General features: G+C 35.5%; 4 protein-coding genes and 8 non-coding genes across 18 annotated transcripts; all 12 read left to right on the top strand.

Annotated features, from left to right (window-relative positions):
• The first annotated feature begins 34149 nt into the window (after positions 1 to 34149).
• LOC116173159 (discoidin domain-containing receptor 2-like) lies at positions 34150 to 42652 on the top strand. The gene is made up of 4 exons (XM_031490462.1): positions 34150 to 34287; positions 40611 to 40703; positions 40754 to 40859; positions 40910 to 42652. Exons 2-4 carry the CDS (start codon positions 40622 to 40624, stop codon positions 42381 to 42383), a joined length of 1662 nt encoding a protein of 553 aa, XP_031346322.1. The 5' UTR covers positions 34150 to 34287; positions 40611 to 40621; the 3' UTR covers positions 42384 to 42652.
• A 12036-nt stretch (positions 42653 to 54688) lies between these two features.
• On the top strand, positions 54689 to 54760 carry Trnae-uuc. The gene has a single exon. It is a non-coding gene; the product is annotated as a tRNA-Glu (tRNA).
• A 145-nt stretch (positions 54761 to 54905) lies between these two features.
• Positions 54906 to 54977, top strand: Trnae-cuc. Its single transcript has one exon. It is a non-coding gene; the product is annotated as a tRNA-Glu (tRNA).
• Positions 54978 to 55624: 647 nt separating this feature from the next.
• Trnae-uuc lies at positions 55625 to 55696 on the top strand. The gene has a single exon. It is a non-coding gene; the product is annotated as a tRNA-Glu (tRNA).
• Positions 55697 to 55975: 279 nt separating this feature from the next.
• Trnae-cuc lies at positions 55976 to 56047 on the top strand. The gene has a single exon. It is a non-coding gene; the product is annotated as a tRNA-Glu (tRNA).
• An 880-nt stretch (positions 56048 to 56927) lies between these two features.
• On the top strand, positions 56928 to 56999 carry Trnae-uuc. Its single transcript has one exon. It is a non-coding gene; the product is annotated as a tRNA-Glu (tRNA).
• A 5408-nt stretch (positions 57000 to 62407) lies between these two features.
• Positions 62408 to 62479, top strand: Trnae-uuc. Its single transcript has one exon. It is a non-coding gene; the product is annotated as a tRNA-Glu (tRNA).
• A 910-nt stretch (positions 62480 to 63389) lies between these two features.
• Trnae-cuc lies at positions 63390 to 63461 on the top strand. Its single transcript has one exon. It is a non-coding gene; the product is annotated as a tRNA-Glu (tRNA).
• Positions 63462 to 63959: 498 nt separating this feature from the next.
• Positions 63960 to 64031, top strand: Trnae-uuc. Its single transcript has one exon. It is a non-coding gene; the product is annotated as a tRNA-Glu (tRNA).
• An 11130-nt stretch (positions 64032 to 75161) lies between these two features.
• Positions 75162 to 77126, top strand: LOC116173160 (facilitated trehalose transporter Tret1-like). 2 transcript variants are annotated; one of them, XM_031490463.1, is made up of 8 exons: positions 75162 to 75232; positions 75282 to 75432; positions 75476 to 75661; positions 75707 to 75805; positions 75849 to 76051; positions 76098 to 76301; positions 76353 to 76539; positions 76585 to 77126. In XM_031490463.1, exons 1-8 carry the CDS (start codon positions 75209 to 75211, stop codon positions 76992 to 76994), a joined length of 1464 nt encoding a protein of 487 aa, XP_031346323.1. In that variant the 5' UTR covers positions 75162 to 75208; the 3' UTR covers positions 76995 to 77126. The 2 variants fall into 2 exon arrangements, with proteins under 2 accessions (XP_031346323.1, XP_031346324.1); XM_031490464.1 differs by lacking the exon at positions 75162 to 75232 and having other exon boundaries at positions 75353 to 75427.
• A 2-nt stretch (positions 77127 to 77128) lies between these two features.
• On the top strand, positions 77129 to 79711 carry LOC116173161 (facilitated trehalose transporter Tret1-like). 2 transcript variants are annotated; one of them, XM_031490467.1, is made up of 11 exons: positions 77129 to 77245; positions 77309 to 77410; positions 77474 to 77772; positions 77894 to 77933; positions 77980 to 78130; positions 78174 to 78359; positions 78407 to 78505; positions 78553 to 78755; positions 78803 to 79006; positions 79058 to 79244; positions 79291 to 79711. In XM_031490467.1, exons 4-11 carry the CDS (start codon positions 77910 to 77912, stop codon positions 79698 to 79700), a joined length of 1464 nt encoding a protein of 487 aa, XP_031346327.1. In that variant the 5' UTR covers positions 77129 to 77245; positions 77309 to 77410; positions 77474 to 77772; positions 77894 to 77909; the 3' UTR covers positions 79701 to 79711. The 2 variants fall into 2 exon arrangements, with proteins under 2 accessions (XP_031346327.1, XP_031346326.1); XM_031490466.1 differs by having other exon boundaries at positions 77474 to 77933.
• A 9042-nt stretch (positions 79712 to 88753) lies between these two features.
• Positions 88754 to 143874, top strand: LOC116173157 (discoidin domain-containing receptor 2-like). Of its 5 annotated transcripts, none has more exons than XM_031490460.1 (15): positions 88754 to 88919; positions 109678 to 109969; positions 118820 to 118925; positions 119248 to 119479; positions 126351 to 126498; positions 126914 to 127093; positions 127230 to 127369; positions 132339 to 132546; positions 132827 to 133143; positions 136451 to 136547; positions 136595 to 137276; positions 137330 to 137422; positions 142728 to 142869; positions 142919 to 143068; positions 143123 to 143874. In XM_031490460.1, exons 2-15 carry the CDS (start codon positions 109867 to 109869, stop codon positions 143273 to 143275), a joined length of 2751 nt encoding a protein of 916 aa, XP_031346320.1. In that variant the 5' UTR covers positions 88754 to 88919; positions 109678 to 109866; the 3' UTR covers positions 143276 to 143874. The 5 variants fall into 5 exon arrangements, with proteins under 5 accessions (XP_031346320.1, XP_031346319.1, XP_031346318.1 ...); XM_031490459.1 differs by having other exon boundaries at positions 132824 to 133143; XM_031490458.1 differs by having other exon boundaries at positions 132794 to 133143.
• Positions 143875 to 144179: the final 305 nt, after the last annotated feature.

The following is a 144179-nucleotide window of genomic DNA, read 5'->3' as shown; positions in this document are numbered from 1 at the left end:
CCAATCAAATTTCACTTTATATTCAATTAATTAGCGATCCGGCTGTTAACCATTTACAAAAATGGCTCATTATTAATGCATAACATGATCGGTAAAATACTATTAATTTAGGGGAATACTTTAAAAACCATGTCATTTTACTTGGTAATATTTTTTTCGTCGGCATTTAAAAATTAATTATCATATTTTAAAGAGCGTGTTCGAGAAAGAAAACCGGCAGGGTAGATCGATGGTTAAACCAACTTTGTATATGCTAATTTATGTCGGCCTCACAGACATGGAAATGACCAGGCGTGGTATTGAAAAATATGGCTTTGTTCCGTTATTGACTAATTTGAAACATCTAAGACAATATAACTTTTATTATAACAACTGCTAGAATTTACCGTCACTTTTGATAATAATATACTACCTGGTGCAGCCCAAACTTTTCTGATTTACATATTTAAAAGAAAGCCGGATGAAACTGGAAACCTGCACGGTTAGACAACTCGTTATAAAGTCAAGGAAGGGATTACGCCGGTTCTGAGGGTAATGCATCGTCTTCATTTGCGATTCAAACTAATAAAAAATTGAGTTATGACATGTTGCTGTTCGTAGACGAACGGAATTTGTTTTACCCTCGAAATTAATTATCCTTAGCATCCCCGAAAATATTAAATTTCGTTGCCTGATCTTGAAATATAGTTTCATTATAAAGTTTTTCACACAACACGTTTGTAAGGGTAAAGATGAATATTAGTCATGCCTAAGAGAATTTTACACCTCCCGTAGTGTTTCTCTGTGAATTCCTGCTGAGTGCGGACAGGATCTACGAACCAAGCTTGGCCTGCTTTACACACCCCAGGGTCTACCGACCCTTCCACGCTCTACCACTCTACGGTTGAGGGTGTTAAATTACACTTCTGTCAGCCTATTCTCCCATAAACTACACACATAAATTAATAATTAAGAACAACCTCATTTCTAGCGCAAAGAAGATAAATTAAAAAAAGAAACAATTTACAACTGCTAATCACTACCAGAAATTAATCGAAACGGCCCACGCTGCCAGTAGAAAATCGATCGAGTCCTTTCTTTCGCCCCATATATTACGAGCTCATTTTACAAAAAGCGATCGTTTAAAACTAATACAGTTCAAGACGATAAGATCGTCGTAATATTAACTGCGTAATTAATTTGAAAAATGTTAAATAGTCGAAAAGAGGACCGACCCGACTACACCTCTTTGAATCATTCCAAATAACCCACGCTATATAATTTAAACTTTTAATTAAAATTTTTTTCCGTACGCGACGGTCATGGGAAAATATGCAGGTGAGGAAAGTTACCTTCTAAACCGCATATGGGCAAACTAATCATCAAATTCAAATGAGTGATAGATATGTGCAAAAATTAATTATAGAAATAACCTTTTAGTGTTATGCAGATGATCCCATTAATTTTTTCCGTGGTGACATTTGAAAGTGATTGGTTTCTTTACGGTTGTTAGTGGAAAACCAATTATGTTGAATATTGTGTATGGTAATTTAAGTAATTAATACTTCATGGGAATTGGGGATTAGCTCTTCTTGGGCGAATAGCTAGTTGCTTATTCGCGAATAAGCAACTAGCGCATGATGCAACTAAAAAACCTTTTGCAGTAACGAGCCTAGATTGATTGATCTTTTTTTCTTTCTTAACTGGAGAAAAAACCTTTTTTGTGACACTCCATATATATCAAAATTAGGCTAAAATATTTTGAAAATTCAAAAATGTTGAAGCTGATGTGTCACCTCACTGGTGCCACAACAGTTTCGTACGATTTTATCTATTGGTTTTGCTTTTACTTGGTTTTGAAGTTAGCAAATAAGGTTTGATTGCTGACAAGCTCATTTCTATCGGAGCAATTGCAAAAAGGGATCTCGATGCACAAGTACAACAACAGAGGGTGAAAGCGGACGCGGAAGTGGTAGTAATAAAGACCTAACTAAGGAAGTGCGTACTAAAATATGTGTGGGAGAAGAAACTTACAAGAATCTAATGAGTCTATTCGAAGAAACGAAGAAGAATAATTGAAAGCACTCGGAGCAACGAAAAAAATGAAAGATCTCCAACAATCCGCAGCAAATGATCAATCAGGAGAATTTGGACGAAATGGAACAATATGAAGAGTTATAAGAATTTAAACAAATCAGAAGAAGAGCAATATAATGAATCGTATGTGCCTAAAGAGGCTCAAAAATTAAAAGAAGCCCGATGGATCAGAATTATCTGAAGAATTAACAAAATTTAAAATTAAAATTAAACTGAAAGGTCCGAAAAATCTTATTACATATGAAGAATTTTATGAATCCCAAATCCCGAAGAAGTGGAGTGATTTCTCACTTCCTGGACAACAGGGCGCCCCGAACCTGTATACCCTCCTAGATGCCGTCGGGACTTGGTACAGGGTTGTCGTCTTATCTCGGGAGTCCCTCCATCGTCATCACCATCAGTGCAAACAGGCTATACCACGGGAAGGAATGAGGTTGACATTGACGTTAGCCTGACAAGGGGAGCTTTTATAGAATCGTTTTAGGTTTGACCAATGACCATTTCTGTGATGCGTTTTCCAAATTGTGCCTAACCGAGATAACTAACAAGACCTCATTAGGCTTCGATAAGAATGTGTTAGAATAATAAGTAGATACTCATTTTATGATTTGAGTGCGTAGGTGAAGCACTGGTTTGTATTCAATTAATTTTGCAATTATTACAAATGAGTTATGCAGGTTACAATTTATCCATTTACAAAAATGCACCAAGCATTTTGAAGAATGGGTCCTTGATAATTTAGCAAAAAAACAAGCTATTACGAAAAGGGTTTTGAACTCTATAACTGGAAAGAGAGCAAAGTGACTTGTAGGCGAGAGAAACTATATAACATAAATCAAGAAATGGAGACATAAATCAAAAGTAACAATGGTAACAGATTATTGTCGTTGCATATTGTACTTTTAGCACATAATAATTCTTATTGTTTATGACACCATTAAAACCACGCAGTTTTTGAGATTAAGTTCTCGCCGTCCAAAAACTTTTCCAGCGAAACCCTTGTCGAAATAATTATTATCTAAGTTGATGGAAGTCATACAATCGACGGAATGCTACTGATTTAATTACCAAAGGTTACCATGAAATTATGGGAAACTAGGAGTAACGTACATCGCTCTTATCTAGAACCGTAATTTATTCAATCTGATAGTTAATTAAGGAGGAAGATTACAAATTCATTATCTTGATAGACTTAAATAAAATTATACACAAACATGCCGATACACATCTAAACTGTTATTTGGAGAGGTAAATGGGATGCTCTGATGTATATTTAACATTTAAAAATAGCACGAAGGCCTTCTACCAGCTACCATCATTATAATAAACTGATGGTCTTCTCATGCTTATTTGTCGAGGAAAGTTACAAATTAGGTCGAGCATAGTTTTAATTGTAAGTGGAAATTCTGTTTCTCAAATCCATTAGGGTTATTGCACGCCGACATTTTTACAAGGGAAGTGCAGCTCTCAGTTATGTATGTGAATTTATATGTCCTTTAATTTAGTGCATAAAAGGAATTGAGATAAAATGGCCATTCAGATGTCTATTGAGAAACGGCCGTCTCGCTAATTCCGCTTATAAGGGAATGTATTTTCCTTCACAATAACTTTGAAGTAGTTTCTTGTTGACTTTGAGAAAAGCGTCTGCTTCTCTTACAAAGTGGGTCTTTTACTGTAATTAATGTCGGTCATTTATTCCTAAAGTAAGTAATAAAGGCCCAAAGGTATATTTTTCACTATTTATCAATACTGCCAATATAAATGGACGCACTTTGGTAGTTTATACTTAAATAATATTATAATTCATAGACCACCCTCATTCGTGGTGATAAATAATTTTTTTTTACTTGCACCAAGCGACAATAAATCCGTTAAAGTTGGCACTAACTGTGTAATTAACCATTACAACGATATTTGTCGTGTCTTGTACATCACATGAGGTCTGTTAATTTTACTACAATTATTTCCAGCTGGAAGAGATTTGACGTGTTTTATGTTCGTTCGGTTCATTGTGTTTTGAGTGCATTTGAAGCTGGAAACTTATTACCTGGTAGATCGTAAAACTCGAATAAAAGCATTGTACTATTATGATAAACTTACATGAAACCAATCCTTTATACTCGACGGTCAACGGTAAATAAATTATCTTCATTTTGTGTCATTATTATACAATTATTATAGCATGAAACATTATTTTGTAAAATTGTAATTTATTCTTTTGCTTCGCGATCTATGAGAGGCTTTGGTTTTTGTAGGAATAGGAAATGTGATGTGGTACTTTCGAACGCACTGAGTGCAGATTCTCAGCATCCTCGGTAAAAATTTTTGGCGGGTTGGATAAAAAAAAGCATTTCCAGACATTTGATTATTTATTTGTACAAGAGTATTTTGATTGCTAGCTAATTTTTATTCTAATTTTCAACATTCATTGATCTAAGTACATCACTAATAGTAGTAATTCATGACGATAACTCTTAAAAAATAAAATCCTATTCCCTGATTTCCCTACACTCCTTTTCAAACCATCTTGCCTTATCCGTTTCGTTTCTTTGCTCAGTGTTGAATTTTCTGTACAATCCTTTTCCTGCGTATGTCCTTAAATGTTTAGTTTACCTCCTTTTCTCCGCCTTATTTATCATTTTTGTTGTTCTCGAAGGTTTCTCTATTCTTGGCCCCTTGCTGAAAACCGATGGACTCGTTGCCAATTTGTATTACACTTTCCTTTATCGTTTCCCAATGTTTCTGCACACTTTCTTCCATTCTTGTGTTCCGTCCCACGCGTTTACTTCTCACAAGGGAGATCCCTTCTTCCAACCGATCTTCCGCCCTGATTCCTTATCTTGGAGGTCATTCCGTTAAATTTTAGTCGCCTACGCCAGGTAGGGAATACCACAGACCAATTATTTCCCCGGATCTGTAAGAGCATGTGACTTTCGCATTTCACATCATTTAATAGTACGTACCATACATGGAAAAAACCGACCACGGTTACGGTATCCGTCCCACAAATCCTGGAATTTGTTTTGTTTTATGGAACATGGTTCATCGAATTTGGGTATTTCTGGTTGCAACCACACTAACCATGATAAAAGTTTAGTTTTACCCGGTTAAAGATAATATGGTGGAAGACGTCAAACAAATTCATTGTTATTATACATATTAATTTAATTTTTATGTGTTATTATAACTTATAATGAATGTAAGGAGTACCTACCATTAATTATATCAATATTTTATAATGATTATATAAAGATTTTGGGATGTGGTTATTGCGCCCTTCATACTTTCTTACGTTAGATATAAGTTTGGCGGGAATGCGTTTCATAATTAACAGAAAACCAAAAGTAACCGCAAGTAACCACAACCACGATCATGGTTCATTGCTTTTAATTTGCTATACGTAGGTATTATAAATCTAAAATAATTATAGACATATTTGATGTCATTAGCGCCCTTCAATTGATGGAAAATGTGCTAAAAATTTCGATACTTTAAAAAGAAACTGCGAGCTTCAATGATTCTTAAGTGGAATGAAGAAAAAATTAATTATCAGCGTAGTGTCTATAGTCATATTAGTATTGGCGGAACACACTTTTCCGAGTGTAAATCAGTAAACGATGCAACGTAATCTAAAAACATAAATTACTAATTATTTATTTACATTTCGAATGCGCACGTGTATACTTAACACTGTAAGTAGGTGGCGAAGAAGTAAAAACACTACAAGGAAACGTTTTATAATCTAACTTTAGATTTTTCCTAATCTCAAAGCACAGCATCTTCTTAACTTCTTAACCGAACGTAAACCATGACGACTTAATTTAAATTTGTAAATAAACACGAATAAAAATTGTACGTCTGTCGGTTTTCTGAGTCGCTGCCGATTCGATTCTCTAAAATTTCGAAAATTTGCAAGTGCTTTTGTTGCGGTGGCGGTGTGGAACATTCGGAAGATAAACTAAGAAAGAAATAATGTTAATGGCACTTTAAAATGTGGCAATAATTAGAGGCAAGTAGTTTAAATATGTATATCTTTTTAACAACCGGAATATACTCGTACATCCTCTTGGCAAAGTAAAACTAAGTAATGTAGTAAAACTTTGCTTTTAATTGGTGGGTAATAGCTGGAGCATGTCTTACAACGCGTAGCTTTCCGAAATCAGAGAAATTTTATTTACACTCTCAGCATGGCGTGGATAACTTTATATACTTCATCAGCTTTAAGCTTCATAAACTATTACATAAGCCAAACACATAAACAGGAAATACCTACAAAATTGTTTCCTAATGGGCGCGGATATTCGGAGGTTAACTTAACACCTTTACTAATTTCGGCCCGAGATTAATAATGGTAAAGCGAGAAAGATAATAATTTGTATTCATGGTAGACCATTGTGTATACAATCTCACAAATATGACAATGGTCAATACGCAAACTGACTACTATTACACATAAATTCCCTGAACTAACAATAGAAGTTCAATTTACACGCCTAGCTGGTCTCTATTGTGCTTTTACCTAATTCATCGAGGCTAATATTAGAGGGTGGTTTAATAGTACAATTGTTATCATTCCGTATTCGTCCCTAAGTTAAAGTGGCAGATGTAAGGCTCCTTTTCTGCGAGTCGAACAAATATTATTTTTGCAATATAAAAGGTGAATTGGTGTTGGGGAGTCTACTTTTAATGTAAATAGTTTGACAAATTTCTGTCAATAATTGTGTTTTCGTGATGATAATGTGTGGACAAGGTAACCTTGAAACATATTTCCAAGTTTCGATTAAATCCCTCATTTTCATAATATTTATTAAACCATTACCCAATACAAACGACCGTAGAGATGTAAAGTTGATCCCTTGCTTAATAATTAAGCACCAACCAAAAGCTATCAGCAAATTTCCCGTGGGGGTGATTAACGCGAAAACTGGCGTTACATTTTCCTTGCCTATATTATTAAACATCTGTAACGCACACTACTTAAATTATGGTAAGTAAATTGGTTACGTTTTAATTACTTACAACACAACAAATAAAAGCAGGCGAAACCGGGAGTGGAAGATTAAATTGTATATCTGGTGCGGTTGTAAAATGTTATGCGATCCAGCGGTGGTGGTATACCCCTACGGTTAGTTTAACGAAGTGACCATTCTGAGACTACTTTTGACATTCAAAGTGATTGATGGACATCGTTTACTGTGCACCTTTGTTTCTGCTTCGTAATAAAACGTGCTACCTTATAATGCCTATGGAGAAGAGCATTTTTTTTTGTTCGGATAAAGACGTAAATGTGCACGTTCCATTTCGAATGGACATAAATTAATTTGTACGCTTTACATTGTACAAAAACTCCTGTTCATATTTCATGTTGATGTTAACAATTAAATCGGACGATACAAACATGCTAACCAGTCTCTCTCGGTGCATTTTTAATTTCATGGTTGATTACTTGAAAAAACAACTTTGCAAGACTTAACCCTTTACTAATCGCTAAATGCATTTCTTTAAAGGCGATTAGGCTTGGTACTTTCTCGTTAAATAGAGGGTGTGATTTTCTAGACGTAACTCTTATTAACTACGATGTGTAAGTACCAATCAGTACAGCCAATTATTATTTTTTATGAAGTTTATGAAGTTCAAAACTAGTTCGAGCTTTTTGCCTATAAAAGTGTGAATTATTGTAGTAGGTTAATACTTCTTGGTTGCCCAACCAACATTATTTGGGTAATGATTTATCTTACCGTGTCACCTCTTACTAAAAATATTTACCACTAAAAAATGAATAAATTTGATCATCAATAAAAATCTCGTACCTGTAGCGATTACGAAGATATGAGGAAAAATTGGTTTCCCAAGGTTCATTCAAGCCATTTATTGAAAAAAACAAGTTTATATGCTCAAGCAAAGTTTCCAGCTCCTTCTCACTGTATATGGTTATTAATCTGCACCTCCCGTACGCCGATATACCGATTTTAAACTTTTCAACCTACCCTTGACCTTTCAGGCAACGATTCTTTCATTTTCCTATTCAATTAGCTACATGTTTGTATGTTTCCCATCATAAAATATAGGTAAGTGCGGTTTTAGTTAACTGCTAAATAGAAATAAAATTGGGGGTGGTTAATCCCGAGAGTTATTATTAACCTCTGACTCCACTCCCACGTAAACTTTAATTTGACCCTTGATTCCAGCTCTGTGAATATTTTGCCCCAATTGAAGCCAAAAGCACTGCTTGTTTTCTGTGACGAAGGTGTCTACAGTAGGTATTGTAGTCCAAGTACCTATGTCTCACAAATTCCAGGATGTCGTTCTTCTTCTGGGGGCAATCCAGGGAAATTCCTAGGAAAGTATTTAGGAGGCAGCGGAGAGGAGCATGTATTCATAGGAACACATGGATTCGGAGTTAAGTCACAGAAAGTGGTAATAATTATACCACCCTCTGTGAAGGGAATGCTAATACTATCCGAAGCTTTTTCGCGACTTCAGATGAAGGAATATTTTTAATAAAAGTAAAGCTGAATTTTTTGTTTTTTCCAATTTCCGATCACGTATCTCCGAAATCATGCGTGATATCAAATTTTTAATAATAAGCAAATTTATTCATTTTTTAACTGTCAACATTTTTGATAATAAGACAAAACATGCTAGGACCACACCTTCTCGAAATAAAGCCGATTTACGTAAACTTATAATTTTTGTGTATGACCTCACCCAAGATTTTCGTAAAGCTTGGCCCACAAAGAGGTGATTTTCAGTATGCGCAACTTTGTATATAAGTATACCCAGTAACTCGATTATATAAGTTGACGTTGCATTGCATCTGAACTCCTTAATTCTCACAAGAATTAGTTTTGCATAGGTCTATAGTATTATTTTTACACAATTCTCTCTTTCATGGCGAGCACTGAAAAAGAAAGAGAAAAAACAACCAGAACGAGGGGGACGATTCGGTTGGGTTTCGGTTTCGAGTTTCGACACTGATGGTTAATGGTTACAACGTTGCGTTTGAGTGACTAGACTAGAGGTGCTCCATCTTAAGTTAATCAATAATCAGGTACTGTTTTTCTTTTTGTGTTTAGTTTGTTTAATACCAGGTAATTTCATGATTGCATTGCATTATTTGCTAAATTTATGTCATTGTAGGTACCTATAGAAATGCACTTCGTAAATATTAATTAATTATGCAGAGGTACAGTAAGTTTCCATTGTATTTTTCTACATAAATATGTTTGTTTCCCAATTTCGCTAGAAGTAAACGAATAGCCACGCTTTTGTTACCAAGGGTTTCTCTTTGTTCCGCACAACCCTCAATACAAATTCTTTCATAGCCAAACCTGTTTTGCCTTGCCGAATTCGTATTTTTATTTATATTTATGCAGATGCAGTAGGTATATGTTTGCTTATGAAAGCTCAATCAAGTTAGCTCTCGCAATTTAAAAAAAAATGTACAGGAAAATTTTTAAATAGTGCTAGTGTTTGTACTGATCGTATTTTAATTTGTGCTGCTCTAGAAAATCAGTTTAATGGAATTGAAACGCAGGGGCAAATTTTACTCTCAGCCCTCCCCACCTCATTTTTTAAAGGTACAAATTCCACTACTACTTTAACGAGTTGTGCTCGATCCATATTATTTGATTGTGCCGTTCAAATTGTCTAAACTTACTTACTTGTAATTTTAATGCTTGTTCTTTTTTATGTTATGTGCGTCAAATATTGGTTTTTTAGAAAATTTGGACATTTCATAAACTTACTTGACAATTGTTCTAATATACATTTCATAATTTTAGTATATAATTTAATAATAAATTGTTGGCTGGTATTTTCTCTTGGTTAGGTCCGTTTTTTCGGATCCATTTTTACTTGGTGAACTACCATTTTCAAAATTTATTCCTGTCATCTAATTTATTCTGATTAAATTTCCGTTTTTAAAACGTGTACTTCGTAGCTTTGCCAAGAGGATGGTGTGTCATGGGGTTCGGTTAGTTTGGGAGAGACAATCGCTTCTCGACTGGGTTGTTGCATCAGAGTTGGCGCCGTGACCAGGATAAATGTTTTGCTTTTGTTCTTGAGGATCAAAGTTTGTGATACGTAGTTACTGTTCTTTTGATGTTACAGAGCGTATCCATCTCCTTGTACACGCCCTGCTCTAGACCAGTTCAAGGGATTTCGGAATCTGTGTCTATAAGGTGCCATTTACGGGTAGAGCCCTTTGAGGAGTTTCAGTTATGGAGAACATGGCAAGTCCAGAAGAACATACAACTACCTCTGCTGAGGATACAACTGTCCAGGCGGGACCTAGCCGCCCCTTCATACAAAAGGAGCTGGGCACCTTGCGAGAAATGATAGCGATCCAACAACAAACCATTGAAACTTTTTGCAAGCAACAAATTACTTTTAACAACACATTGTTAGAGAAGTTACGTCATTTAACTCTTGTTCGCGAAGCTACAACCGAGGTAAATCAGACAGACATTTTAAAGGGGCCAGACTCTGTTGTTTTGGAGAATGTAAATCGAGCAGGTGAGAACGCGGAACGGTTGCCTACGAATTTTGAATTTAGTGCTGATGAAGGTAAAGAGCTACTTTTTACATCTCTGGCTGAGAAACCTGTGTTTGTGAGTACAATCAAAACAAATCCTGTTCTGTTTTTGCAGGAATTTGACGATTACTGCCTTGTATGTAAAATTGACGTTGCTGATAGGCTTTTCCTACTGCGAACTTGTTTTGTGGGTCCTGCTCGTGATTGGTTTGTTTTGAACCAACCATCTTTTGGAAATTTTACTCAGTTCCGTTGCCAATTCCTTTCCCACTATTGGTCCGAGGACAAACAATCATCCTATCGAAGATTTCTAGACAATCAAAAATTTGATGACAAAATGTCCATGACCATGTCTGAGTTTTTCATACATCTAATTACACGCTACAGAACCATTACTCCTTCATGGCCGGAGCGTGCTTTAGTAACCGATATTATCAGGCGCTACCCCTTTTGGATTCAAAATTTATGGACTATCTGTCCTAACGGAACCATCGATTCGGCTGTGAAGTTTTTGGCGGGACAGGAGACCATACAAGCCCGAGACTATCAACGATGCACCGCCCCCTTTCGCCGTAATCCGTATACCGCTCGATCACCTAGGGTGTTTGGTGAGAGCATAGGCCAGACTCGCACTTTTCTCCCGGATGTCTCTCGACCGCCACCCTTTTCGCCACGCCCCCGTAAGTCTTTAAACTAATTACTAACTTGTGTACTGGCGTCATCGCTGGTGTTCCACTCCCCTATTCTGGATTAAGGCTTCCGTTAAAAAATCTGCTCTGGTTTGTTTTGTGTTTTGGTCATTTACCAATTTTGATCTATTTTTAATATTACTCAAGATTCTCATCTTGACACCAAGTTCAATGCATAGTTAGTCTAGTAAAATAACATGTATATATGCATTGCTTTCTTTTTTCTTCTTGTAGATTATATGTATTTTTAAGAAAAAAAGAGTGCAATTTTTTCTGTTTCTTAAGATAGGTAAGTTAGAGAGATAGAGTTCTTTTAGTTTGTATGTTTTATATTGAGAAATGTAACCTGTTCATGATTGTAGTATGGACATACAGTAAAACATTTCATTACACGCTCATTTGGTGTTTTAATGTTTTCCCAAGTAGAACTTGTTCAGTAAGTCCTCCTCTTCCTCAGCGAACTAAGAATGTTTGGTATTCTCCTTGGGTTAAATTTTGCGGTGGTTTAAAAGTAATGCCACAACGTGACTTCTGCAGAAATAACTACTTTTAACGTAGTACCTCTACTTTTTACCAACTTGCAAGGATTTTTTTATTACAAGCTGTGGTCATTCCCATTTACTCAATTACAAAAATATGTTTAGATCCAGAAAAGTTGAATAAACCGTGCACACGATTTTCTTGTCATTACGTAATTATGTTAAAATGAAAGAGCATGAAGTGGAATTCACAATAAAACAATCATTTTCCTAACTTATGTCGGGATCGTTTTTCATCTAAATTATAATTCTTTAAAATAGCATTAAACTAAAAACAATCACGTAACATAGCAATAAAAACGCAATAAAACATCTCAACTCATTATCTACTGTGTTTTACCGTTTTTATAGGTATATAACATGCTAGTATAAAATCGAAAACTTTTATGTCGCCTCTAAAACGAATTCAACGACAAAGGTGCCGGCTCTGGTGGTGGTCACCGCAATTTACAAAAATACAAACTTCCCAATTCTTTGTCTTTTTAATTTCATTATCTTCGTCGCTTATATGACGGCATATAAATCCATTCAATCCTCGACACTTTTTCCAACGCAGAGAAAATGTAATCATATAAAGCTTTTAACATTTAACAATTCCCATTGTTGGTATTTTATTGAATACAGTTGACTTCTGTTCAGTACGGAACCCTATATTTCAAAATCTATTATTCTACAGTACAATGCAGCGCGGGGATAACGAATGAAACGGAATTCTTATTTTTTTGTAGTTCGCGTTGACAAAAATTGCTGAACGCGACCATTAGACGTGCACGTTTAGGCAATTAGATACGTCAAGGAATACATTAAAATGTGAAGGTGTTCCGTAAATCGCGAATTAAAATTTTAAGGGAAGGACGAAGAGCTGCCCCGAAATACAATCGGGAGTGTTTGCATTATTAAGGGTAGTAGCTGCGCCCACGTGCCTCGGATTGTAATATAGCTACTGACGGTGAAGGCAGAGCGCGTAGGTAGGTATTACTCTTTCCCCTTTTAATAATTGAGCAAGCTGAAATTACGACGAAGGTGTTTAAATCAATATCAAGGGTTAAGAGTTGCATTATATATCTGGAGAACTGCTGCAATCTTAGTAATTGGGTTACGGGGTGTATATTTAGTAGAACCATTTAGTTTGAGGTTTATTTGTGTAAAAGTACACGTACCCGGTACCAAACAGAAAGTTGTTTAGCTCTTTTTGTTCCACAACCAGTTGGGAGGTTTATCGGTGTCGTAAGAATTATAACATGAAATAATACACTGTTTTTTAATGTGGTTTTTCCCCACTGAAACTCCGTACACGTCAACATATTTTAATAAATCACAAAATTCAAGGGAACCCTTTTCATCCGCAAATCTCACCCAACGTTAATTTCATCCAAAAAACGAGCATGTTACGTCATAGACCCTCCGGTATTTAAAAGACCTCAAACGACCCCATTGCAATGAATATTTCAACACGAAATGGAATCAGACATTAGGTAAAACGGCATACACACGATACATCTAATCAGAACACTGAAGAACTAAACGTAGAAATTCTACAATCTAATGAAATTCATCCTGAAGAAGACATTTTAGTCATTAGTGCAACCCTTAACGAAACATTTGTCATTAGTCTCTAACGGGCAATCAAACGTAATAACTAAAAATTTTAAATATCTCAAACTACCGTAACTTGTTTTGCTCGGTTAAATATTATTATCTTAAAAATATTATTTGACACTAGATTATGGGTAGTACATAATTACAAAATACGAGGCAATTCCGAATACATTCCGAACAAAACCGAAATTAGCTAATTTCACCTTATTTCAAGAGATTCTGGAACAATTACAATTGTTTCTCCCATACACACTGGCATGATTAGGCAGAAGTTTCGGTTTTTTTGGAGTCATCATCAATTTTATTTTTTAAATAAGGACCGGTATTTATTATATTCGTTATGGCTTTCTGCTATAGCGTAGATGTGCTCTAGTCTATTTTGAGTTAGATTACTTGTGAGATCGATAATTTTAAACTTTGCTAATAAAATTATACTGATCTGTATTACCAAAAATGCGCTTTCATCATCCATATGCTGATTTATAACTTGCTTGTGTTATGTTTCAAAATGGCTCGTCATTCTGAAACAGTGCATGGCCATTTACTAAACGCTACAATGTTAATTATCCATCATAACATAAACATTCGTAGTATTGTTACTTGTACACATTATTTATACATGTTATAAGGTAACTTAAATAATTGTACACTATTATTCTAAAACGTTCATTGTATGAGGGAGTTCTAGATACACAATACCATGAGTCTTACATGTTTTGCGTTCCGGCTATAATTTTGGAAGCCTTTTTAGGAAACAAGAACATCAAGTATAATCTGTTCTTAAGGATTTAAGGAAAGTAACAATCCTTTCAGGAAAAATGTAAATAGAATGCGTACCCAGACAAGCATTTTTAAATGGAACATTCACTTGAAAGAAAGTCGATCCTGAGATGTCGTTATGCAAATCAGAAAGCAACAGATGTCACTACTAAAACTCGAATTCTTAAGAGATCAATTTATTAACGTACACGCTGATTGAATGCAATGCAATGACGCATAATAAGGCATAATAAGCACACTGCAGCGAAGTTCTTTTATGCATCACTCACTCCTGACGTTTTAGAATACTTTGACTTTGCATTTCGCCAACAACAAACAATTCCGATTGTGTCATCCGGTTTTTCTTTGTTACATGTAAAGGCGGAAGAGAATGCGAATATAACAACGGTAGTTCAAAGTCGACAACGACTGCTTCGTATTTTCTTCTCGTCGGCTGCAACATCAAAATGGGCTTAAGTGAAAGAAAGGAAAATACATAAAACATGTAAGAAACACGAAACAATTCAAAGGGAAAGAAATTCTTTGTGGGAACGTTTAAGGTGATAAACAAATTGGGTGAGAGCGGGTGGCGTTTTTTAATGATCGTACTCGTTAAATGGAAGTCGTTGGGCAACGTAACGAATATTATTTAATTGAGTTGTTTGGGAATAGACACCTGAGTCCAGGATTTGTATAACTGCGACAACGTTATTGATTGCTGAAGTTCCAGGCGTACATTTATTTGCGGCTAAGGGTGGAAATGGCGTAGGGGAAGTAGCAATATATTGAAACAGCCAGGGGTTACCGCAGGAATTTTTTTAAGTATATCAAGATTGATTTTTTTTAGGTAACGTATAATGCACATAAATACCTCTATGCTCTTTACGAGTATCGAATTTTTTATGTACGGAATTACGGATTATTTTTTTATCAGGCACGTTCAGAGAAAGGACGACGAATATTCCGCATTTCTCATTCTAGTAGCTTTAAATAATAAAGCGTGTTTGGAGGTGGCAGAGAGATACAATAAAAATTATTTTTGTATAATGCGCGGGGCGGATCAATCCCATGTTGACAGTTGGGTAGCCCGATGGTTCCCGGGAAAATATTTGCGAATGTGTCGCAAAAGTAATCCCTTGAAAAATAATTTTGATATTTTGAGCGAATGTTTTGAAGACACGGTGTTTGTGACTTTTTCATTATAACAACTGAACAACCTTCATTTTGAAGCTCTAGTTGTAATCGTGAAAACTACTCTGCACAAAACTACGTAATTTGCATGGAAAATAAGCCGATGCCCATATTATTAAATTGTCATTAATTTTGTATGCTTGTTTGCTTATTTAATATTTATCCTTTATGCAACGAAATTTAGTTCACAATTGCATTAGATACCTAAAAAAATAACTGCTTTTCAAGTGTTTTCCAAATCTGTAGAATAATATGGGGTGTTCCATAAAAAAAAACAAAAGTTTTATACACCACTGGAATACAGTACGCTCCTGGTGATAATAAATATTTTAAAAACAGCGTTAATTGTATGCAATTCTGCTGTAAGACTATCTTTTAAGTTTTATGGTAAAGTAATTGTGATCTGAAGGGCTTTAGATGCTACACCCTATATGTTTATCTCATTGGGTTAACTGTACAAAATTGCTTTGATGACCTAAAACGATTGATTTTGTAGTTTTCTTTCCCTTTTGAGGAATATTCGGATTCTTGACATTTTTGGAACTCTTCCAAGGTTAGGAATTATTCATACCTTTTTTTCTCTAGTCCTTCTGTGTCTGTTTCTTCGGATTCCTCACATTTTTTTCGGTTCTTTCAAAACTTTTCTAATATTGTTGGTTATACGCCCATGATTCCTATAGGTTCTTGAGTTTCTTTTCATTGTCCAATCCAGATGCTTCAAATTCTTAGATTAGTCGAACTTTCCTGGCCATTCAGTTTATTCACATTTTTCAAATCATTCGAGTTCATCCGGTTCTTTAGATTTTTCTCATCTTCGCGATGGTCTGATTCATCAGTCTGTCGCGAATCCTCAGAATTCGGACTTATCGGCTCCTGAAACCTTTGAATTCTTCTTTTTGGATTCTTCGGATGCTAGATATTGATCCATCCGATCTTCATACTTCTCTCATATTTTCCTTTCCCTTGAACGATTCAGATTCTCTCACTTATTCGGATTTTTTTGATTGGTCATATGGATATTTTGTTATTTACTAGATGCATGTTCCTGTGTGACGGTAATAATAGAAATATTGGTAGAAAGGACTCAATTTTGATTTCAGTGACAAAATAAATGTCCTACTAGCAAGAGCAACCCTTATTGTCCTTCTGCGGTCGCTTAGATGTCGAAAATGAGGACCATCTTGAATGAAAACGTTTGGCATTTCTGAATGAAACAGTGAAAAATAAGAACCGCGATAATTAAGTGTAAGTATGCGATAATTCCAAGTGCGTTCAGTCAAGGCGGATGGAGCCCGGTTAATACTACATTCCTGTAAAGAATTATATTCCAAAAATCCAAATAGCGACCTTGTTTATTGCTCAAATTTTATTCTAACATTTTTAACGTAGATTTAATTAATTTCATCAAAAGGCGCCGACTATCCTCTTCTCGCTTAGAGGTAACAAATTAATTATAAAATGCTGTTAATTCGGATACAAAAATATTTTAACTGTTCAGTAGGTGTGACAATTCGCTTAATTCTGCGATTCACGTCTACTCGCTACCAAAACTGTACATTCTTGAATTTTAAAAGGAGTATTAGTATAAATAGTTGATGTTCAAGCAGAGACATATTTTGTCCTCAACGTCCCGTCTCCAATAATTTTCCCTCGTACGAATTTAATTTTTAATTATCGTTAGATTTACCATATGCAACAGAGCTATTCACATTAACTGTAATAAACCCATGAGTGGGATGGAACCCTCGACACGTGCAATCACGCCCTGTCTTGATTAATGACTTAAACAACATGCTCCGCATCGACCTATCCATATATCAAGTAAACAGATCGACAAAATCTCCGGTTAGTGGATACCAAAACTGAATTTTAATCACCGTAATGAATTGCATAAATTCGTGCTGCAGTTGAAAGAGAAACGTCACATTGCGGGCAGTTTTTGCAAGAAAGCGATAAATTACCTTCCAATATAGTAACCTTCAACTACTTCCTTAATTCATTTCGGAATGGGCAATGTTTCAAAGGTGATAAATGTTCGCAAGATGCCCTGGCGCCAATGATGGGTGATCTTTTTCACTAAGGATCCTTAGCTTTTCTGTACGAAAAGTAATTGTTTTTCGGCCGATATGATTTATAGACGATCCTTTTTCGAAACTTATTTCATATTCATTAATTATTGCCAGTTGAAAATTCAATAATCCCTTAGAGAGTACAAAAAGGAAACGACGCAGATGTTTTCGGGTGAAAAGGAAAGCAACGGTTGATTTAAAAAATATTTTTATACTGCAGTTAAGTAATAAAAATACATAGTTGTAAACTAAACCGCCATAAAACGAAACCCGACAGTAAATACACTTTTACCCATTTTATTTTACTGAACCGTTAAACTGCAGAGTATGTTGCTAAGTATATATTGATTTATTGCAAAAAAATTCTACGAAAATTTCTTTAGGTCTCATCTTCCGAGGCCGCTAAAATGACCTCGTCTTTGAGTATGCGTCCAAGAGCTAGTAAGAATTTAAAAAAAATCACGGACGGATTGATGTATATAATCTAGTGAAACCTTGTTCACTATATATCATTATTTGTACATTTGTACGCATTCCTTGTACCGACGCGACGTTATGATTCTTTCTATGTGCTATGGCTTCCGCCTTTCGATAACTCGTAATTTCGACTTATATATTGTGCATCTATATCTCCAGCGCCGACTTATACCTCGTAATTCCGACTTCTACACTGCAATTTGAAGTTAAATCTCCGAATTACAACTTATATTTATCTCATAGAGCTTGCAGTCTGATACGAGATATGTCGAAGATTTTAATATGAATTTCTGATACAAAAAAGACAAAGATGATGTGGTCCTTCTGCGCTTCCGTATAATAATTTTTAGCCCAGGGGTCCCGTAAGTTGACCATTGATTAAAACGTTTAACTTGTGCACACGCGACTGCATCATATTATTCTTTTTTACACGATCAGGCTTTTTTGACACCTTACAAGATATGACTGAAGGTTGTAAGTCATACTTACCCCCCTAGTACCCAATACGTACTCCAATCCCTGCGTCATTTCATAACTTTTTATTTGAAAAAAAAAGCATGCGCAATTAGCAACAAAGAATTATGAACAGAATATAGAACAATTTTGGAAAATAATTATTATAAACGATAGAAATTTGGTGTTTTCAATTAAATTGGTAACTTCACTGTGCAATATTGGGGATGAATTGACACTTGAATTACTATCTTTAAAATTACTGGACAGTGAACTTTTACTAGGACCTGAAATTTGTTATGTCCCAGCAACCGCGACAGCATTTCGATCGTGCAATACTTTCGCAAGAATTCCACTTTGTTTACTATAATTAAGAATCGACTATTACGTTCAAACAATATAATGAACACGTAATAAACAAAACACAAAATTTATAGGCAACTCACTTACCCTTTGTTATCGCAGAGGGAGACGGGTGGTAAAGTTGGTTGTAAAATCTAAGTCGTTCAGATAAAAAATATCAATTTGCACTGCATTAAACAAATCACTAACTGTGTCTACACTAAGAACGATTTTAAATTTTAGCGAACAGTATCTTTTTCGGTCAAGTTTTGCCTACAATCTTTTGCATTCTAACAGAAAAAATCCCACTTGTCGCATTTTATCGCTGACCTTCAATAAACAACTTGATTATAAATAAATATAAATCAGATTCCTCTACATAACTTTCCGCAGCACTGCAGGATTTCCATCCTTCGTGCCTGTTTAATGCTAAGATTGTCAACTACTTTGTTCGCTAACATTTTAGCTGAGGTCCTTCTAAACTAAACCTAAACGCATGTCCTTTATAGATTGAAGGATTTTCTTTTTTCAAGTATGTGGCAATTTTTGACTTTTTGTCTACCTACCACCTGGTTGAAGAATCTTCTATTCTGATGGCATTTAAGGAAGAACTTGTTTGTTAAGGTCTACATCGGTCGACAAAGTTCCAAAAAATTTATCTTTTCGTCTTTGTGGTTAATAATTGTGAACGTTCGCCGTATTCCAATTTTTGGTAATAGGTAAGGCAGCAACTATCATTGTCTTTATCTTCCACCCTGACCCTATTAAGAGTCCAACTACACAACTCCTATTTCCTACAAGCTCCCGCTATTCCCATTATCTGCACACCACCTGAAATTAATTAAACTCGATTATGATTATGATTATCCATTACACTTTACACATCATCTAAATTATTACAAGAGCTTTAGTTAAGACTCGGTTCGTGGTTAAACACTTCAGATTTTCTTGGGCGATAACCAACATTTTTACTTCTCAAAAATGGCAGTAATTTGGTGTATTTCGAAATGCCAGTCCCGCCATTTAAATAACGCATCGAGCGCAACATTGAATATTCGGCCCACAGATTGTTGGAAGATTTCAATTTTGCATTTCGATGGGCGAAATATGCAAGAACAACTTTCTCATAACAATTTGAAACGTTTTTTTCTTGGTACCATTTCTTGAAGGAATTGCACGTAGCCTCGTATCTAATTTCTGCTTTTTGTGGGATTATGGCATATATCCATCGTTGAAATATTCTTTAAAATTCCGTTTTAAACTAATGTGGTAACATTCAGTTGGAACTTTTTGTGGCACTGATTGTCCTCCATCGTGCAAAAAATATTGCAAGAAAGGCGGGTGGTAAGTTCTTTTATAGGTCTTGGGTAATCGGAGGACCTTGAGAAGTCTCGGCCCTTCAAACCTTGCCCTCGACCCAGTAAACTTCACTTACCACCCTTGTCGCTTAATATACTATTACTTGATACTAACTCCACGAGTCAGTGGCTACCATAATGTAATGGCGGTTTCTATAATAATAGTGTTTATGGAGTGTGCTGTAAATTCACCCCCAAAAATTTGCCCGGATTATTCGGCACAGAAGATTCGTTCACGGAAAATTCCCAGGAAGATTTGCGTCCGGAAAATGCACAGCGTGGAAAACTCTCCCCTAAGGTCGCAGAAAGGTCCCCATCGCGCGGTAGCTACAAGCAATCGGCCGAAATGCAACTCAAAGTAGCGATTATTAATAGACCCATGGGTAGGCTAGCTGTCCACCTGGATCCAAAAAGTTTCCATTGACAACGTCAACAGTGGAAATAGGATCAGGTTGAGAAGTCGCTGAACCTATTCGTTCGCTATTTTCAGAAATTTATTAAATGGAAATACTTTACAGTTTTTATTATCTATCCTGAGGGATTGATTAGTTCCTCACAGATTATCGTCTTGCACAGTCACCGAGTTGTAAAATTTATAGGGATTTACTTCAATTTACGAATTAAACGCCAAAGTAAGGACGCAACGCTCATCGACAAAGTTCGATGTATAGGCTAATTAGTCAAGTAACTTCTACCAATTTTGCTAATGCTTCAATGCTCTCAGTCTTTTCTCGTGCTACGTTTCAATCAGAAAGCGTAGATACACGTTATTATTACATGTATTCAGACACTGGTGAGCTACTGTAAACGTAATTAGTATCCAAGAAGAGCTACGTCTGCTTTACTGTAAATGAAACGTTCGGTTGCCATAGGCAAACCACTTCAAGAATAATAATTTGTATGTCATTGAAACAGCTTCATTAAAACCCGATTTTTCCACTACGCAAATAATGTTCCCTTTGAAGCGCTTTCATGTGGAACTTTATCAAGAAGCAATAGTGTTTCGAGCAGACAAAAAAGGAGAACGCTCTAGAATTTAGAAGAATATCAAACTGAAAGGGAAACAAATTGTACAAACCCCCTTTTTTTAATTAAGTAAGTTCATAAAATTCGCGAAAATCTAGGAGAACGTGTATTTTTTACACCCCCTTTAGGTATATAATGGCATTATTCCCAAGTTCCCGTAAATAACTTCTACATTAATTATAAAAACAAGCAGTGCTTGTAAAAATTAAAGAAATACGCCCATTCATTTTATACTGAAGTAGCAGCTGGTAATCCTGGAAGCAAAAATAGATACAACCGGGAACTGCGTGATAAATAGCATTCCTTGCCGCATGTTTGAACGCAACGAAAGCGTAAAGTTTAAATGAGTAATTACGGTTTAAAACCAGTATTGCATTTCTTAAATTTTGATATTTGCGTTTAAATTCTGATATATGATATCGGTATTTATAATTCCATTTAGTATTTATAGCGGCCGAACGTGAGTTTCGGTGGTATTTTAGCTTTATTGATCAACGCCGACAAACGGCAATCATTACGTGAAAATAAATTTCCTTCTTCCAGCTACGTTTTTGGTGACACATTTATTACTTTTTGTCATATTTGTGGTTGCTTTATCTCGTGTGTCTTTTATCAGATGCGACATAGTCATTTGTTATCCTATTTTATTTACTGCGTGCTTCTCACGGTACCTTAATCCTCTTTCTTTTAGGCAAAGCTTGTTACTGTTCCTGTTTTTATCGACGGCTGTTGCGAATTTCGAATTGTGCTACTACGGTATGATAAAAAAAGAAAAAAGGTCCGAGGGCAAAATGTATTCCCATGTATTTCTAATATGAGAAGAAAATTGCAAGGTTTCTAGACCCCGAGCTGCAGCAGATCGCCGCCAGCTTGGACAATGGCGGAAAATTTATCAGTTGTAAAAGTCCTACTTTAAGACTAGTTTGAACATTTTTTGATCTGCAATTTTGTTAAAAACCTTACTTTGTTTGACAACTTCTGTTCTGTTCAGCAGCATTATTTTGCGCTCTTCATCTATTGGAACAGCTGTACTCGGAATTATGATTGAAGGCTCAATGTTGTCATAATTTCTTGTGATGTTAAAAACCTATTGTTCCTATTAAAAATTCCTTTATAATGAAGTGTTGTGCCAAAGGGTCATTTTTGGTTTTCAGATACTAAAAGTTTCTATAAAGGCTTTGGCCGCACCTTGTTGACAACTATGAAGAGTTTTTAATTTGGTTTTTGAGAGATATCACAGATGGCCCACTTTGGTCTTTAATGGAGCCTCCGTTAATTTTATTGACGATGACCTTAAAATATAATGCAATGACTTCAACATATTACTTTACCGCATAATTCAAGTCAAATATAAGTAAAATTTATGACAAATTCACATTGACCAAAGATTATAAATATAAATACAATGTTGGCGGGATGACAATAAGTCGTAAATATGATCATATGCCATACTTTATCACAATTTTCTGGTATATATACGGCGGGAATCTTTTTTAAGATAATCGCAGTACTGATTTTAGCAGTCACGTGTTAAAAGCAATTTTTCAATCCACCTCATCTAACATGCAAATGGCGAACCGCCCTTCTATCCACACACTACCTGCAGTTAAAATTTATAGAGGTCATTGTTCTCCAGGCGAATGCATTATTGATGAAGTAAAAAAATGTTCAAATGTTACATTATGCCAAAGGAATTTTGGTAGATGGAGAAATGACCTGGGTTTGACGTCGAGATATATTGCGCCCTCTTTATAACCGTGCATAATTCGGTTTCCGACAAAACAAGAACTTCAGTTTTGAAATTAAAGGAAACGAAGTCAAAGCACAGAAAACAATAACCGTGTCGACTGTATGTGACACGGTTCGTAAAAAGCATTAAGAAATTAAAAATTTTATTACTATTTGACCACCTGCAGCTTCCGTTCATTGTGCGTTCGTGCTTTTGTACCTATTCTGCTATTTCTGAGTGCATTCAGTATCGAAGCGGTACCCCTAAGCAAAGCAATTACATTTCACACTCCATGTGCATACGTCATTTAGAAATTCAATCCCCCATTACAATAACAATCAATAAACCGAGCAATTCCATTGCAGTGTACGGGCAAATCTTAACACGCATTTAATCATTTATTTAAATTAAAGCGTTATTACTCTGAGTCAGCACATAATTCACCGAAATTCAAATAATTGTCCCTATTAAAATAAATCATTTCAAAAATGAGGTTCAACGAATTATGAAATACCACCGATGAGTAATGAAACCAGTTATGCATTTAGTGCAAATTAATATGCTTAGGAATGCCTCACCTGAAACATAAATTTCACGTGGTGGACTTAAAAATGTGTTACCAGATGGGTGAAACAATACATTTACATAAATATGAAATATTTTAAACCTAGCAGCCGTAAACTCGCTGGTAATAGTAGTATTAAACAATCGTTAAGGAATTTTTATGATACAATCTCTAAAACGGCAGTATATAAAAAATAATATATTGTCATTAGATACAAATATTTGTGTAGTGTTTCATTTTTGTCTAATTTATAATATTGTCGCTTTTATTGCTTCTACTCAACATTCAACAATAGCGATAAATCTTGGAAGTGAATAGCAACATGGATTGGTGGTACAAAGCTTTGAAAATTAGGCATACTGGGTGTAGATTTAGATCTTCTTCGTTGTAAACCGCTAATTTTGCTTCCTATGAAGTTTTGCCAAACAAGCCCTTTTTGTTTTTCGTATTTTGTTTACTTTGTTTTATAAAGGAAGTTTGGTCATAAATACGATAGACTGAAAAGTACAAAAGTTTAAATCCGAAAATGACCTACATTTTGAGATGTACATTCCACTGTTTAAGACTCACAATTGGTACCAAAATTCTAGGTGTTACCAATAAACAACAACCAACAAAATTATTTAATTCAACGCATTAGTATAGCGATTCAGCGAGTAAATGCGGCGTCCGTTTTGGGCACTCCACCAAATACTACAGTGTTTCAATGAAATTTTTTATGTTTAAATTTATATTCGAATGTCATGTACCTAAATATTAAATTATCTGAATCAAATTTGGAAGTCTTGATTTCATAATATTTGGCGAAGAAGTGTTTGTTGATTTTTTGGGGTTACATCCTGTAAATGAGATTTTGAACTTACTTTTCATAAATTATGGACTAATAACTTTAGAATCTCAGGGGAAGGCGTAATGTGTTGCAAAATCACATTAATTAGTGTAATACACCCTACTAAAAGACGAATGAGTATAGGTGTGCCTTTGCAAATTAACGGATTACATTTGAGTTACATTGCCACTTCGGCTTGTTTATCATAATGCATATTAATTTTAAAAAATGTAGAGACTGAAATTACAACATTTCTTCAAAGTAAAAATTTTAATGTATTCGGACATAAATTATTCTATATTTCAAGCGTAAATTAGCCGCGGGATAAAAGAAATCTTTTCCATTTGATACCTATGTGTTAATTGTCGCAGTTACAGCGGGCGACATTAATCTGTCAGTAGTGAAAGTACTCCACGGAGCAATTGCCAAATATTTTAGTTTTCTATTTAGTTGAGTTACGATTTTATTATGACACTAATTGGGTGACCGGGCCCAAAACTGAATAGAAAAGATTGTCACTCATTTATCAGCGTGATTGAACACTTTTTATGTGTAATACTGGGAATGTAAGCGAAATTTGTCTTTTATAGATGGAATTGGGTGGATACATAGTGCGGTTAAAGGGTACGTGGGTACTAGTTTCTACCGCAGGAATTTGGTTAGCGTTCAATGTCACATTCGTTGGATGATCGTTTGTTTATAGCGGGTTTTATTTATTGATTCACTTTGGGAGCTTTTAATACGCGATGAGTAACGGATTTTGCTAACCTTATTGTTTTTTAGGTGTCAATGTCACAACCGTCAGTTCTTGAATTTGCCCAAAAACAAACAAGAGACGAAGATACGAAGCATTCGAAAACCAGACTTTAAATCCGGCTCATTCAATAGCACTGACCTTTGAACTTGAACTAGAGATCGATTGTCGTAGGTTTAACATCGCTGTCTGTCCATCAATCTGTTCGTCTGTTCCTCATTTTGAGAACGAAAAGAGACAGGGATGTTTAATCTTCGGTTTCTACGTGATTCCGAATGTGAACCGTGTCAAAACATCGTACGCGATTCTATTGTATCTTACCATTACCATCTTGCCATTAAAATTTTCGTGTAGTAACAATGTGATTAGATCAGATGATCTTAATTACCATACTCATATGGACGGTATAGAAAAAATGTAAGCTGATTTTATACTTATTCTGCCCGTTAAAATGCATCCGTTAACCATAAAAAAAAATGTTTACTTTGCGAACATAACAAAATGACCTACGGGTACGTTTAGATCTTTAAAAGATCTTACCGACATTTATTGCGTGATAAAACACATAAAAATACGAGAGTAATCGTTAAATCGTGATATCTTACTCAATTAATTGATCCTTTCGGCAATATCTTAATACCAACAAATTCTGTTGAAGTAGATCAGTAGGATATGAATGTAAGGTAGTCGAAGTATCGGTTTTTCATGTTTTGGTTAAACTTATTTAAGGGCTAGATTTTAGGGAAACGAGTGCATCAATTTAGGAAGTTACCTATAAAATAACTGGCACATGAAGGACTGGCCTATAAGGCACTCTTAAGTGGGGGTTCGTTGATCCATCCAGATAGCGGAACCGGTATGCCCTTCTTGACATGGTCTTTCTTTCGTTACTAGCCAATTTCTGGCCGTTCAGTTTCGAAACCTTTGCAAATTGCCATTGTTCAGACAGAAGGTTATGAAAACGTCACTGTGCAAAATTCTTGCTTTATCTGATACCATAATTTCAGGAAACCCATCAGTGCAAAAAATGTCCAATAGCAGCTCTATGGCGATTGTAGTCGTCGAAATGAGAAAATGGTGATTCAAAAATATCCAAATATAATCAATATGGACGCGTTCAAAATTATGCTGTGGATCGTTCCATTGATGGAGGTGGTCCCATAATTTAGGTATGCCAACGAATCTCAAACAATTAATTACAGTGACCGTAAACCAAAAATATACCATACGCACTCACGAAAATTGACTGTTACATAAGGTTCCCTCTTTGGAGGTGTCTAACTTTGTTTGTGATTGTCCTTTGCATGAGTGAGTAATCTTTACATTTGATTGCTTGATTTTTAATACACTTACTCTTACAAAAAGACAAAGTAGCACCATGGTGCGTCCGTTTTGTTCGTGTAAAAATCTATTGCTCTCGAACTATGGCATGCCATGATGTTCCTGTACGAAGGAATGTAACTATAATAACATTGTGTAAAATCTAACACCCTTTAGGCCATTAAAATATTGTATTCTAATTCGAAGCGGCAAAATCCATAAATTGAGAAATATAGACCAATTCGAAGGCTATAACTATCTACGAAAGCTAATGATTTGTGGCGTGAGATCTATAAAACGAACGGGCCCGAGCTTTGTAGTATAATATAATAACAATGCAACCAAATTGTTAAATTTACGTCGACATCTTAATAATCCCATAAAAACGCACATATATAAAGTGCAAGAATTAATTTGCTTGATTGCGCGTAGTCTAGGAAGTTTAGTGAAGAACGTCAACGCCAGTGTTCTTAATGCCATCTGCCAGCAATGTTCCCCGGTAATTTCAGGATTTGTGAACACATGCTGCACTCGTAACAATGCTTTGTGAAGCGTTATATAATTTAGAGGACATAATATCGTACGACGACGTCTCGAATAATACGGTTTAACTACGCCCATTGTTTAAATACGTTTAGAAAGCGACTAATTGGGCCAGTTTAGTGCGGACAAAAATGCATTTATACCACTTTATCACATTTAATTTGACAGGACCATTCTGAACTCTACTTTTATTAATTAACCTTCAGGTGCATAAAAGGCTTATAACAATAGAGGGATATATCATAGCCATTTTATTAGATTAGTTATCCACAGGACGATTTTTTACATTTATCACATCTATGTACTCATTCGCCCTCATAAAAGCTCAAGGGCAAATGCAACCTGGTCATAGAAATCCTGCTTGTCCATTCTACAATTGACTGATAGCGAAATCAAGAATTTAGGAAATCCTGATGATTGAAAGGTTTAATTGTGGTTTCTTAGTATTTTAGCGTCGCATTTTAAACGAGATGGTTATGCTTTTTCCTAATCGCCCAGATACTCCCTCCCTCGATGGCTTCATGTCCATCGATTTAAAAGAGAACGGATGGACCGATTTCAGGTGGATTCTTCATAAAATTTGTAGATCGGAGTTTGCGAATGGTAATGTAGGCTACAAAATAATAAAGGTCTTTTGACATCTCCGTTAGTTATGAACCGAATTCCATGAAATTCAAACTGACATAGCTTCAACGATATAATATTCCATCAGGAAAGCTAACCCTAATCGATTGAACATTCACAGTGCCTTTTTAGTGCATTATTGTAAATTTTGCACTGGAGGTGCGATAGGGTCACTCAAAATAATTAAAAAAGGTTACTTTAGCGGGTCTTTACAGAGGTTCCCAAAGGTACTGCATACTTTCTTTTTATTTCACTACATGGAAAATGGCGTACAACCTACGCGAGTAAATGAATGAAAAGGAATGACTTCAATAACCAAGTGTTACGAATAATGTGTTAATAAGATTGAATAAGTAATTAATCACTGAGGGTTGTGTATTGCAAAATGCGGCGGATTAAAACGGTAGCCATATCTTCGAGATTGAAACAAATTGTTTAAAGAAGTGAAAGGGTAGTTATTGTGACTCCATTTTACAATATATCGACGTAAATCTGACGAAAAACCTGCTCAAAGTATTTTTATCGGCGGAAAGCACTTGAGATACATAGAAAGCGCATTATTCTTAGGTTAAGATATGTGAAAGGGAAATCGATCGAGGACTCTTAGGGTATAAAGTGAAGCATAACAATACGCGGGTAACTTTATTCCGGATTAGGTAACTTTGTAATTTAAGATAAATATTTCGCAAATGGCTTACGGAAACTAAACATCATAAGGAAACGACCCTTTTTCCAGTCTCGTATTTCCTATACTGCCCACTTTGTAAAGTAAACATAATGTAAGCCCTCGACATGCAGTAGTAACAAAAAAGGGGCCCTTCTCGTTATTGCACTTTAAAAGAATCACGAACGGGCACAATGCGGAGACTTTTCTACACTGTTATTACGGGTCATTTATAAAAGTGGTAATTTGAACTATCAAATTGATAGGTATTATATTATCTTTTATTGTGGAGTAAGGGGAACGTTTTGAGTAAATTTGTCAATTACATTTTGATTTATCGTCCGAATCTTAAAATTGATTTGGCTTATTTATCAACAATTCATGTAATTACCATCGGCCATAGAGGGAATAAATAATGAAATTAAGACGAAGTGCAATAAGTTACAGATACAATCTGCGCTCGAGCCTTTTTAATATTTTCTAATTTCGAACTTGACACTTGAAATGAATACATGCACTTCCCTACCTTATTATCCTCCAACAATTACCTACATACCGAACGATAAATTTGAAAAATGCTATCATTCATTTCACGTTTTCGAGCTGAAGGAGAAACTTTTGAATAAGTATTATATTATAAACCAATTACATGTTACAACCATACAACTGCGAGTAGTACTTCAACTTCTCCAACATTCTAATTGAAATTGGATGAGTTTGTTTTGAAATTTCAATTTACGAAACTCATAAATCTAGACACAACTCGTTATACTCGAACACGAATCTTTATGTAATTAAATAAATGGAAATTTCGAGAGATATACAAATAATCCCTCTATATTTAGCACACTAAAAAGTTTCATCTGTATATTTCATTTCCTTTGTTTTCTTTTCGTGTCATTGATTTGCTTTTTTAGTTAGAGTAGCAATTTTTCAAAGTTTGATTCCGCATCGCGGTTAATTTTGTACAGCTGATAATTAATAACTCGAACCAAATTGACACTTTTCGGTAGCAAAATGTCAATACTGAATGACCCTTTACAGTTTCATGCCAAATTATTAATTTTTACTTGGTAGAGGATAGAAAAACAAGCACCATTTGAATATATTAATTCCTAATACAGTTTGATTGGAACTCATACACTCTAATATGACCCTCCAGGAAGTAACTTTCTGAGATGTTCCCTAAATAAATCTGTACGGCCTTGCAACACTTTTAGTAAGTATTTATAAACTATTGTTCTGCACGATCGGGCGTTTTTCACATCTTACAGGATATGACAGGAGGGTTGTAAGTCATACATATAAAATACATACAAATTCAGTTACCTAGTTGGAAGGGTATTTTATTTACTAATAACTTATATATACTTAAGGTGTTCAGGGAGGAAACGGGACGAGAAATCCAAATTATTTTTACTATTTAGATAATTGATTGATTAATAATATTATTCGCAAAGATTCTCACTTTTCCGTCGGAAAGGTCATTTACCCCTATGGGCATAAAAAAATTAAAAAAGAAGGGTAACCTTTGCGAACATACCTGTTACATCCCGTATATTTAACTTACATAAATTCAATAATTCATAATAGACAACGGAATCACAAACTACATTGCGTGCGTTTTGGAAAAGGCTTTGTTTACACATGTCTGATTAACTCAACATTCAATACAGAAGTTCTAAGCAAACATAAATAGCGAAATTACTACCAGTACGAGAACAATAGCGATAACGGAACCCGCTGGATAATAGCTATATTTAAATTCGTTCACCTGTAACAAGCGCGAGGAAGTGTTCTAAAAGAGTTGCGGCCCTGTCAAAGACCGAAGAAGTAGCAGGTATAAACTCGCAAAGGAAGTCTCGATCCTATTTCACTAGGACACTAAAGGGAGCCGTAATTTCAGAAAATAACAAAACTTGAAAAGTGTGCTAACCATCTGTGAGAAATCTGTGCTGAATCTTTTGTCAGTAGTAGATGATTGACAGTTGGCAGTGTACTTATTGTGGGAATTATGGCATTAGAAATAGAAACGAGGTGTCTAGAAGCGAAGGGTTTAACTAAACCGTTAAATATACAAAGTGGCTTTTAATTTCCGATCTGTAAACGTTCTCAGTCATGTACGAAATTGTACTAATGAACACCGATGTTTTTTTTGTACAGGAAATGTACAATTGGCGGTTCTCTTTTGTAAAAAAAACCTGATGCAGGTAGCATGCCTAGAAGATACAAGTCTAATTAAGTATGTGCCAATATCATAATTTAAAACAATCACGTATACATGTGTAAATTGGGCGAGCTTCGTTATCGTAAAATTTTAATGCATATGCATTAACTTTACATGAAATCTAACTTCAATATTTAATTGAGGAAATAAACATAATAACGCTAGCGTGTATAATTCCACTTACCTATATGATTACAGCTATATGGTATATTTTTAACTTTTTACAAGAGCTTTAGAAATCTTTTCAAATACTAATTGGTGCCATTCTCATTTTACGGATTGAGCTCGAAACCCTCGTTACGTGTTTTAGTTGCGGTAAACGAGTGGGGCTTAACAATACGCTTTTCGTTCTCTTTTTCTTCGTGCTGGTATTAGTTGTAAACAATGCGGTGTAGTAATCACTATTACCGATTTGTGGGGATTTTCTGCTTTTTGCCTAGGTCGATGTGCAAGCTCTGCTGTTTTGAATAAGGGTTGCAACATGAATGAAATATCTGTTCTTGTATTGCAACGAAACGAATTTTGACTTGAAATTTATTGCGAAATTTTAGTTTCATGCTGCATACAGATGTTGCATCAGTGGTCGCCGTAAATCTTACGACTGGAATAGTAGTGGAAGAAAGCTCGTTAATTAATTTTGAAAATACTGAAAGCACATTATGTGCAATTTTGCACGGGAGATGCGGTTCCCTGAGAATCAATCACAATTTTTCAGTTTCATGCTGAAGCTTTTATGCTCGTCTCATAGAGGGAGGTAATCAATCTCTCGCGGTGTTCGACTCAAAGACCTGTCATCCGTCGACGTTACGCATGAGGCGAAATTATCGAAATTATTGCAGTAACCCCCATTAGACTAAGAATATAACCGATAATGCGTCGTCATAGGCGTGACGGTTCGGATAACAAAAGCTTTTAGGACTTTGGCTTTCTCGGGAACATTAGTGTCGAAAAATCATTCGTTACGGTACGTCCTTAGGGAGAATAACGTTACGATTCTCTAAGCCTAACCGGTGTTTAAAACCGCACGGATACCTTCGCAATTTCTCACACCTCTGACTGTAATATTTCGTTATCAGCTTTACTTTACGTCGAGTTTCCTAAGCGAGCATTATTACGCAAGATTATTCTCTCCCACACGTTCCAAGTTGTTTAATCCTAGTTGAATATCTCGAAGCGAAAGGCAAGAAATGCGATATTTAAAGTACGATTAATTGAATACTGTCAAAAACTGTAAATACTTGTCATTAAAAATTAACATTTCGTGTTTAGGCATTTTGTATATTATGTATGCATAATGAAGTAACTCCTAATTTGATGGTAACTAAATCTTTTCATTTGCTTACATTTAGTTTAGATTTAGATACTTTCAAACATTTCCTATTCCGACCACATAAGGGACGAGAAAGGTATTTCTGCTGTAATTGCACAAATACATTTTCTGAATTAATGCCATCCAATCCATCATAATTATATTATAATCATTTAGTTTACTATCCGAATTAGAGAACTGAGTTGGTCAGTAAGTAGGTAATTAGAAATCACGACATAGCACAATATGTCATCTCAGGGGCGTTTCCTTTAATTTACTTTAACCTTTTTCAGTGGTTTGGCGCCTCTTCTCTAACCCCCCACTGCACTTTTTATTTAATTTGTCGGTAACACAACGTACATATTGCTATAAGCAAACGGCCGCCAAAACCATCCACAAGCACCCGTCCAACTAGCTCAACAACAAGTACAGGTACTAACAAAACGTTCAAAGGAACTAATTTGGGCTCGATGAAACATAAAACTAACCATTTACAGATGAAGCAAATTTATCCACCATCAATCAAATCACCTGAAGGAAAGAATGCCAGATAAAACACACCACGCAACAAGCGATCGATAGAACAACATTAACATATCTTCACTTTTATACGACGTAAAGATTAACTCGCTACAACTAACTCCAGCTCCAGCTCCAACCGAGGCATTTTTTGCATAATTAAAAATGGAGGTTTAATATATTGTTACGAACCACTCGTATTTAGGTATGTAATGCAGATTTCGATTACAGTGCAGCAAGATGCCGAAGCGAAAGGTAACGCCTAAACGACTTCTTTGACTCCAAGAAAAGCAGAGTGCTACTGAGAACACCATAATGATAAGAAGCCTTCTTCGAGCCATCTTGATCCTTATTGGCACTATCAAAGCCTTCCAGGCGTTGTGCTACTGTGCTCTTGCGTCGTCAGTGTCAGAATCATCCTGCTCTTCTTAATGCAACCCTTTTTTTTTGGAGACAGCAAAAGTGTTTTTCCACTCGAAACTCGAAATTTCGATCCGAAGCCGGAAGATTACAGAACGAAATTTTGATTATAAAAAAATTTCCATTTGAAACAAAAAATGTTGACTTCACATTTTATAGAGGTTATAGAAGTTTTCACGATCGTCTATGCTCATTTTTTGTTAACCCTAATTTACAGGTCTGGGGTGGATCGCACCCCACAGCCACTTTCAATGTCCATAAGTTTTTTTTCTTTCAATATTTTGGCTTGGGAGCTCGAGTACCTTCCAAGTTTAGTCTTTCCTATCTTTTTGGGCGTTTTTGGCGTTCTTAGGATGTGAGTTTTTGTTTTATCACTACTTTTAGAAAAACTTTCAAGTTTACAGGTCTGGGGTGGATCGCACCCCACAGCCACTTTCAATGTCCATAAGTTTTTTTTCTTTCAATATTTTGGCCTGGGATCTCGAGTACCCTTCAAGTTTAGTCTTTTCTATCTGGGGTTCGTTCCACCCCACGCCCGTAAACTTGAAAGTTTTAGTGACCAGTAAACTAGGGTTAAAAAAACGATAAATAATAATAAATGTGTTTGCAACCATCGCGCCTAATATTTAAACAAAAGGATTCTAATTATGCGAGTTCCATTTTATTAATTGTTGAGGTCACATTTTCAAATAATTGCGAGTATACAACGTACGAGTAATTATTTCTCTCGAATCTGGATGAGCACGTTCTGAATCTATCTCTACCTGACCCGGTTTTGGAAGATACATAATTTCAGAATTAGAAAGCCATACAAGTGTCACAAAAGCTAATGGGTATCGAAGCGTTTGCCAAATACAACGACAGTACATCAAATTGATTATGTACTGTGCACTGGCAAATCCAGGACAAAGGTAACTAAGAAGAAAATTAATTTCAAGTAGCGAAGTGTAAAATATCTAAGGCGATATAGACAAAATATCACTTTCATTAAACTTCCAACTTCTAAGATTTCGTTTTTGTAATTAAATCTCCACCGTCTGCCATAAAGTATCTATCTGTAATAATATATTCCGTCGTTTTCTTCCGCGCAGTTTAAACCGTTTAGGGGGTTCCTTTCGAAATGAAAACATTCACATACAGAGACAATAAATTTACGTCTCCAGATCCAGAAAACTACTTTATCTGTATATCTTTACCCAAAACTAAACTCGTTTGTCAACGGCGAGATCGAAAATATTAATTTAAATTGTGAGAAACGCGTAAGTAAATTAGCTTAGACCAGCTGCGATGTGAAGATACGAAGACCTACAACCCTTTCCGTACTATAAATCAATTACACGGTGTCCCTTTAACCTTTTGATGATGTTCATTGCATCTAGAGCCGTTGTCTCAGCCGAGCTTTCAAAAACTGAACGTACGAATGTTCGAATTTAGAGATGTGCCGGTGATCTTTTTCGTAGAGAACGCTGGTGGGGGATGCTGGAGGGGGCAACGAATTGTTGTAGCTGAAAGCTTCAAAAGCTTTAGTAGATTGGTGAAGGGCTGAGGGTGAGGTCATAGCGAACGTGTTCTCCGTGGGGATTTTCTTACGCGTATTTAAATAAAATTGTGTACGGACAGGATTATTCAGGTGCATAATTGGATTTAAGTGAATAATTATGTAAATTGACGTAAGTGCCTAATTTTTCGCTTGATCTGTAATTCGTGCCGAATTTCAGAATTAGGCTGGATGTTCTTAGGCTGATAGAAACGTGATAGACTCACAGTTGCGAGGATTAATTATCTATCAGATAGAATAAGATATATAGTATTGCGAGGTTTCTATCTCATTAAGTTAATTAATTCTGCAGTAATAAATCTCTGTCTCTGATATTAAATGCTTACAAGTTGATACTAGTTTTTGTTTGCTCAATTAAGGAATTTTCATCTTTCCGTTTTTAATTTTCTAGGACCTAGACCAACACTGCAATTAGTAAGCGCTTCCTTTCAATCTTTACATAATTAAGTCGTAAACTGAGTAACAAGATTTAAAAAATGAATGAAATAGATGATAGGTTAGTTTTATAAGTGCCAAATTATTGAAAAACTTTAACCATAAATGTCTTGTCTTGAAAACTGTACGACTATAAAAACTCGCCATTGAAAAGTTTCTGTTAGTCGTATTTCATGAATCGTTACAAATCTTTCTATTATTCCCAAACAAGCCGAACGAGTTCTCATGGTAGCAGACCGTTTTTTTTTCGTGTAAACCAGTAACTATTTCGATTTTATGGGTTAAACCGCCTTATTAGATATTCAATGATACCGTCTGATGATCTTATTATTAAAACGGAAACTACCCCATAAAGATTCTTTGCAGACGGTGCTACCCTAACATAAACATCCTTAACTGTAGCAGCGTATAAATAACCACAGAGAATCTTAACGAGGGTATCTTCTTGAGGAAATATATTTCATTCTAATGTTACTTTTAAGGTTCATCTTACATCAACGATTTTGACAGGGTGGGTCGTTAACAAGATAACCATACGTAGGTAAATTTGTCCCTAATTATTTTTATTATACCTAAATTTGATTAGTCGTGCCTTTGTCGGCCGAGTTTAGCATATCGGGGTTAATTACTGTTAACTAATGATTCATGCGTTAACAAAGCCAAACCTAGCATGTTATCGGGGTTGATAACGGTTTACATGGCTCGCTTTTTGTGCGTTTCCTCATTAACATGTGTATCATTTAAGGTATACACGTCGTCATAAATAAGATAATGAGTATTCTTTTAGGTAGTAATTTCAACCCACTCGATTTTAATCACTCAGATTTACGAGTTGTTTATTGTTAGATCATTATAATCAAGTGCTTCCATTTCTTATTGTTGTTTGGATGTACAGTCGTAAACCTGTCCACAGGGCTTAACGTTTCAAGCCCCAATTAAGTCGACCAAGAAAAGTTCTCCTAAAAAATGAATGACATCGACGAATACCTTCTTGTGAATTATTCAGTTCTGTACAGACAGACAAAGTTAACACAGAAATTTCCTTTTCACTTGTTAAAACTGGAGAGAAAATTTTGCGCAGTGTCATTATTTGTAGCTTCTTGGGCAAGGTTTTTCACAGGTTAATAAGCATACATCGTTTGTAAAGGGGAAGACGATAAATAAAACAAAATGTCATTACTGAAATGCCCTTTGTTTCGTTCATATGCAAACATGTAGAATTGTAGACCATCTAGGCGCTGTCATGCATTCTATTGATCTTTTATTTTGCGTCGGTTGAATTGAAATTCCCGTAACATATTCGTGGGCTGAACAGTTTTTTTGTCTGCCCGCGTCGCATAAGCGCATATCCCATTTTGTTTCAACTTTGGTTCTTTTTTATATGCAAAGTCGATACGCGAAAAATTAATTGCAACATTGAAAAATGTCATATTTTCGTCACTATTCAACTATTTGTGGAGTTTTCAGTCAAATATGTTCTCTTCAATTTTATTTTTAAAATTTTTTCCACTTTCTCCGCACAGTGGACATTTTTCCACCCAGAACATGAGCTCCTATTCTTATTACAACCTTCTAAATCTCTACCTTCAATGATATCCTTAGAATAGGTAATTTTTCTGAATCATTAAAATCCTGTTCCATTTTCTGCGGCATTTAAGAAAGAAACATGTAGTTGACGAGGGAAGCTAAAGGTGTGGTTCCAAATAGCCAAACCGCCCACAAATCCACCGAAATGTGAACGAGTTCCCTAGATTCCAGGATCTCTTTCTTGGCGAATTTTTCTGTAGGGTAATTTAAAATTATTTCACAGTTTTTCGGAATGATTGTTCCAAAGGGTGCGAGAGACTGCAACCGACAAGCCGCAATTTACAAAGTCAATTGAATATTTAAGGAATTTCCAAAGCTTTTAATTTTCCTGACTGTTCACATGTACCAAAAATGGGATCATTCTCTTCAGAGTTATGGCTTATGTGATATATTCTTAATTGAATTCCAAGTTGAATGAAGACCAAGATATCTACACATTTCAGTGGTGTGTCTCAATTCTACGCCCCGTAGACTATTCATAAATGCACAATACAATGCAACCCCCTTTTACTTTCGTACAATGAAGAGCGACAATGCTTATTAGACCTTTTAATTGGAAAAATCATAATCATAGTATGTAAAAGCTGTCCTGAAGTTAGCAATAGCGTCTCCATCCATAGAGACTTATTCAAGTACCATACTCATTCTAGAGACCGGATGCAGTTTAAAATATGCAGAAAAATGGACCAATATGCACGTACATAAGTGAATAATAATTTGGAGCAGTTAAACAGATTTTCAATCTTTTAATTCAATTCAATTCTCATCTCTAAAACTTTTAGTCCAGGGAATAGAGGGTTTTAACTTGCAAAATGAGAAGTAGTTCCAATTTCTTTTGCATCTCATAGACAGTCATCTGGTGGTTCAGAATCTAAGTTTTCGACCTCCCACCCCTTGTGCTTCCCCCGTATCACCCCCAAAACCCCTGAAATTTGGTTGGTTTCTTAGTTTTTCAATCATATCTTTTTAATGGTTCACTTTAGAAAAAAATATTGTTATCAGAAATTGAGGACCATAAAATTCTACACAACTTTGATACACCCTACTTTTTTGTGAATTGTTCATTAAAAAAGATATAGAGCTTGAGAGTTGGTTATATTTTGAAGAATTCTGAAATTTCTATGTAGATGTTTTAACCAAATTTTATACTTTATCTCTATAATTAAGAGTTTTATGAGAAAATATCTTGAATTTATTGTGGTATGGTGCAGGGGATATAAAACTCATAAAAACAATCTCACAGTTTCATTATTTTGCATCCCCTTTGGTAAAGACCAAAGGGGATGCAAAATAATGAAACTTGCAATCCTTGCTAGTGAGGATATTTGAATTACTGTGAGATTGTAGCGCTTTCTAATATACTTTTGAAATTAAAAAATTGTCTCACTTCAGTTCAGTTTCACCCCCTCCCCCCACCCCCCGCGCGGTAGGAAAAGATATTTAAACGCTCTTGTGGCGATTGTGAAGTTAGTCAGACAGTACAACGCTTATTACATATATTTTCTATTCCTCTTTAAATATCTATTCCTACCGCGGTTGGGGGGAGGGGCAGGCGGGGTATGAAGGATTTGAAGGATGAAACTGAACTGAAGTGAGACAATTTTTTTGTTTCAAAAGTATATTAGAAATTTATATGAATTGAAAATCTGGAGAAATTCTAATAATGATACAATTTACGGTGTTCTTAATTCGAATCTTGAAAATTAAAAATTGCATTGGACAGAAAATGCAGAAAATCCTCAAATACCAAATTTCGTCGACTCGCTCTTTCGTTTACGGTCGTTAAAAAAGGATTTTGAATTTTTTTATCAAAAAGGTAGCCGCAGATAAATCCGCAAGTTCCATAGTTATCTCTTATGGTTTCCGAGAAAAAAATTAAAGAAGAAACGCAGCAAATTTTGGTACTTTTGGAGATGTAGCTCCCACAATATACATTTTGAATCTTTTGGAAGTGTCTGTTTTCGTTCACCCCACCACACAATTATTTTTTTACACACTTTATTTCTTTTCTGCAATATTTTGTAATTAGAACTCTCCATGTTCTTTCTTCGTAAATTTGGTCTGTTCTGGGTTAACGGAGAGACTAACACCAGGCACGTAGTCTCCAGGGCATGGAAAGTGTGTTTCTAGCAGAACACGTCCCTCCACTGTCCAAAAAAAATGCCCCGTTTTTAGAGAGGATTGAAGAAAAAGCTTTCCATATCTCAGCGGTCCCCTGACCTTCCTTTCGAATTAGTTCCTTCTACTTGCTGTTGTTGCCTCCCCAAAGCTCACAATAGTATATTGAAAGACAAGTGTTACAATGCGACCTAGCATTGTAACACGCGTTTTTCATACTATTTTTTCTATTTCGGTGCTTTAATTTAATTAAAAAAATCAGTACCAGAAACTATAGGGAACATTAGAACTAACATGTTTTATGTTGGGAACACTTTTTATGCCGTTAAGTTTTAGGTTGGCAGCGTAGTAAGACTGACATTTTGAAGTTCAAACATGGAAGTATTGTACACTACTTGTACTAACTAGTAACTGCCAACTTAAGAGATGCAGATGAGTTACCAAAAAAAAAACGACTATAATCACTGTCTTACTGTTTTCGGAGTTGTACAAAATCATCATTGTGACACCGAAATAGAAAAAATCCTTATTTGGGTCTTCTGCAATTTTGTGAAATTTTGACAGAGTTCCTAATCCTATATTCGGCAATCCCTCGGGCAATCCTGAATGGAGATGCAAAGAAACTTTTAATCTTGACGACCTTTGATATCTGGGAATCTTTGGTCAATGACTAATCTAAACTTGCTTTTTAAATTTTGGAAAAAGTTTGAACTGTAGTTCTTGCTTTGACAACATAAAAATCGTAAGGTTTTAATTATTCCGACGCACAGGTCACAACTAAAAAGCCCATTTTCGAAAGCTAATTTCGGAAGAACCCCCCCAAGTACAAAAGTTGCTCAAGATCGCAATTTAGAGACGTGGCTTTTCAACGAAATGTGTTAGACCATTGGGCACACATCTATGCGACTTAATTCTTCCGCTATATACTAAAGTAACATAAAGGCGCCATTATGACGCACTCCACTGGAAACGAACTACATAATTATATGAGAAGGATTTCCACAAATAATTAAAAAGGCGGAAAATGTGACCCAGCCTACTTTCTCGACATTCATTCTAGTATGGGTAATCTCAAACATGCCAAACTAGAAAGCTTAAGTACTACCATTAAATAAAAATACTATTTATTCAATGGTACTGCCCTAAACGCTTGTTTATTATGAAAAACAGTAAAAACACTTGGAATTTATTGACTGGTCGTACCGCTGTAATGTTTAATTTACACTTTTACATTGCCGTTTTGTGGTCTTCTCCGAATAAGTGACAGACTCTTGTAAGTTATCGATGCGACAGGCGTCCTTTTGCATTTTCCAAATGTTTCTAACTAAAATGACAATTTTATAATATTCGGAGTATGAAATTAGTCATTATATGCTTATGACATTGAACTTAAGAGCTACATTGCTTTTAATTGATTAATTTATTAATGTACCTACTCATAGTTGAACTCTGTGAACTTAGTCAAACAGCATGTCCTCAACTTTTGATCTTGAATTTACCTTTCCGATTAGCGGATATGTTGCAATCACAAGTCGTTTGATCTTTTAAGTCATTTTAGTGCAAAACCTTATTAAATAATGCTATCTACTTCCGCTTCTTTATGTATGCCGCCGCCTTCTGTTTATTCTGACAAGCACTCCAATTAGCGCACCCATAAGATCATTGAACTATAAATTAACAAAAAAGATCGAGCAGAAGACGTTCCGTTTTCGCGCCGATTCAGAACGACCCTCTACCGTTTTGATTTCCAAATAAACAAACTTCCCGTCCGAGCAAAAACACTTACCCGAAGTGCGTTTGCGCTGTCAATATTCTTATTAACACAGACACTTAAAAAAACAAACCTACACTTTGATAAAATAATTACGCCCCTCTTAAAGTGTCGGGATAAGCGGGCCTGTAAAAACAAATAATTAAATATTTGTTGCTGCTCCCATCTCTGGCAGCTGTACTCGAGAGGCGCCTCACAAAGAACCCGCTTGTTTCCGAGATGCTATCAAATACAAGCCCACCTCCGGAGTCGACGACTTGTGTTGAAATTGACATTAACACTAATTTTAAAGGGACTAATATTATCTTTCCGAAGTTTTCGGCGAGTTCGAGGCTCGTCATTACCATTTTTTGTGGCAAAGAACGATAATTTTATCAGCGGAATCGATCTTTCGGCACTGAAAATTATAGGTTATGCATTCTGACCAAAAACGCGTCGTTAATTCGCCAACTAGGCTGCCACCTTTTACCATTTTTGGTGATGGAATCCTGTCGAAGTATTAGTGAGATCGTTTTTTTTTGCAGATTGGCTCAAGATGTTCCCAACAAAATTTTTCGAGCAACTGTCGTTCGCTGTGCTGCTTCTGTGTTTATCATCGACGGCTAACAATGAATTATGTAAGAAAGCTGTGGTTATAGGTAATTTTTTATTGACCTGGAATTTGCAGCGCAATGTTCTGCTCCTTTGGGAATGGAAACAGGTGCTATCAAAGACGAAGATATTACGGCGAGTTCGTCGTTTGACAGTGGGAACGTGGGACCGCAACACGCCAGGTAACTATGAGGTTGAAATTTAACAATTGCAAGTTAATCTTCGCCCTTAGGGTACGTACGGAAATTAATGGAGGCGCCTGGTGCCCGCAGACTTCAGCCACGGCCGAACCGGAAGAGTGGTTGCAGGTAGATCTGCACACGGTGCACGTAATCTCGTCCGTCGGAACACAAGGGCGCTTTGGCAACGGGCAAGGTGTCGAATTTACAGAGGCCTACATGCTGGAGTATTGGAGGCCGCGCCTGTCGAAGTGGATACGATATCGCACGGTGAACGGGGATGAAGTGCTGAATGGGAATATCAACACGTATTTAGAATCGAAAACTCAGCTTGAACCCCCAATTTGGGCGACGAAAATACGTTTCTTACCCTACAGTTACCATAAGAGAACCGTGTGCATGAGAGTGGAACTTTACGGCTGCCGATGGTCCGATGGAATCGTCAGTTACTCGATGCCACAAGGTGATAAGCGCAGTCCCAATTGGGAATTCTACGATAGCGCGTACGACGGTTATTGGGACGGGGGCAAGCTGAAAGACGGCCTAGGTTTGCTTACCGATGGTCACACCGGCCCCGACGATTTTAAGCAGACCTTCTACGATAACTCTCAGGGCTGGGTGGGGTGGAGGAACGACACGCGAGAGCAACGATTTGTCGAGATTAGCTTCGAATTCGATAAGATTCGCGATTTTACTGCCGTTCACATTTTTGCCAACAATCAGTTTACTAAAGACGTCGAGGTGTTTGCGAAAGCGGACGTTATGTTCAGTATCGGAGGTCGGCGGTACAAAGGCGAGCCTATCACCTTTGACTACATCGAGGATCACATATTTGAATCTCCGCGAAATGTGTCCATCAAGCTACATCATCGTATAGGTAGGTTTGTCACCTTGCGCTTGTACTTCGCGTCGAGATGGATCCTGCTCAGTGAAATTACCTTCGATTCCGATGTTGTCAAAGGAAATTTTACGGAGGAAGAGGAATACCCCCAGGAAAACGTAATCCAGATGTCCCCTTCTCATCCGCCAGAGATTAATCGCAAACAGCAAGTCACAGCTGTCGATTCGCCAAACGACATGGGACAATACTTGGGAATTGTTGCGGGGTTGCTCTCAGTATTAGCTCTGCTGGTTATATCGGTAGTTGTCTTCATTTTAATCCAGCAGAGGAGACACAAACACTCCACCGGACAAACTCAAGTACAGAACAACAGCGAAAAGGCGGCATTGTACTGTGAACCTAACGTGGGCCGGCTAAACATCAGCCCAAGCTACGCCGACGTCCGCGACCCGGAGTACGCCGTACCTCTCCAATCTCAGAGCAGGCCAACCGCCCCAAACTTGCAGAACATTTTCCCCAAACCTCCACCCATCCCGCCCGCGCCCGAACGCTATTACGCGGCCACCGAAATTTGTAACTCCCGCTTCGTGCCTCCCTCCCCGCCTTTATCAACGCCTCCCTTAGCCAGGTTGAATAGGCAACCCCGATACGTCTCCACAAATGTGAACACCTACGTTGGACCATAACTTGCTAACGATTTACCTGTGATACGTAATTTTAAGAATTTGTAAATTTTATGTGACCCTCTATGTCTAATTCCCGCATAATTGTTAAGGCTAGCGATCTGTAAGGCTGATGAAATTTAATAGTATTATTTTTATTGTGTGTATTTTTATTTTTCAAATGAGACAATCTATCACCGTAAATAAGCGTAATGTAGTTGTCAGGTTTTGTACATAATGCTTTTGTACATAATTGTATCTCAAAAGTAAGGAATATAATTTATTGAAGTTAATGAATGTAATGGAGGTCTGCGTCCCACAGCCACATCCAAAAATAGATCCCACTAATTTAGTAATTATTTAATATCTCGAAGTATTCGCAAAGATTTACAGCGTCGCCCTAATTCAATACTACGACCCATCTCGTAATAAATGGTGACCTTATCCGACGTATAAAGGGCGTACGTAACGAGAAACGTCTGTCGAGGGTTAGCGGTACAACACATTTACACGAGGCCAAAAGTACTCACGCTAATGTAAAGGGGAAAGAATTCTTGGGGCGAAGGAGAAATTCCACTATTGTCCTTCAATCGAACTAATTTTTAAGGCGAGCCACCAGTACGCGTTTAATGTAATCAGTTTTTATACGCCCCAAACTGGTACATCAATTCAAGATTAACATCATAAAAGGAACTTCCTAATGGTAAGTTATTGAAGAAAAAATTTATCGGTCTGTTAATATAAAAGAAGACGATGATGAATAAAATATCTCATTGAATATAAAAATAGGTGGCCGGTTAGTGGCAGTATTTTTAAACTGATCTGTTTTTTATCGCTTACCAAGTACCTACGTATGCATTGCTACTTGCATTTCGAAGTTTATTGTCCATAATTACTTGCGTCGTAAAATGGCGAAATGGCTCTGATTTAGTAAAAGATTGTAAAATTATCGCACTATAACTACCTTCAATTTTACTATCTTCATGTAAATTTTTACTTTCAGGATCGTTTTGGAGTGCACATTAAACTGAATCGCATTTTAAAATAGTAAGTGTCTTCCAACAAATTTGCCAACTTCTAATTTCGATATCACGCTAGACGTTAAGTTTCTATAATTCTCTTCATTCAGTGCAATACATAATAGCAAAGACCTCTACCATGACACTTGAGTTTTATTTTGAGCGGCCACTCTCGGGGGTGCAATAAAAAAGAATTGGCACACACCGAAAGGTTAATATAAAAGCCACTTTCAATTTAGAATGTTTGATACTTACTATTCGGTAATGTCAATATGGAATGAATATCGCACATAATCAGAAAATAACAAGTTGCGGCATTCATCTTTCTTACCCCTTAGGATTTATTTGCCTCAAAACAGTGGTAACAATATACGTAGCGTGTGCAAGGTCTAATTTAAAAATCACCGTAAGTTGTAGCATCAAGGTAAATGCGTTTCCCCCATAATACCCATGACAATAAGACCATAACTGAAATGTTATCAATTAATTTCATCGCCCACCTTCATCTTTTAAATGGACTACAAGATTTTATTATTGAATCGGATGACCCGAATTTAATTATGTCGATTACGTAATGCTATAATAGCGTTTTCCACTGATGGATTAGCATTGCGCATTGGTATCGTCCGTATTTTTATCGCACACTTTCCCGCAGCAGTAAAAAAGTTGCACTATTTTAGGGCAGTGGAAAATATTTACAAAAGATCTACACAACATAATTGTAAATTATGTGCTTCCTTTATGGAAAACGATTTTTAAAAAACAGCTTTAATTTTTGATACAAAGTTATAATGGGAATACGAACTAAACTCGACTGAATACAATAGAAAAATCACATATAATTTATATATAAGGAATTTGCTGATCTTCTGTGGGCCATAACTCTTCCATCCTTAAATACAGATCTTAGGGTTAGGATTTGTTAACCTGAAGTCGGGGGTTTCGTTTTGGGTTTAAAAGACTTAATTTGTAAATTGTTATTTTTGTAGGCGTAAGTTACGAAAAGCACAAGTAAAATTATAAATACGTAGGTTAATATTGTCCAGATACTAATGTTATTGAAATGCACTGTTTCAGTTGACACCGCTTCGGTTTTTTTTTTGTGTTGCACTTCTAGGGCACTTTGAATGTTTTTTACTTCGTCCAAATTAATTAGGTATGTCCATTTCTATAGGTTTAAATTGTAGTTGTGATTTTTGAAAACATCGTATAAATTTTGAAAAGCTGTTATTAATAGAGATATTACCATTTGAATCACAAAATAGCTGGGAGTTTCAATTTGTCCCAATTCAATAGTTTTAAGAACGTGTTCAATTTGTATAATTCTGGATTTCAAAATATATTGATTATGTACCAGTTTTTCAACATTGGTTTTAAAAAGGTTAATTGAATTTTGTAAACGTGTAATTTGCTGACGCATAAGAGTTTTGATTTTTTATTGGTTATCTGATAACGTCGAAATTGATTTAGCGGATTTTTCCGCATCTTCTTAATCAAGATTTCCTGTAAAAGCTTTTATTATTGTTCACGTCTTTTTCTTTTATGATCCTAAGGATTTAATTGTTTAATTTGTGTGTAAGAATTGTGAAATTCGTTCTTATACCTAATCGTATTACTAGCGCTGGATTCTAAAGCGTTTTTTAACGTTATGAAACTGTTGCGAAGCAAATAATATTCCTTAAAAACTAAGCTTGAATAAATAACCAATGGTCTATTTATTTGGGTGTTACCTATTTTTAAAGGTAGTAAGCCAATGTTGTCGTTCATTGGGATGAATTCAGGGGGTTCTTGTACGTTGGTTGTGACGAGGAACCTGTTACAACAGGGGGGTCTTTTAAGTTCTTTTATATGCACTATCTTCCTTTTGTTTTTATGGTTTATCTTTTGGATTTGGATTTTGTTTCAATACGTCCTGTCTGTCCGATTTTGAACTCGGAGTTGACATTTCCGTGGTTATTATGTTTGTCTACTATTTCTGGTTTTTGCATTACATTTTTATAAACGTGTTCTAATTCTTGTTTGTGGTTCTCTGCGTTGGAATGGCTTGTGCATATTTTGAGAATGCGTCTATTAGGGTAGGGAAATTTTTGTTGGTATAAAAGAATAAATCCTAGTGTATATTTTGGAAACGTTTACTAGCAGTTTCGGTTACCATATTTTATGCATTGGCATATTTCACAAGAATTGATACAATTTGTAATTGTGGGTTGCATATTTTTCCAATAATAATTATTTTTAATTTTTTTGAAAGTTTCGTTTATACCTCTACGATTTGTCTTTATTAACATTATTTTTGTTCTCCTAGGTCTGTTATCGTAAACAACGGAACAATTTGGGGCCTTTTTCTGAAAAGTGATCTTGTAAATAATTTACTAAAAATCTTCGTACGAGTACAATTGGTCTGTATGGAAATACATGCAATGTTTTTTCTGACATAGTGCATTCTTTCAAAAAATCTAAAATAGATTGTTGCGCCTAGGCGGGATTTTAATTTTTGCTATCTTATGAATTTCGTAATTTGATAGCTTAACATCATAAATGAACATTTGGATATACTAAAGGAGAGAAGAAGAGTAAGTTTGTGCGTGAGTAGGGAATATAGAATAATGTATGAGTATTGAGTACAGCGAAAGAAAGGTGAAATATAAAAATTTTTGGGGTTGACAAAATTCTAATAGAGTAACTTGTACAAATAATTAATCTGGGCAAATTCATACCTTTTTTTAACACAATCCATATTAAAAGATGACAGCCGTTCAGGGTACAGAATTAGATACGTGTAGGTATTGCCCGCTCCGTGTATAGTTGAGATACCTTAGGAATTTCTTTTGGACCCTTTCAAGGCTGTTGAGAGAGCGAGGCTTCCAGACAATACATGCATAAGTGTGGCAGAAAATAAACACTTCAGAGTATACTCTTTTGAAAATATGGCAGCTTGTCTCAAGATAAATCCTAAGTTTCGGTATGCTTTGCCTATGCTATAGGTTAAAGATGAGGGGTCCTAAAACAGAGCCCTGTGGGATTCCCGATGTGTGCTTAGATGTACATCCCTGGAACCACATGTATTGACTGCGATTTGTGAAATTTGATTGATTTGAAGAGGTGGAGGTGAGGGGAATTCGTTTAAATTTATCATTTTTTAGAACACATAATTTCTTAAAAATTCTAGGGATTCTGCATCTATGTCTCCGGGGTTATTAATTGCTGATTCAGTTTCAAAAGCATTTATTTTGCTGGGTTTATAAATAATGTCGTAGTTATAACTTTTGATTGAGAAGTCTGATCGAAAAAGTACGAATTGATTTGGATTCTACGCACCAAAATTAATAAGAAAAGGTGTTTTCCCGAGAAATTTTGGTGTAGTCGATTTTTGGTAAAAAAGGAAGGTTATACACTGCCTTTTTTTGAGCCCCGAAATAAAAATTGTCTCAGATCGGCCCGGAAAAAAAATTTTCTTATAGAATGTGGCCTGTAGAATCCATAATTTCAAACAGTTCCAAGATTGGGCTACTAGTTCAAAAGTTACAGCCCTTTGAATTTTTTTTTCGAAATTGGTTTCTAGTCTATAACTTTTGATTGAGAAGTCTGATCGAAAAAGTACGAATTGATTTGGATTGTACGCACCCAAATTAATAAGAAAAAGTGTTTTCCCGAGAAATTTTGGTGTAGTCGATTTTTGGTAAAAAGGGAAGGTTATACACTGCCTTTTTTTGAGCCCCGAAAAAAAAGTGTCTCAGATCGACCCGGAAAAAAATTTTCTTATGGAATGTGGCCTGTAGAATCCATAATTTCAAACAGTTCCAAGATTGGGTACTAGTGCAAAAGTTATAGCCCTTTGAATTTTTTTTCGAAATTGATTTCTAGTCAATAACTTTTGATTAAGAATCATAGTAAATTTTTAACAAAAAAAGTTTAACAATAATTTTAAAAATAATTTCTCCGTTATGCGTTTCATTAACAAAGCAAACAGGGTCGTCCCCTTTGGTCGACAAATTCCTCAGTCCCGCAAATCCCGCGGGATCCCGCTCCATTTATGTGCGGGATTAATCCCGCAAAAATGCTGCGGGATCCCGGTATTTCGGAATCCCGCGATCCCGGTATTGCATTGCCTAGTCGTAGTCGTACCGCTCTACTCTGGGGCCCCACCGCAGTCGCTGTAGCTGCGGGTACTCTGCTATACGTTCCTGCTATTGAGAAGATGTTGTACCGCAACACTAGCAGTAGATGATCAAATTTCCCTGAAAATCTTTCACGAAGAACACAAAACCAGGACCGTTTTTGTGAAAATCGCGTAATTTTAGAACGGCAAAGGGTACATTCCTATGCAGTTGAGGTGGAGGGGTAAATTTTACTCCTGGTTGTAGAGTTAGCGATGGACATAATCAGTCAAGGAAACAAAAGTATTACCGCTTTTGTCCGAAGTGAAAATCTAATTACAATTGGCCACAGGAACGTTCCTCTTAGTTCGGAAACTTTCCACAACTGTGTTTGTATAATCTCCCGATTCTTTCTATTAATTTTCTCGCTTTTTAACTAAAAACGAAAGGGTAAGTGTATTTTCCTGTAAATATAATGGACGGGTTGAGAGAAATCGCTTGAGAAAACGCATGAAAGGTAAAATTACATTTGTGTAAGTGAAAAGGTGAGTTTATACGTGCAATGAGAACGTTCTCGCATGAAGAGTATGGTAATACTGGAAGTTATCCAGCTTAGTCCTTGAAATTTAATTACATTTGAAAGGAAATAACGCAAAGACGAAATAAATGTTCTCGGATAATAGGATTTTTTAAATGTGCCATATTTCCAGAAATTAATTCTTCTTATAACCTTTAACGCAATTCCGAGAGTCGCTACAAACTGTTCTTAATTGAAAATTGCAGTCGTAGTTCTAAAATTTCAATTTGGCAAAGACGTAAATCTCAACATAACGTCATCATTATTACTTCTCTTGTTGGTTCACCCGCATTTTATTTTTAATTAAATTTGCTTTACGTTTAAATCCGTTTACATAATCGACTAAAATTTTAATACTTTTTTCTATCAAGCTCCGATGTTTTTATTACATTTCTCCCCCGCTGAACCACCTATATTATTGTCGGGTAGAAGTTTACAAAAATACATCCCCTGCAATAAACTACGTCAGCTTCCCCCTCGGTTTCTCTGCAATAAGTACTCGCTAACGAACTCCTCGCATCAATAACGCGAGTGCACTTTAAATAAATTCCAAGTTCAGGTGCACTTTCCCAGATCATTCTAACAAAACACAATAATCCCCACCCCTATATGCATTTATTAGTAGCAGCGGGATTCGATCTGGAAATGAGTTTCATATGTTATACGCAACAAAAGAGGGATCGCCATTATTACTCCTGACCCCAACGCAGCGAAAGAAATGATCAAGGGGTTGCGTACTTTTCAAAACATAATACAAATTAATAAATCAAGCACGCTTCTCACCGAAGGGGTAATTTTGGTATCGTGGAGGACTCAATTTGTATTTCCTTTAAGGACCGTAGCGAGGATCCAACTATAATATTTTATATCGAGAGATTATGTAAGGGAGGTATAAGCAGCTTACTTATTCAGCTATTTCATTTTAAGAGTAAATTATAGTTGACTCGCTTTATTAGGTACGTTAAGGTGATTAGATTTAATTACGCGATGAAGTTAAATTTTCGTGGATATTTCTACCACGCTCTTGCTTGTCTGAGACATTTTTCTTGTGAATGAATAGACCTTTTTAAATTTTCATTTGTATACAGTTTTTAATCTGTCTACGATATAACATTGGCAGTCACCAGTCTCATTTATTTTTGTTGATTGGTACCTATACATCATGTTTTAATTGTTTCAGGGAAGATATGAGTTGGAGAACCATGCGATATGGAAGATGGGGGATGAAAAATGAAATAAATAGTGGTGGGAAAGCTCTCAGATTGATAGAATTCCTTAGTTCTTCGCTCGTTTTATCGTTTAGGAATTCCTTTGAAAATTCGAATTCTTCTGGTTCTGCCCATTCTTCGAATGGGCAGAAACGAAAAAGGCAAGGGAATAGACGTCTACCTCTTGCAGGTACTATCCGGACACGGTCGCTTTTTGTGGTTCCTACACAGGATAGGAAAGGGACGAAAACAATTGCAATTGCAAAGGACACTCGCGAGCACACTCTGTTCAGATGTCCCCAATGGGATGAAGACGGTTGATTCTCTTCAATAAAATCAAGAAATGGCTTAAAACGGAAACGGTATATACCAAATAATGATGAAATCCGAAAGAGATTGGGAGGAAATAAGAGAGATATAAGAAAATTCTACAGATGAAAGGAAAAGTGAAGAAGAAAACAGGAGATGAAAACTATGAACTATGGACGGCAGGGGAATGGTTTTAGCGGGTAGAAGCCCCATCCCCAAAAAAGAGTGCATGCGATCTTTTTTAATTTCCAGAGTCCATTTGTATTTATTTACTGAGGATTCCTCAGATGTTTCATAGCTTTCCTATTATTCTTTCGTTTCTACAGATTTGATCAAATTCTTAAAATTCCGTGTATTCCATTTCTTTTTCGATTCATAATCTTTGCAGATTCTTTGTGTTTTTTGAGATATAATTTGAATACCTTGGATGTTCAGCGTAAACCTAACTCTTTACTATGAATTCATGTGTATTAGAGATTATTCCCAATACTCCCTCTATGTTACGCAACAAAGTTAGCCGTTCCCCAAACGCTCTAACCCAAGAACTAACTTTTAATGCTCCAATGATGGCCGAAACGTACCCTACTATTAAAATTATTAAAACACGATCCATTCCTGCCCAGTGCCCAAAGGATGTAGTCAAGATATAGAAATAGAAATTACCTAATTAGTGTGTAGATGATGACAATTGCATGATAAAAAACGCGTCAAAGCTCTCCTTAAAATCCTAGTAACGAAGGTCTATCAGTGATTACGAGCCAAAAGAAAAACGGTTGGGTAACGTGTAAGTTGCCATTTAAGTCTTATTGATCAAGCGACAGACGGCGGCGTAAAAGTAAAATCCCCAAGTGAAAAGAGCTTAACGACCGCCAGTTTAACTAAATTGCGTAAACGACCCTGTAGAGTTTTCTTACACTTACCCTTCAATTAATTATATTAAAGCGTAATTTGGGTAAACACCTAACAGTAAATGACGGAGAGATCAAAATAACTTTCGGTAGCTGTCATTTGAGTATAGGTAGGGACGTAAAGGTTAATGACGCAGTAAATAACGATACTACTTTTAAGCTCGGATGCATCAAACTCATCCGCACATTTTATATCCAAGACACCTAAACCCGAAACTAATACCCCCAAATTTCCCTCGAGACGTGGAGGACGCGAAAAACAAAGCAGTTTCGGTCGCTTTTATCTGAAATATACGAATATGTTCGCAAAAGGAATGGATCGCGAGAAATAATATTTTACAATCAAAGAAATGAATACCGCTACATCGTATATAAAGGTCGCAAACCTCCAAACATTAGGGTTCACACCCGTAAACATGCGTTTACTGATTGCAACGATATTATATCGTAGGTATTAAACGACTTTATCGTTATTTACGGAACGTTACCAACATTTTTATGGCCGCCTTCTCAGTTTCGAGCTGTAAATTTTCTATTTTCCTCTCTACTGTGTTCATGTAATTGCGCTTGCAAGTGAACATCCACTTTAACTCTTAGTAAGACCACCTCATATGGCAAGGATTTAAGCGAGGATTCTGTGGCAGTTTGCACAACTACTTGCATGTAGTGTTTACAGATCTCTAGTAAGATATAGGGTATATAGTACGGCATGTCGTGTAACATGCATAAATCCCCTTGCATTGGTTTTAAATAATTACTTCCAGTAGTCAAGACTACAGTTATTATGGAAAGGAAACCTGTCGTGTTCCAAGGTTTCTAGGATAGGATACGATTATATTGGCGATTTCGGAATTTTATCGATTTTCACCTTCAGAGTAGGTACGAAAAAAGGAGATTAACATATGCCTGTTTTAAATTTCTTTAAAAATTTTTCTTAAGAATTCGTACAACTAAAAGAAATTGTAACGCACAATCCACCAAGATCGCATAGTGCGGAAACGCACCATCCTGCTGCAGCCACAGATCGGACAGATCATTTCTATTTGGGAACAACCGATCTGATTATTGATGTGGTTGAATAGAGAATTGAAAGACCTTTCAAACGATGTATCACAGGCTCCTACATTTTATTTAAAAATTTAGGGATGAAATTGTTACACATTATGATGTAATTTTAAAATATAAAATATATGGCTTATATAACTTATTTTTACAAAATTTAAATATGCAATCGTAAAGCTCTACCTATATCAGACCCGAACATAATTTCCAAGTTAATTGTTTTGCCTTATTTATTGCAAAATAGATGAATGATGAAAAAGAAACCACCATTCACACCTGAATAGACTTGCTCTTGGAAATTTGATACCGACTCCCTTTTGTGGTAAGGGAAACTTTCTCAAATGCAGTACTGGGTGTTTTATGCATCTAACAAAGCGTGTGCATATCACAATAGCATCGTAATTTAAATAATTAATGTATAATGTTTCTAAACTCATATTACAGAGTGTGACAAAAGTGGTATAATATAACCATATAATAACATTTAACAGTTCATTAAGTTACCTAATACGAGTGAGAGGCTCGTTGTGGTTTACGAAATTGTATACAGAAAGTCGTAGAATTTGCATTCCGATCATACAAGCTTTTACCATATAATCTCTAATTACGTCTTAAATCGCTCGTTAGTTTTGCTTTGTTTATATACGCAAATGTGCGTTACGCCATTCGCGTAAAATATTTTAGACGTGCTCAAAATTAACGATTCTTGTAACGGTCGATGAGGGTGGTATATGCTGATAGTATACAATAAACGTTCACTTGCCAATATTGAAACGATAAGCAGAGATAATGTGTGACACATGTTGCATTTAACGTGAAGATAATTCTTTTAAAATGGCAGCCGTGATGGGGAGGCTTAAATTTCCCGCCACCGGGACTACAAATATAAATGTGTTGCATTTAAAGGTGTTGCATTTCATATTTATTAAACTATCGAATAAATTACTATCATCATAAATGTAGCTATTAAAAAATGACTGCCGTTCCTTAAACTGGTGTATTAAGTTACATAATTAGAAAAGTTACTATTATAAATTTTGTTTTATAAGTACCAATAAATTTCTAATATTACGGCAATGGCTGGGTGTATGAATCATGTCTTATACATATATAAACAAGAATTTAAAAAATTATAAGGTAGGTAGTTATAAGGTTGCGCCCTTTTGCCTATTAGCAGTAATTCCTCTTCCTACCTAGTTTAATTTACTACTTGATATTTTGTTTTATGCGTGTTTCTCTGTTATGTCTTTATTAATTCAAACATACACATACGCACCAAAAAACAATGATAATTTACAAATATGACTTGTTTATTCTATATGTAAGTAAAATAATATGGATTTTATAATTGTAGTTGCACTCACTTGCTTATATTATTAGTCTCTACCGGCTGGTAACGAGGTTTACGACCATTTTCTCAAAACTTGCAACATCCCAATTTGAGATGAACAAATGATATCAAACGGCTCAATCCCAAGCGAAATCGTTTATATTTTGGTACCAATGAAATTCGGAGCGCACGTTGTGCAATTGAAGAAAAATGGCACAATTTGCTTTAGTGTGCAACCATGTGGAGTAGATTTCTTAGACTAATTTTCGACATTCTTGAAAACTAAGGCCCGTACTTTCTGTTTTTTCACTGCCATAAGGTTTGAAACAGTGTGGGCCTATTCAGACATTTGCGTTTTAGGGCAAGTTGCATAAACTAGCTTAAACCCAAGCCCAGCTTAATTCGTATTTAAGTTACCATAAAATTTCAACGAGATAATTGATTAAAAATGAAAAACTTCGATCATATTCAGTATCTCTGGAAATTTTAAGTATGAATCTTCAGAATATAGAATTTTCATCGTCTCAAAATCAAAACCTTCTGAAAATTTGAAATCTTCATGTCTATAATACTATTAATAATTTGTACGTTTATTGCCTGTGATCAATATGCATTGACATAGACATGGTCACTTATATAACAACACATTAAAAATTTTACGTATCACAGTAAACATATAAATCACAACATATAAATCGCTTCTTTTATAATAGTTATTTACATAAAAGTTAGGAAAATGACACATTACTGGTGAGGAAATATTGAAGTAAAGTTCGCTTTGGAGCCGAGTACTTTCATTTCCGAGTCAAGTAATGTCATTTTACTGACGAGTTTTGCATTAAATTTTACCCAAAATCGTATTTTAATATCAGAATATGCAGAATCCTGAGTTCTTACTAATTCCATAATGTATTTAGGCATTTACTTCAAATTTATGGTAGCAATACCTAGATGCGAATTGAGAAATCAATTCATAAAGTTAAATCGCCTAAAACTTGCTCCGTTTCCGTTGTGGAAACATTACTAAAGAATTAGAAATGTACACTACACCTTTTAAATATGCTCCAATAACATAGTTTTTCATCAGGATACAAATACATACATATTTACTGCAGGCAATAGCAATAAATTTACATTTCAGCATTTAAAAATATATGTTGTAAATTTTACCTAAGGCTAATTTGACTAACAAATGGATTTGAGTAGGCTTTTCTTCCTTATACTAACAAACATACTGCATATTTTTATATAAAGTTAATACATAATTGCATATTTAGACATTTTCTCGTGGATAAATGCATTTAACGTTTTTCAGGTCGTAGGAATTAAATATATGTCGTGCAGTGGAAATTGTCTGAAAATAGAAAATTCCATATTTTGGAATGTGAATTCGATGAGGAGGAAACAATCTGATAAACATATTTCCTTTAATGAAAATTGTCCGAAAACACATGCGGAATCTTGAACATTTCGCCAATTTTCCTTGCACTTATGTTACTGTTCATAATTTCTCATCACAATAGGTTTCACTCTTAGTTAAATAAATTATATTTCATGCAGATAAAGTTTAATTTTCAACGTAATTGTAAAACCTATAAAATAATCTCGAGAAATGAAAATGTTTGCACTCTTTTGACTTGACATTTAGCTAGCTCTCATATTTTTCGGCCAGTGCATATAAAGTTTAAAGTTTGTAGTTTATAGGTAATAGTTTTTTTGTACAATTTTTCATTTATTCATTCAAATTAATTGATTTCCAAAAATTAGCTACCAAAAAATAGTAAAAATATCAATTAGAGAGGAGCGGAGTTTTAGTACATCCCATATGGTCTAGTGGCTAGGATACCTGGCTTTCACCCAGGAGGCTCGGGTTCGATTCCCGGTATGGGAAATCTTTTTGCATATATACTTGTACATTCTCTCTTTCCTTCATTCGTATATCTTTCCTGTTTTTTTAAATGACATAATTTAAATTAATACATAATTTATTCTACAATTTCACGTATTGATAAGTAGCTCGTAGGATAAAATGTATATCCCATATGGTCTAGTGGCTAGGATACCTGGCTCTCACCCAGGAGGCTCGGGTTCGATTCCCGGTATGGGAAATTTTTGGTTTTAATGAATTTATGTCTATTATTTTACAATATTATAAATTAATATGCCCGAAGTCAAAGTGGTAAGAGAATTCTCTAAGCTGCTTCAATCGTGTACATCTAAGCCGCATAAAAGGACTAAAAATAACCCGAACTACTTTGCCAAAACAATTAAAAATTGCACTGTGTTGAAATAAGTAACACAAAAGCTTGTGTATATATTTTTAAGTATCAACACGAAATTGTTGGTAGATAAATTAAGATAGTGACACTCACATTTAGAAAGCTTTATTACAGGGTGTGGATAATGAAATGCATGCCTTTATACTCGAAAATTTTAATGGAAAACGCATGCAACAGATAGCACTAATTCCCCAAATTCCAATCCTTAATCAAATACTAGAATACCTGTCTCGCATCCAGGGGGATAGCGTTCGATGCGTCCAAAATTGTTAGTTTTTATATTCTTATCAATCACGAAATCATTGATGTGATAAACAAACTGCAGTTGAGGTAATGAAACCAACATTTTAAAAAGCTTTGAGTGTTCTTAAAAGCTATATAAGATCAAATAACAATAAAAAGACATGGACACCTATGAGATTTTATAGACAAATATTTATCTGTGGCGATTAATTGTTCGGGATCTTAACATACAATCCCATATGGTCTAGTGGCTAGGATACCTGGCTTTCACCCAGGAGGCTCGGGTTCGATTCCCGGTATGGGAATGTTTTGCCACCAGTAAAAATTTCTTACAAAAATCTAGGAAGGAACTTACATTTTGATAGTTTCATCCATCGCATGGTATTCATCTCACAAAGGTGTCATTTCGTGTACCTACCCACTCTTTACTCTAACCACCAAATTGTTAGGAGATAATAAAACAATGGCACAACGAAAAAAAATATGAGAGAATGATTTGAATTTTAAATCTATGTCTACGTTACCATCTTTTCTGCCAAAGAAAATGGTGGGATTGAAATAATTCTTCAAAATCATGTATATGATCCCATATGGTCTAGTGGCTAGGATACCTGGCTCTCACCCAGGAGGCTCGGGTTCGATTCCCGGTATGGGAATATTTTGTCACGTAATGTAAAATTGTAAAGTTTGACATATAAAATAGAGAGGGATTCTCATCCCTATCTGGAAAGGGGTAATTTATTTTTTATGGTTTCACAACGGTTTTATGTCCTGAACCTTAGCCACGAAATTGTAGGTAGCTAATTAGCTGAACAAGTAAACTATTGACACACTGAAGAAAATTAGTAATATTGGTTGTCATTGAAAATGCCCTAAGTTCCATTTTTTCTGGCACAGAAAAAGGGTCATACTGCAATACATCTTCAGGTTGAAGTGTATGGCCCCATATGGTTTACTGGTTTTTTTTTGTGTCATGAAGAGTGAAGGCAGCCTGTGTTCAAGTGGAGTTTGACGCGTAGTTGCCGATAGATTACTGTACAAATAAATAGGCGGCTCATAACAGTTTTTTTTCGTAATTTTAATCAAACACCTTGAACTTGTTCTACTATCCCATTTTGCAACCGCGAAATTATATACGCAAAAATATGCTATATTGTAAAACAGCTGACATAAAGATCGTATCATAATAATTTGCCAGGATATCACCTTGGGGTTTATTTGTTTCAACCGTTTTAGAATAGAGCAGATCCTAGGAGTATCCAAAATGAAAATTAACAGGAAACGAAACATAACTAATTGTGGGGCGATAATCTTTTACAGTATCAATGCTGTAATCTAACTATTTGGGACGATCAGATTGCTTTTTATGCAAAATAAGTGATCAGATTTCTTCTGAATCGAAGATTTCTTAATGACTTTCGAAATTAGTGTCTGCACACACCTTTGGTATTCAAGATCATAAAATCAGATGGAGGAAGCAAAACTGCATAGGAGCAGATGTTCGGAGGCAGTAATTTACGAAATTGAAGTACATAATCCCATATGGTCTAGTGGCTAGGATACCTGGCTTTCACCCAGGAGGCTCGGGTTCGATTCCCGGTATGGGAATATTTTGTAATTTTCAGTTAGATTTCTACGTCTTCTTAATCTTTTACACATACGCCTACTGGTAAAAAATTGTGCCACATTAATAAACACTGAATGGCCAATTAATTATATATTGAAAATCCATTGAAACTTAAAAGTAAATTCAGTATGCATTTTTCAATGAGCTACGGAAAATTTCTTACAAAATCAGTAATCCATATAACTTTCCCTAATACCTGTTAACGATCTAGGTTGAATAATCTTAAATAATTTTATGCGTACAATATAACTGACTGTACACGTTTCTCCTATTTTTTCTTTAAACACGTTTATACAGGGTGACACTTTTAAAACTTTCAATGGGCGATATCGTTTTTTATATTAGAGGTATCACAAAATGGCCAAAACCGTTTCGGTAGAATCGAGGGGGAAGCAACATGGTCGTATAAAGAAGGAACCAACTTCAACCTCGTACCCCCCGCCACCACCATGCCTAAATTTGGAATTGTGACGTATCACTTGTGATACATCATTGGAAAGCTCTTAAAAAATGCTTTTCAGAAATAAGTACCAACACTGGTGCATTTAAACTGACTATTCACAATTTATGTAATAAAAATGAGTAATTTGAGTATTTGATGAATTTGTCAGTGTTTGAAATTAAAAAAAATTTCTTAGATCTAGTGATGCTTTGGAAAAACAATGACAGCAATTTTTAGTAAATAATAATTTTCTATTGCTTTATTTGTTGATCGGTTATTATTATTTTAGTCTCGTTTTTAGTATTTCTTGGCAAGAAAATTACAAATTTTGAATTTAACTAAAGATTTCATAATGGTGTACACGTTAGCCGAAAGAGTTGAAATTATTTTCATCTATGGTTCTAAAGCGCGATCTGCATTTAGAACAGCAGCTGTTTTTAATGCCCGACACCCAAAACGACGTGTCAGTCACACTTATGTTGCAATGTTAGTGACTAAATTTGAAGAAACTGGGTCAGTGGAAAATAAGAGACGGACCAAGAATAATGGATGAAGCTACTCAGATTGAAGTTTTAGGTCATTTTGGTGCAAACCCAACATCATCTATTCGAAAAGCAGCGACTATGACCGGACTTTCGCGAGAAACTGTACGACGAACTCTTAAGGTGCACAAATTTTACCCTTATAAGATGCAGATTGTACAGGAACTAACCGAAGACGACTCCGATCGAAGAATCCAATTTTGTGAAATAATGACCGAGAATATTCAAAATAATCCGGAACTGGTGAAAAACATTTGTTTTAGTGATGAATGTACATTCTTTTTAAATGGAAATGTGAACAAACATAACTGCCGGTATTGGGACGATAAAAATCCTCATCTTTTTCGCGAGGGGCATACTCAACGGCCCTAAAAAATTAACGTCTGGGCAGGTATCTTAGGTGATAGCATTATTGGTCCTCTGTTTATCGAAGGAAATTTAACTGGAGATACTTACCTAAACATGCTACAAAATACCGTCGAGCCTCTCATCACTCATGAAATAGAGAATCAAATAAATCCAATTGACGGAAACATGAATTTGATTGAAGATTTCATACATTTTCAACAAGATGGGGCTCCTCCTCATTACCCTACGGCTGTTCGTGAATTTTTAGATGAGAAATTTCCGGGACAGTGGATAGGACGAAGAGGTCCTATAGAATGGCCAGCACGATCTCCAGATCTGACACCATTGGATTTCTTTCTTTGGGGTCATTTAAAATCGGTTGTGTACAAAACTGAACCAGCTTCCATAAATGATCTTCGCTACCGGATAGTCAGGGAGTGCCGTTCGCTTTCCAGGGAAGTGTTTAAAAATGTTAGAAATGAATTTGAAAACCGTTTGTGGTATTGTTTAGAACAAAAGGTGAACATTTTGAACATTTTATTAAATAAAAGTTGTTTATTTGCGGAGTTCAAATTTTAGTGTAATAAATTGAGAATGGGCAGTTTAAATGCACCAGTGTATGGTATTTATGAAAAGCATTTTTTAAGAGCTTTCCAATGATGTATCACAAGTGATACGTCACAATTCAAAATTTAGGCATGGGGGTGGCGGGGGGTACGAGGTTGAAGTTGGTTCCTTCTTTATACGACCATTTTGCTTCCCCCTCGATTCTACCGAAACGGTTTTGGCCATTTTGTGATACTTCTAATATAAAAAACGATATCGCCCATTGAAAGTTTTAAAAGTGTCACCCTATAGACATTGGTAGTTAATAAACCCGTAAATTTGGCACTTTTGTAAAAATTGTGAATTAAGCTTTATGCTTAAAAAAACTGATTTGTTTCTAGTCCAAATTCCATAAATAAACAAAAGTTACATTGATTATACAGAACAATCAAGTGGTTAGGAAAATCGTATTAATTAAATTTTTTCTTCTAAACATTTATTTATGAGGGTAATAATTTTTTAAGACATTTATCCAAGTTACCCTGTTAATGAAAAATAAATATAACACTTTCTTCTCGTGGATGAACTGATGGAATCCAAAACATTTAGTAAAATAGGAGAATGCCTCTGGATCATGCATACGGCGGTTTTTAATTAATTTCCATTGGTGAGTAACTGTGAGGCAACAAGAGACGACTAATTTACAGAATGTAATTAAAAACCAGAGCCAGGCAATGAGACGACAACGAATGATTTAAAACAATTACATTAATGATAAACTTGGGAAGATGACTACCGCTCATTTTTATTACAATCGACAAAATTAAAATTGAAACTGTTTGGACGAATGTTTTCGAAACCTTGCCTCTTTTACAACTTAGAATTTCATCATCCGCGTAATTCGCCTGGAAAAATGACAAAAAATTTGACTCGAATAATTGCTCTCGTTACATCCATAATAATGCTTGGTATTTTTTTTGTTTTCTAATAAAATATTTCGTTCTATTTTGATTTTGATTCAAATAAACTTTCAAACTCTTCAAGCTCCATTTCGAACTCCTCGCAATCGTATACTAAATGCTCGCTTCTTCTATACCACTACCACTTTCACAATTTGGATTATCACTTTTAGCAATTTTTTAAAAATAATTAGCTAGTCACAAAATTTAATTCAAACAGATTAAATACCCTAACTACCCTCCTGCTTCTATGATAACGGCCGGGCACATCAGACGTAACTCTTTCAAAATATCATCTTCAGGAAATGAATATTGTAACAATTGTGGAAGCTGAGAACCAATGACCGCGTGTCAATTGCCAATAAATCGAAACTCCATTTCTCTTTAAATAAGAAGTGAAATTAGTCTACTCGAGCAAGTGTAAAATTCGATTTGCCCTCAATAATGTCGCACGTGAAGTGAGGTAGTTTCGAAATAAATTATTAAAGTAGGGGTTTTACTAAAACTAATCACTATCACCCTATCGGTTGAAAACCATTAGCTTCTAGACGAGAAAAGATTAATACCGACACATTACCGTAGAGGGAAGAATTAATTAAACCTAACCGGTAATTATCTGCGAGTTGAAATCTTTTAAGTTGACAGAAATCGAGGTACTAAAAAACGACGAGCGTTTTTAATAAACGTTCTTTTTACGGGAAATAACTCTCCTCGCTGTACTGCAGGTCTTTTGCTTTATCGTTTATTTTCGTGTTAATTGCAAGTTCTTGTTTAATGCACCGCGCAGAAAGAACGTAATTAAAACGTTTGCGAATGGTATTTTAATGAAGTAGCAAATTCAGTACACTTGACAAATAGTTGTCTATTGCTGCCATTCGGCGAGAACTTTCATGTTTGAGTTATAAACTTTCGGGCTGAATTGAAAACGTGTTCGTAATTTTGGTTCACAACTTTAATTAGCATGATCCTTTTGAAATGGTATACTTATGTACAAATTTTCCAAGCGTCCCTTCACTTAGAACAATAATATACAGTTTCGGATAAATCTGCTATTTAAACTAAACCCCTGCATCACGAATCGCTTCAAAACCTAAGAAAACGCACCCTTCATTGTGCTTTTGCCATATTTTTTGTAAATAGCAAGTCGCTTAACTTCATAAACCGTATAGAAATTGACAGGGAAGAAGACGATATCCTTTTTATTAGGGGAATTTTTCGAAAGTAAAAACAATTACCTTGATGGTTTTGTCCGTCTGTCCGTCTTCAAGGATCGATGCTATAAAGTCGGATTAAAAGTCTGGTATCCGAATGTGAGGTGAGGGCTTAAAAGTTCCCCTACTGAAAATCGTATGCGATAAAATTTCAAGAACATAAATACAGTACATGTCATTTTCCTTACTGCCAATACAAATATTATACATATATAGCTTTAATCTTGTCGTAGATTTTCATCAAGAAACCACAATGTCCTCATTATTGACTTACAAGAATACTTCACGTTGACATTATAACAGATAATGAAAACATTTAATTACAGAATACATGCATCAGAACAGTTCAATTTGCGCGATAGGAAGTTTCGATGTGTGAAATGAAAATATACCTACCATCAGTTAGCAAACGTCACCGACACCGATGATGTGATTTATTACAGGAAATTAAACCACCTTTCCCCTAATTTTAACGGTACTAGTTGTATCATCAGTTGCCATCCCCAGCAAGGGTTGTCAGATATACTGGCGCTCAATCATAACCTGTCGCGATTAACTCCGCAACCGATATACGTTACGCGAAGGTGGCCATACATGTTGCAATTTCCAATTGATGCATGGGGTTAAATTTGATAAAGCCACCTATACTTCCAATTAACACCTTTAAACTGGGAATAGCTTTATTACATTGTGAATTTGCCACTTGCAGTTTTTCATGACAAATAACTATAAGACAGTAGCATTGTTAAATGAAGTTCCATCGATCACCATCAACATCAAACGGCAAATCCGAATACAACGCCGCGCTTAGTTCTAAGCTTTATCATCCAATCTAGAATACAAGCTTGAAGGTTGGATAAATATATAAATTCCCTCGGCATTTGCGTCAATATGACGTTTAAGAGATAGGATGGTTTGTCTCCAGCACTCGGTGTATACCGGTACGTATTGATTTAACAAGTCACTTAATCAAAATCTGCCTTTCTCGGCTCGCAACTTTACCAACTTTGTAATTGCCTGCTGAGTCTGTATTACTTGAATCTAATTATCTTGTAATCTTACATGAGTTATTATGTTGCAGTGCAATAGTTCACCTCCACAGATCTGGAGCTTGAACTACTCGAATCCTTCTTATCCTTCAAAATGCTAATTAGAAAAGAAAAATTAAGTGGCGAGGTTCAACTTTAATTATTTATTGACTGGAATGATATCAACGCGTAAAAGAGTGACATCGTTACAACACTTTGGTGATAAGATCACGATATAGTTAAAGGTCATGTGAGAGCAAGGTTAGAGCCAAATTTAGCGGAATGAAGTAATGACGAAAAACTGCAAATATACTCCCATATGGTCTAGTGGCTAGGATACCTGGCTTTCACCCAGGAGGCTCGGGTTCGATTCCCGGTATGGGAAAATCTTTTGCGCTTTGCAACTTCTACATTCGCAAAAATGCTAAATTGTGAGTGCGGACATTACATTTTTGTTGAATTGAATTGTAAAAGGCTCTAAACTTCCCCCATACTCGTTTAATGTTTAAAAAATTTGAAAGGGTTGCTGCAGGTTCCGACAGTAGGTACATCATCATCAGGCAGCTAAAGTAAATTGTTTTAAATTCCCTGGAAATTTCTTGACAAGTGATCGTTTCCGCTCAGAAAATCTCTCAAAACATCGTTTCAGCTTACTCAAAATTTCCTCAAATGAATGGATTCGAAAGCTATTTCCACAAAGGATATCGGATCAGTAACTTGACGCTAATTGGAAAAGATTCATTTATGTATATTATTTAAAGCGAGCGTAGGAAGATTATCCCCTAAGAAAACTCTCTCTACGGTAAATTCTCCCGCAAAAGACCAGAACATTCGCCCTGGAAAACTTGCCCTCTACAGAAAATGGATTTTTATTGATCAGGCCTATGATATTCTCCACGGAATACTCGTTCTGGCAATTCTCGTTGGAAAACTCGGTAAATTTCACCCTCGAAGGTTGAACCTGAATATTCGCCACGTCAAGGATCGTCCTAGTTTAGTATATTCATCCACGTTAAACACAAGCCAAAGAAGTGTTCTGCATTTAGAGAAAGCGACCTAAGAGGATTTTTTATTTCACCCAGATCATGACAGTTTCAAAAGTTATACTTGAAGTATCGTTACTTAGCAACTTTAAAGCACGTGTGTTTTAAAGGCCCTTTTTCGCACGCATTTGAGTGTTTAAAACGGAGATTGTGATTCAGGTATAATAAAAAAAAAATTATTCATGGATACACCACCTTTCCCCTAGGAATGGAATAATGTGCTGAAAATATTTTAATATTCCTGTATTCACATCCCATATGGTCTAGTGGCTAGGATACCTGGCTCTCACCCAGGAGGCTCGGGTTCGATTCCCGGTATGGGAATGTTTTGTTGTTTTTATAAAACCAAAAAATACATGCCCTTTTTACTGTACAATACAATGAAATACTATTATTAGCTGTATTCCTACCCCTAATAAATAATAGAGGATTACATTTTTTTGGTTACATAGAGTTTGCTACACAATTAACAGTTTAGACGTACTTACTGATAACAGAACTAATCAAAAATTAATAATAATGTATAATTTATTATTCAAATATGGTGTAGCGTGCATGGAGTAGCTGAATTATAAAAAATTTAGTTTCAATTTCATTTTACATGAATTACATCCCTTATTTTGTCTCTGTAAAAGTAAACTATCTCTACTCTACAGTAATTTTTGTATATAATTTCCACTGACTTGCTAATTAGATAGTAATTACATTCGCAGTTAAAGCGTTGTTCCCTAATAGATGAAACAGAGTTCCTTTCTTTTCACTCGACCAGTGTGTACTAAAGTGGTTACATCGGTAGAGATAAGGGATAAGAACTACCACAAATCCCATATGGTCTAGTGGCTAGGATACCTGGCTTTCACCCAGGAGGCTCGGGTTCGATTCCCGGTATGGGAAATTTGTTTTGGCGTTTTCCACTGAAAATGTGTTATTTTAGAAAGATATACAAATAATCGAATCGGTTATTTACAGTGCCAATCATTTAATTGGAAACAATATGATGTGCTTTGGAAGGGTTGGTTTTTGCAGGACCCCTTTTCAAACTAACAAGAAAAACCAATTTCGAAAGAAAATTCAAAGGGCTGTAACTTTTGATCTAGTAGCCCAATCTTGGAACTGTTTGAAATTATGGAATCTACCGGCCATATTCTATAAGAAAATGTTTTTTCCGGTCGATCTGAGACAATTTTTTTTTGGGGGCCTCAAAAAAGGCAGTGTATAACTTTCCTTTTTTACCAAAAATCGACTACACCAAAATTTCTCGGGAAAACACTTTTTCTTATTAATTTTGGTGCGTAGAATCCAAAACAATTCGTACTTTTTCGATTAGACTTCTCAATCAAAAGTTATAGACTAGAAACCAATTTCGAAAGAAAATTCAAAGGCTGTAACTTTTGAACTAGTAGCCCAATCTTCGAACTGTTCGAAATTATGGATTCTACAGGGCACATTCTATAAGAAATTTTTTTTTTCCCGATCGATTTGAGACAATTTTTTTTTCGCGGCTCAAAAAAAGGCAGTGTATAACCTTCCTTTTTTCCAAAAATCGACTACACCAAAATTTCTCGGGAAAACACTTTTTCTAATTAATTTTGGGGCGTAGAATCCAAAACAATTCGTACTTTTTCGATTAGACTTCTCAATCAAAAGTTATAGACTAGAAACCAATTTCGAAAGAAAATTCAAAGGGCTGTAACTTTTGAACTAGTAGCCCAATCTTCGAACTGTTTGAAATTATGGATTCTACAGGGCACATTCTATAAGAAAATTTTTTCCCGGTCGATTTGAGACAATTTTTTTTTCGCGGCTCAAAAAAAGGCAGTGTATAACCTTCCTTTTTTCCAAAAATCGATTACACCCAAATTTCTCGGGAAAACACTTTTTCTAATTAATTTTGGGGCGTAGAATCCAAAACAATTCGTACTTTTTCGATTAGACTTCGCAATAAAAAAAAATCGATTGAACCTGATAAAGTCGCTAACGTAAATGAATCTACTTCTAAAAGCAATCACGTTACTGACAAAATATTTTTTGTGCGAATGCCTTTCTTTTCCAACCGTTTTAGAAAATTTTGAGGAAGCCGAGAACGATGGTCTGAGAGATTTCCTGACCGGACACTGATTTTGCATCCTTTTGGTCTTTTCGTGATTCCAAAATGGAACAAAAACGACTTGAAAGTTGAAATTCGAGAAAGTGATCTCTATTGGACAAATGAGCATAACGAGTGGAAAATAACAAACAAGGGCAAGAGTTACGGCTTAACTATCCAAAAATAGTTATTTACCTAACAAGTTCGGTAAGTTAATTTTCCCGCATGAGCACTTTGTTTGCAGCACGACCGTAGGGAGTGCTGCATTTAGTGCGAATGCGGGAAAATTCTTTCCGAAAGAGTTAGGTACAATATTTTTTGTAACGAATTGCGTAAAAAAGGTCAAAATTAATAAAGTTTTGTAAATTAGCTTTTTTTTAATCATGAGTTGGTAACACAATCATATGTTTGGTTGGTAACATAATTTTGTAACTACCCACTTTTAATAATGCACTGGTCACATTTAAAACTTCCACATCTTTGGTTAATACATATTTTGCCTTTGCAATGAGTGCTACTACTGGTCACGGCATTGCATCGTTTGCACTGAATATCTTGAGTTGCGTAAATACACTCGTTACATTTAAAATCCTTGGAAGCTTTGTGTGTGTTAATATGTGCTTTCTTAAACTGCATATGCGAATAGTTGCAGAATATCACTGGTCACATTTTAAGACGTTTTAACAATAAATTTTACTTTTTCTTGAGTTCCAATTCTGAAAAATAATTTGATTGCGTTATAAGTTCTTGTTTATATATTTACGTAAAACTTAGTGTACGTCTGTTTCCGATTAATCGCACTAAATACCCTCAACCAACGGTTTAATTGATTTTACAGCAGATGACAGTTAACCATGACATGACGTTCGTTGACTTCAATAAGTACTACCAACCGAAGAACGCGCATAACCCCTTCTCTCCAGCGGAAACTAAAAAACACCGCGATGCGGGAAAGTCGTTTTCCCGTGCATCGAGGATGCTTGGAAACATTATCTTTCCATTCAATGAGTACAAAAAGAATTTTACAGGGTATCTAAACTTAATTAAATCAAACATTACTCGAAAATTATATAATAAAAATTCATTTATCTGAAGCTATTAATAAAATAGTTTGTTTATCATGAAAAATACGCTACGGAATAAATTTAAATGATCCATTTGATCAAGACTTTGAGAATTATTCGGTAAACACGATCTTTCGCATACCCCCACAAAGAGAAATCCAGACGCCTCAAATCGCAGGATCTTGGAGGCCAATTTACATTATCCAATCTCGAAATTACTAGTCCTGGAAATTTCTCTTGCAATAAAGCCGGTGTTGTGTCAATTCAATTTCCTTCCAAAAATAATTGGTTAGCATATGGCCATAACGCTCCGAATTGACTGTAAGTGCTCGTCCTTGGTTATTCTCAAAAGAATATGGACCAATATGGTACCGCCAGACCATAATGCATACCATTACCATATAATCAATTTTTCCGGAACACCTCTCTAATTACTTGTGAATTTCGAGTATGCACCGAAATGTTGCTTATTTATAAATTCTATGTTAATATTTTTGTAAAATAAGATAAATAAAAAAAGATAAATAAAATCATTGAATTTTTTTTTATTTCCATGTGAAACATCAACTGTTTGGTTTTTTTTAATGGATATATTTCTTTCATTCATTTCCTGTTCTTTAAATTAAACAAACTGTTTGCTTAGTTAACTAGGGTTCTGAATAAAATGATATAGAAATTATAGACAGTAGCTTTCTTAGAGGTCTTTCACGTTGGATACCAATTCCCAGTCGTTGAAGAAGATAGGTACTGGATTTTTGCCCCCCATCATCAATCATATGCGTTCTTCAATCTTTCTGATTAAATGCAATGCTTCCATACCCCAAACTCCAATAGTTTCAACAGCGATTACTTCTCCCTTCAGAAACTCGAGCTGCCATGTTCGATTCCTCTTTCTCAGCAGTAAATCCAAGGTGGAGGACAGATAAGAAGCTGCGACAGTATCCAGACATTTTCCACGAGCCCGAGGAATCAGAGTCGATCTATCTGGGGGTTTACCATCGGTTATCGAACGCCCAATTCGTAGGAAAAATGCGGAGTGGGATGATATTTTATACAGCCTCGAAGACATGTTAATAAACTGAGAGATTTTATCTTTAAGTACTTTCTTGGTTGATTTAGTTGTAATTGGGGCCCCAAAAAGCAGTGGCTTTTCAGGCGATGATGTTATTGAACCAAAAGCTCAACCGAAATCGATCGCTTCCAATGAGACTAAAAACAAGTCCCGTGCAAATTCAGGATTGATGACAATCAGTGTGTATTACCTAAATGTTAGCAGGAATAGGAATAAAACAAAATTTTTGTATTTTATGTTAATCGTTTTTGTAAATCCGCTCTAATTTCTCATTGCTATTATTTTTTTAACGAAAGTTGATGTAGAAGTAACTTAAAAAAAGAGTAGTTATATGGACAATAAATTTAGACAGCAAACGTAAAGTGCATATTTTTTCATGAATAAGGTAAGTTATTAGGTAGTGTTCGAATTTATAAATTGCTGGAGTTACGAATTTCTAAAATTCAATACGTCTGGGGGCAGGAGTTGACACATTTCCCATCATAATTTTCACATACTGAGTGGTTCTACAAGCAACAGCACCTTGACCAGTAGCAACTCTATTAGCAAACGAACAACTGATTGACGTTGAGTACCACATATTTAGCATAGTGTAAATAACTCCACATCTAGAACGGTTACCAGGCTGTCGAACAAAAATGCGCTAACCTTAGTCGAGCTTTTTGTATAAATACTACTTACGTAGTTATAAGTTAAGTATCAACTTGAAAAATCGCTACTTGAAATCTAAAGAGTCGCATCAGAACGTGATTTTTTGAATATTTTTAATCGAGCTATCTGCGAACTGTAATGATTAAGTATGAATATGTCATTGCGGAACGTGGAGTGCACTTGAATTAAGACCCCAAACCCGAATGCAGTAATCATCGTCGTACAAGAATGTTAAACAACTCAAATAGAATAGGGCAGTTACGTGTAGTTCATTATAAGTCAAGTAGAATGTCTTAATTCTTGAAACAAAATATGATACCTTGTCATCCATAGCCATATAAGGAAAGCAGTAATTCAAATTACAGTCAACGAACGCCCACAAACACCCCGTGTTTCCACCCGAACACGCCGAAGACAACCTCATCTTTGATTCGAAGTGCTTTTAGACGCCGCTGACTTTTTTTACACATCGGCGAATGAGTGATCTGAATTATAATTAGATTGCAAGCAACAAACTTTGACAATTAGTTTGAGGGGTGGCTGACGCAGCTGGTCCGCGTGTGAGAAGAGGTGGTTGACGGCATTCAGATGCAGATTTCGTATTTTTGTGCGCCGCCACGGTCTTCAGTTACAATGATTGCCGCGTGTCAGCTCGCAACGGTCGAAATATAACGTTGTTGCTTTTTTAAAGGTGGCACCCTACCGGCGTAAAATAATTGCTAAAATAGAAATCGAGGGGAATTGATTGCGAACCAGCACTTTTTACTTAATCCTGTTGCTTGCTTTACGGAAATCTTAATTAGCGGGGAACCGCTTTCTGTTCGTCATTTTAAAAGGAAAATACTATGAAGAAATATCCCCACATAATTCTATTTATTGACATAAAATGCTTTGTTCATGACCCAATCAAATTCGGTTTTTACCAAGGGAGTGTGGGGAGAGTTTATTTCTTCCACTTCGTATGTTTTATGGGGCAACGAATCTTTGTACTGAAATTGCCATTGCTAAAGTTTCACACTGATTACGGAGCGAGATATTCTGCTTTGGAAGTTAGTCCAGGCAATACAGAACATATGAGGACCTCAAGCTGGCAAAATTAATGGTAGTTCTGCAAATATGCTTACTTTATGTTTTTTGGGTTGCTGAATACAAATTTTAACTTTCCACCAACAATTCCCTCCGCAACCCCCCTCAAATCTTAAATATAAGAAAAAAAATTGGTTTTTTAAGAAATCTTTTTTTGTTGCACAATATAAATACCTACAAATTGGAAATGTAGATAAAGTATGCAACCAAAAACATCGTAAAACATTTTGACATACTACGCACGTAGGGGGCGCTGGTGAATATAGAAGCGAGGGGCTCTGGGGAGTTGAGAATATCCTTCTTCGGCACTGGGGACATTCCGTACCCCCCGTTGATGGGTTGTGGTTCAAAACGTTGATGTTGGTAAGGGTACCACACATTTTGGTAAAGAATACAAAGAGCCTGGTCTATTACAATATCGTCCGGGGTGGGGGTGGGGGGGGTAGTCCATACCCCCGATTCTGCTTCAAAACGTTCTGTCCTTAAGTTGCTATAAATATGACACGGCACATTGCACTGGGTAGAATTCTGGACTAACAAGACTGTTGTAACAGGGGAAACAGGGGAAGGGATGGACCAAGAAATTGAAAATGAAAGGTAGCGATTAATAGGCCAGGTCACGAACGTGACGAAAACCACGCAGTTACTATCTGATGTCCCGATGTTGTCATTTCACTCAACGAAACCAAGTGTATTCTATGTAAAACAATCCGCTGAATCCGAGAATCATAGTCCCCCTAGCCGGAAACTCCCGGAACATATAGTTATAAACAAAAAACGAAGAAAAAATGGCAAAACGTCGTTTCATTTCGCATTTCACTTCAATTATCTCGTTCGTTAACTATTGCTCTGAGCGAAGAAATGAATAGAAATCAAGTTTAGAATCGAATTTTCTATAGGACGCAGTTGCTATGGAAGGTTTATTTTCAAATGTTATTGTTTTTATGGAGAAATATAAAAAAAAGAGTCCCGAAAATTAACAATTTGTTATTACTAAGAAAAATTCATCCGATCTTTTTGAAAATCGGTATTTGGTCACTTCTTTTGATAACAAAACAATACGACAATCTCAATCACCGCAATTGACCAATTAAATAAACAAATTTACAAAACGATGCTTGGTCTTTCAAACTGGATGACTCCCAGAGCGTTCTCAATTTTTTTACAGATGATGGAACGCTAAGATAACCAATTCCAAAGATTGTCTCGATGATTCTTGCAAATCGACGGACTGTGGAATTTGTTTAGTTAACTAACAAATGGAATAGCTTCCGAAATATAACAAGAACGGTAACATCCGCCTTCGTTCTTTATCGCCGATAACTAATCTTTAATGGTGCCTCGATGTCTATTGGGATTTTTGAAAAATTCGCTACAATATTCTAAGTTTTGACATTTTTGTAGCTTCTGAAATTTTAATGATTTTATAGTTCTTGGAGGTTCCTTAAGATTGTGAAGATTCCTTGAAACAAACCACAATCCTGTTCGGGGTTTATGTTTTCTGTTTTGCGAAACGAACCTTGAATTTTAGAGTGTATGCGTTTAGGTAGGGCAAGCAAAATTTGTTATGCCGTTTTTTTGTATAATATTAATAATTATTACCAAACTACTCCTAAAAGAAGCACAATACACAATTTGACTACCTCTATTATATACAGTTTAAAGCATTTTTGCTAGTGTTCAATTTATCATCTTTGTCTGAAATATCGGAAGGGTTCGGGGATATCAAAGAAAGTACCTATACAACTACTCCTTTGAATATTAGTACCAGTTTATGTGTCTTTTTTTTACCGTACTGGTTCTCAACTATTAGGTAAAAATATGATCCATTATGCCAAAGAATAGCCAATTTAAGTTTTTCAAATTGAATGTATTGAGTAGGAGCATCAGGGTCTATTATTATTTTCCCAATGCAATGTGAAGTTATCTTCGCCAAATTTGTTTTTTTATATTTCAGTTTCGTTCCATGCTAACGGTTTTTATTTCCGAATCCACAACAGTATTTTTCACCAATCAGTTATAATGAATGTACGGTTGAAAAAGGTTCGTTAATAAATAAGCAGTGAGCCAGTTATCATTAATCATGAATAAGAACAATTATTGGATTTCTGAATGACTTTGTCCGATTTAATATACCACAATAATTGATTGTGATTTGCGAGTCACTTTTGTACTCCCGTCACTTTTTTGTTTAACCCTGACAAACGTTGAATGGAAACTAAAACGATTAACGTGTTCATAAACGATGAATTTACATTTGGCCGTCAATCATGGTGCGAGTAATCTCCATTGTCCGCGTGTTAACGTTTAAATCTTATTGTCAATGCTCTTTGCCGGTGGTTCTTAGGTGGTAAGGAAATTAATTTTGCGTACCCTAAAACGTAGCAAGGGCCCTCAATTCGAAACACATAATCGGAAAGTATGGTAACTGACGTATTTCTAATTAAAATGTGGGTATAAAACTCAGACTCCATTCGGCGAGGTTGCTATTCTCTTTGGTAATATAACATTCCGGTTTGATATAAAAGTCTGTCAATTGCAGCTTTCGATAGGGAAGGGTTGTACGATACATATTTCATGTAAGGGTTGACACGCCTGACGTTTGAGTTTCTGCAGGATGACGTCCGTGAGAACCTCTCTCGATGTTATTTTTTAATTAGGCAATTCAAATCTGAATTGTTAACAATACCTTCCAAGCCAACGAAAGGTTGCACTAATGCGCGAATAATAAGGCAAAGGCAATGTTTGAGACGAAGAAAGAATAACGCCCGCCCGGGAAATTCTCATTACTGACTTTTCACTCGGAAAGTGTTTCCCCCATTTCGTGATGCGTGAAATTTCGTGCAGTGGTTTTAGCTGCGGAATGTCTGAAACAGAATTCTTTGATTCAGTGAACTTTATCTCGAAGGCTGTTTATTTAGAATAGGCAAACAATTGATTTCGCCGTTTTCGCGATAAATCCTTAATTAATTAAGTTCGTTATTAATTGCGCGATTGAGTCTTTCAAGAGCAATTCTTTAATTATTATAAACGCAAAAAGAGACAAAGCCGTTAATTTATGTTCTCCAGTTGTTTTAGTTTAAGTTATCCGACACCAGATTAAAAGCCGCGCACTTGCAGATGCATTTGTATCTGTCTTAAGGCACACGATTTATTACGGCAACTAACAAGCGCGGTTTGCATTTCGAGAAGTTCTTCATATTTTTTTTTTCATATTTATTTGATCTATATCTTCCTGTCAGTTCTAAATTAAGGTCGTTTGTTGTAATGACGTATTTTTATTTTTTAGTTTTGCATCCCTTCCCTGCTCCTTTTTAACCAGGTGAAATTTTTGAAAATAAGGTTTAATTCAATTCGTGATCTTGTAAATTCTTATTTGATGTTATGTATTTATATATAACTTTAATAATTATGGATGTAGTTAATAATGTGCATTATGTGTACTATGTGCAGTCTATCCTAAGTGACCCTAAGTGATCCCTTACAATTGCATCAAGATCAAGACACTGTTGGATCGTTGGGCCACATTTGCAAAAAGTGAATTTTTCTGAGAGGGTGGGCGAGCCACAAATCCTGATAAGACAAGATAATATCTATCTCATTATTTCAAGAGAATGTATACAGGGTGGCCATTTGAAAACGAAACAGAGTCTATTTTGGGGACCTCAAAACATTTACGAAAAAATCCTCGGACCTGTCAATTTTTGATTCAAGGGGGAACCATTTTTTTGCTAGTTTCGCCCCCCTGATGGCAAAGCTATAGCGTGGGTGGCAAGCGCCCCCAAAATTTTAAATCGAATGGGGGGTCGAGTGATATCTTATTTGGAAGGTATTTTTATGTGGATTATAACCCTTAAGTTTTAAATCAAGTAAATGTTGAAAATGTTGGCCTTCGACTTCCATAGAATAATACAGGTTTTGTTCAAATATTTCCCGTACATTTTGAAAAACTTCTGGGGTGATTTGACGACATTCGTAAATTATTTTTTGTCGCAAGTTGTCTAACGATGCGATGTTGGCTCACTAGCATAAATTTTAGTTTTTAAATGGCCACATAAGAAAAATCTAACGCACTTAAATCTGGGGAACGAGAAGGTCATTCAAAATAGCACCTTTTCTTCCAATCCATTGTCCTGGAAACGTTTGGTCCAAATATTGACGAACCCTTGCAGCATAGTGGGGTGGCGCACCATCTTGCTGAAATACTAGACTATTTCCAAGTACTCGTTGTTATTTTCTAGTATCTCCACTAATTCTGGATGAATCGTCTTTTGTAATAACTCCAGGTACATCTCTCCTGTTAAAATTCCAGGTAAAAAGAAGGGGCCTACGATATGGTCACCAAAAATGGCAGCCCAAACATACGATGGACCTGTCGATTCTGGTGTTGTCGGTTAAAGAGCTGGGCAGTTCTATTAGCATTTTCATTGTTTGCAAGAAAAGAGAAATTATTTCAGTGAATAAACCATTATCACTGTTCAATGTACCGATTTTGCAACTAAATATCTTTAAAGCGCTATTTGTCACTACTATGATCTGACAATCACTATTAAACTTCAAAATGCTGCTATAGTAATGCTCTCAACAATAACCAAGATTTGCGTTGCAGAAAAGGCATATGTACTTACGAGTATTAAAAAGAAAAAAAAACAACAATTCAGAATGTAGGAGAACAACTTTTTTTGTATTTACTGTTGTTTTTATTTTTGTTATTTAACTAATTCATTTACAAGAATTTTTTTCATAAGAAAATGTTGACATATTTTTATAACTTTTATTAGCCCCTGTATCGACTAGGCAAATTAGTAGCGATTTAAAACTTAAGGGTTATAATCGACATAGAAATACCTTCAAAATCAGGTATCACTCGACCACCCATTCGATTTAAAATTTTGGGGGTGCTTGTCACCCCCACCAGGGCTTTGCCCTCCGGGGGGCGAAACTAGCGAAAAAATGGTTCCCCCTTGAATAAAAAATTGACGGGTCCGAGTATTTTTTCGTAGATTTTTGAGGTCCCCAAAATAGGCTCTGTTTCGTTTTCAAATGGCCACCCTGTATATTAAACCTCCAATAAAGAACGCTCCGTTAGTGAAAAGGTGTAAGTATGGATGGATGGATGGAGAGTTGACTCGGGACGTTGCAAAGAGCAAGCTTTGGCCTTTGGGACGTCTCAATCTTCTGGAAAAAAGATTCGAAGAAAACCAGGTGTTTGCTAAGCGCTAGCGAGACAAGATGGCTCACAATGAACAAATGGGGTATGTTCATAGAGTTGATATGGATAAACTCAAGTTGATTCGGGCAAGGTATGGTATTTACCCCACTTTGTAGACTTCAATCCCAAAAAGCGAAATAAAATCAGAATGGTTTTAGATGCGGATTTGCTGGAATCCATTTCATGGATTTAGATTCGATTTAGGGCAAGAAAAGTTGCTTCCACGGCTGATATCAAAAAGATGTTCCACCAGGTCCTCATTCGACACAAAGACAGAGATGCGAAAAGGTTCCTTTAGAGGAAAGACAAATCGCAGCCTGTTGAGGAGTGGCAGACCTACTATACATTTACAAATATCCATGTCCGAACCCGGATTTGAACCAGGGACCCTTAGTACCGCCTTCCAGCTTCAACTGAACTGCGCGACATGGGCGGTCCGGACTCTCAGTCCAGAGTTGGAACCTCAGGAGTTGGGAAGGACTGAGCGTTGGCTGGTAAGGAATGTTTAAATGGAGTCATTCCCTACTGAGTACCAGGTTTTGTCAATAAGAAGAAAAGGAGATTCCAGTCAAAAGTCCTCTTTGTGTGCTCAATGATGAAGGATTGATGAGAGTTCAAGGAAGGATCGGGCGTTCACCTGACATTGGGCACGAGGTGAATTTCCCAAAGATACTGGTTCCTAAATGCCCTTTGACACAACTCCTTCAATATCATCACGAGCGAGTGGAAGACACTGAAGTAGAACGTGTAACATTCTAAGCCGAAATTTACGATTTTGCGCAACATGTCATATTTACACTACGCTTAAACGTAGTCTCACTATCAAAGAGTAAATATTTCCGCACTTATTAAAACAAAAGCTTCACGGAGAAGATCTTTTGCTGGCACTCTTTGTCGAAAATGAATCTAAGTTTATTACCGCATGTGAGTAATCCCAATATCTAAATAGTATAGCGTATGACGTGGATTTTAGATTTTCGCCACTCTCGTCACTGCATCCTTCAATTTCCTATTGGGAATAGGTGTCATTCACACGGCAATTTTATTGCCGTACTTCGCGCCCAACAAAAATGTCACCATGGAGAAGTCGTTCGTATTATCCGACGGCGAAAGAACCTGGTTACGTGACTATGACCGAAAATACTCGAGCTTATTCTTTAACTTCAGTTAGCGCCCCCGCCCTAGTGATGCCCATATCTGGCGCCCTGTCTGGAATTACGATGGATACTTTTGGACGGTTAAACGCACTTAGACTCGCAGCGGTGCCTTACGCAGTATCGTGGATAATTACGGCGAATTCGCAGAGCTTTGCGGCTCTGTTAGTTGGAAAATGTCTGTCAAGCTTCTCTTATGGTAAGTAGCATACCGCGCAAGTTCGTACCTCAGCGATGCCATTAGGGTGGTTTCTCCTGGGAGCATCCGTTTATATTGCCGAAATAAGCCCTTCCAATGTTAGAGGAATGCTACTTCACGTTAAAATAGTTTTCACGGGTTCAGGTATGATTAGCGCGCTTGTGTCGATAATTCTATGGAGTTTTAGGGACATTATCTGCTTTGGCAATCGGTTCCAAGTTGCATTGGCGAACAGCTGCCTGGATTAATTTCGGATTAACGCTAATACCCGTTACTTTATCAGCATTTTTATATGAAAGTCCTTTGTGGTTAGTCAGCAAAGGACGAAGTCTCGAAGCAAGAACAGCCTTGCATGCATTTTACAAACATAAAACGTTTAAATCTGATAGGGTACTTTTTTCTCTTTATGACTGCGTGGTACATGGAGTTGTTACAGTGTGATGCGATAGAAACGAAACTGCGTGCAATACAAGAGTTCCACGAGCGACAACGTTTTACAGAACTGAAGTTGTTGGAAAAAATGAGGTTTTTCCTCGATCCTAGTGGATACAAAAGGGTTTTTATGTTAGCGGGTTTACGATTTTTTCAAGATTTTTCTGGAACAAGCTACATTTTTCCAAATATTGTACAATTTCTCATGGTGAAGGAAGTACGTATTGAAAATAGAACTAACTAACTGCTTTCGTTTCAGGATTTTGGTACAACCTATGATTCATACCAGGTCGGCGTGTATATTGGAATTGCACAGCTAATTACGTCTATTTGTATGATTTGGGTAATGAAAAGACTATCTCGCCGATTCTTGATGATGATCAGTTGCGCAGCGATGTCAGCTTGCATGTTGACGTTGGGAATATACGTCAGTTACAGGACAGAGGGTAGGTAGAATAGCCACGGAGTTGCTGTTTAAAAAATTGTTTCAGATCTGTCGAATTATCAATGGATCCCATTGTTGACAACCTTATTGTACTTCATAGCTGCTTTAACAGGAATGTTCGTTGTTCCATACATGGTTGCGGCTGAAGTATATCCAACGCACGTTCGTGGAGTGGGCCAATCTATTTACAGCATTTTTTGTTGCATTACCGAATTCTCCTCGATACAATGTTACTATTTATTACAAACCACTGTACACGCGTCGTACCCATTCTACTATATTTCTTTAATTAGTTTATTGGGTTGTGTGTACATTTATGTATTTGTGATTGAAACACATCGAAAAACTTTCGCCGAAATTGAATCACATTTTTCCAACGATTTAAGTAAACCAGCAAGCTTCAAGGGAGAGCGACAGGAACTAAATTGTAAAGGAAATGATGTACCACTCCTTTAACACAGTCAACCACGTGGCAAACATTGAATTAAAACCTGAACGAAATACTCATTTGTATATTTGAGCGTCTTGCGTTATTCAAAAAGATATTGTCTATTTTATCGCATATTAAATCTGTTGTATTTGCAGGGATTCCATTGTATTCTGCTCAGCCGTCTTTTATTGTAAGCAAATTATCCCATTTTTAGCACAAATTCGGCGCGGTTGGAAGGTATAATCTTAGAGGAAGAGGGATACTGTAACGGAAACTTGTAAGGGGTCCATTTTTTTAATTTTTTGGTTTAAGTTAAATGTTGCTAAAAGAAACATTTTAGTCGAGGTTCTCCAGTAATATTGGTAATAAATACGTTTTCTCAAGCAGTCCACAAAATTACGAGCTTCTCTACACCAAGGTCCCAATGCTTCTACTGCGAAAGGTATAAAAATATGGTTCTGTTTTATAATTGAACTATATTTCCTTATTTGTATACATGCCGCAGATTCAGCTACTGCCCCACTCGTCTTACTTGACAAATTAACATGGGATGGTGCTAGAGTGTCAGTGCAGGTGGCATCCCAAACTAGCATTTGTCCTTTTGTCCAGGAATCTTTCTATTGGGCTAATGAGTTTAATTCTTTTGATGGAATGTCTATATTGTTTTCTTGATATTACAGATAAGTTATACTTACCTACGACCATTGTACCGACCTGAGTAGCTGGCATGATTTTATCGTTGTTTTCACAAATTATTCGTTTTCTGACTATCTAGCCGTATCTGAGATATCAATCAAATAAAAGGTAAAAGACCATGTACAATTAGTAGTAACTAGGCATGTGATATTTACACTTCATCTACACTATCAAAGAATAAATATTTCTGCGCTCATTAAAAATAAGTTTCTTAATGATCATTTTCCAGATAGTCTTTGTCGAAAATGAATCTCAGTTTATTACCCCATGTGAGTAAGCCCCATATTTAAAGATAGAGTATAGCCCACTTTTTAGATTTTTGCCGCACTCGTCACTGCATCCTTCAATTTCCTATTGGGAATAGGTGTACTTCACACGGCAATTTTATTGCCGTACTTCACACCTAACAACAATGTCACCAGGGAAAAATCATTCGTATTATCTGACAGAGAAAGAACCTGGTTACGTGACTATGACCGAAAATACTCGAGCTTATTCTTTTCCTTCAGTTAGCGCCCCGGCCCTAGTGTTGCCCATATCTGCCGCCCTTTCTGGGATTACGATGGATAATTTTGGGCGATTAAACGCACTTAGACTCGCCGCGGTGCCTTACGCAGTATCGTGGATAATTACAGCGACTTCGCAGAGCTTTGCGGCTCTTTTAGTTGGCAAATGTCTGTCAAGTTCCTCTTACGGTAAGTAACACACTACTGAAGTTCCTATAGCTCAGTGATACCATTAGGGTGGTTTGTCAATGGGGCATCCGTTTATATTGCTGAAATAAGCCCCCCTAATGTTAGAGGAATGCTACTTCACATTAAAGTAGCTTTCATGGGTTCAGGTATGATTAGCGCCCTTATGTCGATTAGGTACTCCATGGAGATTTAGGTACATTAACTGCTTTGGCAATCGGTTCCAAATTGCATTGGCGAACAGCCGCCTGGATTAATTTGGGATTAACGCCGATACCAGTTATTTTATCTGCATTTTTACATGAAAGTCCTTTGTGGTTGGTTACCAAAGGACGAAGTCTCGAAGCACGAACAGCATTGCATGCATTTCACAAACATAAAACGTTTAATATTGATAGGGTATTTTTTTCTTTTTATAACTGCGTGATACCATTGAGCTGTTACAGTGTGATGCGATAGAAATGAAACTCAGTGCAATACAAGAGCTACACGAGCGACAAAATTTTACAGCACTGAAGATGTGGGAAAAAATGAAGTTTTTCCTCGATCCTAATGGATACAAAAGGGTTTTGATGGTGGCTGGTCTACGATTTTTTCAAGATTTTTCTGGCACGAGCTTTATTTTCGGGAATATTGTACAATTTCTCATGGTGAAAGCAGCGACTATTGAAAATAGCGCTAGGTAACTCCTTTCGTTTCAGGATTTTGGTACAACCTACGACTCATACCAGATCGGCGTGTACATCGGAATCGCAAAGCTAATCACGTCTGTCTGCATGATTTGGGTAATGAAAAAACTGTCTCGCCGAATCTTGATGATGATCAGTTGCGCAGGGATGTCAGCTTGCATGTTAACGTTAGGAATTTACGCCGGTTACAGCATAGAGGGTATAATTAATAGGCGACGAAGTTTCGGTTTAAAAAATCGTTTCAGATCGGACGAATTACCAATTGATCCCATTGCTGGCAACCTCACTGTACTCAATAGTTGCGATAACAGGAATGTTCGTTGTTCCATACATGATTTCGGCCGAAGCATATCCAACGCAGGTTCGTGGAGTGGGCCAATCTATTTACAGCATCTTTGGTTGCATTACCGAATTCTCCTCGATACAATGTTACTATTTATTACAAAACATAGTACACGCGTCGTACCCATTCTACTATATTTCTTTAATTTGTTTATTGGGTTGTGTGTACATTTATGTATTTGTGATTGAAACCCATCGAAAAACTTTCGCCGAAATTGAATCACATTTTTCCAACGATTTAAGTAAACCGGCAAGCTTCAAGGGAGGGCGACAGGAACTAAATTGTAAAGGAAACGATGTACCACTCCTTTAACACACTCTACCACGTGGCAGTAGTTCAATTAAAACTTGAAGGAAATACGACGATATTATATTTATTTCATCTTCTTGTGTTTCCATTTATTCAATAAGATTATGTGGTTCATTTTATTGCATATTAAATGTATTGTAGTGGAAGAGGGTACATTATAATCTGCTCTGCTTGAAAACAGTGCAGTCTCCGTTTTTTTTCTTGTAACTCAATTATCAGCAACAATCCGGAGGCAGATTTTCACTTATTGTTAGCGCGGCTGAAAGTTAACGTCTTGAAGGGAAGAGATGATTTGAAATGGTACACACGTAGAATTCTGATTTTAAAATAATTACATGTATAGTTAAATCACTCAAACGTTGGCGTGAAACATTAACAATTTTAGTATTCCAGTGTTTCCAAAAATACTATTAAAGCATATTTTGTAAGATTGGAAAACAGTATCTCAAGCAAAAAACTTATAAAGTTAATTATAATGAAACCAATATGATTGATGACCCTGGTAAAGACGCGTCGGCGTCGTTTAAGTGGAAGAAAATATAAGATTAATGCATTTTCTGCTTCAGCAAATGGCACTCTGTTGTCTTAATAGGGAGTAGATGGTTTGAGATAGTGTAAGACACGATTTTGGGTGAAGATTCTTCAATAAAAAAAGCATTTAAATATTCCTGGGAATCGTAAACGTATCCTATATGCTCTGCTGTTGCCTTGATGTCCTCCTTCCAAGCATTTCGTATCCTTAGAAGTACCATTGGGAGTGCTTGAGTCCATTCTTGCTTTTCGTGGCAACGGAGGGACGTTTTTAGTTGTCGAAGGAATCGGTCTGCCGGCTCGTTTGCTTGAGGGTGGTATGCCCAAGTGTGCTCCAAGTACCGGAAAAGTGTTCCCTTGAATTGCCGCCCCTGGTCGGTAACTTTGGATGGTACGCCCAATCGTGAAATCCACGTGTTCACAAATTCGCATGCGACGGTTTCGGTATCGATACTGCTGATGGGTGCGTATAGGTTCGGGATCGGTTTGTTGTCTATAACTTTTCTTAGTACCAACTCCATAAGTAATAATTCTTGTCCAACAATTCACTAGTTGTTTCGTGATTTTAATGAATGTTATATTGTGATCATTGTTCAGTTATTGCCTATATGCCTACAATAGTATTAGGGAGACATTATTGTCAAATAATCATAAAAACCTATCATTTAGGTTAATATGTTTCATAACAGTATGCGTATTCCTATTCTGAACATCATAAACGTCAGCGAGAGCTTTAAGAGCTTTGTTTTTAATCCATATATTTACGTACATGGTCATCGTGTTTTTACGGCCCGATTGTAGGAACTTACTCAAAGTGGCGCCAGTTTATTTTTAAAGGCGAGAAATTTTACAAAACAAACGAAAATTATGCGATTGCAAGCTAATTTTTAAATCGATGGAACGTTACATATAAATAAATAATAGGGGCCTATCCTGAATGTTAAAATTAAAAATGCCTTAAGCACATGGCAAATTTTATCGCTAATAACTGAAGAATATAATTTCTTGTTTCCGTTCGAAGTTATATTAATAACCGACAGTGCAAAGTAGTATGGACAGTCACTTCCTCTGCCATCTATTTATATATTTATATTCTCATTTAACAACTGCTGTATTTCGAAAATAACAAGGTATTCGCACTTGCACCTTCTCAAGCACCAGCTCAGTCCGTATGGGTATTGTAATTAACCAACAACTCCTTTCGTCTAAACTTAGATCATAATTTCGGACGTTCCTCCATCAATTTCCCTTTGAAGAGCGAAAACAGTAAAAGGGAGGCGTTTCCAAGTATTTCTGCATGGTTGAATGTTTGTAAGAAGGCATTCAATAAATCTTTCTAATTTTGCATAACTGCAGTTGGAATTGTGTACTACTTCGATTTGTGGCGTCGTAAAACCAAAGGGAAAGAACTGGGGGAAGGACAAAAATTATGTGATTTATTACTACTGTATCACGAATTCTTGGCCGTGTTCGCAAAAACAATGCGAATTATCTTACACAGTTATTAAATCAAAAATAACTAAATACGAAGGTTTGGCAGGGAAAGATGCCAAAGCACACCTTGAAACGCATTCAAATCCCGGCCCTCGAGGGAAACCTTTATCTCGGAATAGGGATTTGTGACAGATTTATAGGTTTCTAAATGAAATTAAGTCAGGTGCGTCTACGGATCCATGGAACTAAATCCTCGAGTTTCAAAATATTAAAATTCAATTTATTTTAGTTTCGGAAGGAGGACTATTGATCATTTCGAAGCGACAGAGTTTTGTAAACCTTTTAAATGGAAGACTGCCCGATGCACGAAGGAAAAGACCTCCAAGATTTATATACAAATTATAAGCTTATTGGAAGCAACAAAAAATCCGTCTAAAAGGAAGTTGTCACTTTAAACGAGTTTCCTGCCAATCATTTTTTGACGTCAGTCGATTTTTCTTCAGATGAAATTTCCTTCGGGTGTAAATCAATTTACAAATTTAGGAAAGTGTACCCGTAGCTTCGAAACATATCGATGAAAGGCAAAATGAGTAAAACGGACGCGCCCCAATCACAAACAATAAAAATTGCCCAAGTATATAAATTGTCGGATTGTACACGCAAGTCCGATAAATATTAACTTTAACAAGGGCGCGCATTCTCTTTAGTGAAATGTTTGAAGTCTACAGAGTTTTCCACAACAATCCGAACACATGTTTCTCATATGTCCCACGGAGACTACACGCTTTGGCTTTTACGAATAACAAATGTCCAACTTGTTTATCTCCTGGGAGTCTTTTTGAGATGTGCTTGTATCCTACTAACCCTCATGATCAATACAAAGAGTTTTACTACAACTATTTTCAATTATGATCTTTTAAACCCCCAATTCATTTCCAAAAACAGTTAACGCATATTTTCGATGGTTTATTACAAATTGAAACTTAATTTATTCATTCGCTGGAGGTGAAAGATAATAAGGTACGTGGAGTTCAAGTGTAGAAAATCGTGGGTGACAGTGTGGTTAAGGCGTAGCATATAAATCGTATTTTGATGGGTTTTGTATCTTATGAGACGTTAATAAGAAGCGGAAAGCGGTTCGGGTTTATTAATTTTTCAACAATTTCAATATGGTGTAGCGCGTAAAATGCCTACTTGCTGTGTGGGCAAGACAAATGTTGAAATTTATGGTCCACCGTTTACGCTTGTAATTTTAGTTATAAGCGTCAAGTTTGAAAGAAGTCATACCTATTAAGGAGGGATGATATGATTTGAAAAAAATGCAAATTAATAAATTGCGCTTTGCAGTACACTTATGCTTAAAAAAGGCGTTTGGCCATTAGCATATTACAATAATACCCTGATAGGTTTAAACGGCACTTTATTAGCACACAAAATTCTAAAACATTGGCCATAAAATGAATCCTTACGGTAGTACAAATTTTGCTTTCTAAATTCGAATTATTTTCAAAGACATTTTCTACAACCAAATAACTGAAAAACAGCTCTACAGAACCACAAATTACATTTGGTGCAAATATCCAATGCTTTGGGCAAAATGTACTTAATTTTTTGCAGAGAATTTGAATAATAAAACAATCCGTAAACGAAATGATCAAAAACTAACCACATAACGGGTCTAATTAACACCATAAATACTTCATTACAATTTTGCAAATGTATATAAAATATAGACAGGTTTTAATATTGGCAAAAGGATAAAATTTCCGAATTTGAATCGAACACTTAGTTTCTAACTAAACGTTACCATAAATCTACACCAGAAGAAATGTTTTATTAGGACCTTATAATTAAACTCAGGATAAGTGTGAATATATATGGTAGTAGCAGGTCCTTTTTTCCCAAATTAGTATAATGTAACAGATATACAAGTTTAATGAACCCACTCGAAATGTCTAAAAAATTCCTTATGACAATAAAAATTTAAAAAATCCTACCAAATCCTTATAGATAAACTCAACATAAGTTTGGATTTTGAATAAATTGATTCTAAATGGACGTTGCATCTGAAGCAAAGTGAAAAATCCTGCGTTGTAAAGATTTTTTTTTAATTTTTTCCAAAACTAAACTCTAAAATAGGATATTACGACACAAGTGCCTTTAAAGCACGCCTAACGAGTACCAATTACACACGTGTTTTTTTATAGTATTTCTTATTACATCTGAAATATAATTTAAAAATAAAGGAAAAAAAAAAAAAATAAAAAAAAAATAAATAAAATAAAATAAAAATATATGTTTTATACACTTGCCTTTTTTTGAGGCACGAAAAAAAAAATTGTCTCAGATCGACACGGAAAAGAAATTTTCTTATAGAATGTGGCCTGTAGAATCCATAATTTCAAACAGTTCCAAGATTGGGCTACTAGTTCAATAGTTACAGCCCTTTGAATTTTTTTTTCGAAATTGGTTCTGGTCTATAACTTTTGATTGAGAAGTCAGATCGAAAAAGTACGAATTGATTTGGATCCTACGCACCCAAATTAATAAGAAAAAGTGTTTTCCCGAGAAATTTTGGTGTAGTCGATTTTTGGTAAAAAAGGAAGGTTATACACTGCCTTTTTTTGAGCCCCGAAAAAAAAATTGTCTCAGATCGACCCGGAAAAAAATTTTCTTATAGAATGTGGCCTGTAGAATCCATAATTTCAAACAGTTCCAAGATTGCGCTGCTAGTTCATAAGTTCATAAGTAGATGCACATTTGAATTGGCAAGTACATTGTACTAATATAGTCAATAAGTTAAATAGAACTAATTATTTATTTAGAAACTTACGTACTATATTTACACTACCACAATTAATTCCGATCTACCACGCATCAGTAGCTTCTATCATTCGTTACGGAATTTGTTTATGGCGACCATCCCCTTATTCTCGTTGCGTCTTTCTCTCTCAAAAGAGAATTATCCGAACACTTGCAAATATTCGCAAATTTGATTCTTGTCGAGGATTCTTCAAAAAACATAAAATTCTCACTCTAACAGGATTGTATATATTTGAAATCTGTCAATATATTTATGTCAACTCTAACAAGATGGTTAAAAGTAAGGATATACATCAATACAATATCCGAGGTAATGATAATCTTCGACCACATTTCACTAAGACAAAAATTGGAATCAATTCACCTTCCAATCTGGGAATTAAGATCTATAACCATTTACCTCACATAATACGTAACTGTAGGCAATTATCAATCTTTAAAGAAAAATTATATTTGTTTCTAGTTGACAAATGTCACTATGATATAAGTGAATATCTTACTGTTTAATGTAACTTGTTTGTCGCTATTTAATGTGTAATTTGTTTTTTACCTATATAATACCATTGAATAAAAACACTATTTTTATTCAATGATAATACTTAATGTACCTACTCGTAATTTAAATATTTGTTGACAATTTCCACACAAACTAGTTTGTCTATGGAATAAAATACTATTATTATTACTATTATTATAGTTACAGCCCTTTGAATTTTCTTTCGAAATTGGTTTTTAGTCCTTAACTTTTGATTGCGAAGTCTAATCGAAAAAGTACGAATCATTTTTGATTCTCCGCACCAAAATTAATAAGAAAAAGTGTTTTCCCGAGAAATTTTGGTGTAGTCGATTTTTGGTAAAAAAGGAAGGTTATACACTGCCTTTTTTGAGCCCCGAAAAAAAAATTGTCTCAGATCAACCCGGAAAAAAAATTTTCTTATAGAATGTGGCCTGTAGAATCCATAATTTCAAACAGTTCCAAGATTGGGCTACTAGTTCAAAAGTTACAGCCTTTTGAATTTTCTTTCGAAATTGGTTTCTAGTCTATAACTTTTGATTGAGAAGTCTGATCGAAAAAGTACGAATTGTTTTGGATTCTACGCACAAAAATTAATAAGAAAAAGTGTTTTCCCGAGAAATTTTGGTGCAGTCGATTTTTGGTAAAAAAGGAAGGTAAATAACTGCCTTTTTTTGGGCTCCGAAAAAAAAATTGTCTCAGATCGATTCGGAAAAAACATTTTCTTATAGAATGTGGCCTGTAGAATCCATAATTTCAAACAGTTCCAAGATTGGGCTACTAGTTCATAAGTTACAGCCCTTTGAATTTTTTTTCGAAATTGGTTTCTAGTCTATAACTTTTGATTGAGAAGTCTGATCGAAAAGGTACGAATTGTTTTGGATTCTACGCACCAAAATTAATAAGAAAAAGTGTTTTCCCGAGAAATTTTGGTGCAGTCGATTTTTGGTGAAAAAGGAAGGTATTACACTGCCTTTTTTTGAGCCCCGAAAAAAAATTGTCTCAGATCGATCCGGAAAAAAAATTTTCTTATAGAATGTGGCCTGTAGAATCCATAATTTCAAACAGTTCCAAGATTGGGCTACTAGTTCAAAAGTTACAGCCCTTTGAATTTTTTTTCGAAATTGGTTTCTAGTCTATAACTTTTGATTGAGAAGTCTGATCGAAAAAGTACGAATTGTTTTGGATTCTACGCACCAAATTAATAAGAAAAAGTGTTTTCCCGAGAAATTTTGGTGTAGTCGATTTTTGGTAAAAAAGGAAGGTTATACACTGCCTTTTTTTGAGCCCCGAAAAAAAAATTGTCTCAGATCGACCCGGAAAAAAAATTTTCTTATAGAATGTGGCCTGTAGAATCCATAATTTCAAACAGTTCCAAGATTGGACTACTAGTTCAAAAGTTACAGCCCTTTGAATTTTTTTTCGAAATTGGTTTCTAGTCTATAACTTTTGATTGAGAAGTCTGATCGAAAAAGTACGAATTGATTTGGATTCTTCGCACCGAAATTAATAAGAAAAAGTGTTTTCCCGAGAAATTTTGGTGTAGTCGATTTTTGGTAAAAAAGGAAGGTTATACACTGCCTTTTTTTGAGCGCCGAAAAAAAAATTGTCTCAGATCGACCCGGAAAAAAATTTTCTTATAGAATGTGGCCTGTAGAATCCATAATTTCAAACAGTTCCAAGATTGGGCTACTAGTTCAAAAGTTACAGCCCTTTGAATTTTTTTTCGAAATTGGTTTCTAGTCTATAACTTTTGATTGAGAAGTCTGATCGAAAAAGTACGAATTGATTTGGATTCTACGCACCCAAATTAATAAGAAAAAGTGTTTTCCCGAGAAATTTTGGTGTAGTCGATTTTTGGTAAAAAAGGAAGGTTATACACTGCCTTTTTTTGAGCCCCGAAAAAAAAATTGTCTCAGATCGACCCGGAAAAAAATTTTCTTATAGAATGTGGCCTGTAGAATCCATAATTTCAAACAGTTCCAAGATTGGGCTACTAGTTCAAAAGTTACAGCCCTTTGAATTTTTTCGAAATTGGTTTCTAGTCTATAACTTTTGATTGAGAAGTCTGATCGAAAAAGTACGAATTGTTTTGGATTCTACGCACCAAAATTAATAAGAAAAAGTGTTTTCCCGAGAAATTTTGGTGCAGTCGATTTTTGGTAAAAAAGGAAGGTTATACACTGCCTTTTTTTGAGCCCCGAAAAAAAAATTGTCTCAGATCGACCCGGAAAAAAATTTTCTTATAGAATGTGGCCTGTAGAATCCATAATTTCAAACAGTTCCAAGATTGGGCTACTAGTTCAATAGTTACAGCCCTTTGAATTTTTTTCGAAATTGGTTTCTAGTCTATAACTTTTGATTGAGAAGTCTGATCGAAAAAGTACGAATTGATTTGGATTCTACGCACCCAAATTGATAAGAAAAAGTGTTTTCCCGAGAAATTTTGGTGTAGTCGATTTTTGGTAAAAAAGGAAGGTTATACACTGCCTTTTCTTGAGCCCCGAAAAAAAAATTTTCTCAGATCGACCCGGAAAATAATTTTCTTATAGAATGTGGGCTGTAGAATCCATAATTTCAAACAGTTCCAAGATTGGGCTACTAGTTCAAAAGTTACAGCCCTTTGAATTTTTTTTCGAAATTGGTTTCTAGTCTATTACTTTTGATTGAGAAGTTGATCGAAAAAGTACGAATTGATTTGGATTCTACGCACCCAAATTAATAAGAAAAAGTGTTCTCCCGAGAAATTTTGGGGTAGTCGAATTTTGGTAAAAAAGGAAGGTTATCATATTGACGTTATATTCGAATACATGTTTAATAACTGGGTTGTTTGTTCGTAATTGCCATGAAAGTACCACTTTGTAAATAAAATGACTTTGGTTGAAAAGATAATACACCGTGCATTGAATGGCTTATTAAAAAGAAGAAGAAATGGTGGTAGGTGCAAAATCCAAATCCAGTAAACCTATTGTAATGAATATGACAATGTGAACGAGGGATTGGCGGGAACGTTTGACAATTGGTTGTAATTGTGGTTCCTCATGCCGATTGATCGCCTTTTACGTTCTCCACAGGCCGGGGGTGGGTCAATTCGTTCCCCGAACGAACAAGGGATCCATTTCACAAAAAATTACACATTTCGTCAATCATTTGGCAGGAGCTTCAAGGCTGTCGAATGGTCAGACCAATGTTCAAGATACTACCACAGATTTAAATATTTAAATATACTACATAATACAACAGATAACGGATAATGGGATTCGCAGCCAAGAAGCTGATACTCTTTATGGTGACTGATAGTGCCCAGTTCTCAAAATGGGGAAAAAAAACATTGTAATTTAATATTTCAACCACTAATAAACAATTAAACAATGTTCTAGCACGTATTTTTCGCAGATAACATGACTTTTACATAGAATATGAAGAAAAACGGTTGTTTCAATTCGAATTTAAGGGTTTTTTTACCCTAATGTCCAGAAAACTATAACAATTGTGTTTTCCAACTAAAAAATTGTGGCGAGTAATATTCGGGTTGCCCTCTCTAAGTACGAGCTTTTACTACACAAGCGAGACGGCTACAAAAACGAGTTTTCTGCTGCTACCGAATTTCGGTGCAGGATCACCCTCTACGAGGCTTCCGTTTTTAGTTGACCGTAAAGTTACAGTTTGCCACGACAGAGCGCGCAACCCCCATTGAAACTGAAACAATATGAAAAGTTTGAAGCTTCCGCCAAGTACAACAGTCAGTATTGGTCGTTACACAACGAGGTTGTGCCTGATTATTCTCGGTACATTCGCACACATGTCGAAGTTTTGCTTTCTGTCGGCTTAAAAAATGCCATATAAGTTCGACTGCCTAAACTTTGTATAAGTGCCTTTCTAATGAAGCTTTTTGGCGACACGTTACATTTGCGTGAAAAGTAAGTTTACACCTTTCCCATTGTTAATAAATAAATTATTTATAATAATAGCAAAAGTGGTAAGTAACCCAAAAGAAAAAAGGCATTTCCCTTGCAGCTGCTTTATATCCTTTAATCTATAAATAACTGTCATATTTCAGTATGACGGTAATTAACACAAACGCATTATTTTTTCATTTGAAAAGCTCTAATACGATTTCTATTTAAATATTTCAGGAGTATTCCCCGTTAATAATTAAGTAATCTTTCTTACTGATGCGTATAATTTAAAATTTACGGTAAATTGATTTAGAAGTGGATCGTTTTTGTCTTCCTCGCTATCCGAGTTTTCAATTTTCTTGCTAAGATGCAAACGTAAAGCAGGAAATCCCAATGAAGAGATGCCAGCCAATGTTTTAATTGTCGCAATAAAACGTTAATTTGATGTTGTGAGGACTAACAGTATATTCTGTCAAGTTGAATGCTAATTAGCTGTCCTAATTTGAAGGGTTTTGTGGAAAATTTGTTTTATAGATATGCCTCAGGCGGTTTGAGTTTTTCAAAGTTATGCAACAATTGCGGCGTTTTTTGCCATGGCCATACTCGTACATAATTTTGTACAGTTTAAAATGTTCAGATCAGGGTTCAGATCATTTTCTTTATGTTTATCGTTATGCCATTACACTATGGTTACATACCTATTACTTTTTTTCACGATCGGGCGTTTTTGACATCTTAAAAGATATGGCAGGAGGGTTGTAAGTCATATTTACCGCCCTAGAGCTGCTAGGTCTAATACGTACTTCAATCCTTACGTTAAATGTAATTTAATAACAACCCTCTTTATTTGGAAAAAAGCATACACAATTAACAACAATGAAATATGAACAGAACGTTATGAGTGAGGGTAAACATTTTAGCTATTTCGGGATGAACGCTGTAGAACAATTTGGCGAATAATTATTAAAAACGATAGGAATTTGGCTTTTTTCAATGAATGCTGCAATTTTGGGGAAGAATTTGCATTTGAATTACCATCTTTAACATTACTGGAAACTGAACTTTTACTAGGACCTAAAATTTGTGATATCTCCAAATATATGAACTCGTCTGTTATGAGTGTTTCGCTTTAAATGGAATGCACCATTCTAGTGATAATATTACACAATGTAGAGAGCGAGTTTGGAAATAACTTAAAAAATTTAGCAATTGTAGGGGAGGCTTTTACAAATACATACATTTAATTTGAATACGTATTGACGGTTGTGTGACAATGAGGATAAGTCTTTAAAAATTGTCATAATTCGATCAGCATTATTTACTAGAACTACTAGAAGCAAACAAAAATAATAAAAATAATAAAATAATAATTTTGCGGTTAGCAGGTGGATTCTTTATCGGAGATCGCCAATTGGTAATGAAGGCCAAAAAATAAGTTGACATTTATTATGAACAGCATGAATAGAACTTTTTGTAGAAACTGCAGTGCAAATGTATTTCACGATTTAACATTTTGGGAGAAAGTAACGTAAAATATGTAACAAATCGAGAGACAAGTAAAAAGGAAATATATTCATACAACGTGTAAAAAAGTTGATTTAAATCCTGCGAGAGGTTAGTATTGGAATAATTGAGAAACTCATTTGCAACAAACAAATATCAATCATTTTATACAACCACCACTTCAATATGGGAATGTTTGTTACAAGGTACAGAAACCATTAGTAAAAAGGATTTTATTAACCACCCTACCTCCCCCATTATACACATTTTGGAGGAAAACGGAAATTGCTTCTGGTATCAAAATCATTCAGATAAATTAAGAATATCGTAATATATTGCAGGAATTATGTCTCTAAAAATATTTCAGAAAACCCATACCTACTCTACTGAATTATTAAAAACTACATTTTATTTAATTGAAAAATTTATCGATCCAGGTGCAGCATTGGCACCTTTCTACTTCTTATAATCATTCAGTTAGTGATATTAGGGGAAGGAATATTTATTTTTGTCTCCAACAAATAACTCGTTACTTGAGATTTCTGTAGATGTATCAAGTTATTAAATTGGATACCTTATCTTAAATAAAAACCAATTGATCCGCAACCCACTCGCTGAAGTACCTTTCCCTCTCTAAATATTCCAATTACATTAAGAAATTATTTGATTGGAAAAGCGAAGTGTTCAGATTGCGACGAAAGACAAAGGAGAAGTCCCCCGGTGCCGCCTGTAATATCGAGTCATCAACAGACACAAATACCAACTTTATCCAGAGCAAACAACAAAACCTGCACATTACCGCATCGATCGGTAATTTTTTATCCCGTATAATGTAAACACTATGACTTCTTGATCCGGAGTTTATTCAGCGCGATAATTTTATTTATAGCTCGAACTGTATCAATATTATATAAACGAGTATACGTCATAGACGTTCGATTTAGCAGTGTTTTATGGTTATGTTTCCAAATTTAATTTTTAGAGCTCCATTAAGTTAAATAACGGTGGGCATTCATCAGTTTATATTTTCCTTTAGAATTCTATTTAGTTACTTTAGGGATATATTAAATACAAAAGGGACTCTGTAAACACCCGTAAGCCGAAAAGATGCTCAATGCTCATCATACCTGATAGAAATTAAAACAAGGGTGTGAGAGAAGAGTTCGGCATAATTTGAAACATGTTTTCATTGCGTATTCTGAATATAATATAAACAAGTTTTTAAAGAATGAGAAACTTAAACATTATATTTGGGCCTTTGACGAGAGATAGTTCTGAGTACCTACCTTTTACATGTGAGAAGCTTAAGAGCCCTTTCCAATAACGTCTCACTAGATCAAACGTTCAATTTAAAATTATTGAAGCCAGGGGTGCAAATTTTTAAGTAAAAGGTGTCCCGCTTCCACCTAAAATCGACGTTTTTAAGTTTATTTCTTGTGATTTTTAATTAAATACCTTTATCCTGATAAATTTGTGTCTTGGTAATATACCTACCTCCAGAATAACTGACATTATGCATTTGTTGCGTATTGAACTATTTTGATAATAATCCATATAGTTGGAACGTCAACTTCATTTATGGAATTGCTGCAAATGCATTACTACAACTGGGTTGATTAACATTTTGCCATATTTGCCGAGTATTGCGCGATAGTAATATTAAATCAAATTTTACTATTGCAAGCACTGATTGTAATTAAAACTGAATAAATTGAAAACAGCCATTTAATAATTAGTGGTTACAAAATCACAGATAACATCGAATTTATTTGAATTATCCAATACAAATTCCTCAATATTCTTAAGAAGCTAATAAAGTGTTTTGCACTCAAACCTCTACAAGCAATAATTTAAAGCAAGGATCATAAAAAGTGATTACGTGCTGAAACCAAAATTTCAAAAGATTAGGATTTCCAAAAAATATTTCTAATTCTGAAATGAAATTTCCAAATTGAAGTTGGTTTTAAACTTTAGCTGAAACTCTTTTTAAAAATTCGAAGAAATCATTTCGGTAAGGATCTTTCACTAAACGCCAAGGTGCAGATTTTTTCCTAATCATCCGCGGAACATTTGGAAAGATTTCGGACCACGATCTACGAGGGTCACTTTTCTGGCATAAGTTGGTAGGTTTACGATTTCAGTCTTGAATCGAGACGTAAAAAATTGAAAATTAAATTATTTCTGTTCCTTTTTGTTCAATTCTCTGTTTCGTTTTCTATTTTGCTTTTCTTCAGAATTTTTCGAACATGTTCGACCCAAAATTTCCTTCTATTTTCCACGCTGAAGTAAAAGAATGCCATTCCACCGCCGCGCCACCTCCAAAAAGTACGCTTAGACAATAATCTGGTAAATGTCTATTACCTATAAGTACATGAAACTTTCCAAGCTTTCTACAATATTTTACTCACCAGTTTTTGCATTCGTCTTAGCTATGCCTCGAAATTAGAATTATTGTGATTCTTAAAAGTTGTAGTTTCCATTTTCTATGTTTAAAAATGTGCATGAAGTCCAATACGGTATAAATCTGATTGGGTGAAACTTGAAAGAGGGGTAACTTATCTCCAGGCACACGTAAGCTATGAATTTCTCTAGTTCACTATAGAGACATGGGACAGAAGGAATACTTCAGTGTTAAAATGCACATTTATCGTACTTTACTCCGAAATGGAAGTAATACAATAAAATTCATGTAACATGCTATTCGCACACAGTTAGGTATAGACTTTTTCATTTAATGTCTAAGAACCTGCACTGAAGAAATGCAATTTTGTGAGCGAAAAGCTTATGTAGTTTTGTTGGGTGTCGCTAACGACAAAGTAATTTGAGTAGACCGTACTCTATACTTACATTAAAAAATTCTCGTCACTTGGAATCTCGCCAAAAGCTCGCAATTATAGTCATGGAATTAAAAACGTATATAAGTGAAACATTTTATTACCTAAATAGAAATTCTCAATTCTTCCATAGCGAGGCGGGTCTATTTAAACCTTATTATTTACAGGTCTACGATTAAGCGTTGAGACATTTACCCGCTTTGGGGCATTTTTAAACTTGAACGAAACATAAGTAAGGCAGTAAACCTCTTTTGCCTGAAAAATTACAATTTTCTAAAATGAAGTCTTTTATAGTCTATTTTTGTTAAAAGTTACTCCACTATAATTGACGGGATTACGATTTAAGTGGTTTAATAATTAGGTTTGAAACACTTGAAGCGTCATTTTTCCCGCTAAAAGCTTTAGCTAAATTTTTTTCGGCGAATTCTCCGAGGACCGAAACGTATATTTAGGTAATCTAATTAAAGCGCGTGATTTGCGGTATAATTAACCAATTATAAATTTTAATTGTAATCAAATGGCAAAAAAAGGCTGTTCTAGGTTAATTAACGGCGTGAATACAAATAAACTCATTGTTACTTCATGAAGCTTGGTTAGATCTGTTGCGGTCTCAAGGTAGTTACGAAAGTTACATGGAAAGGTCTCACATCGTGGAGGGCGTGTTATTGAGGAACATGAGAAAATTAGAAATAGGCATCCAATTTTCCTTCCAGAATAAACGAGGCCTTAAAAATAAATTAGATAAATAGTCGTTGGCAGGTAACGTTGACTAGGTAAACGTTACCCAGGAAGAGGATTAAGAGGAAAAGGAAGAGGAAGGAAAAATAAGTGCGCATCGTAAACACTGATTGTTTGGTAATCGCACCGGTGATAAATTTTGATGATATTGATTTGGATGGCGCTAATTGCTCAATTATGGATTAAAACCTTGTTGGAGACAATCGATTTTGGAAGGAAAGGCGTGACCTGTACTCCTTGAAATAATACTGTCTATTGCAGACCACTTTCAAGAGGGAATTAGGTGTGATTATCTGGAGTGTCCGGCGCCAGTAACCGCGATCATTGATTTAACCTAGAGCGACCCCTTATTACTATAAATTGAGCAATCATACGGTGCGAAAGACCATTTAATTTCATATTAATGCCCCTCACTGTATGAAATAAAATTTAATCTTCGTTTGTATCGTTGCACAAATGTATATGCGCTTTGTAGCGCATACAAAACAGCATCGTGTAATATAAAATCGCATGTATACACACATAGCAATTGAAACTTTTAATCTCCCAACTGCAATTGCACTTTGATGTTAAATGCAGACGTGATTATTTGCTGCTCGTCCAATGATCAATTCAGAATTTTTATTCAAGGCATACACGGACGTTTGCAATTATCTGAGGGCCACGATGTTGTCAGCGGCGAGGGTAATTTCCATTCCAAACTTTCGGCACACTTCATTGATCTCCTACATTTTTATATGGGAAAACTTTGTCACTTGCGTTTATTATTCGAGTTCCCCGCCATGAATCTGATTATACCCCATTACTCTAACCTTCCGCGTATTTATTTGCACCTGATTAAGTATGGACGTCGCGGCGGCCGTATTGATTTTACTACATATTCTTAAACTCGTGCGTGATCGAAAAAGCGTGAAAGAGGTGTTCTTGACATTAGTTTTCAGACAAATATATTCCACTTCCTTAGTGAAAAAGTCACGTTTCACTGTTCCGGATCGTGAACCATGGAGACCAAGTTACTAAGCTAAAATGCCAGGCGTGCTTTGTCACCGCTGCATGAAAATTTTGTGTGTTCATATTTTACGGAAACTAATGGATATGATGAAACTCAAGATTTTTAACTCGACATCATAAAAGGCGCGCATACGTGTCGGGGGTAATATAAATTTTTTTTTAATACAGGATAAAATAAATGAAACCGAACACAAGAATACCGTATGAATAAAACAGGTCACGCGTGTATACCAGAGCATATCCTTAGGGTGCAAAATGTTTGCTATACATACGACACAATGGGACCATATTCGATATTGGAATAGTTTCTTGTAAGAACACAAGCAAAGTATTTCCTGACAAGGATCACTTTCCTTCCAAAGCATCTTACGTATACATCGACATTATTCCTCCGCTTCTCCCCATGCTGTTTATATTTATTAACATCTGACAACGTACAATAAAACTGAACGCGTTCACGCAGATTTCAGTTTGTGCTTTCCATTAGAAGCGTTTTTCTCTAAATAACGTTCCAAGAGCGGCTTTCTTCGAGAATTTTAACTCGTAAAACAGAGCTTTCTACATGCGATAAATATTACCAAACGTAATGTTTGGCAGATATACGTAAACCAAGTGCAAAACTCCGTTTTACATCATATTTTTATATTTCCATGTAGTACAAGAATTTTAAAAAACGAAAAAAACAACTTTTCGTCAACAGAACGCAGAATCTGAACTAAAAAGTCAAAAATATAATTTTCGTTGAAAAAGTCTGCACTGGACGTTGTTTCAAAATTCTGATAAGACTGCGAACCTTCGAATTCAATAAACGGATACAACGGAATATTGAAGGATCCTCAGTATCGCCATCACTTTTTAACGACCGTTTTATTTTAAGCTTGCAATTTCGATCAAGTGCACACGGACGGACGGACGGACGGACAAAAAACTATAAAAAGTATCTGGGACGGACAACCATACAAAACTATAAAGGGTCTGAGGATCATTAATAATGAATGCAAGACCTACACATTCTTCACAAAAGATCATATTGTGAAAGGTTTAACTGAAGAGTAACAATTAAATTTCGAAAGAAAGATACGGACATTGTCGTACAAGTAAACGATGAGTAAGGAACGCAAGAAGCAGATCTTTCATTAATAATGCGGATGAAGAACCAACAGATTTTAGGTGTTATTGCCGTTTTTGTTAAGAATTCGTATACTAAACATAAATGGACAGTCGTGGACAGATGAGAAATGCCAAAACATAGAGAAACAATCGTTAAGTTATATGTAATGTAGTTCTCCATTATTTTGGGTTCGTTGTAAATTCTTAGGATATAAAAGGAACCACAAATGTTTATTAAATTTCTAAAAGGCGATCGATTTCGGGTTTTCTATCTACCCATCTACCCATCATCAACTGTAATTCATGTGATATTTTAGCATGGCCTGATGATGGGTAGATAGAAAACCCGAAATCGATCGCCTTTTAAAAATTTAATAAACATTTGTGGTTCCTTTTATATCCTAAGAATCGTTAAGTTTTTAAAGTATCAATGTGTTCATTGAATAGACTCGTAAAGTACAGCAGCTTTACAGGAATAAGATATGTTTATTTTTAGAATGACTATACCTAATTCACCAGTAAACACGAATATAAAAATTCAACCCTAATCTACTTTTGGCATTCCTCTTACTTCGTGCTTGTAATATGGAAGGGGCGGCAGCGTGGCACCTTTGCAAGGATCAAATATCCTTACTTTTAAATTGATTATGCTTTTGGGGAACTCTAAATACATGGATCTAAAAAATGGAGATTTTAATGAAACCATGTTCTTAGTTGGCACTAACCTAGGGAAGAGGGTAGCAGTTCCGTGGGAACCAAATGATCCTATTTTTAGAATGATTATCCTCTTAGATCCTTGTAAGATTTAGCAGCCCTAAATACATGGATATATAGACGTTTTATAAATTACGAAGTATATAATATATCAATATTCGCACTAACCTAGAGAAAAAGAGAGTTACACTGGCACCAAATATCCCCATTTTTAGAATGATTATCATTTTAGCTTAGAAGATCTACTAGTGAAACTAAATACATGACCATACAAATTTAACCCATGTCGGTTTTGGAATTATGAAACTTGTAATGAAAATGCTTTCTCACTTTACACTTATCATATCGAAGGGGCACGATTTTTACGAGGATAGAGTAGTTTAAACTCAAAATTTAACTCATGCTAGCGTCGCCTTTACTCTCGGGGTGTTGAGAGTTCAAACTTTAAATTCAGAATTTGGTTAAATTCTGTGTAGAAACTAAGAATTAAAAAAAAAATACATGTGGCCCTTCTACGCCTTCGCAGGATCCTTAGTACAAGGATATAAAAAATTCAAACTCTATCAATTTGGAAATGACGAAGTTTTTAAAGAAAACAATTTTCTACTTGGCACTTACTTAAGGGCATCCATCACTTAGTACCGATATCGAAGTATCCAATTTATGACTATACACTAAATATGTGCTAATTTGGTGCTATACACTTGTGTGCTTTTAATTTTGTGCACGTTTGTGCTATTTTTTCTAAATACTGAAAGTCCCGATCCATAGGCTGTGTGCTTCATTTTAGAAAAATGCCGATAGTAAATTTTTTGGTGCTAACATCAATGAAGTACCCGTGTAAGCAAACAGTACACCAACATTTTTTAAATGAATTACTCACATACATCTGTGCCTGTTAAAAATGCATTGTTGGCCGATTAAATTATGTTATTGTTAGAAACCTTGATTTGTTAGAAATTGGGACCGGTAATCGGTTGAGGGCATCTTTATTAACAAGGAGATTACTTACAGAAACTATATTTAGGCAATTGTTTTTAATTGAATTGATATTTCTTTGGGGGTCCTTCTTTCTCCTTCCCAATTAATTAGTCAATACATACTTTGTTGTTGACTTATTGACTATACATACCATTGGAAAACTAAAATCGATTAATCGAAAATTAACGGACCTAAAATTTAATAAGATCGACTTTCTCTCTTCTTCCCAATGTCCAAATCCAATTCAAGATTCTGCTATGTAAATTTTCGTATTATCATACTTATGTCATTCTAAAAGAGAATTTTCAATTAACAGATGGTAGTTGCAATTTACGTGCAAAACCTCATTTGTGATTAACCTTGAAACGAATGGAAGTTATCTATTTCGAAGAACTAAAGGCACAAAGTTAGCACTAAAAAAAACAAATCATCGCGTTTCATTTCAATGTTTGGGGTAGATTCGCAATCTAATGACGCAAATGTATTCTTTGGTAGTCGTGATAATAGAATTTCTTCATCACTCCATTTGCGCTCGTGAAAAATAGGGTAACATTTGTCACCAGAAGACATTGTAAGAATCACTTTTCGCATTCGTGTGCATCGCCAATTTTCCTTTACACATGTCTTTGCAGAATATTTACCAAATCTCTCATAGAAATTTACTTACGGTTCCTGTAAACGACATCAAAATTTTAGCCTTTCTCTTTATTCTGTGCTTGACAGGGGCGTGACTAAATCTAAATTTATTTACAACCACTTTACATGCAGAACTAAATATTTATTGGTGTAATTTAAGGACGTTTTGCCTTAAAGTTAATGCGTCCCAAATTCTCCTTTCTAATTTAAACTCTTACGGCTCATGTTGCTGTTTGTGCGCTTGAAAATGAAAACCGGTCCTATTTCCTCCTCATCTATTACAAATAATACACCTACCCATAAAGTATATGATGTAATGTACCCGTTTTCTCTGCACCTGTTCTTTTATACATCGAGCTTTAGATAAGAGGGTGACAAATGTAGTGTCATTATGTTTTTCTCCGCAAATGATCTACCGCGGTTCCTTCAGAAATTACCGGAGTACTCTTAGACGGTATATCCAATATAAACAACAATAAAAGAAATTCCATTAATCAGCTTTACCGTACCTCTAGAAAATTGTGAACCACCCCGTGAAAAGTTTTCCGTATGAGATACAAGTAGATATATTGTTTTAATATAAAGTTGCTTTTACTAGGAACTCGAGATTTTCCGAAGCGGAGATTGCAAAACGCTTACGGTAAAACTTAATTAAAAATGCCACTGTAAGGTATCTTCCTTTTTCTGATAAGTGCAGTAGAGAGCTTCGGGAAAATTTTTAAATTTCTCCACTTTATTAAAATATATTTCATTCGCTCCAAGCTCGCCCTCGGGATGGTACTTTTCTACACTGAAGATTATAACACAAAGACCTAATTTTATAATAGAACGACAGTGGCGTAGATCCATTAGTGAAATTAGTATATCCAACTCTAAAATGCTCTATCTGTATATAGCAGCGGGAACGCTATCTAAATGATCTGGCATATAATTTATTATTCTATCCGAAATAATGATCTACAATTCTCTACATATATATTTTCTAGTTTAGAGGCGAAATCGACTCGGTGTTCTGTTGTTAAGTTTAGATTCGAATGCAGAATGGAGCTTGGGTTAACAAATTTTAAGGCATTTCAGCTCACGAGCGGATTGAATTGCCCCGCGGCAATTTACCGTCTAAAGAATTAGATGTCGCAAAAAAGTTCGACCGAATCTGATTTCGCTCTTATCAAATCTGTTTTATGGTTTCCATACACAAGCTGACGTTTCGTTCGTTAGATTACCATTCAAATTTCGCCCGGCGCGACAAGAAATCGATTGCGTCTCTCAAACACTGAAATTACACTATTTGCATTAGCTTAGGTGGGTATGTTTACAAATTAGCTAATTGATCTTCAAGTGCGCCTCCATTATTCAATGCCAACCAATTTGGCCCAACTAAAAATCGTCCAATTCTCGTGCACGAACAGAACTTATTACGAATTGGAGCGATGATATTATCACCATTTAAGTTTGTTTCAACAACGTTGTTTTCAAAGCAAATTAATTGTTTTAATTCTCCATTTTGTTTCGTGTTCCGCTAAGCTTCTCATTAAATTAAATCAATGACGTTCTTGAACGTTTCGCCTGGTACTGGTTTTTAACTGAAAACGGCATCGTGAAGTAAGTAATTGTAACGACCTCATTTTTGTACGTATAGAACTTAACGATTTCGTTGAAACCATTCCAAATTTTGTTGTTTTATTGTTTTGCTTTACACCGTTGCGAGTCGAAATGCACATACGGTGCCTTGGTATTGCTAGCCATGGATTCCAATAATGTTTCATAGGTGGTATTTTTCGTTTTATTTGATTAGTATAATCTTTGGTGTTCTTTTTGTTTCGCTTGATACGTGATCGCTCTTAAAAGTGAATGATTTTGTTTGGAATGAAGTATAACGAAATTTAAATCCATATTGTTTCCTATTAAAATACATTTTTTAAGTTGTCTTTTTTAGAGAAGCGCCAAATTGACTCAAATCAAAGATTCGGAAAAAATAACTACTTAGGTAGGTATTCGGTTAAAAGCAGAGAAGGCCCGCGAACTTTAACTAACCATTTTCAAATATTGTTCTTTTAATATAAAAAATATTTATCGCCAGTTTTAGGGTTTTTTAAGGTTCTAATGTGAAATGTTAACTTTAAAAGTTTTTTCTTCTTCTTGAGTTGTTCATGTGTAAGGTATGTTTGTTAATTCTTACAAATGACTACCAAACTTTGAGGGTATTTTAAAAATAGTAATATTCACCAAAAAAGGGACGTGTGAACTACACTGTTTAGCGACATAAGGACGTAGATTCAATTAACATAAAAATGAGAGAGGAACGATCTACGAAAATTAATTATTTATACACACATAAAAAATGGTTTTTGTCAAAACGCGTCCCGTTATATACAGGTTGTTTCACGCAAACCGTTACCTAAAACTATTCAGAGTATGGTTAACTTAATTAAATTATAAATTCGAATTATATGATACAATTTGTGTTATTCCAATAGAAGACAATATGAACAATACATTTCCAAAAAACGACTAGCATTATCCATAAAACTTGACTTTTCCCAAGGAATTGGTTGGCCCAATTATTTCAACTTCAAATCTAATAATAATTTCGCAAGTGCTTTCAAGGTAAACTTAATTGGGTATGCTTACTGCAACCTAGCAAAACAATTATGGCAGAAAAACAAAGGAAGGGCACTAATCAGGCTATTATTTAATACTCCAATTCCTTCCAATAAGACCATAATTATCAGTTAGTTGATAGGTATAAAACTGTTAGTTACAGATAATTAAAGAGAGGAAATTATAAAATCATTAGTTTCCCCTTTAACAGGTTCATTAAGTTTATTGGTTCCCGACTCTCCTAAAGAACATATGCCGGACATTCGTGATCAATTGCAACTACGACAGCTTAAAAAGCAATCGATCGAATAAAAGCCCTTAGAAAGCATGTTGTCCTAATTACTCCAGCTGTTAATATGTAGTGTTGTAACAACTTTTGGTCATGCGAGGAACACACTAAAAAATCGATTACGTCCCGCGTAACTTTTCCACGTTAAATTGAAAAATGCGAACGCAGGACTGTGCGGATAAGATCTAATCTCTAAATGATTACAAAGGATCTACCATCTTTTTTATATCCACCGCTATCGATTAGCCGAACAAAATTTATAGTAGGAGATCGTGAAAAGTTGCGGTGTTTGCCTAAATTTATTGTAAAATATTGGAGAATGAAATTTCCCATGTGTCGGAACTGTTATTGAGATCTATTGTAAACGAAAGGCGGCAATGGAAAATAAAAGGTATCGGGAAGTTTATTTATCGTTTTTGCCCTTTTAAGTCATATTTTCGTACTCGCCCCCGCTTTCAAACCGCAAAAGGTTTCATTGTCTTTGTGTAGAATTCATTCTTTGCACAATGACTTCCATACATTATTATGCGGGTTAAGACGCCTTTTGAAGTGGCTACTGTACCTTTAATTACCCTAGAACGCTTTGTTGAGATTTAATCTTATGCAACCTGTTACACGAATCCACTTCATTGGAAGCACAAAGTCTAGGAATCAAAGCACTTCGAATGGAGTTTGACAAGTTGCTTCCAGATAGTTTCCGCATCAGTTTACAATCGGTACTGAACCTTTACTTGCATTATTGACGAATAGGAGAAAAATACAAAGACAGCGTTTGGTAAAAATCACGCTTTGTCATAGAAGGCTTTAAAAAACTATTAATTTGTCGTAATTAAGCTGGTTAGATTAGATTGCGAGTGAAGATTCGAGAGTAGATTGTACGTAGGTAGAACCTTTTCGCCAAATCCGTCCGAAAGAAACACAAAAGACATTACCATATCGATCGGGTTGATATCCGAACAGAAAGTAAATTAAAATAAACATTTATGAGTCCGCCATTGTTTAGTATTAATCCGTTAATTTAAAATGAATAAATAAAAAATTTTAGAGGAAACAGTAACAAATCGGGAGTATAAGGTATAGGTAATGCATGAACATACTATTCGGACATTAAAGTCCTACTTCTTGACAATTAGTAATGGATGAAAGGTGAGGATTTATTAGATTCATCGATTGTTTACAAAAGTTGTAGGTTCTCAACAATACCGTAAGGGGCGTAAGCAATTGTCTTTGCACTAGATATATGTGAAATCTTTGCAAATCTTCACTTCATAAAAGCACGCCTTTTGCTGAAAAACCACTCTTTAGAAGAACTTATTTGATACAGACTCACAGTTTTCTTTTCCATAGGGTTATCGCTCGTTATTTTTGGTATGGTAGTTCTATGACCACGTCTGAAGAATACTACAGAAAGTAAAGGAGAAAATGAAATGACAAATAACACTTTCCCATAAATTCAGGTGACGAGTATATAATATATCTGTCTTGTAATGGTATACATTACAACATAAGGTTCGGGGCACCCTGTTGTCCATGAACTGGGAAATCATTGCAAAGGAAAACCAGGGCAATTAGAACAAAAAACCGAATAATCAGTCTGTCCTGACAATATAGGAGCCAGCACTATATTTACCGATGTAGAAAGACCAGTGAAAGATATATGTAATCAGGTAAAGCTACTAGGACAGATGGAATTCCAGTAAAGATATTAAGAATTAACATTTTTATGTAATGATATATGCAAATTAGGGGAATGGCCTGAAGATTTTCTGAAGATTCTGATGATACTTCTGGCTAATAATAAAGAAACAAAGAATCGAACTGGATGAAAATGCTTTCTTCCTATTTAATATAAACTTCCAGCTCAACCGGATAATGTTAAACGTCGAAATCGATAGCCTATAGAAACAATAAAAAAAATGTTGAGTCTCGATTCTTCTATTTGTTAGGTAGTAATTTATCACTCAAAACATAAAATGGAGTTCTTCGTCAACAAAATTCTTGATACAACGTTCGAATGGAAGAAAATGTGACAGAAGATCAATTCGGATTTAAAAGAAGGATGGGACAAGAGATGCGATTGGATGTGTAAGAACGATATATGAACGACATATGGAAAAAGGAAGGAATCTGAGTTTGTGTTACTTTGACCTGGTAAAGGTATTTATTGCAGTGTTCTGTGGGGAAAATTGATGGACATTTTAAAAGAAAAATGGGTAGATTGAAAGGATCAGCGAGGGGAAGTAGGTAGCATTGGGAGTCCTCATGATATTCTCCTCGTACTGTATTTCCAATCCAGGTCATACAGTTTCAAGGATAGGCTAGCTTAAACTTGGTGGCATTTTATTAATATATTGTTTCGTATCTTAATTCTATCTTGTAACATAAACACGTTACCGAATCGTTAATCACACCCTTAGAACGGGACTCTGAAAACGACACACGTTAAAATTTGCACTTTACACGAACATAAATAATTTCCAACCTTCAAAATGCAACCTACACCGCACAGTAAACGCTGCAACATTGCTGTAATTGCCTTTAATACAACCCAAAAGTGTAGCGATAAAATCAAACACATGATACGGAATAGGCAAACAATCTAAAAATATCTCCTCACATTAATTTACGCGCACGATGCTATCACTATGTTTTCTTTTCCACTTAACGCAATTAGGTATGCTTCCTGCAAATCCTTGCTGGCCTCCAAACATTGATAATCTGTGTGATTTACTGAAAGGTTTAACTTTCCACGTTTTAATTTCCAAGCATTTCCGCTCCCTTTGGAAATATCGATCATAAAAAATAAATGAATGTCTATTAAAACGTTCCTAATGATACCTAATAACCGAAATGCGTCAATTCATTATCAGTTACGTACGTTACGGGGGTAATTGTGGGCATTATACTTTTCAATTTTAATTGTGCATAGATCGTATGTATTAAATTTAAAAATTTGCAAAAGTTTTATTAAATGTTAGATGGAAAATTGACTACAACAGTCAATGAAGCAGCAGTAACACGGGAAGTTTTTCAAAATTTAACGAACAACTTGTAAGCATTTGTAAAATTGAATGCAAAAGTTGCTGAACCTGTGATCTTTCTAATTTAAAGATCTGATCTGATACTAGCATCTGTTCGCACTTAAGCAGCATTCCGGACAATACAACTTTCAATTTTATTTTTACAAGCTTAATTAATATGCAGATGTTCAATGTGTTAGAAGTTAAATGCAATGACGTCACGTTCGCAATAGTCTAAATCAAGAAGAGGTTAAAGTTATACCTTTATTATAAATATTATTATAACCTCGCTTATAGCGCTAAACTAAGTTTTAGTTTACGCGGTTTTTTGTACGTTTTTAAATGAACTATCGCATAGGAAGCAAAATGGATTTGAAACTTGATAATGGTAGTTTGCACTTTGCGGATGTGCTTTCAACTTTTTACTTGAATTTATTGACTTTATAGTAACAAGGGAGGATGCACTTTCAATAGCTCGTTTATCTAATTTATTTTAAAGTACTCCTAGTTACATTCATATACCACTCGTATTATGGACATTAAGGACTTGGATACGTGAGGCACTGTCTAAGTGCACGAATGGCTTATTCTTTCACGTCGCTTTTAAAATAATCCACTCTAGGTGTCTTTTACGCCAACAATTTTGTATGAGCGAGTTAATGTGTGACTTCTATAGTGTTAAATAAGGGCTTGCATTAACAACACATCTCGCGTAGTTTTCCAGCCCCCCAACAAAGCAAAGCGGCGTGAAAGGTTTCCGCATATTTCCCCCGTGAAAATCCGCCGCCCTCGAACAATAACACTTGCCCTCAAATTATAATCAGCAGAAAATTTTGCTGTACGAAATAAACAAATAAGTACTAGCGCAAAACCTTATCGAAGCAAATTTGTTCGCAAAAGGCCACCACTTTCCAAATGTGGTGTACCTACAAACTAGAGAAGAAACATTGCAAAGGTTTAGGCAATTTTGCAAATTTGCAGAAAAATTTGGAAATGGAAACTTAATTTTCAAACTCAACATTTTTGTGCTGTAGCCATGCCTTTAGTTGTGCTTTAGTCCAGGAAAAATTTGGCAAGTAAGTTACTGTGATATGTAGCATTTTCCACAATAATCAGCGATTGTTCTTGTAAATTTAGTAGCAAACCAGTTAAGAAAACTGTCCTCGTTCATTTCCCCAGGGTAATTCAAGTAAGAGAAATTAGAGAGGTTGAGGAAATTGCAATAAAGTAAGATGGGGATATTGGAAACTAATGGTAGAAGATGAAGAATACAGATGGAGTACCAAAGAAAACGGATTAGTAATAATAGAGAGGAAATGCATGGGAGAGGAAAGGGCGGAGTTTGGAGAATGAAACTAACTGCAAATGACAAAATAGTGAGGAAGGGGAGGAAGACAAACAACAGAAGAAAACAGGAAAACTAAATAAAATTGGAAAACAGCAACATAGAAATTATATTTGTATGGGTAATTACAGGGGAATCCCTATAATGATTAAATGAAGTAAAGACTCGAAAGAGAAATGGAAGAGGAAAGGATGTTGGAAGAAACACACATGGGCTTCAGGAAAGGGATGGAAACCATTGAGTGCATTAATATATTAAACAGACTGGTGGAAAATGAATTGGAAAAAAGAGACGAAAGGTGGAATCATGGACTTAAACGTAGCGTTTGACAAAAAGGAAAAGAAACAAGTTTGGATGATGAGAAAATAACAAGAGGTCAAAGGACAGAATCAGGAACTATATAGAGAGGCAAGATTGAGGATAAGACTAGAGGGGAAAGAGTCTAAAGAGACATCTTGTAAAGGACTAAGACATGGATGCACCCTTATCCCAACCTTATTTAATCGCTACTTAAGAGGCAAGAATAAGGTGGAGGGACAGTAGTGGGAAGAAGTTATGGTGTACGCGGACAACGCAGTGATCATGGCATTAGAGGTAGAACAAATGAAGAAGGAACAAATAATATTGAAACAATATGAGATTCGGATGTGGAAATGAAGAAAGAGAGAAAGAGAAATGGAGACAAGAATCAGAAAGAAAATGTAATATATGTGGGAAGGAAGAATATATCCACATGTTATAGAACTGTATGGGGGTGGAAATGATAGGGAGAAGTAGGAGTGAGGTACTGAATTAGGGAAGAGTAGTGGATGACGTGAATTTTACGGAAAATATTTTGGTATAAGCGAATAAGTTCCTTTTTGGGTATCAAAAATGTGCTAAAAATATTGTTACCGAATCGCAAAGTTTGCAGTAGTGGCAGTTAGACTAAGACTGTAAATGAGGTATAAATAAAATTTGTAACGGTTAAGTAAAATATAAAAGTCGATACCTATCAAATAATTTGAAACAACGATTCTGTATATATAGTCCAGTCAAATTAGCGCAATTTTGGACAAATAAAAACATTAATCGGTAAAGATCTGAATTTTGGTATAAACATTTATTGGGACTTTCTATTGAACATACTAAAAGTCCCTGTCAAAATCTGTTGCGCTCGAGACGCCACCTTGGAAAAACCGTACACATTTCCAGTTTTTTGCCCATGTCTCGGCAACTATTAGTGATACGTAGAAATAGTTTACATGAGAAATATAGTTTACTAAATTCCCTATAAAAAAGAGTATTTACATTTTTTTTGTATCTCCAATACTTTAGCTGTAATCTCACGTTGAATGCGTCAGAACGCGTTTAGGCCCCGTATCGTAGTTATAGGAAGGAGACCGTCTTTTTTATGTCTACACCGAAAGCTGTAAAAGCACCAAAAAATGAACAGAATCGTCTTGCGATAAAGCATTCTAGCAATGACATAATGTTTCATGATACGATCTGAGACAATTTTTTTTTCGGGGCTCAAAAAAAGGCAGTGTATAACCTTCCTTTTTTACCAAAAATCGACTACACCAAAATTTCTCGGAAAAACACTTTTTCTTTTTAATTTTGGTGCGTAGAATCCAAATCAATTCGTACTTTTTCGATCAGACTTCTCAATCAAAAGTTATAGACTAGAAACCAATTTCGAAAAAAATTTCAAAGGGCTGTAACTTTTGAACTAGTAGCCCAATCTTGGAACTGTTTGAAATTATGGATTCTACAGGCCACATTCTATAAGAAAATTTTTTTCCGGGTCGATCTGAGACAATTTTTCTCTCGGGGCTCAAAAAAAGGCAGTGTATAACCTTCCTTTTTTACCAAAAATCGACTGCACCAAAATTTCTCGGGAAAACACTTTTTCTTATTAATTTTGGTGAGTAGAATCCAAAACAATTCGTACTTTTTCGATCAGACTTCTCAATCAAAAGTTATAGACTAGAAACCAATTCCGAAAGAAAATTCAAAGGGCTGTAACTTTTGAACTAGTAGCCCAATCTTCGAACTGTTTGAAATTATGGATTCTACAGGGTACATTCTATAAGAAAATTTTTTTCCCGATCGATCTGAGACAATTTTTTTTTCGGGGCTCAAAAAAAGGCAGTGTACAACCTTCCTTTTTTACTAAAAATTGACTACACCAAAATTTCTCGCGAAAACACTTTTTCTTATTAATTTTGGGGCGTAGAATCCAAAACAATTCGTACTTTTTCGATTAGACTTCTCAATAAAAAGTTATAGACTAGAAACCAATTTCGAAAGAAAATTCAAAGGGCTGTAACTTTTGAACTAGTAGCCCAATCATCGAACTGTTTGAAATTATGGATTCTACAGGGTACATTCTATAAGAAAAATTTTTTTTCGGTCGATCTGAGACAATTTTTTTTTCGAGGCTCAAATAAAGGCAGTGTATAACTATCCTTTTTTTACCAAAAATCGACTACACCAAAATTTCTCGGGAAAACACTTTTTCTTATTAATTTTGGTGCGTAGAATCCAAAACAATTCGTACTTTTTCGATCAGACTTCTCAATCAAAAGTTATAGACTAGAAACCAATTTCGAAAGAAAATTCAAAGGGCTGTAACTTTTGAACTAGTAGCCCAATCTTCGAACTGTTTGAAATTATGGATTCTACAGGGTACATTCTATAAGAAAATTTTTTTCCCGATCGATCTGAGACAATTTTTTTTTCGGGGCTCAAAAAAAGGCAGTGTACAACCTTCCTTTTTTACTAAAAATTGACTACACCAAAATTTCTCGCGAAAACACTTTTTCTTATTAATTTTGGGGCGTAGAATCCAAAACAATTCGTACTTTTTCGATTAGACTTCTCAATAAAAAGTTAATATAATAATAATATTACGCAACGTCAACTAGGATAAACAGGATAAATATGCAAAACTAACACTTTGGAAAGTGTTATACAATACCACCTTCAGATGAGTTGGAGTTAGGTGTGGAATACAGTAAATTGTGCACATTCAGTATCATTTTTTTGACCGTTTAATTAATTACCTTTTGGAATATAAATAATGCACTTGAAGCATTTCAACAGTTGATGGAGTGGTTTTGCCAATAATGTAATTATTAATTGATTGCAGCACGAAATGAAAAACAATAGAGGCTGTAAATTTAACAAAAACATACAAATTGCAGTTATTCGAATTAAATAAACTAAAAGTTGTGGGAAATAGTTTAGTAAAAAATGGCGGTGTAAAACCAGAAACAGAATCTTGAGTTTGCTTGCTAAATTATTTAAGAAAGTCAAGCTTAGCCTTTATCTGAATTATTAAGAAAAATCTACATTATTAACCATAGCCTATATTCGTGAAATGTTGCTCCAAATATTATCTAGATACCGTAGATATCTCTAACGGGGCCTATATTAGATTCATTCAAATACATTATTGAAGCTCAGAATGAGTTACTCAAGAAGCACAACCAATATATTATGCATTAAGGGCATTGATCGTCAGAAAAATCATATAGAGAAGGAAAAATTTCATACCAAATCACACAGTATTTTCAATTGATAGGCTTTTGAATATTGCAGATTCAAAAAGGTTAGAATTAGAATAAGCACAGGACATGATGGTTTGCAGCCACTTATAAAAAATATGGATACATATTTGTAAATAAATGCCACGGCCATGAATCTCATTTAGGAACAATGAGCGTAGTGGTCCAAAAATCAAATTGTTTATCTGAAAAGGAGGTTAGCATTGCAAAATGCGTACGATAACGTTAAGCTTAGTACCGTATTGAGCAAAATAATGGGTTTGTCGACATTGAACAATATTTCCCAATTCTTGTCAACATACACACGTTAAACACGCAGAGCGCACTGTTTGACTTGTGCCTGAATTTAAAAATTCAATTAACATCGCAAACACCACCCCATTTATCAATATTAAAATTAATAATGGACTTACTTTATATTTACCCTAAACGTTTTTTTTTTGCAGGAAGAGACTATCTTTGAAAGGAAAACAATGCTCCCTTTCATCAATCAATCCTTTTATAAACTGAAGCTAAATGAACGACCGAAATGACGTCCTGAAAGACGAATGTGTGCGTGCGGGTGCGTGTCCGTTTGTCTCTAGTGCGTGAAAAGCTCTGAGAACTTAAGCTGCCATGAAGACGGGAGCGTGATAATGACAACGGTCGGAATGGGCACTATCGGACCATCAACGTACGCCGTGTTTTTGCTATTTGTCGTCCTCTCGCTTTCCACCACAACATCCAGTTTAGAATTGGGTAAGTCGTTTGCGATCAATTTCAAATATAAAACCAGAATGGCTCGAATCGACGTCTTTTATTCAGACCCATAGTGTCGTATCATCTAATTTGATAGCTTAACCTCCTACTAAGATTACGTAACTGAATTTCAGAACTTGACAAATATTGCCGAAATGCAACGTTTTACGAGTAGGTACATAACCTCGTACCTAACTTTGTCGCTGCTACAAGCTTAATCATGAGAAATCCTGTTAGCGATTTGTTAAACAATCTTAGCACATGCAACTAAAACTAGTGCATGTTGCGGTAATAGTTGGACTTTCGAGTCAGTCTATGTTTGAAAATTAATGCTTCTATAACTCGACTCGGTGTAGTCACCATAACGTTGTGGTCCTTCTATGCTAAATTATACGGTTATTGCCATTCAAAACTGAATGGTTTGTAACTTTTTAGGTCCCGTGCGACCCTTTTGCTTTAGTTGGAAACATTTTTTTATTTAAGAATTCGTGTGGCTCTAAGTAATCGTAAATGATCAAAATGTGTCACTGACAGTGGATATGAAATTCCGCTTCATAGGTACCTATCATCAAATCAATAATATTAAAAGTTCAGAATATTTCAACTTAAAGTAGTTAGAGCGCCTAGGTAAAAGTAACAAGAAGTTGGTGAAAATTTGGTCACTTTTTCTCTGAGAGACGCACTTTCTAATGGTCAAAAGAAAAAAGTGTTCCTATGTGCCGTTTCTGAGATATTTGACAGTAAAAACAGGGTATTTTAACATGGGCTCTTATGGACAGACTCAGTTTTTCTGAGCTAGCGAAGGTTTTTGTATCAAGACTTAAATGAGATGGGTCTCATTAGAAGCGAAATTTTGTGACGAATCTAAATATGCACGGAAAAGTACATGTTCATGATGAAATAAGGAAGATATTTACCGCCGGAGCGGCATCTGCTCTGACGCGGCGGCACGCAATGCAGCACGCGTTTAAATCTGATGACTTTCCCACTAGGTCTAGTCTATAACTGAGCTAGGACCATCTTTTCCTTCTTCTGCTGAGCACTTTTCTTCACAAAAGGCATGGTGTCTTTCAGAAAGAACATCAAAACCAGCGATATTTATAAAGGTCTGCACACGTTTTGTTGACACACTGATCGGATCGAGATCAAGATAGCGGCTGGGGATCTCTGGCGCCAACATCGAAAAACCAAATCCACTACACCGACTTCACGTAAAACGCCAAATTATTTAGTTTCCCGGCTTTTACATACGTCTCGCATACGTTTTGATGAAAAATAAATATATTCGTTTAGGATTTACCGCTTACACTGTGAATATTTAGTCGCGGTGTGTCGTCAACATTTAGTGTGCAAAGGTTTGAAACAGGGTCGAAAAGTAGGGAGACTAGTCAAGTTGACTACTGTATATACCTTTTTAAAAATCATGTAAGACGTTTGCATTGTGCTGAGGTACAAAATACCACTCATACCGTATTTCTAATTATGTTTCCTTCATAACATCATTTTTTTGGGGACGTTTACCGTAAGTAATAGGTAGGCCGAGTACATCACTTGACTTCAGCCGAACGCGCTCTAACTACTTTAATAACAATGAATTCAGAAGAATCATAAAACATTTAAAAGCTTCTAACAAATGTACAGGAAAATTCAGTAACTTTGAACAAAAAGAGTGTTGTAGAAATTCCTGTAAAAATCAAAATTATGAAAAATTCACAACATTCACAGAATTATAAAATATTCGATATTTGGATTTGTTATTGCCATACAGTTAGTTTTGGATGTTCTTTTACATTACGTGTTGGATGGCGGAAATTAAAAGAAATTGTATAAAAATGCACATAAGATACCTTGATGATTATATGAAGAATACCAGAAGATCATCTAAATGCTGCGAAGACTTTGTGCAGATTTTACAAGATTCTCAAAAACAATTTTAAGAAGCCCTAAAGAATATCAAAAGATTCTCACTTAAAGATGCTTTAAAAATTTTTGACGACTATCTGGGAAGTTCTCTCAGGATACTGCACAAATTCTTTATAGAATTATATTTTCTAAAGACACACCTATAATGTTCTGGAGGTTCCTCTTTGGAGAACTTAAAATTTCAAATTATTGACAATATGGCAATGCTGAAGAATATTTTCAAGATAATTGTTAAAACGATTCTAAGAGAGGGTTTTAAAAATGCTTTTCTTAACAGATTTCAAGATTTTTCCAAAGTGATTCTCAATAATGACTGTGGATATTTCACAATAATTTTGAAAATGACGGTTAAAATAATTCTCTAATGTAATTTTCGAGATTCAGGTAGGTATTCAAGTCAATTATTTAAAAAGTTTTTAAAATACTAGACAAATATTCTAAAATTTGTTGTAAATACTCTACTAGTTCTCTGAAAATAATCGCATGATTCTCTTCAAATTCCCTGGAAAATAATCGCGCGAGTATCTATGAGCGTGAGATCTACCCTGAAATATAGCAATATTTATTAAGAGGAAAGTATTGCAGTAGAAATATTCAAAAAACAAAAAATACACATGGAAGGATCTAGGGGGAGGAGATCTATTCCGCACGACGAAAATAATTTCTTAAAGGGGAAAATAACTAACCAATATTTAATTCAAATCACAAAAATATTTGTTTTAATTTCTGTCGTAGCAAAATCGATTTTGAGAAACAATGTAAATCGTCAAACTTGAAACTTGAAAGTTACATGAAAGTTTGTAGAAGGTTTGTCGCTAAGCAATGCCTGCTGTTGATAAACTGTACCTGAATTTCCAACCCCTTTTTGAGGCTATTTAACTCCAATAAAACGTGATACATGATGTTATGTATACCAATAATTATTAAATCCTTCGTCGTTTTACTGAACTATCACACTAAGCTCTTTCATTAATTCACATTGAACCGAATAGAAGCACAACAGCAAATATTGGCAATGTATTAGATGGATACGCCCACTTAACGTGATTAAATCAACTTCCTCATTAAATTTCGTTTTGTACCTTTGCGCGCTGTATAGAATACGGGCTAATTTTAGTCGATACCCTTAGAAATATACCACCCTACAAAGCAACAGACGTGATTTAATTAAGTTCTTTCTTTTTCGTTCAAAGAGATTTGAACAACATTGGTCGGAAAAGACGAAAACATGGGTAAAAGAAATAATTACTTTAGGAAAAGTTCGACACATAACGTGACCGTCAGAATGTGTAATTTAAAGAAGCTCGATCTAATATGTAGTAAACTTTATCAGTTTAATTGGAGATGTAGTGACGCTTTAATATTTTGACGATATTGCAAGAGCTTTTCTCTCAAAATAAGAAATAATTCTGTTATTGAAATTTGAGTAGGTATAGAAGTAATCTGAATATTGACCTTTAATAGCGTGTGTAGGTATCTATAGCGCATATTCCGTAATATTATATTAATAATTGGTATAAAAGAAAAAATCCAATATGGAGGTTTTTGAAAGAGCATATAGACATTAAAACAGTAATACGTACGCGTTTCGACAGAAAAGCTGCCATCATTAGCTAACAATTGAAGAGAAAATAACATAACAATTCCATTTACACCAATTACAACTGGAAGTGAAAGTTTACGATTTCTACGACTAGGTTTCCCTCATCATAGTCATCAGTAGGGGTCTTAATGTGGATTCTTGGTTTCAGTGCAAATGCAAACATAGCCACACGAACTGTAAAAAATCGTAAAAATCAACAATACAATAATAGCAGGTAATTTCTCGTTTGCTTTCGATCCCACAAATGGAGGACTTATATCCGGAACGATAATGAAACATGATAACGAGAAACCGCCTAACCATCTTTGTTGTGGATATGTACATGGGCTTCTCCAAACTTGCATTGTTTGAATTAAAAACATCAAAGTTGAATAAAGCAAAGAAATTTAATGAGACCGTTTTTATACATAGAACTCTTCATTATGACTGTATCAGTTTTAATCTCATTAAGGCTTTTGCGAACATTATATTTACGCATTTACCAATTGCAGAATATAATTACGTAATGAACGACGACCCCTTTACTCGTTTTTCCGCAAGAATTAATAACATAAAGGTATTCACATCAAAACGAAAATGACGTAAGCTTTATCAAAAACATGTATTTAAAAGGGTTGAAATTTTTTTGAAGCGCTTAATTACTGTGGGGGTCAGTGATCTATTAATTATTTCGAAAAGTTTCGATAAAGTAACGTGATGGGGTTTCAAATCATACGGCGAAGACGTCTCGCCAACTTTTACGACGATACGAATTGGGTAGGTATATATTGAAAAGAAATAGCTACCGTTTTCAGAAAAAGAAGTAAAAAATGTATATAGGTTGCTTCGCGTAATTAACCTCCCGGCTTACTTTAACTGAAAATTCCTATATACTTAGCGATTAAAGGATAACGTGTTCATTCACAGGAAAACGTTTTGGTTTTTAACAGCGGTTGATGCAACATTGCGATAGGAGAAATTATGAATTAGAATTTGAGTTTATCCATTCACACACAATGGCTGAATGGAAACGAAATTCCGTTGTTAACTCTGAAAGCTGCACTTCTATACCTTTGCCAATGTAATTAGCTACCTAAAAACACAATCCGACAGTTAAACGAAATTAAAACGAACTTTCTTGTTATTTTTGCTTGCGTAACTAGCGAGAGTACTTATTTTGATTAAAGTTTAGTAATGCAATCTGAAGTCCTTAACTCCTTAATATAAACGAACTGGATTTCATCTTGTCGGCTGCTTAGTTGTCACATCTAACTTTGCAAGGGTAATTAGAGTACAATGAATAATTTAACCCGGTCCTCATAAATACTAATTGCGGGGACCAACCTAACCCGCTCGCTTTCAGTAGCTTTTTGTTTATTTACATGCTTTACTATCGGAGGTCTAAGGTCTATTGGATTTGAATTATTGTTACACTTAAGACTGAAACGGCGACCACGAAAACGTTTAACACTTAAACAGTGTAGTGATAATTCATTGAGCTTGTGTACCTATAACTGCTGAAATTATGCAATGTATGCTCTCCTTGGTTCTTGTTTTACTACCATTAACCAACAACGAACGTAAACTGATGTATTTTATAGCATAGACATTTTGTGCAACTAAACTACAATATTGCAATTTTAAAAATTTGAAAAGATTTTTGAAATATCTACGATATTGTTTGTAGGAGGGAATTAATTGTACCCGGCATCTCCAGTGTAGAAAGGCCGATTTGTTTGCACCCCACGGTGTCTCCCACAAGTAGAGGTTGATCTGCAACAATAAAAGTGAAAATTAATAATTGTATGCAAAAAAACATACAAGCTAAAGAATAATTAGAATTTTAAAGCATCTCCAGAAAAATTAACGTCAATGTTCTTTGAGATCAAAGGCGTCAGGGTGGAGAAGGTTACGGGAAACCACTCCATTAGAGACCTCACGGTATACCTTGAGAAGTGCCAGAGAAAGATGAAAAGAAATATGGATCCTTTGAATATTAAATTTTCGGGAGTTAAAATGGTCCCCAACTGTGGACCGTATACGAAGAGTACATTCAAGAATAACAATGAGGAGGAGGGAAAAGGTAAATTGAAGATAGAAACTTAGAAAAGCTTGGAAATCAACGGTGAGAAATGATTAAAAACAGCCTGGATTTAATTGGAGTAAGTGAAATAAGATGAAAGGGGCAGGGACACGAAAATTGAGATTATGCAAAGTTTTTTACAGTGGTAAAAAAGAGGGAAAAACGGCGTAGGATTTATTGTCAGACGGGCTCTCTAAATCTGAACGCTGTGCCAAAGGAAATGTTAGTGATTCAATTCTCCTATCCTGCAGAGAAACTAAAATAATAGCTACCAACAACCAACACATGGTTTACCAAGAGAAGACTACACTTGGAAATCCGCTGCAAATCATTATTGAAACCAAATAAATTGTAATGTAATGAAATAGGAAAATTTGATAGGACAGGAAGGCACGATTTTATTTACCATAGGAGTAAAAATGGTACGTGGGACGTGTTTATAGCAATGAGGTGGAAGACAGGAATGGAAAAGTACTGAAAGAAGAGAAGAAAATTTAAAGTCAATGGAAAGAGTATTATGATGGTAGATCTCTATAAAACACACGAAAAACCAAGGCAATTGGAACTAGAAACGGAAGAATAAGTCTGTCCTGACCATATAGGAACCAGTATTATGTTTACCGAAGTAGAAAGGGCAATGGAAGATATGAAATCAGATAAAGCTACGGGGATATATGAAGTTCCAGTGGAGAAACTGAAGTGTCCTTAAGAAGAAGGAATGAATATCTCTATGCAATGAAATGATATATAAGAATCTGGCTAAAAAGAAAGAAACAAAGAAGTGTGGTGCATATAGAAGAGTCAGCCTGGTAGGACATACAGGAAACTAAGACACAGCGAAAATATTGTTAAGAGTGTTAAATAGAAGGTAGTTGCGTTAGCGACTAGTCAAGATTACATTTTGGATTATGGAGCCTATGATGGGGTGGTCACAGTTGCATTTGATTTTGTTATTAGTTATTTTTTTTATTTATTTATTTTTTTTTTTTTTATTATAGTTATTAGTTATTAGATTAGTTGGTAGGTGGTTATTGTTTGTATACAGTCGTGTCACCGTATTTCTTTCACAAAAAGTTGATCAGTTTGTAAAATCCTGGAATATTAAGGCTGAAACGAAAATCTCTACATCCCGATTTCTTCAGCTGCAGGATCTGCAACTAACCACACCTTAAAACTTGCGAAATATTTATCAAAATTTAAAATAATGCCTTATTTCTAATGCTCGTTCTAATGTAATTCTTCTGTTTTTTTTTTCACATTAATTTTCATGTATCCACGTCATTTTATAATCTAAATTTGTGTTTGTCCGTAATTGGTTGTTAACTATTGGGTAATCCGCCTGGATTCAAGTACAAATGATTTAAATGGAAGTAGTACTTTGGAGAGTTCACAAATAGATAAAAATGAGATCTTTTTACAGTTTAACCAAACCAATTATACTTTTGGTTTATCTATGTGTCACTCCACCTACTACGAAGGCAATTTTCCAAGATGGAATGAATTTAGCTTTTTGCCCTAGAAAGAAAAGTGTACAAGTAATTCGAATCGTGAAACACAAAATGTATAAGCTATTTAAATTGGTAGCTTGAGCCAATGTCGCGTACTTGTAAAGTTAAAAGCGCCCCGACACCGAAAATCCATAAAACGCGATCCAACTGAAGATTAAAAGCTAATGAAATAGCGAACCATTACACTAGGTAAACACGCTTTTATCTGTTCACAGCTAAAGCGGCAAGAAAATTTGTAATGCATCTACTCTACTCTTTAACAAAATCGCTTGCATTATCAACTACTTGAACTGCTCGGAGCAAATTTAAACATTGTATTTAGTGTAGAGTGGTTTTACGTAGGGGCGGACTGGCCCGGGGGGGGGGGCAGGGGGGCGATTGCCACCTGGCCTGTAGATCATAATGGCCTGTTGGAAATTTATAAGTATGTGCTGTATTTAGTTTCTTGCACTATTAATAAATTGTTAACACGTTTCTCTAATTGGGGTTGATGTTAGGTTGTTAAAAAATTCTGTAGCCCAATCTTGGAACTGTTTGAAATTATGGATTCTACAGGTCACATTCTATAAGAAGAATTTTTTTCCGGGTCGATCTGAGACAATTTTTGTTTCGGGGCTCAAAAAAAAGGCAGTGTATAACCTTCCTTTTTACCAGAAATCGACTACACCAAAATTTCTCGGGAAAACACTTTTTCTTATTAATTTGGGTGCGTAGAATCCAAATCAATTCGTACTTTTTCGATCAGACTTCTCAATCAAAAGTTATAGACTAGAAACCAATTTCGAAAAAAAATTCAAAGGGCTGTAACTTTTGAACTAGTAGCCCATTCTTGGAACTGTTTGAAATTATGGTTTCTACAGGCCACATTCTATAAGAAAATTTTTTTCCGGGTCGATCTGAGACAATTTTTTTTGCGGGGCTCAAAAAAAAGCAGTGTATAACCTTCCTTTTCTACGAAAAATCGACTACACCAAAATTTCTCGGGAAAATACTTTTTCTTATTAATTTGGGTGCGTAAAATCCAAATCAATTCGTACTTTTTCGATCAGGCTTCTCAATCAAAAGTTATAGACTAGAAACCAATTTCGAAAAAAATTCAAAGGGCTGTAACTTTTGAACTAGTAGCTCAATCTTGGAACTGTTTGAAATTATGGATTCTACAGGCCACATTCTATAAGAAAATTTTTTTTCCGGGTCGATCTGAGACAGTGTATTTTTACGTTGGGGGTGCTTTAATTTCGTCGGTTTTAGGTAAACTGTTTCGGCATGATGCATTGCGTGTACCCCTTATATAGTGCTAATTCCAAATATTGAAATAGCCTCCAGTTGATTCATTCAAATTAGTTAGACCTCTGATGCATGGAACGTACTGCGAGAGTTGAAAGTGGCGACACAGTAATTTCGCGTCTCTAACCAGCAGCCGCAGGAAATATTATTTAAAAATCCGCATTTGGTTTTCTGTAGGTATATGTGTGGGTATTAAATTTATGAAGCAGGCCAACCGAGGCTAAGGCGATTAGAAATGTCACGTATAATTATAAAATGAAAGCTTCTCTGATGTACAAATGTTTCAGTTATATAAACGAATGAAAATACTATAAATGCCTGACGATGAAAGATTTGTGGACGAAACGCGTTTTTTTCCGCCGTTTGCTGTTCTAAATTTGTAGATATTGCGTACACTCTCCTTTATATTTACATAGGAAAAAATTAGTCGAGCGTCAAATTTAATTAACGAAACGGTTTTGTTTCAGTAACATGCACGGCGGCCCTTGGGATGGAATCAGGTGCAATCAAAGATTCGGCCGTTACAGCAAGCTCAGCGTACGATGCTGGTAGTGTGGGACCTCAACACGGAAGGTTTGTCATTCAAACAAATAGTCAGTGTCTAATGTCTATATACCTATCCGAGCTCAAACCGAGCTCTGAAAAACTCTGTACGTCATAATGACGCAAGCACTTCGTATTTTTTGACAATACAAAGAAAACTACTCTAAAAGCTTATAATAAAAACGATTACTTGTACCTTGTTAATGTCTCTTTGTGTTTTCAGTATTTAAATGTACAAAAACGTACATCAAACAAAGAAAATCTAATTAAATTTTCCATCCTTCTAGACGTTATGCTCTTGTAATGATTATAATTTCGAGAAAGGCAAATGAAATGTATTCTCTCCTTTTAGATTACGCAACGATAAAAACGGCGGCGCATGGTGTCCTCGTCAGATGGTATCGCGTGACGCCAAAGAATATTTAGAAATTAATTTGGAGGAGCTGCACGTGATTAATGGTGTGCGAACGCAGGGACGTTTCGGGAACGGGCAGGGTCAAGAGTATGCCGAGGAGTACATGGTGGAATACTGGAGGCCGGGGTTCGCGAGCTGGTATAGGTGGAAGAATAGATCGGGAAAGGAGGTATGTTAAGCGGCCTTTCTTGCGTTATCGAATCTTGCACTGAATTCATAAAATTCTGTAGGCAATTATTCATCATGATGTAAATGTTAACGGCACAGTATTATTCCCGTTGTTTTCTGTTTTTAAGTGCGCTTTTGACAGAAAGTAATGATTTTCTGTACACCTTTTAGAGGAAGAATAACAATTTTAATCGCGGAAAGTGCTCTAGATACGAAAAATCTATTAGCACCTCAAAGAAAGTGTGCGCTATTATGTTCCATATTCACATGGAACAGGGTTTACTTCCACTCTACAGAAAATCCAACGACCAGCTGGATCGATTATTATAAATGAAAAGTCTACCTACATAGATTTTTAAGTTAATTTGATATGAGGGACCATTAAGCTTCAAAATATATATGGAAAAAGACTATATATAGACCTACTATTTTCATGATTTGCTTAAAATAAGGCATAGTCCTGACCCAAGACGAATACCTATTCAAAAAATTGGTCCAGAGTGTTCAAGAATCAGACCCAATTTGACAATTTTGAAAAGGTGAAAAAAGTGTTAGTAATCGACTTAGTTCGCTGTTGTTACCCTCCTTTGGTTCTTTTTCATTCGTTTATTTTCCTGCACAATGTTCTCTTCTTATTACTTTCGTCCTTTTCAAGACTATTAGTTCCTTTCGAATATTTACAAGGTGAGTAAAACACTTTTTGCATTGCAAATTCCTTTTTTTTGTTGTAGCGTATAATAGGTGTACACCGACATGCATTTTACTTTAGTAGAGAATAAGATGCTTTTGCAGTTCTATTTCCGTAATGGGACTAAAGATGAAAATGGAGTTTGGATGTAATCGATCGTATCCCGACCATGATGAGATTTACAATAATATACGCCGCAATAAAGGAATAGCACTCGAAACTGGCAAAATGCTTCTATGCTTCTATAAAGGGACCGTAACTCATCCTCGAAAATTTTATACAAAAAAAGTACTACTTCTGTGGACAGCATTTCGGCCTCAAAAACCAAGAAAAGGCGTCTTCTTTCCGCGGGGTCTCGTATTTAATTCGAAATCCCACTTAAATTCCTTAAAACTGTATCAACCAATAAAAACTGCATAGAGATAACCCCAATTAGATATGATCGTAATTATTAACGCAATGATTTTTCTACAGGAAACAGGTATGCAAACGTACTTAGCAAGGGCGGTTTACTGCGGGTATTTTTTAAATATGTTGATTGATATTAAATTTAAACCTTTAGTGGAGATGGCTTTCCACAATCTCCAACTGAAATATTTCTCTAGGATTAACGTGCATTTTATAAATACCATTTGATTCTCACGATAATACTTATAATTTTTTGTGCGAAAGTCAATTTATCTCCATCAAATTTGAACCTATATCCTCGAGTTTTTGATACATTGTTAATGCAACCGTTTTTAATGTTTGCTGATTGGCCTATTTCATATTATCAAAATTATACATACAGTTACCGAACATCTACGCACTTTTGACAAAATTAATAAGATAATTCAAGAACTGTAATGTAAGGATCTTAGAAGTTCTAACAGTTTCAGAATATTTAGGTGTTTCAGAAATAGTCCTGCAAATTTAGTAGATCTCAGAACCTATAAAAGCTTTGGAGACTTTAGAAATTTTAACAAAGGTTAGAAACTATTAGACTTTAAGGATTTTCAACTTCTAGTAACAGAAATTTTAGACCGACATTTAGGGATTCAAACAGCTGATTTTTGTGTTTGTTGAAAATCGCAGTTACGACCGGTTTGTTTAATCGATCGCTTGTGTGTGGTATTTTGCTTATAAGCTCTTTTTTTGAGCTTATTGGTTGATTTTGTCTAATAAACTTGTTTCATCTTTTACGTACTGCAATATAAATTTAAAAACACAGAGAAGGTTGAAAAAGAAGAAGAAATATTGCTCAAACTCCCGAACATAAATCAAAAAGGCGGTCAACAAGCTAGCAAATAACTGTATAGGTAAAGGCGTGTAACCACATAAATGTTGCTTTGTTGCTCTTGCTTTGTTGTTACGTTGACAAATACACAATTAACGGGAATTTTGCCACTTAGCAAACTTCTGACAATGAGGGTTGTTCTACAGATCAGGAAAACGAGTAAGAAAGCATACCTAGGTCAAAGTGGTGCTTTTGTCTAGTGACACTTGAGCGTTTCGTTATAAGCACAATTTTCATTCAAAATTGCACTTTGTATAGGCATTACACACCAAACTTGTAAACTTTTCAAGAGGAAAATCGGCTCGTGAGTACTTTAGCGACATTCTTCATTTCTATTTCGAAGAAATTCCTCTATTGCGAATGTTATAAGAAAGTATCAGGAATAAATTCCCGAAACGTGGGCGTACAATTTTCACTTTCTGAGCAACATTAACGTCTCGCATTAACAATATTGAGAAAATTTATAAGCTAGAAGAATATATTTCCATTTTATCTACGAGTATGAAAATTGCCAGACGTACTTTAGAATATTACCCCATATAATTTAGAATGTCATTACATTTCCGCACTACTGAAAACTTTCAAACTTCTGAATACCTCTTGAAACTTATACTCTTATAAGTTTCGCTTATATAATTCGCGTTTTGGCCAATTCCTGCTATGGGGAAATCGATAGTCGAAAAGGTAAACAAATTAACTTGAATTAATAGCAGCACAAATGCCCAATCAATCGAACTATCGAAATTATTTATTTATAAATTAGACACGAAATGCCAAAATTTACATTTTTGGATAGTATTCATGCCATTTATCTTATTAACTTCATTATCGTCAAGTACTTTACAGTTTTGTATCATCGAAACACCGTAGGTAGTTTGGACACCAACTATTTCAAGGGGTGTTTATCCCTGTGATACGTCAAGGGGCCTTCCGGAAATCCTTTAAACAAGAATAGCAATTTAAACCCTCGCCTAATTCAAATTACGTAGTTTCTAAATAAATTTTTCATACTCGCAGTATCTGTGTATAGCATTATATAACCGTACAGGGGTGACCTTCCCTTTTAATGGCAAAGGGTACACATTTTTGTTTTGTTTCTTAGACTGATTTCAATTTTCTTTTTTTGATTAAGTAACCACCTTCAAGGAGTTCACCTTAACCCAATACACGAAAAATGTAAACCCTCTCGCCGTATTGAAATTATGTTACTTTTTTGGTACATTTGTCTGTAGTTCTGCTTTCTATTTAATCTCGACGACATCTTTTGCACATAGTTTCGCATCAGATCATATAAAATTTGTTTGTTTCTTTGAATAATTTTGTTCAAGAGTCCTCGTCACGAGCTATCGTATACAATCACTGGCTGTTTTGGAATTTCGTAATTTTTAAATAAATTATCCTCTACTTAGCACCTTCCTTAGCATCCCATTTATCATATGGAGATTAACTTTTGCGGTGCCTCAAATTTTTTCCTCTTGATTAAATATTTTCAAGGGGTCCACCCCACCCTCTATAAATAAGAAAAGAAATGTAAACCCTTTACGTATTGAAATTAAGTATGTCATTTTTATATATAAATTGTTCCTTTCTTAGCACCTAGTTTGGCATCCCATTTAAACGCCAAAGGTGCAACTTTTGAGGTACAATAATTCTTTTGTTTCTACAGAAGATTTAAGAACTAATTGCTGAAGCAATCTTTTTACGCGTTAATAGAAGGCTACAAGACATTTTTTATTAACGAGCGAGTGGTTACACCTTCAAATATGAGTATTAATCGAGCGAAACGTTGCTTGACTGCAGCCAAAAAATGAATTATTAGCAATAAACACAAACAAAAGTAAAAAACCTGTGAAGTCGCTACAACATGGGTCCCTGTTCTTTTTCTATGGAACTTGTAAAAATTCTTTTAGTTTCTTATCATCATCTTCTTCAAAATATTTAAATTTAAATCTGTCTTCTGACAATACGAACCTTTAGTTCGTTTATTCATCGAATGTTTTCCATTTCTTGGACATAGTTACTTTACTTCTTTGGATGCTTCCGATTCTTATAGGTTCACATTCTTTATTGATTGATTTAAATTTTTACGGATAGCAACCGCACTTGTAATTTATATCATTGGATTAGACGACAGTCCAATGTAATCGAAATTGTAAGTAATTAAATTGTTGGCATAATCAGAAGCAAAGGAAGCGAAAATTTGCAGTTACTTGCCTGTACCTACGCGCTGTGTTTTTGATTCTTTACTAAATTTAGTTATAGTACACGTACCTATATAACGTGGGCTTAAGGTAAATAAAATCGGAAAATGTAGGTCATGGAGTAAAGATTATTTTTTGCTCTGGAGAATATTTCAACCTTTCATGCAAAACAGAGCTTACCCTAAAGCAACACGAATACATTTCTTATACATCCTTATTGTAATACACCTTTGACGCTTGAAAATCCAATTTAATATTTCAAGAATCATTTCCCGGGAAAACCATTTTTCAGGCACTTTCGCAACCTACGTATATATGCGTATAGGTATATACTATCTGAGCGTATAAATTAATAACATAATTTAGTTATGAGGAAAATCAACTCGGGGTTTATTACGCACCTCGTAAGCCGAACTCAGTTTAATTTATAAAATAATCTTAATTTAATGAGAGGTTATGTGTGCGGCATTGCGTGCGGTTTAATGAATGATGGCAGCCGAATTTCTGCATACCAACGCATAAACTTAAAATATTAGAGTAATTATTCATTTACTACGAGAATGTGGAAATATTTCAGTATTAAGTTATTATAATTACACCCTAAACGTATGACATGCTAACAAAATTCATATATATTTACCAAATTTGCATTATTATTCGCGTAATTTATTGCAAGACTAAGCAAATACCACCCATATTAGATTGGAGATTTGTTCAAATTAAGCAGGACAGCGCGTAAGCTTTCGGAACTGGTAAAAATGTTTACTGCATGTTTTTATGACTGAGATCTTAGACTGGAAACAGTTCGTCGTCTGAAGTAGATAGGGTGAAAGGCCGTCATCGTAATAATAAAATGTATCACAATCAATTAAACTGACAAACCTATCGTAGTTTTATGGCAATTTTCTACATACTTACGCAAGCCTACATTATGCACATTGGAAAACTTAGTCATACTTGTGTCAGTAACCTCATTGATTTCTAAACATTTTACAAGACATCAAATCATCGACTACACAAACTTTATGAATTGCATGCGGTAACAAAACGACAAATGTCCTTATTAAAACTTTCTTAATTTCTTACTTTAAGATACTTCAAATCATTCAAAATGGATACAAATTATTTCCACGAGACTCAAGATCATAGTATAAGTAAGTTTGAGGATTTGGATAAGAGCAAGAAACTTTTTAGCAATACAAGGAAAAGTTTCATCATTTCCTTTCTATAAACGGGTTATTTAGAGAAAGAGGGCAAATCAATAACGATTCTTAAACAAGAACTGCCATTTGTCCGAATCAAATTATCAGTTTAATGAAGTAGTTTGCGACTTGTTTGATTGATTGAAAGAAAGATGTTTTGTACAATGACGAATGTTTGTTTCTCTTACAATCGTCCAATAAAACACTTCCGTAACAATTTCGTAACTCCCGCTGCGCAAAATTTAACCAGCATGTAAACGGTTGATGTTCGTCTCAAAGAGTTCCTAAATTTGCAGAAGGTAAAGCATCTGACCATGTACCAGATGTTCAGATGTAGCAAGTAAGATGGCTCTGTGTGGTGATCCAAGATGAGACAAAGATTGTTGGGGTTTTTCAGTCATAAGCCGTTGTAAATCCCAATTTTTTAGGTGTTTCGAAAGATTAGATGTTGTTTATACATAGAATTAGATGGAGAAGAGTAGCACTGCCAGGGGTATGGGCAAAGCTGGGGAATTATTTCCTTAATATTTTGAAGAAGGATATCTCATTCCACAAAACTGAAAGCATTTTTTTTACGAGTTTGTTCTTGGCAATGCGCGTTCTGACTGCCTGGGCTGCGGCCTCACAACCACTTTTCACCCCAACCTGACAAGGCCTTAGGTAGTCAAAAAGTAAAGTTGTGTCGTAGGAAAAATTTTTTGAGGAGTTGAAGATATAGATATTTGCCTCTTTATAGCATATTAACAGAAATAAACAGAAACAGAAAAAATTCTGGTATTCCTCAAGCTACAAGATACCTGCAGGAACATATCAACATTCTTGTACAGCGAGGAAACGCTGCTAAACGCTAAATCTGAACATCCTTAAGCGAGTGTGCAACAAACACAGCGATTTTCGGGAAATTTTGTAACTGGTTGTTTTAAATATGAAATTAAATGTTTGGAAAATTCCAAAAAAGTGGCGTTTGAAGTTTTGAAAACAAACTTCAGGTCAATTTCTATTGTCGTGATTGTGTGTGGTAATATGTAGAGCTAAATTGTATGTGCTTATAGAACTAGTAAGGAAAGCTTTCATTTTTCCCAAATTACAAGGGGTTTTGCGTTAGTTGAAAAATAACAGTTCTGAAATATGTATTCCTTTATTCTGTTACAGTCTAAGAGATCAGCAAAACAATAAGATTTATCAATAAGTAATTAACTATTAACCGATTAATAGAATCTTTTAACAAAAACTTCTGCTGCTGCTGCTTTCATAGAAAATACAGATCGTATAGAGGGAGGATTTGCATACGTTTTTAAAGTAAGATGCTTGCAGAATGTTAATATTTTGTGCTTTATGCAATTTAGATAAAACATCTCAGTGTATGTAACTTTACGGAGTACTTAACTTTCTCATCGATTTCGACGTGTTTTCCCTGTTTTGCGATGCAGGTTCTTTGGAAGGTGACCGCTGAGCTTTGTAGTTTGCGAAAGACCGAATTTCTAATTTCAATTATTTTGTTACAGTTGCTGCCCGGAAATACAAACACGTTCACCGTAGTTGATCAAAGATTAGATCCGCCTGTTGTTGCAACAAAAATTCGATTACTTCCATATAGCGATCACGTTCGAACTGTCTGCATGCGAGTCGAACTTGTCGGATGTGTCTGGACCGGTAAGTAAATCTTGGTGTTTGAAGCACTTATTTGAGGATAGGTAATTCGATTAGCATTCAGATCACGATTTCCCAGCGTCGCTAATTAGTTACGCTACCAGCAATATTAAAATTACCAAACAGTGTTTTGGTAAAATTATTATTACAAACTATCGTTTGATCTTATTTATTTAGAAAATGGCGCACGTAGTAAACTTAGTTCCCATCTATTTTATAAACAAATACGAACCAACGTATTAATTAACTTTATGCAAATTCGTTGACGCCATATTTCTAGCGGAAGTGCCTAATCCGCTCGGAGTCTATTTCGATTGTAGGGATTTGTGAATGGGGATGGATAAAATTGACGGCACAATTTTACGTTCTATTATTTTTTGAAATACAATCATATAAATGTCACGTTGACGTTATCTAGATGGCCTGTTGAGTTATTCCGGACCGCAGGGGTTGCACAGAGGTCTCGAGCTAGACCTCTCTGATAGGACATACGATGGACGGGAGGAAAATGGATATTTATTTCACGGTCTTGGACAGCTTGTCGACGGCCAAAAAGGACAAGATAATTTCCGTCTCGACCTTTCAGGGCACGGAAAAGGTAAGACGCCAATTTAGTTTACATCCGAGTTAAATAATAAGTTATTTACCTAATCGACTTGAGTATGTTCCATTAATCACGCGAAGTTGAGAGCGTTTTATTCTCGAACAAAATTTCTTACTTCTGTTACTTGAAGGATACGAATGGGTAGGGTGGCGTAACGATACACCCGGTTGGGCCGGTCATCCATTGGAAATGTTATTTGAGTTTGACAAAGTCAGAAACTTTTCAGCTGTGCATCTACATACAAATAACCTATTTACAAAAGATGTGCAGGTAGGTGAAGCAGGGTGACTTTATTTAATATTATCTTGTAGCTGGAGTTGCGTCCTATCGATTGAATTGCTACCCTTTCTATAATTCGGTTGATGGGATCAATCGGCCTCTACACGCACGCACTTTTTTTACAAATTTCCAGAAAAAATTACGATCCGTGTCTAGTGACAAAGGGTGACATTATTTGCAATTCACGCAAATAATGTCGTAAGCATCACAATTAGTCTCTTTTGCCCTGACGGTTAGGCGTTCAAGCACTGACCACATTTGTTTAGAATTACAATTTCGATAAATACGCTCACTTGATTTTCACATTTAACTGCCTGATATACTTGCGGGGAAATTTATGGTTATTTCATTTGGGAATGGAAAATCTGCCTTTTCAACCGATGTATGCGTTTAGAAATAAACTGGATTTAATAACGTTTAATGAGATATGTCGAAAGTTTTTGTAGTGCATCTCTTACAAAACGTACTGTAGGTACCTTGTGCGTAACTAAGATGTATTCCTTCTTTCAAGTTCGACATCTATTGATGATATACCTACAGCCAGAAAAGCGTGTCAGCGTTTCTCTTTTGAGGCCTTTAAAGTTTAAACTTTTTTAAAAAGGAAATTCAAGCCAATATAGCACAATTGATTGACGGTTATACCAAAGTTTGGTCCTATTTGGAACAGAAAAATGTAACATTCCTTTAGTTGCTTTAGTGTCTGCTTAATTAAATTAGTACAACCAACCCATCATATTTTTTTAACAGCATTTTGCTTTTTACGTAACTTTAACGATGGTTAGCATAGAACATGTTTTTTTTCATAGTAACCAATTCGCTTTTTGGGACTCTTCAGTAAACAATATTTTTATTAAATGATGCACCACACACTATACAGTTAGAGACTTGCCATAACAAGTCTCTAACTACGGTCTTTGATTAGGATTGGACTGAAATACGTAATTTTTCTATTATCAAAGGGATGCTTAGGAAACAAAAAAACATGTTTATTCTGATTCTTCTGTTTGTAGTTTTCATGAGCTATTCTCCGTTTTTTCTTAATCTAGAATAGATATTTACATTGCATGTTTAATGCTTTTCAGCACCGTTTTCTTTCAAAATATATAAGAAATATAGATACTTATTTTTCCATTAAAAGAATGTTATTTGATTGAATATCTCAATAATCCGACGTTCTTTTGAGAAAATATGCTTCATGTTTGCTTATTACTGCGGCTAGGTTCAGATGTTACAAATAAAGAAAAAATTTACGCCAAATGTAGACCCTTTACCCAAAAGGGAAAATTTTTGTTGTACCAATGTTTGAGCAACACAAACTGGAACTTTTTAAAAGATTCTAGTAGTCTCGGCGAGGTTAGGTTTAATATATTTTTTAATATAATTCTACAAGAATTTGATAATTGTTTACCAGTCAAGCGTAAACATTTTAATAAAAATCAAAAATCAATTTCCTGGTTTAACTAGCATTTAAGTAATTTAGTAAGGCCATGTGGTCAATTATCGATTCTTCTAGAAATACTAATCGTCAGGAAAGTCTATCGAACCTAACACCTGAAGAGTTCAATACATATTTTAAAGAAATTCCAGCGAAAATTACCAACAGAATTAATTCTACTTTTTCTGCAACATTAAGCACGAGCTCATTTAGTCGGATTAATAATCCGGCTCCCCACTTAAAATTTTTTTTGCACGAAGTAAGCATGATTGAGGTAAGAGACGCCATTACGTCTTTATCTAATAGTAAATGTCGAGACATATATGATCTTTCTGCAGAAATTGTAAAATGTCTAAGGGATTTAATTGTATTACCACTAACAGTGTTAATTAATGAGTGTTTTAGGGAAGGGGCGTTCCCAAAGGCACTGAAACGGTCTATTTTACCTTTGTTTAAAAAGGGTGACAAAGAGGATGTTTCAAATTATAGGCCGATTTCAATACTTCCCATTTTTTCAAAAATTTTTGAAAAGATCTTAAAAAATCGCATACTGAATTATTTTGAGGTCAATAATATTTTTTATTTGTTACTCAGTTGTAAACGTTGATTAACAAGACAAAACGCAAACGGGTAAACGTCATGTTTAAACGCTACTGACTTGTAAAACTGACAGCAGACCTGTAAAACTGATAGCAGACCTGTAAAAATTTTACAAGTTAGTAATCTAGTAATTTCATTGGCCAAAATTAATGCGAAGTCTCTGTTACATGGATAACATGATATTTTAGACATTTCTTCAAGATTAATTTAAGAACTAATTATTTACGTTTACTATTGTTTACAAATGAGTAACAAATAAAATATTGTACATTATACGCCAGGTAATAGTTTTTACTGGCTCTAGGAGATTCTCCTATCGCCAGTAAAAACTCACTTACCTGGGTAATAATGTAAAATACTATAATAATGCACAATACGGTTTTAGATCAAAAAAGTCAACGACGGACGCCCTTGTAAATCTATCTAGTACAATCTTAAATACATTTAATGAAAATAATTATACAACAGCAACTTTTCTAGATTTAAGCAAAGCTTTTGATTGTGTAAGTCATCAGATCTTGTTAAATAAGTTGAAAGCATATAATTTTGATGAAATTTCCATTAAACTCATGCAATCATATCTCGAAGAACGTTCTCAAACTGTTAGATATAACGGTTTATTCTCAAAAGAAATATGTGTACAGTCTGGTGTTCCACAAGGTTCCATTTTAGGGCCTGTACTTTTCTTAATTTATATAAATGACTTGCCTTCTACAGTTAATGGTCATTTCATATTATATGCCGATGAGACTACAATACTAAGCTCTGGTTCTAGTCTAGAAATAACAAATATAAGAAGTATAGATCTTCAAGGGCAGTCCAAGTCTTGGTTCCACTTGAACAAGTTGCCTCTAAATGAAGACAAAACAGAAGTTTTAACTTTTACGATGAGAAGGGACACTGATGTAATTAACCAAACGCCGGTGAAATTTCTAGGCGTCTATCTGGACTCCACACTTTCATGGACACGCCATATTGACGAGCTCTCCTCAAAACTGAACAGAACTGTGTTCTTACTCCGTAATTTACCAAACCATGTTTTTCCGGAAGTTACGCGCACTTCGGATTATTCCATGCCATAATGAATTATGGTATTTTAATATGGGGTCACTGCTCCTCTGTATCTAGAATCTTTAAAATACAAAGAAGAGTGGTTAGAATATTGGCTAACCTAGACTATCAATCTGATAGCAGGCAAGCCTTACCTTACCCTCACTTTACATATATACCTGTATGATTTATATGAAAAGTAATTGCCAAAAATTTAAATGCCACTCGGACTTTCACAATTATGATACGCGAAATGCATAATTACGTACCTACTTATTTACGACTTAAAAAAAGTCAGTACGGCCCTAATTTTTTAGCCATAAAATTTTTTATATGTTGCCCACCGCTCTCAAACATTGCAATGAAATGGAGTTTAAATCTAAAATTAAATCATATCTAATAAAAAAGGCTTTCTATTCACTAGAAGAATTTTTGACGAATAAATGTGATATAATGGAATAGTTTGTATAATTATTATGTTTGTTTGTAATTTACACTTGTGTAAACACCATGTGTAAAACATCAATAAATATTATTATTATTACTATTATTATTACTCTATTTTCTAGCTTCCTCAATAGCAAAAAACTTAGCAATAGTGTCGGATTTAGTATAGGCACACTATCGATTGCGCTATATCGGCAACTGTCACTTTAGGTACATCAAATATATTGCTAAATTTCTTTTGAATGTTCATTGATATTTATAATATATAGATATTCCTGTATTCCAGGATCCATACCGATTGACGGCTAAAGACACATTCATTTATTTGTGTGTTTCCTCTTTTTTATTGTGTTTACCGCATTTTTTCAAATGTATTTGTAAAAAGGTATTAATTTCAGTTTGACCGGCTGGCTGGCCGCAAATGGGGGCTCGTAGAATAACGCTTGTAGAACGACAAGGAGTATCGTCTAGCGGAGCCATGTAATTAACAACTTTAGGGACGAGATTACATGATGTGGGGTCGGCGGCACCTGGGCGCCATCCCCTAGCGTACGTGGGTTTACTAACGTGGTGATTTTTCAGTTTTTTTCCTTCTTTAGTTTCGGTCCGATTGTTCTCAAACTGGTGCCGTCGGAAAGACCTTATAAACGCGCACAACTCTGAATTTTTGTTAGGGGCGAAATTAACCACCCTTTGCAAGGCGTGCAACTTTGAGAGGTAGTTGACTTTCGGTTTCTCTTTCTCGTGTCTCGAGCTGTGAGAAGTGTCCCAAAAATTGAGTACTATTTTGTGAAGGCTTTTTAGCGAAATCGACCAAACTGCGAATTGTGGGGGAAGGAATGTGGTAGCACCCGCCACCCGGCAAAATCTTACTTATGGTGGAGTCAAAATTTCAAACGCGAATTGGGGATGAACGACACGTCGGAAGTGAGTACAAAGGAAATGCCAGGGCTGCTTTTGCTTTTGCGATATAGGCATTTCATTTCAGTCGATTTGGGGACGGTTTTTCATGTTTCAGTTAAACTCATTTGATAGACTTTGTGTGTAGGTTTGTTTCCGAACAAACTGTCAGGTAGAGTAAACGGTCACATCAAAGATCGGCAAGTACCTTTTATATTCAGTGTAATCTATTACATAAAATGCAATTTTCACTGTGCGTTTCTTAATTGACGCCGAACAAGCTCCTTACTTTTTATTATTTAACACAACACTCCACGTTATAAATAATAACGCGAACGTGAATGAAAAGTGGTAGCAATTCATTAAAATGCAAATAACTATGGCCAAACGAATAATGGCAACATAAATATTGTTCAAGCTTGACTTTTGGCAGATTCATAAATAACTGGAAATCAAAGATAAAACTCAACTTCAGCTACGAATTATTTTTATATATTACTTTGTATACCTAACGCTTTTTTCTCACAGGTATTTTCGCACGCTAAAGCGTACTTTAGCATTAGCGATAATGTATTTAACGGAGAACCTGTACACTTTTCGTACATGCCCGATTTAGTTCTTGATCATGCACGTAACGTTACTATTAAGCTTCATCACCGCATTGGACGTTTCCTAAAACTCCAGCTTTACTTCGCCGCTCAATGGATTTTGCTCAGTGAGATTTCGTTTCACTCCGGTAAGCAAGTTTAGCCCTTTTGCGTATCCTCAATTACCCCCATGATTTATAATTCCGTTAAAAAATTCGCATTTTTCAACAAGTTGTGCTCTTTAACCGAAATTAGTTTTTTATTGCGTTTAATAAAAAAAATGTTCGGTGTACATTTTTCATCCCAGCTGAATGCGCTCGACACCCCAAAATATTATACATAATCGAGCACTAAACTCGTTGATAAGTTTCTTTCTTTGTGATACCTATTCAGCAGCACAGCAGCAAGATCACGATCTCATTCCAGCAGTGGTGAGTGGAAATTTTACAGAATGGGAGGAAGACGTCGAGATTCCCGATACGGGTAGAGAATATCCACTGCAAAAAGACGAAGTGGAAGTTACATCTACCAAAACTGGCCGTAATACTGCCGGAGCACCCATAAAAACGGATTCGAACGAGGACTCGAAGCAATATATTGGTTTTGTTATTGGTGTACTCGCCGTAGTTATATTGATACTTACGGCAGCTATTGTTTTCATAGTCTACAGAAATCATAGACTGAAGCAAGTTACGGCGGAACCGAGCAATTTTAACGTGGAAAATCGAATGGACTGCGAACTGAAGGTAAGGCTAGAACATATTGTCATTTAATAAAAATGCGATGGGGGAGGGTTTTATATTCACAAACGTGATGAATGCGCTCGGAAAGTGTGCTTTTGTTACTTTTATTAAACAATCAGAATGCAAAATGTGAAGCTTTCGTATTATGAAGGTATTTAACTGGACAATCCGGTCATTTGCAAATTTCTATTGTGTAGTTTGATACGCAGATGAATTTAAAGTGGTCGACATCCACAAGTTAGGCTTGTTTAAATGGAACGCCATCTTTTTTAATTACTTTAATTGTTCATACCGTATTTATTAAGTCCAAAAAAGAGATATCGTAATCCATCGCGTTTACAAAGCTTTCGTTGGTAATTGTGGACATGCGATTAATTTAAAGCTTTCCATTTGCGTATTTAAATAAAGGCCACGTGATAACGAAGGGATGGCCTCCACTCTTCGGTCCGCCAAGGAAAGGGTTCCTTTATTGGGACGATTGGGTTTAAAGTCTCACTCAAAGAAAATGAGCACATTAGGATGAGAAGGGAGATTTATGAAAGCAAAATAGTACCATTGCGGTTAGTTATCGTAGAATAAAGTTTCGTAAAGGTAGTTTGAGAATTTGTTACGTGTATTTTTCCGTTAGCTTGTCATGTCGCGGAAGGTATTGCAAAGTAAATTGCATCACGTTTGTGAAAGAAAAATAAACAAATGTACCAAGCATGTTTATTTAATCAAACACTTTCGACGATTACAAACAACTAATAGACTTCCAGTTTCTGATATATAAACAATACAATTTTCCTCAATACATTTTCTAGTTACACTTAACTCTCACAGTTAATTTCCATGGAAACAAATTCACATGGGTTGTCTGCTAGACCAACATGAACAAATCTTTTTATACCATCCGCTTAATTTTCTTCTTTACCTATTAATGATCAATACCATTTCTGTTGAAATTTCCTTTAAATTTTTGTCCAGTTTTATTACCATGACTTGATAAAATTCTGGGCAGGCCTGCATTTTCATTTTCGTTGCTTTTTCCTATTGAAGCATGGTAAATATATTCACATACACAGTGACATCGCATGTATAAATATACTTGGAGTCTTTCTACTTTTCACTGATCTTAGTATTTAGTGCACTTTCACTTTCAAAAAATAAAAAGTGTACTTTTGCGCTCCTTATGTCTGTCTGTCAGAAAGGCTCCGGAACTACACCACTTACAGACTTGGTGGTATTGGTGTTATTCGATCAGAAATTAAAAATTATTTCATGTTTGCATTCTCGTTAAGGCATGAAATGTCAGTAAGGGCTATTAAAATCGAAAAAACAAGTTTTGCACTCTTCGCCTCTTGCTCACAAGCGGCTAAACGAATTTTTTTATCATTTGCAGGATTATTTTGTCGTTTCCCTCTGACCTTCCTAATTTGAAACTTAACTTGACTCGTACAACTTTACCCAAGTTTTCTGTTAAGTTTTATCGTCACATTCATTTTGAGTCACGTGTCATAGTCCCTATTTTTGTGCCCCATTTTATTTTTCCGCGTAAAATAGTTCACTTTCGTAACCTTTTTCCTTTTAGTATGATTTTTCCGTATTTGACCACTAGTGATCTTATCTTGATTGCCTTACCTTTCTTTGGTATATACATATTTGGTATATACAAGAAAATTTCATCCATTATTGTTAAGATTACTACCGTCAAAAACCGAAACGTTCGAAGCAGCGCAGCAGAGGAACCATAAACATCGAAGGTTCAGACGAAACTAAAGAATCTCTGGAAACGGAAAAATTGGAAAAACCGAAATTTGGACTTCTCATTTGCCTAGAAATAGTGCCTACTTTGATTTGATTTTCCTGCATTTTTTGCGTATTCGTCCTCCCATCGTATTTGTGGTCTTCCCCTTTCTCTTTTCCCCAACCATGGTCTCCAGTTTAGTGTTTGCGCATTCCATCTTTTGTCCAGAAGCCGCCGTATGTCCTCCCTGGTTGAATACTCTTGTTTTTTATATTGTGCAATGTTTTTTTTATTTTCCAGTGCATCTCGAAGTTTTCCGAATGCTGCTCAGATCAATTTGATTCTTTTTCCTATTTCTTGGTTTTCTTTGATAAGTTTTATTCTCTGTCTTCTTTGTGTTCTTATCTTTCGCCGTTTATTTTTATGATTAGATTCTCTCTGGTGTTTGTCATTATGTTTGTTTTATTTTTTTACCTGTCACCCATTTTTTTCTGATGCAACATGCATTTATTGTAATTCTGTTGAGCTCTTAGTAGACAAAATTATGTCATCCGCGTATTTTAGGCGATTCAATTAACTTCCGTTTATGTTTTTATGATTTTGTTTCCCATTCTAGTTTTTTGGGGCTCGGATAGTCATATTGGGCAACAAAATATGAAGCCATGAAGATTCGACCGAAAACCACGTTCCCAATAACATAGTTTTTCAGTCTGCAGTTACATCTAAAGAGGCGATATTCTTTAAATTTGGGCATTGTATTCCGGAGCACACAGAACCATAATAAGAACGATTAAGCATTGCCTTTATCATCATTGCGTGTCTTAAAATAAAGAAGGCAATTAGAATGTTTAAATGGAGCTTGTTTAATACACAAGTTACATAAAGGGCTACAAAGTAAGTCGCCTACAAAAACGAAATTCTCCCTTATGTTTCGCGAAAATGTAAATCAAATTGGTGTATCCAGAATGTAACAGCCATAAAGAGCAACGTCGTTATAACCGAGTGTTATAGATCTATATCCCACTTAGAAAAGAAAAATGGAGAGTCGATCATTCAATCACAAAAAAATATAAGTCGGTTATTTACGTTTATTGTAACACGCATCAGCCAGTAATATTATCAAACCCGTGAGCCATATTATTTCCGATAAAAAGAGAAAATGAAGAGCTCAAAGTTGGGAAAGACCAAAATGGTTTTAATACTGACATCAACGTAATCGGATTATCTTTGGAACGTTTGTTCTTAGTGATAAGTGTCAATTTCTATAATGATTAATCGATAGACCGAAAATGAAATGGTTTTCCTTATAGAATCCGTCATAAATGAAAAGAGCCCTTGTATATAATACGAAACTAAATTATTAACCGAGAGTGGGAGAGCGTGTATTATTTTCAATTTAGGGATTACATTATTAAGTGGTCGAGCTGTTTATAAATTTAAGCGATGGAAACTGAATAATTTAAAAGTATGTTTCACACGTAGTTAGTTTTTGACTCGTCCCAGCTGACGTTTCCCTCCACAATCCCGTTCATAACTATGCATTAGATTTACAGCGAACCCTATCAATCACTTTTATAATTTTAGATGGACATGAACGACGATGAAATTGATAAATCAATTGAGCGCGAGGAACCGATTCGTGCCAGTGCATACGGCGCCCACCTTAGTCCAATGTATACAGGTATTTCTCCAAAGCTCTTAAAGCTTTTGATGACCGCCTCGTTGCAGATGTTCCAGACATCGTCCGCAAAAACTGCAACTTAGAGGACTACGTGATCGCTCCACTAAATGCGAAATCGCCCTCGCTGAGGAGCCCTCAATCTTTGTTGAACTTCTTCCCTCAACCGCCTCCGATTCCTCCACCGCCCGAAATGTACTCGGCAAATCCAAAAATCTACCTACCCCTCGAAGGTCACAAACCAATTCCATCCGCGCCATTACTAACGCCCACATCTCAAAGGTCATCAGATAGCAGATCGAGTCGCCGCTTCATATTGCCCCAGAGCATGGAGAAGGACGATTTTTCGGCCGTACGCGAGGAGGACATCGACATTGTAGAGTTCCCGCGGGAGCAACTGCGTGTAATAGAAAAACTAGGCGACGGACTCTTCGGCGAGGTACACCTGTGCGAAGTGCAGTGGCATTTAAATAATGTGATTAACAGTGATTGTAAGTTCGTCATGATACAGTCCTTAAAGGACGACTCGTATCGAACGTCATTTAACAAAGAAGTGCGTGTACTGTCGAAACTTAAAGACCCTAATGTTGCTCAATTGTTAGGTGCATGCTTAGATTACGAACCCTACTTTTCAGTTAGAGAACATTCAGAATTGGGTGATTTATGTCAATTTCTACAGGACCATGTTGCTGAAACTGCAACACCGTTAGCGTCAGCTGCAAGTACACTGAGGTACGTAAGAAAATAATAAACGACCCAATTTGTTATTTGAAAATATATTATAGCTACGGGTGTCTTATCTACATGGCGACGCAAATTGCATCAGGCATGAAATATTTAGAGTCCATGAGATTTGTACACAAAGATCTGGCTACTAGGTAAGTCCTATAAGAATCCCATAATAAAAGGCATAATTTCCTTATTGCCGCTTTCAAATTAAATTTTGTATATTTATTAAAAGTTGCTGATGTAATAACTGACGCGAACAGCTTGCCTAAATATTCATTTGTGTTTATATTAACTTCTGTTTTTCGCGATTTCCTACCCTCTTGTGAATGAAGTTTTCAAAGTAATTAAGGAAATTAGTATTTAGATTTTATTTTTTAATGCGCGCAGTTGTATTTTTCGCAGCATTAACTTACTATTCTTACCCAACTTTTTCTTCAATTTGAATAAAATTATACCTACTAAATTTTGAGAGACGACTGACTTGAATGTTATTGACATTAATAATGCATATTGAACGAATCAAAAATCATCCGCGAGGGGAATGTTGTGATCCAACAACCACTTTAAATAATACTTTTCTCCTTTTTTTTTAAATCTTTCTAAATAATTAAAGTTTTTTTAATGACTACGCCTCTATCTGACCTCCTTACTTGCATATGCTTTCTAATATTGTTCTTTTGTTGTCCTTTAACCAAAATTTAGCCCTGATAAATGCAATTCCGAACATGAATTGTTCCACTTTGATGCGAAAAGAAATGTGAAACGGGGGGTGTAGTTCCACCCCCCGCGGATTTCATACCGTTTTGCACACCTAATTAGAATGAAATTCCATGTTACCAGGACAAATTTATTTTTATAATGAGCGCGATTATTTAAATCATGAGGCCTTTTGAGCAATTTTTTCATAATTCCCTGAACTGAGATTACTTCAACTAAATAAATGCAATTTTTATTAAAATCTCTCAAAACTAGAACCACAGATTTAAATCTGTGCTAGAACTTTTACGGAAAAGAGCTAGCCTCACATCCGTCCATGCCCATAGATGGTATAGATCAACATGGTTAGGCGGAGATAAAACATTCTTGAATGTCCCAAAGTCTGAATTATGCAAAGACATTTTTTAAGCATGAAAATAGATAAGGCGCGTATTTTCCTAAAATACATGTCAATCAAGAGGCTATAGTGAAAGTTAGAGGCTAGCGGTGTGAAATTTGTAATTGTTTTTTTAGTTCTATTTTGCCGTCTCCACTATGCGTAAATCCACCCCTGATGGCATATTTTGGCGTAAAATGTGATCCGAAATAATAATACATGATAGTAATAAATGGGCGTTTTTCAAAAGTAAACGAAAATAATTTCTTACTGCTGGACTAACCAGTTTTGAGCTAAAAGCGAAGTATAGCAAAAAATCTAAATGTGTAACGCACTTCACCTTCCAAGTCCTAGATAGGTAACGGAAGTAAATATTACTTTCCTTGTTCAGAAATATCATCCACACTTTTCGGGTCGTTTCCTGCTAAATAAACAAGGCGTAGGTATATAAAGGAATCGAAGGAGCTTATTATTGCCTGGCGTAAGGATAACTAACTTAATATAAACGTTCATCAATTAAGTTCTGTCAGCGTCAAGTGCTCCACTCCAACTATTTAATATAAATTACGTGTGTAATCAGAAAACGTTTATGTGGAACTGAAATTCAATTACGTTTGTTTTATTGGGGCAATTATAAATGGTTTCAAATGCAATCGTACCACAGTAAACTAAAATCGATAATGGGGTTGATTAGCGTTTTTTTCCTTCTTTTGTTTGCGTTCAAAAGCGCGTGAAAAGGGCATTTTTTACTGTCTTGCGTGGTAATGCATAATGGCATAACAATGTAAGGGCGCTAGAATGATTCAGAGTTTTTGAATAGAAAATACGTATCTTATGTTACATGGGAAGTTTATGTTGCCGGAAATTACACTTTAAATGTTGAAGTAGGTGACGCGCGTAAATGTAACCTTCTTCGTGTGATTTACTACGGGTGAGACTTCGGGCAGTATATGGGATCTGGATAGGCAAAAGTTCCTCTAGAAATTCCATATCTGCTGTTATGCTCTCGGTTATAAAGAAATTCATTACTATACTGTACGTAATAAAAGTCGTAGAAGGAAGGTTCTAAAAGAAATTTTGTTATGTCGTCAGAAACCACAATTGCATTATACCGAGCTTCCACTACTTTACAATTTTTACTGAGACTTATGGTACATGGAATAAAGGTATATTTATTTACATTGCAGTACCGAATATCCATGGTTCCTCTAAAGCTTTTAATCCTCAAAACACACAACACCAGAATATCTCAACAACCTTCCACGTAACATTTCATAGTACTACCATACCTAAGTTTGGTTCTGATCGATTAACATTTCTCATTTTTGTTTACCTACGTTGAAAGGGGCGAGAGGCGAGAAGTGTGATTTAAAATTAGAACAAAGAAGCGTAATGAAATTTTTACTAAAGGAAGGCAGTAGATCGAAGTCCTTTCGTACAAGCGTTTCAAACGGTCCATTCATGACTTGCCAATGACGTCAAGGTAAAGAATTGGCGCTGATTGACCGCCGAGTAAAATTTCTGTAATCGTTAAAGAAATAGGGTTATCAGAAACGATTGTTCATTCTACCATAGTGTAAAGAATCGAAATTTACACTATGATTCCCTCGATGATTCCACATACCTTGGAATACTATTAGTAATAGTAAAGTTCTAAAGGTTTACCTTTAAAAAGTGTTTTAACACATCATTATTTTAAACCCCATTTGGTCATTAATTTCTATTCTTAATTAATTATTTTCAACAAAAAATTTTAAATATCGAAAATCTGTTATTTTAGTCCCACTCAAGATTAATGGTAGTAGCAAATCCTCAAGTACGTAGAAGAGGCAAAAATACAAGGCTACGGGAACGTTCCATTTGTAGTTAAGTACCCTGGGAATATTTCTTAACAAATTGCTAAGAAACTCCCAAAAATGTATAAAAAGTCAATCGCAAAAAATCCAGTGCAAGGAATTTTCTAGATGCTGTACTTATAATAAGCTATCGATGTCAATTTTAAACCTTAATTCTTCTATAATGATGAGAAAGGGGGCGGAAGGGTTAGCATTTTTAACAAGGGAAGTAGCTAATTAAATGGGGCTAATTGTTGGTTGGAACTCATTATTAAGTTGCGACAAATTTACTGCAAACTCACGGGGGGCTTCCCGGTCCGAGCTGGCGCGGACCTCTCCTAGACCTCGCCGAACATTCCGATTGGCGATTGGGGTTGAATGCGTCGTTGGAGATGACATCCTGGGGAGTTAAGATGGAGCTCATACTATTTGGGAAACGGTTACGCCGCCGCGTACACACATCCCGGCTCGGTCCTCTGACTAAGACCCTCAGCCATAAATCAGTAACGTCAATCTATGTCTCTTATTGCCCTCCCTGTGAACACATCTGCAGGTCAAGCTCCCCCCTGAACTTTTTTTTACCAATGAGGCCTTGATTTCTCGTATTGGGTCGACACCATGGCGAATCACCTTGTCTTTTTATCAAATAGGGGTTGCGTTGACATTTTCTTTCTCCTTATTTACGTTCTTAAATTTTGTTAATTGTAATAAAAATTCCATTCTAATTAAGTGAATCATGAAACAAACCATTTTTGCTAAAAGCGTCTACATTCTAATTGTGCATGGAAAGAGCAGCTATCATTACTCCAAAACTGGACTTGTATTGTTGTCCTGTTCTGTACAGTACGAGGAAATATTTATTATAATTTGCATGTTTGCGTGTTTTAAAATTGAAATCGATCCCTCGTGACATGTGAAGTCAAAATTAAGGTTTAATCAGATACCGGAGTTTAAAAAGACTTTGAGATTTCAATCAAAATTTGGAGGACATGGTGATAATATTGATAACTTCACAACAACAGAAAATTCTCAACTTGCAAGTTTCTTACGGTTTTTAGAAAGATTTAGGGCAAACCTTATAGGAAGAATTTTAACTCTTATTTCTCCTAAGATATGTCTAAAGGCGATTTCGAAGGACGTGTCTAAGATTTCTTTGTCAAAATTCTAACAAGATTTCAAAAATAATCCTAAGATTGATAAAGATATTTCTAAATTTCGAAGGTTCCCACAAACTTGGAAGAACGGCAAGATGATCTGTAGATAAATTCTTAACTACCTATCGGCCAAATTTTCTATTTTCCAGGAAAATTGTCCAATAGGCATTTTCACACGATTAGGGCACTGTGCGCGGGTGCAACGTCCTGTTGAAACCCACAGTTTCCAACTCCTGTTTTTTTTGTATGTGTCTATGTGCTGTACATCGTTGTATCCGTAATAAAAAGGGGGGTCTCTATAAAAAAAAATAAACTTGACGATTTTTCCGAAACGTAACGTTGTATTAAAAATCTCTCAATGGTGTCTTGTAGAGCTCAAATAGTGACAATCAGAAAGTCTTTTTATATTTTGCTTTGTATCTGTTCAAACAACATCAGAAAAAATAACAAAATGGGCAAATTTCGGAAGTCATCGAAATTATCTCGTATTCTTTACAGTTTACAGCATGATAATATAACTCATTAATTGGGCAACTTTTCCCTTCGTGTCTTCTATGGTTTCCGAGATCCCCATGATAGACATTTTTACCTTGGACACTGTGTATACTCACGACCTTTGAATTGCAATTCCAAAAATTAACATCTTGAAAGATTTAGTTTTAAGGCGGCTTTCTTTAAATGCTCAAAAACGGTTTATAAATTTCTTAAATGTGTGGAAAATATGCTTAACCGCTTTTAAGTGAAAGTAAATTAGGCACTACGATCTCTCATTTCAGAAGGTACAAAGCGAGTATAAGTTAAAATTGCAATTAGAGCTTTAAGAAAACCTACGTGACTATTCACACAGTGAAAGAACTATTTCAACGTCTTAATTTTTATTAGTTTAATTTGAAAGAAAAGCTCTCATTCGAAAATAATTGGATATTAAAAGTCAGGTCGCGATAGCTTCGCATTCGAGATTTTGCTAATCTTTGTTCTTATTGGAGATACCTAAACTACAGTCAACGAAAAATTATGTAGACCTTAGTTAGAGGCCTAAGAAAACATCTTTCGCATAGTTAACTTACGAATCTCGTAAAAAGAAAATCGCTGAAAAAGCTCTATTGATATTATACTAAAATTTGATGCAATTTGGTGAGGTACATAGTTTTCCTTTTTTGAGGTTTTATAGATCTGCAGCGGAGAAAGCACCGAAAGCGAAAACTTTTGATCTTTCATGCTCACAAATTGCTATTCAAATATTTTTCCCAAGATTTGGGATCCAGCTCATTGAAATCCGACGAACTGTTTTTTTTAGTACCTAAACTGGAGTCTACATACTTCTACAGCGACAGTAATCCTGAAGCGTTGTAACATTTTATTCTTTCCGCAGGAATTGCATAGTAGGAAAACAGTATAGGATAAAAGTCTCAGACTTGGGTTACGGGAGGACTTTGTATATCAACGACTACTGCATCATTGCTGAATCAAGACCGCTTCCGTTAAGGTGGATGGCGTGGGAAAGCATCTTGCTGGTAAGAATTATCTCACAACAATCTTCCACATTTCCCATTTTCCATCTAGGGCAAGTACACATCGAAAAGTGACGTGTGGTCCTTCGCCGTCACGCTCTGGGAAATTCTATCCTTCGCACGGGAGCAGCCCTTTGAAGAGTTCAACGACTCCAAGGTGCTGGAAAACGTAACCTGCTACTATCAAGATAATGGACGGCATGTAAGTTACGTATCTTCCCCATCATCGTTAACTTACCAGGTCTTACCCACGCAGATTTTATTAAGCGTCCCGATCAACTGCCCGAAGGAGATCTACGACCTGATGTGCGAGTGCTGGCAGAGGAACGAATCGGACAGGCCAACGTTCCGAGAGATACACCTCTTTTTGCAGAGGAAAAACTTGGGATACCATCCCGAATTGAACTGACGGTGGCTTTTCTTTCTACCAACGACAATAATGTAGAATATGTGATATAACTTTAATTTGCAATTCTAAATTTGTTTTTTACTTAAGTGTACCTTAACGGCGAACGCCCCTCTAGAAGCTACCTACAATCTTTCGAAATTAGGTCCTGACAGCACACTTCTTTCAGTTAAGGTACGTAAGTGCCAGTCTGTGTGCCTTCTATCCTTGCTGCTAACTTGCTTCCTACAAGTGCATTAAATTAATACGCCTCTCGTCAGCTTCCGATTCCAAAAGTTAATAATGTAGATGTTAATCTTGTTATTGGTGTTGGATTGTAAACAATACTTTATCCATATAGAAGCCAATCATTTTCAAAGCTACGAATATCGTTAAATATATAATGTAAGAAAATGCTACTCGGCGCTTTCAATAAAATTTACGTAAAATTATGTACCAAGCAAATTATATACAAAGAAAGCAATCATATCGGTTAAATAAATCAAAACCTCTAATCTTTGTAAATATAACATTACACGTAAGGTATGTAATTTGTCTTTTGTACATTAACATTGTTATTATTCTTACTATGGACCAATTTAAAATAAAATCGTAAAAATCGTGTTCATTTATTCCATCCGACCCTAAACTCCTGTTTGTCGATTAACTGAAAAAGGATAATAATGATTATTAAAGGCTGCTTGCAAAGTGTAACCGTTAGAAAGTTGGAAGAGTAATGCTCGCTGTCAGTAAGGCTAACCGCAAATGAACAGCGAACCTCGTTCCCAAAAAAACATGAAGGAGAGTCAAATATACGCGCCCTTCTAACGTAAGGGTATTAAAAAATTCTCCTGGCTGGAATAATTAATGTATGTAAACGTGCGAGTGGATGTGATTTCAGGTAGGTCGAACTAGCTTTGCACGCAAA

This window comes from Photinus pyralis, unplaced genomic scaffold, assembly GCF_008802855.1.
Source record: "Photinus pyralis isolate 1611_PpyrPB1 unplaced genomic scaffold, Ppyr1.3 Ppyr1.4_LG6, whole genome shotgun sequence".
NCBI classification, from domain to species: domain Eukaryota; kingdom Metazoa; phylum Arthropoda; class Insecta; order Coleoptera; family Lampyridae; genus Photinus; species Photinus pyralis.
Note: the sequence above shows the minus strand (reverse complement) of the source record. Positions and strands in the feature narration are given on the sequence as shown.

What these genes read in the sequence shown, in the direction of transcription:
- LOC116173157 (XM_031490457.1), top strand. Translation starts at nt 109,867, where the DNA reads ATGACAACGGTCGGAATGGGCACTATCGGACCATCAACGTACGCCGTG. An exon ending in CCTTAGTCCAATGTATACAG is followed by an intron (nt 136,548 to 136,594) that starts GTATTTCTCCAA and finishes GCCTCGTTGCAG; the next exon opens with ATGTTCCAGACATCGTCCGC. An exon ending in ATCAAGATAATGGACGGCAT is followed by an intron (nt 143,069 to 143,122) that starts GTAAGTTACGTA and finishes TTACCCACGCAG; the next exon opens with ATTTTATTAAGCGTCCCGAT.
- LOC116173160 (XM_031490463.1), top strand. Translation starts at nt 75,209, where the DNA reads ATGAATCTAAGTTTATTACCGCAT. An exon ending in AATAGTTTTCACGGGTTCAG is followed by an intron (nt 75,806 to 75,848) that starts GTATGATTAGCG and finishes ATGGAGTTTTAG; the next exon opens with GGACATTATCTGCTTTGGCA. An exon ending in AAACGTTTAAATCTGATAGG is followed by an intron (nt 76,052 to 76,097) that starts GTACTTTTTTCT and finishes GAGTTGTTACAG; the next exon opens with TGTGATGCGATAGAAACGAA.
- LOC116173159 (XM_031490462.1), top strand. Translation starts at nt 40,622, where the DNA reads ATGTTCCCAACAAAATTTTTCGAGCAACTGTCGTTCGCTGTGCTGCTT. An exon ending in GACGGCTAACAATGAATTAT is followed by an intron (nt 40,704 to 40,753) that starts GTAAGAAAGCTG and finishes TGGAATTTGCAG; the next exon opens with CGCAATGTTCTGCTCCTTTG. An exon ending in GTGGGACCGCAACACGCCAG is followed by an intron (nt 40,860 to 40,909) that starts GTAACTATGAGG and finishes CTTCGCCCTTAG; the next exon opens with GGTACGTACGGAAATTAATG.
- LOC116173161 (XM_031490467.1), top strand. Translation starts at nt 77,910, where the DNA reads ATGAATCTCAGTTTATTACCCCAT. An exon ending in ATCTCAGTTTATTACCCCAT is followed by an intron (nt 77,934 to 77,979) that starts GTGAGTAAGCCC and finishes CCCACTTTTTAG; the next exon opens with ATTTTTGCCGCACTCGTCAC. An exon ending in AGTAGCTTTCATGGGTTCAG is followed by an intron (nt 78,506 to 78,552) that starts GTATGATTAGCG and finishes ATGGAGATTTAG; the next exon opens with GTACATTAACTGCTTTGGCA.